General features: G+C 40.8%; 4 protein-coding genes and 3 pseudogenes across 5 annotated transcripts in view; 4 read left to right on the forward strand and 3 right to left on the reverse strand.

Moving 5' to 3' along the window:
• LOC18786528 lies at positions 48,643-62,517 on the reverse strand (annotated as a pseudogene).
• On the forward strand, positions 73,951-76,563 carry LOC18786660 (rust resistance kinase Lr10). The gene is made up of 3 exons (XM_020557952.1): positions 73,951-74,714; positions 75,154-75,192; positions 75,341-76,563. Exons 1-3 carry the CDS (start codon positions 74,054-74,056, stop codon positions 76,468-76,470), a joined length of 1,830 nt encoding a protein of 609 aa, XP_020413541.1. The 5' UTR covers positions 73,951-74,053; the 3' UTR covers positions 76,471-76,563.
• On the forward strand, positions 82,012-82,470 carry LOC109947357 (cold shock domain-containing protein 4-like). Its single transcript, XM_020557302.1, has one exon. It carries the CDS (start codon positions 82,012-82,014, stop codon positions 82,468-82,470), a length of 459 nt encoding a protein of 152 aa, XP_020412891.1.
• Positions 89,604-100,996, reverse strand: LOC18786211 (beta-glucosidase BoGH3B). Of its 2 annotated transcripts, none has more exons than XM_020558668.1 (10): positions 100,777-100,996; positions 100,483-100,687; positions 100,037-100,127; positions 99,588-99,733; positions 99,067-99,310; positions 98,638-98,742; positions 98,364-98,546; positions 98,010-98,211; positions 97,513-97,659; positions 89,604-90,657 (listed from the first exon to the last, which is right to left on the reverse strand). In XM_020558668.1, exons 1-10 carry the CDS (start codon positions 100,916-100,918, stop codon positions 90,635-90,637), a joined length of 1,488 nt encoding a protein of 495 aa, XP_020414257.1. In that variant the 5' UTR covers positions 100,919-100,996; the 3' UTR covers positions 89,604-90,634. The 2 variants fall into 2 exon arrangements, with proteins under 2 accessions (XP_020414257.1, XP_007220446.2); XM_007220384.2 differs by lacking the exon at positions 89,604-90,657 and adding an exon at positions 91,782-92,636.
• Positions 118,910-121,671, forward strand: LOC109947729 (annotated as a pseudogene).
• LOC109947358 lies at positions 123,998-127,102 on the forward strand (annotated as a pseudogene).
• Positions 133,658-137,546, reverse strand: part of LOC109947359 — a 5,730-nt gene continuing 1,841 nt past the window's right edge. Inside the window, exon 3 of the mRNA XM_020557303.1 lies at positions 133,658-133,987. Coding sequence (XP_020412892.1) covers positions 133,658-133,987 — 330 coding nt within the window. The remainder of the gene's footprint in view (positions 133,988-137,546) is intronic.

A 137,546-nucleotide genomic window follows, 5' to 3' on the forward strand; every position in this document is an offset into this window, starting at 1 on the left:
TCACAAACCCATTAGAAAACATAAATCATAAAATCCAAAGTATAATCCACACCTTAACCAACATGGGTTGCAAAACTTCTCAACACAATACAAAACACGTATGTCATTTTAATACCTTTAAACAAACAACACCACAATGACATTGACAACCACTATAGCTGTTAATAAGAAAACAAATGGAACTGAGTGTAATGAGAAGAAGAGGTTCTTACCTCAAATGGTCCTCTGTCCAAAATCACAAACCAAATCCTTCCACCTCCTCAAATAATCTGACATGCAAAAACAAGATATTACCTCAGTAAAGTTAGACTCCTAAATGACATTGTTCTAAACACATTATAAGATAAAGGGAACCACAAACCCAAATAAGGCAATCACTCATTGGTTTTTAATGTTTTCAATGCAAATAGAAACACTGAACGACAACTTTTCAGTTTCCACTAGAATGCAATGAAGAATTGAAATAAAACGAGATCTAACTGTAGAAAAAGAGGATTTAATTGAAATAAAATAACATGAAAAATTCTTTAAAAGTGAAAACACAAGCTAACAGAGGATGATCCTAGTGAAAAACTAGAAGTCTTGAAGATATTTCTTTATCATATTTTCAAGCCCAAGACACAGAGTCTGCTTAAGCACATAGCCTGACATTCCTAATTTTCTAGGCACTTCAATTTGGTCTTCAAACATTGATAAGCAAAAAGATAATTCAACAAAAGGGGTATGAAGTAGTTTTCAGTAAATCATATATGACCAAATAAATACTTTGTTAAACAATTTGGGCAGGAACACTTCAACTTGGGAAATTCACTAAAAAACCAGTTTGAGTTGAAATAGTGTGAAACTTTCCAGATCAGAACTAGACACATAAAACTTCATCACATCAAAATTTCATGGCATTCGAAGTTAAGGAAGCATGTCAAAAATAAAATCCAAAACAGACTAGGCTGCAGAGTTTTCTGCTTCCTGCAACAAAACAACTACTTTAAAAATTTGCCAAAATTCCAATTTAACTCCAATTTGTATGAAACCAAGTTTGACATGCTCATTGAAATGTCTAATTATAAAAAATCCAGATCAAAATATAAATCCGAACTAGGTCTTCTGGTCCAGAACATAACACAAGATCACAGATTTCTGCATAACCTCAGATTTCATCAACCAACCCAAATCTTTAAAAATACACCACTTATCAGCTTTAAACATCAAAACACTAAATCATACAAATGTTTCTATTTACTTTTGAAAGAGTATTAATATGAATTGACCAACTACAATTAAAAATACATAAAGGCAAAGCTTAAATTGAATAACCAACTATGAAATTTTTACAACAAAAACCACAATGGCAGCTTCAACAATTACGCACTCCTGCACTAAACAACAAAACTCTAGAAGAAATACAAAGTGTTTATAAAAAAATGGACAATTTGATATATCATTGAAGAAACGTACAAGACTACAGTGCAATATTGAGTTACAAAGCACAACCAATTAAATATAGGGAAAACAGAGGAAAAAGCTACTACAAAATCAGAGAGAGAGCGAGAGAGAGGTTGTCAAAATGTGATTCCATTCCACATCGATGTACCCAACCAATTCAGTGGAAAATTAAGGCCTTTCAGTTAAAATTAAAAAAAAAAAAAAAAAAAAGAGTTTTCAGTATAAAAAACCATTGTCAAGATATACAAGCATTTCAGTTTCTTAAATGAATAAGGCCTTCATTTGATGCTAAAACCAGGTACATAGTTAGCACTAAAATCATGGGTTGTCAAAAACTTGCATGTATGTAGGATTTTCACCCTTTTACATTTTTCCAACCAAAAGAAATTTAGAAATACTTGAAATATAATAACTAAAAAAAAGAATAAAAGTGACATAAAATTATAAACATGTTTAGCAGCTTCCATGTGTTTCAGGAAAGGATGTGACCCCCTGTATGATCAAACTCTTTCTTTTTTATGTTCAAAGCATTGGCCTTTCAGTGTTTCTGTTTTGATTACATACAGGAATTGTTATATTCTTCCTATGTAATACTTAGAATAAATTTCCAATCAAACATGAACTAATATCAAATTAACCATAAAAAAGTATTAGTTTTAATGTTTTCAATGCAAATAGAAACATTTAAGGACAACTTTTTCAGTTTCCACTAGAATACAATGAGGGAAATGAAATAAAAAGATATCTAAATGTACAAAAAGAGGATTGAATTGAAATAAAATGACATGAAAAATTCTTTAAAAGTGAAAACACGAGCTAAGAGAGGATGATCCTAGTGAAAAACTAGAAGTCGAGAAGATATTTCTTTATAATATTTTCAGGCCCAAGACTCAGAGTTCGCTTAAGCACATACTAGGCACTTAGTCTTCTACCATTGCTAAGCAAAAAGACACTTCAACAAAATGTGGATGGTTTTCCTATAGTTGCAATAGCTCTGTGATACCCTTGAACCCATTGAGACCCTACAAAAATGCCACAGGAAATAGATAGAGGATTGAAAGTATAGTGATCCAACCATACAAATTCAACCCATCTACTTCCTTGAAGTTCTGTAAACTGCATTTTGAGTAAATGTTCCTCAAGACAATAGACCAGACCCGTAAAGTGTACAAGTTGCCTAGGAATGACAAAAAGACAACTGAGAAATCAGGCTCTGAAGATTTGATTACATGGGTGAAAGAAATAACCACCTTAGAGAATGAGACACATGGTGAGATGTCGCCTATTATTATTGCTTAAGCTAACAGCCATCTTAAGTATCATCCTGCACATTTACAGAGCACAAAAACAGAGAGAGAAGGCTCAAAGCCTCAAACAGAGCAACATTCTAATATATCATTCCCTAAAACAAAACAAAAAAGATAGGAAAAAAATTAAAGCATTCAACTTTTATGACACTGACTCTCATCACAAAGGTACTTGAGATAGATGAATTATTCATCACAGAAAGTGTTTCAAATAGGCTACTGCAAAACATAACAAAATTTGTTAGACACGATATTTTGGGAGAGCTTGAGACCAAATTAGTCTGCAAACTCAAAATAGTCTATGACTTCTCCCTTTAAGTTTCTCTAATCATCAAAAAACAACAACATTATTTTTCCTAGTTAAATTCTCCCAAACAATAAAAGCATAAGCTCCTTTGACCAAAAAAAAACACACAATAATAATAACTAAAATAAATCATCATCTTACAGACAAAAGCAAAGAAACCTTGAAACGAATACACACCCACATAACCCACTTCCAACTTCCAATTCTTATACTTCAATTATGTGCAAATCCAATTAGGTTTGACTACAAACTCGTCTAATAAATTAAAGAGTAGTAACTGATTCTAAATAATTCAAAAGTCTACTATACTTAGGAGAATCACTCATGTACCAGTTTTGTACTTGTCAGTCCTTCATTGTTTAACCTTCTTTCATTCAACATTATCATTAAGGACCAATCCACATGGTATGAAGTAGTTTTCAGTAAATCATAGATGACCAAATAAATATTTCCATGTTGCAAAACTCAAAAAGCACATCATACAGAGCAAATGGTCTTCATACCTAATATAAAGGTTGTAACACCCCGACTCGAAATTTAATTCATATTTTAATTTACTTAAAGTGAAATTACGAATTTACCCTTGGGGTAGGGGTAAATTGGTCATTTTCTTATCCGGAAGGAGTTCGGGACCACGACTGGTATTTTTGGGTAGGTCGTACTGAGACGAATTTGTGGACATGTGGTAGGCTTGAATCGGAGTTGTAACGAAGATTTGGCGGTCAAAATAAGTTTAGTGGCAAAATCGTAAATATTTCAAAAATTTTGGTAACATCTGATTTTTTCACTTTCTACCCCACTCTCTCTCTCTCTCTCTCTCTCTTCTGATTCTCCCCCTGCGCGCGCGAACACCCCCCCCCCCCCCCCCCCGCGCTACTGTTCACCGAACCAGAAACCACCACCCCGCCACCATTTCCGGCCTCCCTGATCGACGACACCAGTCCCGATCGATGCCTCTCGAAGTCCCGAACCCAAACCACCCAGTTTCCCCGTTGGAAAACTCGAGAATTGCCGACGCATTGACTGGTTCAAACCCGAGTTTTCCAGATGTCGCACCGTCGCCTTCGCCGCTCAATTCTGTTTGGGCCTAAATTTGACACACCAAAGAGATCCAGAAACAGGCCCGTGGTGAAATACTTATCCAGTCCCAAAAAACCCAAAGCGTAGAAAGCTGTCATATTGGGCCTTTGAAGATCAGCCCACAAAATATTGTTTAAACTCAAGCCCAAGAGACTAAAGACACATTCACGTGGCTACCTCACCTCTCTGGAAAGTCAGCAATTCCAACTAGAGTTTTTATGTGAGAAGGGACGTTTCTGAAAACACTGCCGAGAAAGAAAAATCAAAGGGGCGTCTATGATCAGAGACTTTTTGTTCCAAAGCAACACACCATCTTCTAAAAAGATTTCGCAAATCACGTTTTCAAGAGCAAGAGACAGGGAGTTGTTCAGAAAATACAAAAGAAAAATCAAAACCGCCATAGGATCAGCTCACACAGACGGTGGCATTAAAATAGAAAAACCGTCAGCCAGGAAACCAGGGAAGGGATCGCTATAGGAAGTGACCATTGGGAGTCTATCTGCCATAATTGATAAAAATCTTTCCTGCTTTACGTTTTGAGAAATCTTTTGCCGCCCATTATTAAAATTTAAAACCACCTTCAAAAGGAGGGTCTCTTATAAAAACAGAAGCAGGCAAGAAAGAAAGGACACTCAACTCATCAACCAAAAAAACAACAGCAAGAAAAACAGCCAAGAGCTCACTTAAATTCCAAGAGAAACCAACCTTAAATCAGAATTCCAAGGTTCAGACTTAGAAAATAAATTTCCTAGAACGAGATCCCTCGTTACAAATTTGGTTCAGCAAAAGCCAAGACAAACATAGTTTGAGTTTTCACAACTATGAAAACCTCAACAAATTTTACAGCATGGTTCCAGCTTGCTAAATCCTCGAGAATAGCCACTTCTGTCCCTTCAGACTGAAGAAGTCACAGTTCTGCCCACTCAAGAGCCTCCCAAGGCTTGAAGTAGATTGAAGCTCTGCCAAAATCGAACTTTGGTATCGATTTACAGCTGAAGCCAAGCAGCTAAAGTTGTTGACAGTACAGTCCAGCATAGACATACCCAGTCCAGCCCGGATCAGAAGTTTCTACCCAGGCAGAAATGGGATTCCAGCCATCCTTTTGCCTTTCTAGAGTTGATTTCTCCCTTCTTAATTTTGTAAAAGGCAGTTCTGCCTGAAACAGTACTTTATTATTATCTATTCTGGCCAGAACAACCATTTTTGATACTGAGATAAATTGTGAAAGTCCTCACCAGTCTGAGGCAAGAAAAGAACTTACTTGGGAGATATTCCTCACCCAAATTCACAATCGTTTGTTTTAGAAGTCAGTAACTTGAGGCGCAAGTTATCCATTCTAAAAATAAGTCTGCTAGAATTTACATTGCTAGCAGTGGCACGCTCGCACACCAAAGAAAGCTGACTTGTCGACCAACAAGTGGTCTCCAAGCCAGTGGGGAACTTCGCCCTTCCACATCAGGAGTTAAACACGAAAACGGGTGAACAATTTGGCACGCCCAGTGGGACTTCTCAGTATACATACTCTGACAGAGTCATTCACAGATTTACAAAAGCCGGAAGATCTAGTCAGAACCCACACCAGACATGGAGAAAAACAAGATGGTTCTCAGAGAAGGCCTCGAATCGGAAGAAAGCGACGCTAGGCAGTCTGCCCACGGCAGTACAGGAAGCAGACGTTCCAGGACTGGCTCCAAAAGGATGAGTCAAATAAAGGAGTCAGTACTCTGACAAGAGATCACAGTACAAAGGAGCCAGGACACTCTCGATAACATGACAGCCATGATGCAATGGCAGGTAAACAGACAGTTCCGGAAGGACCGAGAATCCGCCATGGCCAGAAATCCTAACCTAGATCCTGTAATCCAGCAGTTGGATCTTCCTTATGGCCCTCCGCCAGGACTAATATGGCCATACCAGGAAAATCCTCTAGTTGCACAGATGGCTGGAGTGCCAGGCCACACAGAAATTCAGGCTGATCCGAGGGAGAGAGCCCTTCCTAATCAAGAACATCAGGCCCCAGCCCAGCCAGATAACCTGACACTGGCTCAGAACCAGCTAGGACCTCAGCCCAATCCACATCATGCAGCCCCGCATGATCAACCTTTGGCGCTTCTGCCTGAACCACCGGCAGTATTGCCATATAGACCCAGAAGGATGGACCCTAATCCATTCCCTCCACCTGCAAGAGGGAGGAGAGGCCGAGGGGGAAACAACCTTTTTGCTAATCATGACAGGAATAGACAGGGGGCAAACTGGAGGAATCATCCAGAAGTCGAAGAGCAGGAAGAACACAGGGAGGAAGTTCCACCCAGACCACTCAGGGCAGAACCCAGGTTTGATTACGTTCAGCCAGAACAGGGACAAAATTTTCCCCCAGTCAATGCTTTAAATGACGTAGGGGCATTGCGAAGAATGGTCAGAGAGATCATGGAACCCGAGGCTAGAATAGGGGAAAGGCCTACTTACAGAAAGCCATACCCAGCCTACATCGATCAAATACCGTTGTCTCCAGGTTTCAAAGTGCCAAACTTCACTTTGTTCAACGGGGAAGACCCCCATGCTTCCTCAGTCGAACATATAGGCAGGTTCTCCGTCCAATGCATAGCTATAGAAAACAACCCTCTGCTGAAATTAAGGCTTTTTGGCAACTCTCTCTCTGGGCAAGCTTTTACCTGGTACACCAGCCTGCCAGCTAACTCTGTTCAAACCTGGGAACAGATGGAAAATGTCTTCCATGACTACTATTACAGGATTCAGCCAGAAGTCACCATCAGTGATCTAGCTGCCCTCAAGCAGAATGAAGATGAACCGGCGCAAGATTTTATAACCAGGTTCAGAAGGCTCAAGATGAAGTGCCGAATCCCAATGGAAGAAAGACACTTCATCCAGATGGCCCAAGCCGCCCTTAAAATCTCCCTCAGGAAAAGGTTCGACGGGATATTGTTCAGAGATCTGGCAGAACTGGCTGATAAGGCATCCAAATATGAAGAGCTACTCAGGGAAGAGCAGCAAAGGAGGAACTCCTCCAAAGGTACATACTACAAAACCCCTTCTTCTTCAGTCCACCTGATCGAGGTGGAGTCGCAAGAAGATACAGAGGAATCAGAGGAGAAAGAGGTTTCAGTGGCAGAAATGGCAAAACTGAAACATCCCATCAGTTGCAAAGCCCTCACAAAGCCACCCAAAGACCAAAAGCCACCACCATTCACAGGAGGATTCGTTCCAAACAAACCAACACAAAACAAGGTTTACTCTTTTGACTTAACCAAGGTCGATGCCTTGTTCGACGAAATGCTACTGCAGAAGGCAATAGAGACGCCTCACAGAATACCGAAGCCGGAAGAACTCAAAGGCAGACAGTACTGCAGGTGGCACAACTCTTGGAACCATTCTACCAATAGTTGTGTCGTTTTCAGGGACGTAGTACAAGAAGGAATAACGGCAGGAAGGTTGAAGCTGGCAGAAAAACCACCATCCGTCACGACGGATCCTTTTCCTCAACCGCAAGTCAATATGGTCAACTTAAATTGGCCAGAACAGAGGAAAACCGACCCTATCACAGATGCTGGTTGCAGCAGAGGCAGAAGAATCATAAGGGAGACCAGTCAGATACCAAGAGCGACCATCTCGGCTGGGGTAGTGCTCTGCAGTAGGTGCAAGTGTGAAACAGAGCTAGAGGTGGTCCTAGACAAGCAAAATCAGCCCACACCTAGTGTCTTTGACAGAATTGGAACTATATCCCAAGACAAGACAAGGCAGAAGAGCTGTCTTAGGCCTACACACTACGGCGAGAGGAGGATGGAGCAACCCAGGAAGGAAATATCAGTCAAGACGCCCGGAAACGAAAGACCCTTGGCAACGATCATAGAAGGGAGGTGGTATTCCGTAGGAAGAAGCGGTAGACCGACTCTGGAGCTGACCAGAACCCAGAAAAGAAGAATCCAGAGGCAATACTGCACATATCTTAAAAGCCAAGACAATACGCAGGTACGTTCACAACCCAGTTCTGCCAGGAAAGGAAAGAATCCTGAAACACTTCCCCAGACAGAACAGAAAGCTTGCCAGTCAAGGGAATTGCTGAAAACAGAGCAGCCAGCCAGGTCTCCTATCCATATAGCCTCGTCGTCCGGCAGCCATCCTGACACCACGCGGACATTAGAGAAATCCGGGTCTACCCCGTTACAAAAAGAAGACGAACGCTGAGGAATATGAAGAAGAGCAATTAGACTATGAACCTTCTGCAGATGATCAGAAAGAGCCCCTCGAAGTAGCAGAACAGGATGACTGGACGGAAGAATATGGGGAAGAATTAATGGAATTTGGTGAGGAATTGGACCCAGAAACAGAAGCTTTTGGCGCAGAATTAGAAGACCTCCTACAGGGTGATCTGGGAATTAACATGGTATTCATCCTACCAGGTGAATTCAGGGCTACCGAAGGACAAAAAAGCACTCTGGAAGGGGACGTTTTCTCCCAGGAGAGCTTTGAGTGTAGGTTGGCAGAAGCAGAGGAGCCGCCAGAACCGCAAGCAAACGACCCTAGGACAGGCAGAACAGCCAATAAACCAGCTACAGAGCAGGCTTGTTTCGCCAAGCCAACCAGAGAAATGGCAAATCACCTCAGACCGTTGTTTATAACGGCAAATCTTGGAGGTATTCCTATCTCCAAGATCATGGTAGATGGAGGTGCAGCCATTAATCTATTACCCCACAGAATGCTGACCAAGTTGGGCAGGACAGAGAGGGATCTAATTCCAACATGATTAACCGTCACCAACTTCGCTGGGGGCATCACCAAAATACACGGCATCTTAGATGTAGATGTCGTAGTCGGAAGCAAAGAGTTGAAAATAGCGTTCTTTGTTATAGACACTACCTCCACCACCTACAATGCACTACTCGGCAGGGATTGGATTCACCAGAGCCTTTGTATCCCTTCCACCCTCCACCAGCAGTTAGCAATATGGAATGAAGAAGGCTGCATGGAGATTATAGAGGCCGATCCACGGCCATTCCTACCCTCTGCCATGTGCTTTGAAGCAAGGTATTATCATGATGACCTCGGTCCCTACACTTTCCTTGGAGTCAATCAGAACGGCCGCCCCCATGGTGTCACGGCCCAAAGACTCATTGAAGAAGGTCTAGCCAGTTCTCTAGAGGACTGGAATAGACTTTCTTGTGCCGAACTTCCAGAATTCTGATGTTTAGTCCCAATCAACTGGACAAGGATCGAGCTGCAACAATCCGATCCATCACAAAAAGATTGTTGATATACTGGGGAGAAAGGAGACTTTTCATACAGAATCCAGCCATTAATATGGCAGAATTCACCCATGAAAGCATAAAAGAACAAGAGGAAGAAGTTTTACAGGAGGAAGTGTTGGAATTTGCACCGGCAGCACTAGATGACTCCCTGCCAGAAGTAGAGGACCCTCTACAGGAGATAAACTTAGGGACAGAAGAAGATCCAAGGCCTACTTTCATCAGTACACTGTTAAAGGAACCACTCAAGGCTGAACTCACGGCACTTTTGCAGGAGTTCAGAGATTGTTTTGCCTGGCATTACCACGAGATGCCAGGATTGGACAGGCAGTTAGTGGAGCACAAGCTGCCAATTAAAGATGGCTACCTTCCAGTCAAACAGGCCAGAAGAAGAATGTCTATGGACAGAGAACTAAAGGTCAAAGAAGAGATAGAAAGGTTGCTCAAGGCAGGATTCATCAGGCCAGCCGTCTATGCCGATTGGTTAGCAAATATTGTACCTGTTCTCAAAAGAAAAACAGGGGCAGTTAGAATCTGCGTAGATTACAGGAATCTGAATGAGGCATCTCCTAAAGACGAATATCCTATGCCAATGGCAGACATGTTAGTGGATGGAGCCGCTCATAACCAGATGCTATCTTTCATGGACGACAATGCAGGTTATAACCAGATTATGACGGCAGAACAGGACATCCACAAGACAGCCTTTATGTGTCCAGGACATATAGGTGCTTTCGAGTATACTGTAATGCCTTTCGGTTTGAGAAATGCGGGAGCTACCTACCAAAGGGCAATGAATTCTATTTTTCATGATATGATAGGACATTCTTTGGAAGTATACATAGATGACGTGGTGATTAAATCCCCTGAGGAAGGAAATCACGTAGCAAGTCTGAGAAAGGCATTCCTGAGAATGAGGCAGCACAAGCTAAAAATGAACCCCAAAAAATGTGTTTTTGGAGTCCAGGCAGGGAATTTCTTAGGATTCTTGGTCCACCAGAGAGGTATAGAGGTTGACAGAAATAAAGCAAAATCCATCATAGAAGCTCTACCACCTCGGAACAAGAAGGAACTTCAGAGTCTCTTAGGAAAAATCAATTTCCTAAGGAGATTCATATCCAGTTCTGCAGGAAAAATCCAACCCTTTTCCTCCCTGTTGAGACTGAAGCAGGAACAGACATTCAAATGGGAAGAACAGCACCAACAGGCTTTCCAGGAAATAAAGCATTACCTCTCAAATCCACCAGTTCTGTCCCCACCAAAAAGGGGTAGACCCCTCAAACTTTACGTATCTGCATCAGAAGTATCCATTGGAAGTCTGCTAGTTCAAGATAACAAAGAAGGAAAAGAACAGGCGGTCTACTATCTAAGCAGAACGTTGACAGAAGTGGAAAGAAGGTATTCCGCAATAGAAAGGCTTTGCCTAGCCTTATATTTCACTGCTGTGAAGCTCAGGCACTACATGCTGCCACATACTATCTACATCATTGCCAAAACCGACTTAATCAAATACATGCTAACAAGACCAATGCTGAGGGGCAGAATTGGGAAATGGACTTTGGCTTTGACAGAATTCACCCTCAGGTATGTCCCCCAGAAAGCTGTCAAAGGGCAAGCTGTGGCAGACTTTTTGGCAGATCACCCGGGAGAGGAAATTGAAAACATGGATTCTTTGGACATAGCAAATGCAGATCTGTTAACTAGAGCTCATGTTTGCCTTAACAATCCAATTTACTCGATTCATCTCACACCTTGGAAATTATATTTTGATGGATCGAAGACAGACAAGGCTTCAGGAGCAGGGATTGTTCTGGAAGAACCATTAGGGGTCAGGCATTGCTATTCTTTCCAGCTAGATTTCCAATGCACCAACAACAGGGCCGAATATGAGGCTTTGATTATAGGGCTCGAAGCTTGTCCTAAAACAGATTGCTGGAGAATATAAGTGTCTGAATCCCTCTCTGGCTGTATATCTAGTGGCAGCTAGAAATCTGCTAACAGAATTTAGAGAAGCTACTTGGGAGCACATCCCAAGGGAGAAAAACTTTGCAGCCAATGAACTGGCTCAGGTGGCATCAGGCATACAAATGCCCGAAGACTGCGTCCAAAGGATCATCAAGATAGGAAGGAAAAGTCTACCATCTGTTTTGACGAGAGGAATGGAGATAGAAGTCAATTCTGCCTCGATCACTGGAGATGATTGGAGGGAGCCTATCATGACTTACTTACGATATCCCACTCTGCCCTCTGAGAAAAGAGTCAGAATCATGGCTACAAACTACCTCATGTGGAATGAAGATTTGGTCCGAAAAAGTAAGGATGAGGTACTATTAAGGTGCCTCGGGAAGACAGAATACATGAAAGTCATGGGAGAAACCCATGAGGGGGTCTGTGGAGCTCACCAAGGGGGAAGAAAGATGTGCTGGTTAATCAGAAGATATGGCTACTTCTGGCCAACCATGATGAAGGATTGCATCGACTATTCCAAAGGATGTGAAGCCTGTCAAAGGCATGGCCCAATCCAGCAGGCTCCTTCGGTTCCCATGAATCCAGTAGTAAAACCATGGCCTTTCAGGGGATGGGCAATGGATCTCATTGGCAAAATCTATCCAGCCAGCAACCAGCAGCACTGTTTCATCATCGTTGCCACAGATTATTTCACCAAGTGGGTAGAAGCCAAGCCAGTAAAAACCACAACATCTCAAGAGATCATCACCTTCATAGAAGAACAGATCATACAAAGGTTTGGCATTCCAGAATCAATCACAACCGATAGGGGTTCTTCTTTCATATCTAGGGACATGCTAGATATGGCAGAAACATTCAAGTTCAAACTGCTTCAATCTACTCCTTACTATGCTCAAGCTAATGGACAGGCAGAATCAAGTAACAAGGTGATTATCAATATCATTAGAAAGATGCTAGAGAAAAATCCAAAGCAATGGCACGAGAAGTTGTCAGAAACTTTGTGGGCATATAGAACTTCGAAGAGAGAAGCGACTGGCATGACCCCCTATGCTCTAACCTACGGCCACGATGCAATTCTTCCCATGGAGATAGCAGTCCAGTCTCTTAGAATTGCTCACCAGCATGGTCTCACTGGGGAGGATTACTCTCAAGCCATGTTACTGGAATTGGAAGGATTGGATGCAAGCAGAATTGACACCCTCAACAAACTCTTAGCAGGAAAACAGGCTGTATCGAGAGCCTACAACAAAAGAGTCAAAAACAAGAGTTTTGAAGAGGGAGAGATAGTCTGGAAGGCAATTCTGCCCCTTGGAGCACACATAGCTGGGTATGGGAAATGGTCACCTACATGGGATTCACAGGCTGTACAAACGGATCCTGGGATAGAAGAGGAACAAGATTGACCTTTTTGTTTCTTGAAAGGGAATCTTGTTTAGATTTGTTTTTACTTTAAAGTTGTTCTGTTTTTACTGTACTTTCAAAACCGTGTCCGGTTATTGCATCAAGAATAAAAAGCAGTAAAAATGCTTTGAAAGCTTATATAAAAATAGCCACCTTTGCGGCAAATTATTCGAACAAAAGAAAGAAGAAGCTAAAATCCTAGCTTTCTAAAAGTCTCCTGTAGGTTCGCTTTCTTGACAGACAGTTCTTTCTGGAGCAACACCCCCTGGTGAATTGAAGCCTCTGCAATTTCCAAAGCTGGCCTGGAAGCTGCAACCATACTTTGCACAAGGAAGGTGGCCTTAGTTTTGGAACTCAGTCCAGCCCCAAGTTTGTTCTGCACCTCCCTACACTCTGCCAGCTGTTTTTGGAGTTCTTCAATCTGCTTCTCCAACTTATCCGCGGTAGCCTTAGCCTCCTTATATCCAGCCACCATCTGATCCAGTTCTGTTTTCTGCCTGGCAAAGTCAGCCAGATTAGCTTCATGTGTGGCCTTGCAGAACTCAGAAGTTTTGAACGTAGGCCTAAGATCTTCATAGCGATCATGCAGATTAAGCACATCTCTGGCCAGGCTTAGGCCCATCTCAAGAATAGGCCTCGGAGCCATGTTCTGTCTATGCAGCAGGTCCAGGTCCTTCATCAGCTGATCAAGAGCCCCTGTATCTTCATCAAATTCCAGCTCAGTGGACTGCCAGATTTTCAACCTCTCCATGGCTTCCTCCACCGCCCTAGATTTTGCCTTGCCTGGAGGAGAACTGAGTTTCTCCAGTCTGTCCAATTGGGCATCCAGATCCATGGCTTCAAACTCTTCAAGTTCTGGATCAGCAAAAGAAGCCGTGGCAGATGATCCTGGAAAGGAATGAATAGGCATCTGCAGAAGAGAACATAAGCTAAGACCAGGCAGAAAGTGGAAGATAAAGGAGGCTCAAAAGTTATGAAAACTTACAGCGACAATGGGAGGCTTCAGAGGGCTGGACACCGCAGCCAGGGCACCAGTAGCTTTAGGCACTTCCACCTGGAAAGACTGCAAATGTATAAAAGACAGAACAGACAGAACAGCAGGAAAACATGAACAGTTGAAGGGGAAAATTACCACAACCACAGGAGCAGCTGCAGTCGTTCCCACCTCAGCCTCCGGGACCACAACGGTTAATTCTGCCTGATCCACGGGGTCTGATGCAGATGGCTCCACCTGATCCTCGGCCTCTGGAGCGGCAGTAGAGTGTTCTGCCTCAGCATCCTCAAAAAGAGCCAGTTCTGAGCTGGTCAGCTCAGCACTCGGACCCTTTTGTTGCTTCTGCGCCAAGGCAATGCTCTTCGCTATCACCTCAGCAGGAATTTCATCCTACAAGAAGGGGGTCAGAACAGAAGGAATGAAGCAAAAGAGGAACTAATGCGAGTCACAGACTAAAACTCACCTCGTCTTCCACCGCTGCCACCTTCTCTTGGGGCACCTCCTCCAGCTCTCGCAGCTCTTTTTCCTGCTCCACCTCCTCAAAGGCTTCTCGCAGCTCATCGTCCGTCCCAGAAGTAGTGGCTGGGATTGCTGCGGCTTCTTCTGCGGCAAAGTATTCCACTTCACCCCTCTTCTTAAGCTTTTTTAACTTAGTAGTAGGAGGAGAAGGACTCCCAGCTGGACAGAACAAAAGGAAAAGATTAGAAAAGAGAAAACAGAATAAATCTAGAGAGAACAGTTGGAATGCTCCAAACTTACCAGGAATGCCAGGCCGCGCGGTATTATCCAGAAGGGGAGCAGGCCCTTTTCTTTTTCTTCTACCAGAAGGAACAGCCTCGGCAGGGGTTTGTTCTGCCTCAACATCATCCTCTTCATCAGCAGAAGGGAGCTCCAAATCCCCGGCGGCAATGACAGAAGAGACTGCACCAAGCAGTTAGAGGTTAGAAGCCAATCCAACAGGAAAAGACAGAAGAAAATTAAAAAGGAAAGGTTTACCAATCACTTCTCCAGCCTGGACAGACTGTCCACCCACGTTCTTTGTCAGGGAAGGATCTAATAACAGGCAGAACATAGGTTAAAAACAAATTATCAAGACAGAACAAGTCCCAGACAGAATCAAGTATCTACCTTCTATGATTTGTGCATTAATGTCCTTGATGGTCTGGATCAGATGCGCTTTGGCCTCCCCCTCCGCAAAAAGATGCCAGTTCTCCCAACCGTCAAAAAGCGTCTTGAGGGCAGTAACAGAAGCTGGTAGATTTTGGAATCTGGTTTGCCACCAGGCGTCAAAATCAGCAGAACTGCAGGAATTTGGCTCCCATGAGGGATAGAGGGCATCCGTGCTATTATTTATCTTGTTCACTGCACACCGGGCATCCTTGTGCACCTCCAGATCATCTACATCCCTCCAAGAAGAGGCCCGATTGCAACTCCGATATGATTTCAACGGTATGAGCTGAGGGCAGCCAAGCTGCCTTGCACAGAAGTTGGGATGATAGACTTCTGCCCCCAGATGGTAGTTTGGAGGTTTGCCCCCGCCATGGGGCAGATCTCTGGGCAAAGTAATGCCCAGAAATTTCTTCCTGAAATCTGTTCTGGCAGCCTCGTCTTCTGGTTCTTTCTCGAAAAGCCGAGATCCAGTCTGGAACCAAGGATAGGTCCTTCTGATCACCACTTGCCACTGAGCAGCCGACCTCTTGGTACAATGCCTGAAGAGCATCAAATACTCCTCAAGAGAGCGCTTGGGCACTTCTGCCTATATCAGGGGAAGGACCAGAACTTGGTCTTCAGGCAGAACTATGTCTGGAAACCTTAACTCGGGGAAATATACCTGCAGCCAGATCTGGATCATCCAGAATGCGCCAGGAGCAGACAGGTTCAATGGATTCTCAAGAGTGGCAGTATACAGATTCTTGAAAAGGTGGGCCAGAACTGTTGGTCCAAGCCCCACATCAGTATGATTGTGAAGTGCTTCTGCCAGATGTCTGTATTCAAGCAGAACTGCCGAAGACCGATTGGGGAAGACAAATCGGTTCAGCCAATACAGAAGGAACAACATATGTTGCTGATCCTTGTCCTTCTCAGCGCTGAATCTCTTCAGATAGTTGGAGAAGGAGCAGTTCTGGTTGATCGTGGCTGGAGAGATAGTGAAGGGAGTGGCCACTTTCTCTTGGTTCTTTCGCCTGTGATAATCCCCAACAGCATCAACAGGTCTGCCATGGGGCCTAAACCCAAAAATCTGAGCCATGTCCAGCAGAGTTGGAGCCATGGGACCTACACGGAAATCAAATGTGTTGCTGGCAGAATTCCAAAAACACAAGGCAGCAGCAAGCAGGTTCTCATCTCTGTTGATCGACTGCTTGGACAGAAGAATGGCGTCATAGAGCCCAGCTCTCCTCCAGTGACCCCCATATCTCGGGAGAAGTCTGTCAATCCAGTCTGCCCATTTGACTGGACTGTTCCTCACCTCGCTGGACGGGAAGGATCGACTCAAATTCTTGCTAACCCAAGAATGAGAAGCCAGGGCGGAAGTACTCTCGAAGCACAAAGGAGCCTCGGCGTCCTTTTTCAGCAGTTCTGCCGCCTCAGCCGGAACAGGGCCAAACCAGTGAGGCCCCAGCACCAGGGTATTCTCGAACAAATGAAGAACATTTTCATCCAGATTCTTCTGAGCAAAAGGATGGAGCTTGCTCCTAACCTCTATTGCGTGGGCATCAATCCCGCTCCCAGTGATGTAATCAGGAGGGATTGAAGCTGAAGAAGACTGAGCATGGGACCTGGGGGAAGACATTTCGGATTCAAGGAAGGAAGCAGAGAGAAAAGGGGGAAGTTCGAAGGAAACGATGAAAACCCGAAGAGAAGTTCCAAGTTTGAAAGGCTAAGAGGCAGTGGGTCTGAAATTTCTTTTTAAAAGGGAAGGCTCGAAACGTGAGAGGAAGAAGAAGATACGGCAGCTGGTGATTATTGGCTAGTAACTAGCCAAATAAATAGCCGTTTTTCTTCTCCCACGAACTCTAGATCATTATGGGCGGACGAGACAGACGCACGAAGCGGAAAAGACTGGCGCGCAAATTCATGGCAAAAACATTAAGTCTGAAAAACCGTTCCAAAAACAAGTTCAGACTTAATGGGGGCATTGTTTGGGCCTAAATTTGACACACCAAAGAGATCCAGAAACAGGCCCGTGGTGAAATACTTATCCAGTCCCAAAAAACCCAAAGCGTAGAAAGCTGTCATATTGGGCCTTTGAAGATCAGCCCACAAAATATTGTTTAAACTCAAGCCCAAGAGACTAAAGACACATTCACGTGGCTACCTCACCTCTCTGGAAAGTCAGCAATTCCAACTAGAGTTTTTATGTGAGAAGGGACGTTTCTGAAAACATTGCCGAGAAAGAAAAATCAAAGGGGCGTCTATGATCAGAGACTTTTTGTTCCAAAGCAACACACCATCTTCTAAAAAGATTTCGCAAATCACGTTTTCAAGAGCAAGAGACAGGGAGTTGTTCAGAAAATACAAAAGAAAAATCAAAACCGCCATAGGATCAGCTCACACAGACGGTGGCATTAAAATAGAAAAACCGTCAGCCAGGAAACCAGGGAAGGGATCGCTATAGGAAGTGACCACTGGGAGTCTATCTGCCATAATTGATAAAAATCTTTCCTGCTTTATGTTTTGAGAAATCTTTTGCCGCCCATTATTAAAATTTAAAACCACCTTCAAAAGGAGGGTCTCTTATAAAAACAGAAGCAGGCAAGAAAGAAAGGACACTCAACTCATCAACCAAAAAAACAACAGCAAGAAAAACAGCCAAGAGCTCACTTAAATTCCAAGAGAAACCAACCTTAAATCAGAATTCCAAGGTTCAGACTTAGAAAATAAATTTCCTAGAACGAGATCCCTCGTTACAAATTTGGTTCAGCAAAAGCCAAGACAAACATAGTTTGAGTTTTCACAACTATGAAAACCTCAACAAATTTTACAGCATGGTTCCAGCTTGCTAAATCCTCGAGAATAGCCACTTCTGTCCCTTCAGACTGAAGAAGTCACAGTTCTGCCCACTCAAGAGCCTCCCAAGGCTTGAAGTAGATTGAAGCTCTGCCAAAATCGAACTTTGGTATCGATTTACAGCTGAAGCCAAGCAGCTAAAGTTGTTGACAGTACAGTCCAGCATAGACATACCCAGTCCAGCCCGGATCAGAAGTTTCTACCCAGGCAGAAATGGGATTCCAGCCATCCTTTTGCCTTTCTAGAGTTGATTTCTCCCTTCTTAATTTTGTAAAAGGCAGTTCTGCCTGAAACAGTACTTTATTATTATCTATTCTGGCCAGAACAACCATTTTTGATACTGAGATAAATTGTGAAAGTCCTCACCAGTCTGAGGCAAGAAAAGAACTTACTTGGGAGATATTCCTCACCCAAATTCACAATCGTTTGTTTTAGAAGTCAGTAACTTGAGGCGCAAGTTATCCATTCTAAAAATAAGTCTGCTAGAATTTACATTGCTAGCAGTGGCACGCTCGCACACCAAAGAAAGCTGACTTGTCGACCAACAAGTGGTCTCCAAGCCAGTGGGGAACTTCGCCCTTCCACATCAGGAGTTAAACACGAAAACGGGTGAACAATTTGGCACGCCCAGTGGGACTTCTCAGTATACATACTCTGACAGAGTCATTCACAGATTTACAAAAGCCGGAAGATCTAGTCAGAACCCACACCAGACATGGAGAAAAACAAGATGGTTCTCAGAGAAGGCCTCGAATCGGAAGAAAGCGACGCTAGGCAGTCTGCCCACGGCAGTACAGGAAGCAGACGTTCCAGGACTGGCTCCAAAAGGATGAGTCAAATAAAGGAGTCAGTACTCTGACAAGAGATCACAGTACAAAGGAGCCAGGACACTCTCGATAACATGACAGCCATGATGCAATGGCAGGTAAACAGACAGTTCCGGAAGGACCGAGAATCCGCCATGGCCAGAAATCCAAACCTAGATCCTGTAATCCAGCAGTTGGATCTTCCTTATGGCCCTCCGCCAGGACTAATATGGCCATACCAGGAAAATCCTCTAGTTGCACAGATGGCTGGAGTGCCAGGCCACACAGAAATTCAGGCTGATCCGAGGGAGAGAGCCCTTCCTAATCAAGAACATCAGGCCCCAGCCCAGCCAGATAACCTGACACTGGCTCAGAACCAGCTAGGACCTCAGCCCAATCCACATCATGCAGCCCCGCATGATCAACCTTTGGCGCTTCTGCCTGAACCACCGGCAGTATTGCCATATAGACCCAGAAGGATGGACCCTAATCCATTCCCTCCACCTGCAAGAGGGAGGAGAGGCCGAGGGGGAAACAACCTTTTTGCTAATCATGACAGGAATAGACAGGGGGCAAACTGGAGGAATCATCCAGAAGTCGAAGAGCAGGAAGAACACAGGGAGGAAGTTCCACCCAGACCGCTCAGGGCAGAACCCAGGTTTGATTACGTTCAGCCAGAACAGGGACAAAATTTTCCCCCAGTCAATGCTTTAAATGACGTAGGGGCATTGCGAAGAATGGTCAGAGAGATCATGGAACCCGAGGCTAGAAGAGGGGAAAGGCCTACTTACAGAAAGCCATACCCAGCCTACATCGATCAAATACCGTTGTCTCCAGGTTTCAAAGTGCCAAACTTCACTTTGTTCAACGGGGAAGACCCCCATGCTTCCTCAGTCGAACATATAGGCAGGTTCTCCGTCCAATGCATAGCTATAGAAAACAACCCTCTGCTGAAATTAAGGCTTTTTGGCAACTCTCTCTCTGGGCAAGCTTTTACCTGGTACACCAGCCTGCCAGCTAACTCTGTTCAAACCTGGGAACAGATGGAAAATGTCTTCCATGACTACTATTACAGGATTCAGCCAGAAGTCACCATCAGTGATCTAGCTGCCCTCAAGCAGAATGAAGATGAACCGGCGCAAGATTTTATAACCAGGTTCAGAAGGCTCAAGATGAAGTGCCGAATCCCAATGGAAGAAAGACACTTCATCCAGATGGCCCAAGCCGCCCTTAAAATCTCCCTCAGGAAAAGGTTCGACGGGATATTGTTCAGAGATCTGGCAGAACTGGCTGATAAGGCATCCAAATATGAAGAGCTACTCAGGGAAGAGCAGCAAAGGAGGAACTCCTCCAAAGGTACATACTACAAAACCCCTTCTTCTTCAGTCCACCTGATCGAGGTGGAGTCGCAAGAAGATACAGAGGAATCAGAGGAGAAAGAGGTTTCAGTGGCAGAAATGGCAAAACTGAAACATCCAATCAGTTGCAAAGCCCTCACAAAGCCACCCAAAGACCAAAAGCCACCACCATTCACAGGAGGATTCGTTCCAAACAAACCAACACAAAACAAGGTTTACTCTTTTGACTTAACCAAGGTCGATGCCTTGTTCGACGAAATGCTACTGCAGAAGGCAATAGAGACTCCTCACAGAATACCGAAGCCGGAAGAACTCAAAGGCAGACAGTACTGCAGGTGGCACAACTCTTGGAACCATTCTACCAATAGTTGTGTCGTTTTCAGGGACGTAGTACAAGAAGGAATAACGGCAGGAAGGTTGAAGCTGGCAGAAAAACCACCATCCGTCACGACGGATCCTTTTCCTCAACCGCAAGTCAATATGGTCAACTTAAATTGGCCAGAACAGAGGAAAACCGACCCTATCACAGATGCTGGTTGCAGCAGAGGCAGAAGAATCATAAGGGAGACCAGTCAGATACCAAGAGCGACCATCTCGGCTGGGGTAGTGCTCTGCAGTAGGTGCAAGTGTGAAACAGAGCTAGAGGTGGTCCTAGACAAGCAAAATCAGCCCACACCTAGTGTCTTTGACAGAATTGGAACTATATCCCAAGACAAGACAAGGCAGAAGAGCTGTCTTAGGCCTACACACTACGGCGAGAGGAGGATGGAGCAACCCAGGAAGGAAATATCAGTCAAGACGCCCGGAAACGAAAGACCCTTGGCAACGATCATAGAAGGGAGGTGGTATTCCGTAGGAAGAAGCGGTAGACCGACTCTGGAGCTGACCAGAACCCAGAAAAGAAGAATCCATAGGCAATACTGCACATATCTTAAAAGCCAAGACAATACGCAGGTACGTTCACAACCCAGTTCTGCCAGGAAAGGAAAGAATCCTGAAACACTTCCCCAGACAGAACAGAAAGCTTGCCAGTCAAGGGAATTGCTGAAAACAGAGCAGCCAGCCAGGTCTCCTATCCATATAGCCTCGTCGTCCGGCAGCCATCCTGACACCACGCGGACATTAGAGAAATCCGGGTCTACCCCGTTACAAAAAGAAGACGAACGCTGAGGAATATGAAGAAGAGCAATTAGACTATGAACCTTCTGCAGATGATCAGAAAGAGCCCCTCGAAGTAGCAGAACAGGATGACTGGACGGAAGAATATGGGGAAGAATTAATGGAATTTGGTGAGGAATTGGACCCAGAAACAGAAGCTTTTGGCGCAGAATTAGAAGACCTCCTACAGGGTGATCTGGGAATTAACATGGTATTCATCCTACCAGGTGAATTCAGGGCTACCGAAGGACAAAAAAGCACTCTGGAAGGGGACGTTTTCTCCCAGGAGAGCTTTGAGTGTAGGTTGGCAGAAGCAGAGGAGCCGCCAGAACCGCAAGCAAACGACCCTAGGACAGGCAGAACAGCCAATAAACCAGCTACAGAGCAGGCTTGTTTCGCCAAGCCAACCAGAGAAATGGCAAATCACCTCAGACCGTTGTTTATAACGGCAAATCTTGGAGGTATTCCTATCTCCAAGATCATGGTAGATGGAGGTGCAGCCATTAATCTATTACCCCACAGAATGCTGACCAAGTTGGGCAGGACAGAGAGGGATCTAATTCCAACATGATTAACCGTCACCAACTTCGCTGGGGGCATCACCAAAATACACGGCATCTTAGATGTAGATGTCGTAGTCGGAAGCAAAGAGTTGAAAATAGCGTTCTTTGTTATAGACACTACCTCCACCACCTACAATGCACTACTCGGCAGGGATTGGATTCACCAGAGCCTTTGTATCCCTTCCACCCTCCACCAGCAGTTAGCAATATGGAATGAAAAAGGCTGCATGGAGATTATAGAGGCCGATCCACGGCCATTCCTACCCTCTGCCATGTGCTTTGAAGCAAGGTATTATCATGATGACCTCGGTCCCTACACTTTCCTTGGAGTCAATCAGAACGGCCGCCCCCATGGTGTCACGGCCCAAAGACTCATTGAAGAAGGTCTAGCCAGTTCTCTAGAGGACTGGAATAGACTTTCTTGTGCCGAACTTCCAGAATTCTGATGTTTAGTCCCAATCAACTGGACAAGGATCGAGCTGCAACAATCCGATCCATCACAAAAAGATTGTTGATATACTGGGGAGAAAGGAGACTTTTCATACAGAATCCAGCCATTAATATGGCAGAATTCACCCATGAAAGCATAAAAGAACAAGAGGAAGAAGTTTTACAGGAGGAAGTGTTGGAATTTGCACCGGCAGCACTAGATGACTCCCTGCCAGAAGTAGAGGACCCTCTACAGGAGATAAACTTAGGGACAGAAGAAGATCCAAGGCCTACTTTCATCAGTACACTGTTAAAGGAACCACTCAAGGCTGAACTCACGGCACTTTTGCAGGAGTTCAGAGATTGTTTTGCCTGGCATTACCACGAGATGCCAGGATTGGACAGGCAGTTAGTGGAGCACAAGCTGCCAATTAAAGATGGCTACCTTCCAGTCAAACAGGCCAGAAGAAGAATGTCTATGGACAGAGAACTAAAGGTCAAAGAAGAGATAGAAAGGTTGCTCAAGGCAGGATTCATCAGGCCAGCCGTCTATGCCGATTGGTTAGCAAATATTGTACCTGTTCTCAAAAGAAAAACAGGGGCAGTTAGAATCTGCGTAGATTACAGGAATCTGAATGAGGCATCTCCTAAAGACGAATATCCTATGCCAATGGCAGACATGTTAGTGGATGGAGCCGCTCATAACCAGATGCTATCTTTCATGGACGACAATGCAGGTTATAACCAGATTATGACGGCAGAACAGGACATCCACAAGACAGCCTTTATGTGTCCAGGACATATAGGTGCTTTCGAGTATACTGTAATGCCTTTCGGTTTGAGAAATGCGGGAGCTACCTACCAAAGGGCAATGAATTCTATTTTTCATGATATGATAGGACATTCTTTGGAAGTATACATAGATGACGTGGTGATTAAATCCCCTGAGGAAGGAAATCACGTAGCAAGTCTGAGAAAGGCATTCCTGAGAATGAGGCAGCACAAGCTAAAAATGAACCCCAAAAAATGTGTTTTTGGAGTCCAGGCAGGGAATTTCTTAGGATTCTTGGTCCACCAGAGAGGTATAGAGGTTGACAGAAATAAAGCAAAATCCATCATAGAAGCTCTACCACCTCGGAACAAGAAGGAACTTCAGAGTCTCTTAGGAAAAATCAATTTCCTAAGGAGATTCATATCCAGTTCTGCAGGAAAAATCCAACCCTTTTCCTCCCTGTTGAGACTGAAGCAGGAACAGACATTCAAATGGGAAGAACAGCACCAACAGGCTTTCCAGGAAATAAAGCATTACCTCTCAAATCCACCAGTTCTGTCCCCACCAAAAAGGGGTAGACCCCTCAAACTTTACGTATCTGCATCAGAAGTATCCATTGGAAGTCTGCTAGTTCAAGATAACAAAGAAGGAAAAGAACAGGCGGTCTACTATCTAAGCAGAACGTTGACAGAAGTGGAAAGAAGGTATTCCGCAATAGAAAGGCTTTGCCTAGCCTTATATTTCACTGCTGTGAAGCTCAGGCACTACATGCTGCCACATACTATCTACATCATTGCCAAAACCGACTTAATCAAATACATGCTAACAAGACCAATGCTGAGGGGCAGAATTGGGAAATGGACTTTGGCTTTGACAGAATTCACCCTCAGGTATGTCCCCCAGAAAGCTGTCAAAGGGCAAGCTGTGGCAGACTTTTTGGCAGATCACCCGGGAGAGGAAATTGAAAACATGGATTCTTTGGACATAGCAAATGCAGATCTGTTAACTAGAGCTCATGTTTGCCTTAACAATCCAATTTACTCGATTCATCTCACACCTTGGAAATTATATTTTGATGGATCGAAGACAGACAAGGCTTCAGGAGCAGGGATTGTTCTGGAAGAACCATTAGGGGTCAGGCATTGCTATTCTTTCCAGCTAGATTTCCAATGCACCAACAACAGGGCCGAATATGAGGCTTTGATTATAGGGCTCGAAATGTTGGTAGAATTAGGAGTCCAGTCCGTGGAAATCTTGGGAGATTCCATGCTTGTCCTAAAACAGATTGCTGGAGAATATAAGTGTCTGAATCCCTCTCTGGCTGTATATCTAGTGGCAGCTAGAAATCTGCTAACAGAATTTAGAGAAGCTACTTGGGAGCACATCCCAAGGGAGAAAAACTTTGCAGCCAATGAACTGGCTCAGGTGGCATCAGGCATACAAATGCCCGAAGACTGCGTCCAAAGGATCATCAAGATAGGAAGGAAAAGTCTACCATCTGTTTTGACGAGAGGAATGGAGATAGAAGTCAATTCTGCCTCGATCACTGGAGATGATTGGAGGGAGCCTATCATGACTTACTTACGATATCCCACTCTGCCCTCTGAGAAAAGAGTCAGAATCATGGCTACAAACTACCTCATGTGGAATGAAGATTTGGTCCGAAAAAGTAAGGATGAGGTACTATTAAGGTGCCTCGGGAAGACAGAATACATGAAAGTCATGGGAGAAACCCATGAGGGGGTCTGTGGAGCTCACCAAGGGGGAAGAAAGATGTGCTGGTTAATCAGAAGATATGGCTACTTCTGGCCAACCATGATGAAGGATTGCATCGACTATTCCAAAGGATGTGAAGCCTGTCAAAGGCATGGCCCAATCCAGCAGGCTCCTTCGGTTCCCATGAATCCAGTAGTAAAACCATGGCCTTTCAGGGGATGGGCAATGGATCTCATTGGCAAAATCTATCCAGCCAGCAACCAGCAGCACTGTTTCATCATCGTTGCCACAGATTATTTCACCAAGTGGGTAGAAGCCAAGCCAGTAAAAACCACAACATCTCAAGAGATCATCACCTTCATAGAAGAACAGATCATACAAAGGTTTGGCATTCCAGAATCAATCACAACCGATAGGGGTTCTTCTTTCATATCTAGGGACATGCTAGATATGGCAGAAACATTCAAGTTCAAACTGCTTCAATCTACTCCTTACTATGCTCAAGCTAATGGACAGGCAGAATCAAGTAACAAGGTGATTATCAATATCATTAGAAAGATGCTAGAGAAAAATCCAAAGCAATGGCACGAGAAGTTGTCAGAAACTTTGTGGGCATATAGAACTTCGAAGAGAGAAGCGACTGGCATGACCCCCTATGCTCTAACCTACGGCCACGATGCAATTCTTCCCATGGAGATAGCAGTCCAGTCTCTTAGAATTGCTCACCAGCATGGTCTCACTGGGGAGGATTACTCTCAAGCCATGTTACTGGAATTGGAAGGATTGGATGCAAGCAGAATTGACACCCTCAACAAACTCTTAGCAGGAAAGCAGGCTGTATCGAGAGCCTACAACAAAAGAGTCAAAAACAAGAGTTTTGAAGAGGGAGAGATAGTCTGGAAGGCAATTCTGCCCCTTGGAGCACACATAGCTGGGTATGGGAAATGGTCACCTACATGGGATTCACAGGCTGTACAAACGGATCCTGGGATAGAAGAGGAACAAGATTGACCTTTTTGTTTCTTGAAAGGGAATCTTGTTTAGATTTGTTTTTACTTTAAAGTTGTTCTGTTTTTACTGTACTTTCAAAACCGTGTCCGGTTATTGCATCAAGAATAAAAAGCAGTAAAAATGCTTTGAAAGCTTATATAAAAATAGCCACCTTTGCGGCAAATTATTCGAACAAAAGAAAGAAGAAGCTAAAATCCTAGCTTTCTAAAAGTCTCCTGTAGGTTCGCTTTCTTGACAGACAGTTCTTTCTGGAGCAACACCCCCTGGTGAATTGAAGCCTCTGCAATTTCCAAAGCTGGCCTGGAAGCTGCAACCATACTTTGCACAAGGAAGGTGGCCTTAGTTTTGGAACTCAGTCCAGCCCCAAGTTTGTTCTGCACCTCCCTACACTCTGCCAGCTGTTTTTGGAGTTCTTCAATCTGCTTCTCCAACTTATCCGCGGTAGCCTTAGCCTCCTTATATCCAGCCACCATCTGATCCAGTTCTGTTTTCTGCCTGGCAAAGTCAGCCAAATTAGCTTCATGTGTGGCCTTGCAGAACTCAGAAGTTTTGAACGTAGGCCTAAGATCTTCATAGCGATCATGCAGATTAAGCACATCTCTGGCCAGGCTTAGGCCCATCTCAAGAATAGGCCTCGGAGCCATGTTCTGTCTATGCAGCAGGTCCAGGTCCTTCATCAGCTGATCAAGAGCCCCTGTATCTTCATCAAATTCCAGCTCAGTGGACTGCCAGATTTTCAACCTCTCCATGGCTTCCTCCACCGCCCTAGATTTTGCCTTGCCTGGAGGAGAACTGAGTTTCTCCAGTCTGTCCAATTGGGCATCCAGATCCATGGCTTCAAACTCTTCAAGTTCTGGATCAGCAAAAGAAGCCGTGGCAGATGATCCTGGAAAGGAATGAATAGGCATCTGCAGAAGAGAACATAAGCTAAGACCAGGCAGAAAGTGGAAGATAAAGGAGGCTCAAAAGTTATGAAAACTTACAGCGACAATGGGAGGCTTCAGAGGGCTGGACACCGCAGCCAGGGCACCAGTAGCTTTAGGCACTTCCACCTGGAAAGACTGCAAATGTATAAAAGACAGAACAGACAGAACAGCAGGAAAACATGAACAGTTGAAGGGGAAAATTACCACAACCACAGGAGCAGCTGCAGTCGTTCCCACCTCAGCCTCCGGGACCACAACGGTTAATTCTGCCTGATCCACGGGGTCTGATGCAGATGGCTCCACCTGATCCTCGGCCTCTGGAGCGGCAGTAGAGTGTTCTGCCTCAGCATCCTCAAAAAGAGCCAGTTCTGAGCTGGTCAGCTCAGCACTCGGACCCTTTTGTTGCTTCTGCGCCAAGGCAATGCTCTTCGCTATCACCTCAGCAGGAATTTCATCCTACAAGAAGGGGGTCAGAACAGAAGGAATGAAGCAAAAGAGGAACTAATGCGAGTCACAGACTAAAACTCACCTCGTCTTCCACCGCTGCCACCTTCTCTTGGGGCACCTCCTCCAGCTCTCGCAGCTCTTTTTCCTGCTCCACCTCCTCAAAGGCTTCTCGCAGCTCATCGTCCGTCCCAGAAGTAGTGGCTGGGATTGCTGCGGCTTCTTCTGCGGCAAAGTATTCCACTTCACCCCTCTTCTTAAGCTTTTTTAACTTAGTAGTAGGAGGAGAAGGACTCCCAGCTGGACAGAACAAAAGGAAAAGATTAGAAAAGAGAAAACAGAATAAATCTAGAGAGAACAGTTGGAATGCTCCAAACTTACCAGGAATGCCAGGCCGCGCGGTATTATCCAGAAGGGGAGCAGGCCCTTTTCTTTTTCTTCTACCAGAAGGAACAGCCTCGGCAGGGGTTTGTTCTGCCTCAACATCATCCTCTTCATCAGCAGAAGGGAGCTCCAAATCCCCGGTGGCAATGACAGAAGAGACTGCACCAAGCAGTTAGAGGTTAGCAGCCAATCCAACAGGAAAAGACAGAAGAAAATTAAAAAGGAAAGGTTTACCAATCACTTCTCCAGCCTGGACAGACTGTCCACCCACGTTCTTTGTCAGGGAAGGATCTAATAACAGGCAGAACATAGGTTAAAAACAAATTATCAAGACAGAACAAGTCCCAGACAGAATCAAGTATCTACCTTCTATGATTTGTTCATTAATGTCCTTGATGGTCTGGATCAGATGCGCTTTGGCCTCCCCCTCCGCAAAAAGATGCCAGTTCTCCCAACCGTCAAAAAGCGTCTTGAGGGCAGTAACAGAAGCTGGTAGATTTTGGAATCTGGTTTGCCACCAGGCGTCAAAATCAGCAGAACTGCAGGAATTTGGCTCCCATGAGGGATAGAGGGCATCCGTGCTATTATTTATCTTGTTCACTGCACACCGGGCATCCTTGTGCACCTCCAGATCATCTACATCCCTCCAAGAAGAGGCCCGATTGCAACTCCGATATGATTTCAACGGTATGAGCTGAGGGCAGCCAAGCTGCCTTGCACAGAAGTTGGGATGATAGACTTCTGCCCCCAGATGGTAGTTTGGAGGTTTGCCCCCGCCATGGGGCAGATCTCTGGGCAAAGTAATGCCCAGAAATTTCTTCCTGAAATCTGTTCTGGCAGCCTCGTCTTCTGGTTCTTTCTCGAAAAGCCGAGATCCAGTCTGGAACCAAGGATAGGTCCTTCTGATCACCACTTGCCACTGAGCAGCCGACCTCTTGGTACAATGCCTGAAGAGCATCAAATACTCCTCAAGAGAGCGCTTGGGCACTTCTGCCTATATCAGGGGAAGGGCCAGAACTTGGTCTTCAGGCAGAACTATGTCTGGAAACCTTAACTCGGGGAAATATACCTGCAGCCAGATCTGGATCATCCAGAATGCGCCAGGAGCAGACAGGTTCAATGGATTCTCAAGAGTGGCAGTATACAGATTCTTGAAAAGGTGGGCCAGAACTGTTGGTCCAAGCCCCACATCAGTATGATTGTGAAGTGCTTCTGCCAGATGTCTGTATTCAAGCAGAACTGCCGAAGACCGATTGGGGAAGACAAATCGGTTCAGCCAATACAGAAGGAACAACATATGTTGCTGATCCTTGTCCTTCTCAGCGCTGAATCTCTTCAGATAGTTGGAGAAGGAGCAGTTCTGGTTGATCGTGGCTGGAGAGATAGTGAAGGGAGTGGCCACTTTCTCTTGGTTCTTTCGCCTGTGATAATCCCCAACAGCATCAACAGGTCTGCCATGGGGCGTAAACCCAAAAATCTGAGCCATGTCCAGCAGAGTTGGAGCCATGGGACCCACACGGAAATCAAATGTGTTGCTGGCAGAATTCCAAAAACACAAGGCAGCAGCAAGCAGGTTCTCATCTCTGTTGATCGACTGCTTGGACAGAAGAATGGCGTCATAGAGCCCAGCTCTCCTCCAGTGACCCCCATATCTCGGGAGAAGTCTGTCAATCCAGTCTGCCCATTTGACTGGACTGTTCCTCACCTCGCTGGACGGGAAGGATTGACTCAAATTCTTGCTAACCCAAGAATGAGAAGCCAGGGCGGAAGTACTCTCGAAGCACAAAGGAGCCTCGGCGTCCTTTTTCAGCAGTTCTGCCGCCTCAGCCGGAACAGGGCCAAACCAGTGAGGCCCCAGCACCAGGGTATTCTCGAACAAATGAAGAACATTTTCATCCAGATTCTTCTGAGCAAAAGGATGGAGCTTGCTCCTAACCTCTATTGCGTGGGCATCAATCCCGCTCCCAGTGATGTAATCAGGAGGGATTGAAGCTGAAGAAGACTGAGCATGGGACCTGGGGGAAGACATTTCGGATTCAAGGAAGGAAGCAGAGAGAAAAGGGGGAAGTTCGAAGGAAACGATGAAAACCCGAAGAGAAGTTCCAAGTTTGAAAGGCTAAGAGGCAGTGGGTCTGAAATTTCTTTTTAAAAGGGAAGGCTCGAAACGTGAGAGGAAGAAGAAGATACGGCAGCTGGTGATTATTGGCTAGTAACTAGCCAAATAAATAGCCGTTTTTCTTCTCCCACGAACTCTAGATCATTATGGGCGGACGAGACAGACGCACGAAGCGGAAAAGACTGGCGCGCAAATTCATGGCAAAAACATTAAGTCTGAAAAACCGTTCCAAAAACAAGTTCAGACTTAATGGGGGCATTGTTTGGGCCTAAATTTGACACACCAAAGAGATCCAGAAACAGGCCCGTGGTGAAATACTTATCCAGTCCCAAAAAACCCAAAGCGTAGAAAGCTGTCATATTGGGCCTTTGAAGATCAGCCCACAAAATATTGTTTAAACTCAAGCCCAAGAGACTAAAGACACATTCACGTGGCTACCTCACCTCTCTGGAAAGTCAGCAATTCCAACTAGAGTTTTTATGTGAGAAGGGACGTTTCTGAAAACATTGCCGAGAAAGAAAAATCAAAGGGGCGTCTATGATCAGAGACTTTTTGTTCCAAAGCAACACACCATCTTCTAAAAAGATTTCGCAAATCACGTTTTCAAGAGCAAGAGACAGGGAGTTGTTCAGAAAATACAAAAGAAAAATCAAAACCGCCATAGGATCAGCTCACACAGACGGTGGCATTAAAATAGAAAAACCGTCAGCCAGGAAACCAGGGAAGGGATCGCTATAGGAAGTGACCACTGGGAGTCTATCTGCCATAATTGATAAAAATGTTTCCTGCTTTACGTTTTGAGAAATCTTTTGCCGCCCATTATTAAAATTTAAAACCACCTTCAAAAGGAGGGTCTCTTATAAAAACAGAAGCAGGCAAGAAAGAAAGGACACTCAACTCATCAACCAAAAAAACAACAGCAAGAAAAACAGCCAAGAGCTCACTTAAATTCCAAGAGAAACCAACCTTAAATCAGAATTCCAAGGTTCAGACTTAGAAAACAAATTTCCTAGAACGAGATCCCTCGTTACAAATTTGGTTCAGCAAAAGCCAAGACAAACATAGTTTGAGTTTTCACAACTATGAAAACCTCAACAAATTTTACAGCATGGTTCCAGCTTGCTAAATCCTCGAGAATAGCCACTTCTGTCCCTTCAGACTGAAGAAGTCACAGTTCTGCCCGCTCAAGAGCCTCCCAAGGCTTGAAGTAGATTGAAGCTCTGCCAAAATCGAACTTTGGTATCGATTTACAGCTGAAGCCAAGCAGCTAAAGTTGTTGACAGTACAGTCCAGCATAGACATACCCAGTCCAGCCCGGATCAGAAGTTTCTACCCAGGCAGAAATGGGATTCCAGCCATCCTTTTGCCTTTCTAGAGTTGATTTCTCCCTTCTTAATTTTGTAAAAGGCAGTTCTGCCTGAAACCGTACTTTATTATTATCTATTCTGGCTAGAACAACCATTTTTGATACTGAGATAAATTGTGAAAGTCCTCACCAGTCTGAGGCAAGAAAAGAACTTACTTGGGAGATATTCCTCACCCAAATTCACAATCGTTTGTTTTAGAAGTCAGTAACTTGAGGCGCAAGTTATCCATTCTAAAAATAAGTCTGCTAGAATTTACATTGCTAGCAGTGGCACGCTCGCACACCAAAGAAAGCTGACTTGTCGACCAACAAGTGGTCTCCAAGCCAGTGGGGAACTTCGCCCTTCCACATCAGGAGTTAAACACGAAAACGGGTGAACAGATTCCGGTGAAACAGGTGAGCGTTCTTCCTCTTTTTACATGCTTTAACTGTTTCTGGGGTAGGTTGGGCTCGATTTTGCATTTGAGAAAATGAATTCGAAACATAGGTTTTGGCCGGATTTCAAAGTGAAATTCCGGCCAGTTGACGTCCGAATTGGACCTCCATGTAGTTGAATGATGTGATCCTGACCTCGAGTAGAAGCTAGGGTAGGAAGGGTGAGCTCGGGTGTGGAGTTTTTCTGTCGCTGAAATTTACTCTACACACCCACGCGCTTCCGGCGCATGTGGCGGCTCGTGGGCAAGGGTGGTGAAGCTGCATTTTGTCCCGATGAGATTCTTAGGTTGTCATGAGTGCGTAGGATTTCGCGGATCTCAATTCGGACGTCATTTGACTATCGAACGGATTTTCGCATATTGTGCATTATCCGGGTTCGATAGGTTTTGACCGTTGGATCGTTTCCCAATTAAAATATGTTGTTCTAGGTATTCCTAGGATCATGTAGGACTCATGGATCGTGAATCGGAGCCCCGAATGTTTCGATTCAATAATTCAAAGTTTATGGGTTCGCGATAACCGTCCAATCATGAGCGATTCCTAAACCTATAACCGGACCTTAGGATATCTCGTTCTACGTACACGCACCGGGAACTTGGGGATTTAACTATTTAAATTGTGTTTTCCGTTTCGAAGTAATTTTATATTAATTAAGGGTTCGTATCTCGAAATAGGTGCTCCGACTGCACGTACTCAACAGGCAGGACCCTCTCGTGGTCAGGCAGCGTGGAAATACTTGTGAGTAGACTTTGTTTTCAATCATACGTATGGTTTTATGGATGAAAGATTCATGCATAATGTTTTAAATGGTATATTGAATATATTATATTCAAATGTTGAATTTGATGTTTGTATCGCTTTGGCAATATACTGTGGGTTTGACATATTTGAGTATAGAGAGTATGTTTGTATGGATTTTGGGGAAGTTCTATATATATTGTCTGTAGGTGGAATACTTGGGTTGTTGAGGTGAGTTTGTGGAAGAACTTGAGTATGAGGGGTTGTTTTGAGAAGTTGTATGATTACACTATGTAAGTACCTTCCCCAGTTACTAGGCTTTCCACACGTGGCGTTGGATGTTCCGGCTTGTGAGACACTTTCCATACGCGGTGTTGGACGTTCCGGCGTATGGGAAGATTCTGTATATTGCTTGGGATCATCACACATGGCGTTGGATGTTCCAGTGTGTGATGATCCAGTCTGCGTGCGTAGGACTTAGTATTGGACCGCTCATCCCTAGATGCAGGATAGCACCTGGAAATCCTGCGGGCTAGTCAAACGATCCCCCAGTTGGATTGTTTCCCCGGTACCTAGGTAGTGTGATGAGTATATTGTATAGATATATATATATATATATAGTTGTGAGCGTGAAGCAATTAGAGTCTATACAGTGGGTTGGTAGGAGCAGTAAAATTGTGGGAATCAGGTTTATGGATGGAGTGATTTGTGGTTTTAAAAAGTTTTCAATGAAATATGTTTTTGAGCATTTAATTATGAATTGTGAACCTGCATGTCTTTAGTATTATTTTTACATGGTGGGGTTACTATGTTGTTTTAACTGCAAATCTTGTTTTTGTCCACTCACATGTTTTCTGTTTTGCGCCCCACAGCCAGTACTCACTCCGGGAAGGTTGCAAGCAGTGTTCGAAGGCCAAATCGTTTACATCAGTAGATTAGGCTTCGAGTAATTTCCTTCTACTCAACTGTTCTTGTAAAGAAATTCAGTAGATGCTCTGTTATTGCCCATGTTAGATTTTACTTGTGAGGCCGGAGGCCATTTAGTAAGTTTTGTTGTATGTTGAAAGCATGCTGCTGGTTGGGATTATTTTTATGTATGTTGCAGGTTGAAATTTTTGTGGGGTTTGCTCAATTTACAGGGGAGACTCTGCCAAAATTTTGGTAGAGTCTCGATTTTTAGTCTGTGGGCCCGGCATCGGGGTGATGTCCGTAAGAAAGACGGGGTCCGCTCCGGGGCAGGTCCTATCAGCTTGGTATCAGAGCATTAGGTTCATTTCCCTTCGACTTTTGCCCTTTTGTTGCATTGTTGATCTAATGATTTTATGGTTTCTTTGTGTAGAACCATGTCAACTCGCAAAGCAAGAACATGAGGTTGCGGTCAGAGATGGGGGCCAAATCCGCCACTTCCATCTCCGTCACCACCTCCTTCACCACCAGTGCCTTCGCCTCCACCATCTCCACCTGCAGGAGATAATGCTGTGGATTTGAGGCATGTACTTAGCCAGTTTACCCGCCCATGGCTATAGCCTTACGGGGAAGGCGTGGTACAGAAAGTTCTGAAATTAAAAGGGTTAAGGAACTTGGAGCAAGAGAGTTCATGGGTAGCACAGACCCAGCAGAAGCTGAATCTTGGATTACAGATGTGGAGCGAATTTTTGAGGTTCTGGAGTGCCCAGTTGGGGATAGAGTTCGCTTGGCTACTTTTCTACTGAAGGGAAATGCATATCATTGGTGGAAAGCTGTAAAAAGGGGTTATGAGAACCCGGCTACCATAAACTAGGAGGAATTTCAGCGGGTCTTCTCAGAGCAGTTTTACCCACCTTCCTACAGACATGCAAAGAAGTCAGAGTTCCTATATCTGAAACAGGGGTCTATGTCAGTGGTGGAGTATAAACACAAGTTTAATGAGCTGTCTAGATTTGCTCCAGAGCTGGTGGCCACTGAGGAGGACAGATGTAGACGGTTTGAGGAAGGATTATGGTGGGAGATTCAGGCAGTGGTTACTGCCAACACTTATCCAAATATGAGGGCTTTGGCTCAGGCAGCTGAAACGGTGTCGAGGAAACTCAGTGGTAGTGCTGGCAGGCGCTGCAGAGATACACCAGGAATTGGTGGGCCCAATCAAGGTCCATCAAAGAGAGGAGGATCTAGCTCTAATTCTGCTAGTGGAGGATGGTCAGGAGGACAGGGATCTAGTTCTAGTAGTGGGAGATCCGGTTCTCGTCCAGCATGAACTCAGTATTCAAGGCCGCAGTCTACAGCTAGCATGGCCAGGGCTCCTTCCTGGCAGACTGGGTTGACATGTTTTAATTGTGGACAGGTTGGGCACATGGTGAAAGATTGTCCTAGCTATACTCAGGGAGGTGGACAGAGTCAGAGTAGTAGCCTGACATGCTACTTTTGTAGGCAAGTGGGGCACACCAAGAGAAGCTGCCCAATTATACTCCAGAGTGATACAGCAGTCCAGGGGACTAGGGCCCAGTAGGGGCAGGGTATTATGGGTTAGAATCAGAGTCAAGGTGGTGCTTCTTCTTCTGCAGCAGGATCATCCAGTAGCAGGGCACCATCATCTTTTAGAGGCAGGAGTGGTAGGTAATCAAGGGGTCAGCCTGGGCGTTCCACTACTCAGGCCCGAGTGTTCTCTATGACTCAGCAGGAAACACATGCCACCCCGGACTTGATTACTGGTATGATTTCGATCTTTGGTTATCTTGCACGTATTCTAATTGATCCGGGGGCCACACACTCCTTCGTAGCACACAACTTCGTACCGTATGTCACTGTTAGACCCACACCTATGACAGGAAGTTTTAGTATTTCCCTACCTACGGGAGAAGTCTTGTACGCAGACTGGGTGTTCAGAAATTATTTTGTCCAAGTGGACGATGCATGGTTGGAGGCCAACTTGATTCCTTTAGATTTGGTGGATTTGGATATTATATTAGGGATGGATTGGCTAGAGAAGCATCATGCATCAGTGGACCATTTCCGGAAGGAAGTAACACTTCGGAATCTAGGGCAACCTAAAGTTACCTTCCGTAGGGAGCGTAGAGTTCTCCCTACTTGTCTTATTTCCGCTATCACAGCCAAGAGGTTACTCAAGAAGGGTTGTGAAGGATATTTGGCTCATATTATCGATACTCAAGAGATCACCCTGAATCTGGAAGATATCCCTGTTGTTTGTGATTTCCCTGATGTCTTTCCAGATGATCTCCCTAGTTTACCCCCTGAAAGGGAAATCAAATTCACTATCGAACTTCTTCCATGCACTAACCCTATCTATCAAACTCCCTATAGGATGGCACCAGCTGAGCTCCGGGAGTTGAAGACTTAGTTGCAGGAGTTAGTGCATCTTGGGTTCATCTGACCCAGTGTTTCTCCGTGGGGTGCACCGGTGTTGTTCGTGAGAAAGAAAGATGGGACAATTAGGTTATGTATTGATTACCGACAGTTGAATAAGGTGACAGTACGTAACCGGTATCCTTTGCCTCGGATTGATGATTTTTTTGATCAGTTGGAGGGTGCTAAGTATTTCTCTAAGATTGATCTGAGATCAAGATACCATCAGTTGAGGATCAGGGAAGAGGATATTCCTAAGACCGCATTCAGAACGCGGTATGGACATTATAAATTTCTAGTGATGCCTTTTGGACTGACAAATACTCCAGCAGCGTTTATGGATCTCATGAACAGAGTGTTCCGAACATACTTGGATCACTTTGTGATTGTGTTCATAGATGATATCTTGGTTTACTCCAAGACTTTGGAAGGGCATAAGAAGCATCTAAGGTTGGTATTGAGGACTTTTAGGAGGAAGCAGCTTTATGCCATATTTAGTAAGTGTCAGTTCTGGCTGGACAGAGTGGGATTCCTTGTACATGTAATTTCAGCTAAAGGGATTTATGTGGATCCACATAAAGTTGAAACTATTGTGAATTGGGTACAACCCACAAGTGTGACAGAAATACGGAGTTTTCTGGGGTTGGCAGGCTACTACTGTCGATTTGTGGAAGGGTTCTCTTCGATTGCAGCACCTCTCATGCGGTTGACAAGGAAAGATGTTACATTTGAGTGGACGGAAGAGTGTGAACAAAGTTTTCAGGAATTGAAGAAGCGGTTAACCACCGCACCTGTTTGACTCTTCCGGATAATTCGGGGCATTTTGTGATCTGCAGTGATGCATCTTTGCAAGGCTTGGGATGTGTTATGATGCAACATGATCGGGTGATTGTTTATGCCTCGAGACAACTCAAGAATCATGAGTAGAATTATCCTATCCATGATTTGGAACTTGCTGCAGTAGTGTTCGCTCTCAAGATTTGGCGGCATTAATTGTATGGTGAGACGTGTCAGATTTTCACTGATCACAAGAGCCTCAAGTACTTTTTCACTCAAAAGGAGCTTAATATGAGACAACGGCGTTGGCTAGAATTGATTACGGACTATGACTGCAAGATTGAGTATCATCCAGGCCGAGCGAATGTGGTTGCTGATGCACTGAGTAGGAAGACTACTGGAAGTCTCAGAACAGCCTATCTTCCGTTGTTGGTGGAACTACGGAAGGATGGAGTAGAGTTGGGAATGACTCAACGAGGTGGAATCTTTGCTAGCTTACATGTGAGACCTATTCTGGTGGAGCGGGTAATTGTAGCCCAGTTGGGAGATCCAACCCTTTGTAGAATAAGGGGAGAAGTGGAAAATGGTACACGGAAGGATTATGCAATAAGGGGAGATGGAGCGTTGGTAACAGGAACTTGTCTCTGTGTACCTAAGAACGATGATTTGAAAAGAGAAATCATGGAGGAAGCTCACTGTTCCACTTACACTATGCATCCGGGAAGTACCAAGATGTATCGGACCCTACGAGAATATTACTCATGGCCGCATATGAAGGGAGACATTGCCAAGTATGTGAGCAGATGCTTGATTTGTCAGCAAGTAAAGGCAGAGCGACAGAAACCTTCGGGACTTATGCAACCACTTCCGATTCCTGAATGGAAGTGGGAACGTATTACCATGGATTTTGTTTTCAAGCTTCCCCGTACTTCTAAGGGACATGATGGAATTTGGGTGATAGTTGATAGACTCACCAAGTCAGCTCATTTCCTACCTATCAAGGAGACTTATTCTTTGACGAAGTTGGCAAAACTCTTTGTGGACGAGATTGTGAGATTACATGGAGCACCTGTGTCCATTGTATCGGACAGGGATGCTCGTTTAACTTCTCGATTCTTGAGGTGTTTGCAGGAAGCTATGGGTACTAGGTTGCAGTTCAGCACAGCTTTTCACCCACAGACTGATGGGCAATCAGAAAGGACCATCCAGACTCTGAAGGATATGTTGAGGTCATGTGTGTTGCAGATGAAAGATGCATGGGATGCTCACCTTGCCTTGGTGGAATTTGCATATAATAACAATTATCATGCGAGTATTCAGATGGCTCCTTATGAGGCATTGTATGGGAGGCAGTGTAGGACTCCTATTTGTTGGAATGAGGTGGGTGATAAGAAATTGGAAAGAGTGGATAGTATTCGAGCAACAACTGAGAAGGTGAAGATGATTAAAGAAAAGCTGAAAACCGCACAAGACCGACAGAAGAGTTATGTGGATAACCGGTCCAAGGATCTTGAGTTTGTAGTTGGGGATTGGGTGTTCCTGAAGTTATCTCCTTGGAAGGGTGTGATGAGATTCGAGAAACATGGGAAGTTAAGACCTCGTTACATTGGACCCTATGAGGTCACTGAGCGCATCGGACCTGTTGACTTGCATTACGTGCAGAACTATCTCGGGTCCATGATGTGTTTCATGTATCCATGCTTGGAAATACATGCCAGATCCTTCTCATGTTCTACAGTATCAACCTGTGGAGTTAGAAGAAGATTTGTCATATGAAGAGAAGCCTATGCAGATCCTGAAAAGGAAAGAGCAAATGTTGCGCTCCAGATCTATTCCGGTAGTGAAGGTTTTGTGGAGAAGCCAAACTGTGCAATAAGCTACATAGAAGCCCGAGGCGCAGATGCGGGCCAAGTACACTTATCTCTTCCATTGACAGGAATGTGAATTTCGAGGAAAATTTTTTTATAAAGGGGATAGATTGTAACACCCCGACTCCAAATTTAATTCCTATTTTAATTTATTTAAAGTGAAATTACGAATTTACCGTTGGGGTAGGGGTAAATTAGTTATTTTCTTATTCGGAAGGAGTTTGGGACCACGACTGGTATTTTTGGGTAGGTCGTACTGAGACGAATTCGTAGACATGTGGTTGGCTTGAATCGGAGTTGTAACGAAGATTTGGTGGTCAAAATAAGTTCAGTGGCAAAACCGTAAATATTTCAAAAATTTTGGTAAAATCTGATTTTTTTTTTTCAGTTTCTACCCCACACACACTCTCTCTCTCCCCTGATTCTCCCCCTGCTCGCGAACCAGAAACCACCACCCCGCCACCATTTCCAGCCACCCCGATCGACGGCACCGGTCCCGATCGACTCCTCTCGAAGTCCCGAACCCGAACCACCCAATTTCCCCATCGAAAAACTCGAGAATCGCCGACGGCATCGACTGGTTCAAACCTGAGTTTTCCCGACGTCGCGTCGTCGCCTCCGCCGCCCGATTCCGATGAAACAGGTGAGGGTTCTTCCTCTTTTTACATGCTTTAGTTGTTTCTGGGGTAGGTTGGGCTCGATTTTGCATTTGAGAAAATGAATTCGAAACCTAGGTTTTGGCCGGATTTCACAGTGAAATTCCAGTCAGTTGCCTTCCGAATTGGACCTCCCCGTAGTTGAATGGTGTGATCTTGACCTCGAGTAGAAGCTAGGGTAGGAAGGGTGAGCACGGGTGTGGAGTTTTTCCGTCGTCGGAATTTACCCTATACACCCACGTCTACCGGCGCGTGTGGCGGTGCGTGGGTGAGGGTGGTGAAGCTTCATTTTGTCCCGATGAGATCCTCAGGTTGTCACGAGTGCGTAGGATTTCGTGGATCTCAATTCGGACGTCGTTTGACAATCGAACGGATTTTCGCATATTGTTCGTTATACGGGTTCGATAGGTTCTGACTGTTGGATTGTTTCCCAATTAAAATATGTTGTTCTAGGTATTCCTAGGATCATGTAGGACTTCACGGATCTTGAATCGGAGCCCCGGAAGTTCCGATTCAATAATTCAAAGTTTGTGGGTTAGCGATAACCATCCAATCGTAAGCGATTCCTAAACCTATAACCAGACCGTAGGATATCTCGTTCTACGTACACGCACCGGGAACTTGGGGATTTAACTATTTAAATTGTGTTTTCCGTTTCGAAGTAATTTTATATTAATTAAGGGTTCGTATCTCGAAATAGGTGCTCCGACTGCACGTACTCAACAGGCAGGACCCTCTCGTGGTCAGGCAGCGTGGAAATACTTGTGAGTAGACTTTGTTTTCAATCATACGTATGGTTTTATGGATGAAAGATTCATGCATAATGTTTTAAATGGTATATTGAATATATTATATTCAAATGTTGAATTTGATGTTTGTATAGCGCTTTGGCAATATATTGTGGGTTTGACATATTTGAGTATAGAGAGTATGTTTGTATGGATTTTGGGGAAGTTCTATATATATATTGTCTGTAGGTGGAATACTTGGGTTGTTGAGGTGAGTTTGTGGAAGAACTTGAGTATGAGGGGTTGTTGAGAGAAGTTGTATGATTACACTATGTAAGTACCTTCCCCAGTTACTAGGCTTCCCACACGTGGCGTTGGATGTTCCGGCGTGTGGGAAGAATAGGTTACTATTAGTCTCACACGTGGCTTTGGATGTCCCGGCATGTGAGACACTTTTCATACGCGGTGTTGGATGTTCCGGCGTATGGGAAGATTCTGTATATTGCTTGGGATCATCACACATGGCGTTGGATGTTCCGGTGTGTGATGATCCAGTCTGCGTGCGTAGGACTTAGTATTGGAGCTACACATGGCGTTGGAAGTTCCGATGTGTGAGCTATGGAGTTTCGTCCCCCGGTTGGACTGCTCATCCCTAGACGCAAGATAGCACCTGGAAATCCTGCGGGCTAGTCAAACGATCCCCTAGTTGGATTGTTTCCCCGGTACCTAGGTAGTGTGATGAGTATATTGTATAGATATATATATATACACAATTAGAGTCTATACAGTGGGTTGTTGGTAGGAGCAGTAAAATTGTGGGAATGAGGTTTATGGATGGAGTGGTTTTAAAGAGTTTTCAATGAAATATGTTTTTGAGCATTTAATTATGAATTGTGAACCTACATTAGCATTATTTTTACACGGTGGGGTTACTATGTTGTTTTAACTGCAAATCTTGTTTTTGTCCACTCACATTTTTCTGTTTTGCGCCCCCCAGCCAGTAGTCACTCCAGGAAGGTTGCAAGCAGTGTTCGAAGGCCGAATCGTTTACATCAGTAGATTAGGCTTCGAGTAATTTCCTTCTACTCAACTGTTCTTGTAAACTAAATTCAGTAGATGCTCTGTTATTGCCATGTTAGATTTTACTTGTGAGGCCGGAGGCCATTTAATACTTTTTGTTGTATGCTGAAAGCATGCTGCTGGTTGAGATTATTTTTATGTATGTTGCAGGTTGAAATTTTTGTGAGGTTTGCTCAATTTACAGGGGAGAGTCTGCCAAAATTTTGGTAGAGTCTCGATTTTTAGTACGTGGGCCCGGCATCAGGGTGATGTCCGTAACAAAGACGGGGTCCGCTCCGGTTTTCGAGGAAATCTGGGGCGGGTCCTGTCAAATGCACCATATGAAAGAAGTTGTGAGAGGAGGACTTTGTCAATTCAATGGTTGAGGGGTTGCAACGACCTTGTTATTAAGACCAAAAATAAAAATAAAAACTCAGGCCATCAGAAATCTTGGGGGAAGAAAATGGGTATGTTCATATGAGTGCTTGGCCAACGTCGGTGACTGATTGCTTTGTCGGCGTCGGAGCAGGTTAGGGTGTGCGAGATGAAGGGAGTGGGTATGTGAACTGAATGAGGGAAATAACAAGCGTGTTGGAATGGGTTTAATTTAATTCTTAGCTCATACTAATCTGCGACCAAAACTAGTGGTGGCCAAATAACTCAAAAATTTTAAGTGCGAATTTTTGCTTTGCGACGACGCTGGCAAACATAGCGACAAAAAAATTTTGTCACCTAGAATTTTTTCAATTTCGTTCGCACTCTATTCAATGAATGGCGACCAAAATTATTTTTCATCGCCACTTGCAACCATAGCCACGAAATCATTTCGTCGCCCTTCTGAAGAATTTGGTTGCAATTCATTTTGTTCATGTCTTGGGTGATGCCTTAATATCACAAAACCTTTGGCGGCCAACTGCAAAAGGTTTGTCGCTAATTTCCTTTTTGAGCGACCAAAATTGGGTTGGTCGCTGAAAATTTCGTCGCTGAAGAGGTTTTTTCTTGTAGTGCGTCAAGGCGGGTTAAACAAGCGACTTTTAAAAGGACAACCACGTCATTATGTAATCAAAACCGACATGGTAAGCAATTACAACATCAAGCACCTGGATCTCTAGACATAGTGAAATAAATAACCACGTCATTTATTTTAAAGAAACAGTCGTTGAATATATAATCCAACATGATTTTACCACCATTACCTAAGCAATGGGGTTTTATTATCTTTTAAGTTCAACTCATCCAAGATTAAAGAATCTCTTAATTACAATCTCTTTCTCACCTCACAGGGTCAAACAAACCCCTTTTACAAGTTTGAATGAAACAACTCTGAACAAAAAATCTTCCTGTTCGAGAAGGATATACAATTGAAGCTCACACAATGATAACTCTCCTTTCTGAGTAGGTGATACATAAGTCATTTGGACACTAGAATTCTTGTATGAATTTGAAAATGATATTAAGAGTATGATGAACGCTTGTAAGCTTGGATGAATATATTGAGTTGTCTTTTTTTTACAAGCATAGAAATATAGTTGTTGGAAAAATAATGTCGTTGGAAAAGCTGTTAGGAATATAGTTGCTGTCCTTTTCGTTTCATTTATTTTTCTATTACTCCATTTACTTAAACTTACAATGTAAATAAGGAAGTACCCACATTTGGATTCAAATAAAAATACTAGAAAATCAAATTCCCACCAAATCAAAATATAAAAAATTAGTTTTAGTTCAAAATACGATTTAGACTAAAAATGATGGCTCATTAAGTCTCTAAGGTCAATCTAGGTAAAAAGTTTTAGTTGTTCAATCCACAAAGAGTTTTACAAGAATAACCTAACTCTTACGTATTGAAGAAATATTTGCTTGAGTATCGGCTTCTTGCTTCAATATTCCAAATGTCTTCCAGTGTGTACACTATTTTTGATCCATTTAGGAATATCTGCTCCTTACAACCTATCGCAGTTGAAATACATTAGATAAATAAGTAATAATTTATCATCATCAAAATATGTTAAAATATTTATTATGCATTTTAACATTAAGTTTCATATTAAGTTATCATTCAACACATCCAGATTAACTATTAAGCTCAACTTAACTATTCAAAATCACATCAATATGAAATTCCAGAGAAGGTGAGAAAGAATTAAGAGAGGGAGGTTAACTTAGGGTTAAACATAAATATTATAATTATATTTATTTATTTATTTATTTAAATATAAACATATATATTTTCGGGTCGTATTCAGGGATGGGGACGCTAATACCATCCCCTCCCCATACCCGCTAGGGATTTTTCAAGTTCGGGGATCCCCATACCCGATACTCGTTTGGCCTCGAAATCTCCCCTTGTTAAGGTTGAGGACCCGACCCCCTCTTACGGGAATTTTTGCCATCCTTAGATATAGTTAATGGATAGTTTTGTTTTGGGCTTAGTCATATGTTTTTGAATTTTTGTTAGCTTGAGGTCAATGTGCCTTCACAAGGGCTTTAAGGCTTGTTTAATTTGTATTTTAATTTATATTTCTACCCTTTTATAACTAAAAACACATCAAAATTCCTCAAAAATAAAATTCGAACATGAGATCTTAGATAAGATCATATCCATCAACCAGCAATGTCGATGTGGGAACAAATATTTCAGGGACCAATGAGTGGGTGACATGTGGAAAAGGGAAATTCCCTATGTCAAATAATCATCCTAATTAATTAGGGAGATAATATTTGATTTAAGATCTACATATCTCCCTAAATTAAGGAAGATATTTCCACCAAATCTCCTTGATTAATTCCAATATCCTATTTTTGGGTAAGAATATTCCTGATTAAATAAGGATTATTCTTCAAACCTTAGAAGGCATGAGCTCTGCAAATACATGAGTACACAACACACATGAGGTAATTGTAAACTCAATTTCGAAAACCCTAGAGAACTCTCTCTCTCTCTCTCTCTCTCTCTCTCTCTCTCTCTCTCTCCCCTTCACACGGCTCCGACCAAAACACGCACAGCTTCGGCCACCCGGCTCTCCCAATAAGAGAAGACCTTCCTAAGATCCAATTAACTAACTTAAGCATCAGAGGGCCTTTAGTCAACACACCCCCCTCCCCGGGTGTGGTCCATTAACCTATATTTGTTTTACATGAAGTGAGAAGGAAGAAGAAGAAAGGAGTTCGAAGGGTGAAGAAGAAAGGAGTTCAAAGGGTGAAGAAGAAAGGAGTTTGAAAGGTGAAGAATCAATCCGGAATATTCCCATGTGTGGATACTTGCACAAATATTTTGGTGCTTTCATTGAGAGCATCGAGTTATACTCAACACGTTGCTCTCGAATCAAAGAAATCTGTTACACTCAATCAAAGCTTTCCAAACAACCATGGTTAGGAACAAGCGCACGAGAAGCAAGGTCGTTGCGACAACACAATCCGTGACAGACCCTAGCCATCGCAATGACGCGGTGTCGATCCAACCAAAAAGCTCCATCGCCGAAACCACGACTTTTCCTCCTGGCCCCATGGCCGTGGGTACGACTCTACAAGCTTGGCTTTTGAGCTTTTGAGCTCTATATATTAAAAAATTAGCTTATCTTGTGACATGTATTATCAATATATATATATATTTATTTATTTATTTATTTCTCTTATCTAGATGTCCGCATGTTATTATCGTGCGGATGCCATTGTAAACAAGGAGAAAAATCATAGAAGGGTAGTAGAACATACACGGTATCCGCACAATAATAACATCCGGACGTCCACATAAGTGAATATATATATCAGTCCCCTTCTATTGAGGGATCCTATTATTCAACAGAAAAATACAATTTCAAGTCCAAAGATGAAACTGCACAATACTATGAAGATCGTGCCACAAAATCATGTAAGAACAAACAAAATTGATCTCGACATAGGAGAAATAAGATCGAACTGAAGCACAAAAATTGCACGCCAAAACTGACCTTGATTCTGCATGCAAAAGCAAAATTACGAAGAAAACATAAAAATCAATATAAAAACACAAAACATAATCAAAATAAAATATAAAAACGAAGAAAATCAAACGAAAACATGCTAGAAGATCAGAGCTCCAATCGTAGCTAAACGAACCAAAGCTCCAAATCTTATAAGCAAACGAAAACGAAAGCAAACCAGAGCTCCAGTTTCAAATCACGCGTACTTTAAACATACAGGGGTAAAAAAGTCATTTACTTTGTAAGTTTTAAAGTTGGGCCAGGCTTTTTAAGAAGAATGGTAGCATTGTCTTTTCGGTTATTATTTTAAGCTGGGCCAACGAATCTAGGCCTCCACTTTGGCCTAATCCAAAACAACAATTCATTCCTAGTATTAAAACCCAAACAAAAACATCAATTTTGCTTTTATATAAGGGTAAAGTGTCGTTTTGCCCCTTGAACTATGGCCTAATCCAATCTTTATGTTTTGGTTGTAGCCCCACCCTCTGTAACAACCCGACCCTAAATTATTAGTTAAACATTAAATTATTCAAGGAAAAGACAATTTTACCCCGGTAATATTGAAATGATTTAAGAGTGACTTTTGTTCGGGAGAGATTAAATGATTAAAATAAGAGAAAATAAATTTAAATGAGGAATAAATTGAAATAAACAACAAATAAAATGATTTGAATTAATTAAGGTTTTTGAGAAATTAAAATATTATTTAATATTAAAAGGGGCAAAAAGGTCATTTTTAGCTCAGGAAGGAATTTAGAAATTTTGATTGGACAGCCAAGAAACAGGTGTTGTTGGACAGTTTTTTCGTAAACTTTCGCCTGTTGGTTCTCCCTCCTCCGGCCACCGTTTCATGCGAGTGAGGTATGCTTTCTCACCTATTTTTCATGATCTAGCTGATGGTAGTTCAAGCCTAGGTAGTTCGATTTTCGAATTGGATTTCAGCCGGTTTCGGGACCTCAATTCCGGCCACTTCCGATCACTTTTTGGGGTAGGTACAAGAACTAAAGTGGTTCCAAATAGGGTGTTTTACCTAGAGTAGGAAGCTGGGTTTCCAGTTTTGAAGATTTCCGATTGCCGGAATTTGATCAAGCCACCCACGCGCTACTGGAGCATGTGGCGGTGCGTGGGTAGCATAGTGAAGTCACTTTCAAAGCCTAAAATGATCTCTTGGTCCTCAGGAGTGCGTAGGAATTCGCGGATATTAATTTGGACAACGTTTGAACCCCGAACGGATCTCGCATATTGTGCGATTTCCGGGTTCAATACGTTTGAACCGTTGGATTGTAGTCAATTTTATATATGTTGATCTAGACAATTCTAGGATCGGGTAGGATTCGACAGATAGTAAATTGGAGCCCCGGATACTCCGAAAATGCCAACCCTAAGGTTAGGTTTACCGTAACTGTCTGATCGTGCGATCGTGATCAATCCTACCGTCCAGTCGAGACCAAACTCTTGGGACATGTGTCCTAGGCATGTTAAGACCTCTTGGAACTCTTGGATCAGAATTTTGAGGTCGTGGACCCCACGGGGTCCCGGGTTGACTTTTTGGGACTTATCGCTTTTTGAGTCCCGAGGCACTTCTAGACCGTTCTAATCATTGGAAAGGCTTACATAGGCTTGAGAATGACTTCAAATACAATGCACGTACCTCTAGGAGTCCAGGGCCAGGACTTTAGATTAAATAATGAGGATGAGCTCCATGTGATATGTTTGAGCCTTTAGAAAGCTCATGTACGTGCGAGTGTTCACTTGGTTTAGTTGTAGTTTTAATTTCAAGATTTTATGTGATTTCGAGATGAGTATTTAATTGTCTGCTTATTTATCACCTGTTTATATATGTTCATATGGTTAATTGTGTTGTAAGAGTATAAACATAATATTGGAATGATGTGCTAAGCAGAGATCGAGATGGTTAACAAACTAGCTAAGTATTTAGTATATATATATATTCAGTAGTTGAAAAGGATGAATCTTAGCTTTTGGCTTTTATCAGATTGTGGTATATATATAAATAAATAAATATTATATATATATGTATATATTTTGAGTTTAGTTGAGAACCAATTTATTGAAAGTTTATATAAATGACGAGTTATGGTTTTCAAACTCACCGCGGGGGTACCCCCCCACCCCCCATTGCCTTGAGACAGTTTGTTATTTTGATAATGCCCCACGAGTTTTGGGGGACGCCTGACCGTGTGGTGCGAGGAATGCGGCTCGGATTGAAGTGTATCTCCGAGACCTGTGAGGATTGCGACTCAGATTAAAGTGTTATCTCTGAGACCTGCGAGGAATGCGGCTCGGATTGAAGTGTTATCTCCGAGACCTGCGAGGTTTGCGGCTCAGATTGAAGTGTTATCTCTGAGACCTGCGAGGAATGCAGCTAGGTTAACTTTATGTTTTCGAGACCTGCAATGATGGAATTGACAGTATTAAAAGAATTGATGAATTAGAAATGTGGGTACGCCTAGGTGGAGAGAATTTAAGCTTTAAAACATTTTTAATGTAAAATTGAGGAACTTTATACAGTTACTATTATTTTCTTAATCGATATACTTATGTCACAAGAGAAAGATGGATATATATATATTATTTATATATATGTTTTACGTAAGTTTCGATGCAAGAGTATAAGGGTTTTCAAAACTTATAAATCTTTAACTTATTTTATTTCATTTTATTTTATTTTAGTATGTTTATTTATCTTTATCTTTTATTGTTTTATATAGTACTAAATATCTTAAGTTTTTCTAGCATATTTTGTCCCACGAGTCTTAGAGTTATCCGAACCGTGGGTGCGAGGATTGCGGACCAGGTTGACCAGATGTCTCCTGAGTTTAGCGAGGATTACAGGTCAGAACGTGTCACCATTGGTGTCACGAGGTATTGATGGTTATGGCTTTCCAAGCATGGTTACTTGATATAAATGTTTTTATTTCTTCGTTTGATTGTATATTGCCATGTGAGAAATGCCAGGAAACTTGAAACAGAAAGCTGAGATGAAATTTGAGAACTAGAGTGGTTTTGCAATTAAAGAACTACGTGTGGCTTGATCCCTCAATAAGGGTACGTAGGCAGTCTATAGTTACAAGGTGCAGCCACGAGTTAGAATGTTTGAGATTACCAATGCATTTTTGTTGTTCTGAAAGTTGAGATGAATTTATTTGATTTATTGCGACCTGAGATCAAAATATTATGTTGCTTAATTTGTTTGGATATAATTGAATGCATGTTGAACGATTGAGTTATATAAATGTTTGATGACATGTGGAAATTTTGGGAAATGAGTAAATTACAAGGGAAACTCTGCCGAATTTTCGGCAGAAGATAATCTTATTTAAAAAGTGGATTTTTAGTTAGAAGGGCAGTTTGGTCTTTGTGCCCGGCAGTTTGGTTTTTGGTGACACAGAGCTTGAACAGAGGAAGCAATGGAGGTCTTTTGGTTGTGGGGTTTTCGCAGGCGGAGGAGTATGGGTTTGGGTGCGAAAATGGAAACAATAAATGGAATTTGTTTTATTGAAGAATTTTTTTGATTGAAGAATTTGTTTTATTGTTTATTTTAAACAATAAATGGAAATACAAATGGAAGGACTATAATTCCCTCAACAAACAAATCACATGGCCACCTAATCAATATTTAGATAGAAATATAGATGAAATCTCAAGAAATCTAACGGCAAATTTTATATTGACTATTTTAAACGAGTAAAAAAACTAAATCAAGAGACGAAATAATTCAAGGGAGTAAATTTGAATTGCCTAATAATTTAGGGGGCAAAACGGCTAAAAATTCTTTATATAATACATATAAATTTCATTAGCAGCATGCAAAACGAAGATTTTATGTGAGCATTATTCTTGACTCGATGCATTGCCCATGGATTTCTTCTAGCAACCAAATATCTATCTGACCATATCGTATCATATTTTATGAAAACGCGGCTTTGACCGTTGACCGAAGTACCAGAGACAAATTGTAAAGAAAAATAACCCCATGCGGATCAGAGTGAGACAAAAACGTAATGAGACAACCTCAAGACTCCAAGGATACTGTGTCTAATTAATTAGTACACACTAGGTACGTAGTGTTTGTACATTTCTCCTCCGATGCCATTATTTCCCCGCAAAGCCCACGAAATTACCTTTTATCTTCAATTCAGAGCATGCAATTGGCCTTCTCGTCATGAATATCTGGTCTGCTCTGCTTACACAAGTTCAATAAACTTAGACTTGGGAACAACCTAGTGACAAATTATTTAGTGTTAACCTCTCTCCTTATTGCATGCCAGCCCAAAGCCAAGAGGATATAAAGGGTCATATGAATTGTCTCCAGCATTCACAGGCAGCTGTTCAACCCTTTTAAACCATGTCACTGGGAGCTGGCCCTCGAAATCGTGATCTCCAAAGATAACATCTGCAATTCCATCTCCTTCAGTACCAGGTAACCAGGCAGCAACAAGAGCATCTATCTTTTCCAATAGCCAGGGCTCTAAAACTAAGGGTCTTCCAGAAATCAGAATTACCAATGAGGGGATTTTGTCAGCAACTGAGCTTATGATATCAGCTCCATTCAAGGGGATCACAAGCTTTGAATTGTCGCCCTTGCCTTCTGCATATGGAGCTTCACCAACAGCTACAATCGCGAAAGTGATATCTTGCCGTGCTAAGGTCTCTGTCGAGGGATACTTCTCATAAATGATTTCTGTATCATCTCCAACTGCCTTCTTAATAGCTTCCAAGATGGTTGTCCCTAAAAATGTAAATGATCTAATTAGTGAGTTGCACATGTGCAATTAAGGCATTGAAAAGATACTAGCATGCAAATTTACCATCTATCAATTTCTTGTTTTCAACAAAATTGAGCCATGAAGAAAAAAAAAATTTCTATAACCTGTTTATAATGGTTTTCAAAAGTAAAGTTTGCAAAATTCTGCTTCAAAACTTGAAAAATGAAATTGTTTGAAAAAACATGATGCATGCAAATGAAATTCTAATCTTATTAAGATATATATACACACACACACACACAAATATGTCACATTGATTATGATAATCAACAATTAGGCTTTCAGTCATAAAAATAGTAGAAAAATAGCAACATAATTCCATACCAATTGTTATCCTTCCACTGCTACCATATTTTGTAGCTGTCCACCCTCCACACTGATTTCCAAGATCATCGGCATGAGTTCCAGCAATGAGTATTCTTTTAGCCTTTCTTTCTAAGGGAAGAAAAGGTTCCATTGGATCCTTTCCATTTTTCAAAAGAACCAATGACCTCCGAACTGCTTCACGTGCTAAATCTCTGTGCATCTGCACGAGAATCATGGAAATAGAAACTGTTTCATAAGTACAAGATGCTCAAAACAGAATATATGATCAATGGGCCATTTTCAAATGATAACATGCAAAACATGTGGCGGTTTCAATGACGGGAAAATGAGACGTGCTGCTCTGAAAATTACCTTGCAACCAACTATTGTTAGTGTTTTTCATATATGTGTATTCAGATTTTGCAGAAGGAAAATAAGTGGAAGAAGAAGCAGGAAGAATTTAGCAGAGAATCTGTCTGCTATACGTGTAGCAGCAGAGTATTCATTTCAATCTATTTTCTCTTTTTAACCTCACACACATAGTGTGAGGAATATTTCTGTTATGCACAGTAGCTGGATCTCTTACATCACAAGATGATCTCAGCCGTTCACTTAGGTAACCAATGGAGAACTTACACTTGTCAAAAAACAAGGATAAAAAGAAATACTGATTAAACTAACTCTTAAGTCAGCTTAAGGCTTATAATTCAACACTCCCCTTTAAGTCTTGAGCTGATTTAACTCCAAGCATGCTCCTGAGATAATTGAATGGATCCTTAGCCAAAGGTTTGGTGAAAATGTCAGCTAGTTGTTCCTTAGTAGGACAGTACACCAAGTCAATGATGCCTTCTTGAAGTGCATCTTTGATGAAGTGATATCTTCGATCAATATGCTTTGTCTTCTGATGGAACACAGGGTTTTTTGTAATGGCAATTGCAGATGTATTGTCACACTGCAATGGGGTTGCTTCTGTCTGAAGTTCTCCAAAATCTTCTAACACGAATCTAAGCCAAATGGCCTGAGCAGTAGCCTCGGATGCACTTATATATTCTGCCTCTGCTGTGGACAGCGCCACACAATTCTGCTTGACTGAAGCCCAAGAGAAGACACCACTGCCAAAGGAGAATGCATATCCAGAAGTGCTTTTGCTGTCATCAATTGATCCTCCCCAATCACTGTCACAGAAGCCAATCAGCATTGCATTCCTTCCTTTTACATACTCTAGACCATAGTCTAGAGTCCCTTTCACATACCTTAGCACTCGTTTAGCAGTTCCATAGTGCTTATTTGTGGGGCAATGCATGAAACGAGCAAGCAGACTAGAAGCATACATAATGTCGGGTCTGGTGGCAGTTAGGTACAAGAGGCTACCTACGATGCTTCTATATTGCTCTTCACTTGCTGCTCCACTTCCGTCATCCTTAACTAGCTTTTCAGTTGCTACAAGAGGTGTAGTTACAGACTTACACTCATTTAGGCCAAATTTGTTCAATAGAGAACCTGCGTACTTCTTTTGGTGAATGAATATGCTTGAATTCGTTTGAACCAACCCCATGCCAAGGAAGTGATGTAGAAGGCCCAAATCTGTCATCTCATATTTCATCATCATCTCTTCCTTGAATTCATCTAACAATTCTTTGCAACTCCCTGTATACACAATGTCATCAACATAAATTGAGACAATGAGAATATTTCTATCTCCTCTTGACTTGGTATACAAAGTAGCTTCACTTAGGCTTTTCTTAAAACCACATTGCATGAAGTAGGTGTCTATCTCTCCATACCAAGCTCTAGGTGCTTGTTTTAAACCATAAAGAGCCTTGTGCAGCCTATAAACTTTATCTTCCTTGCCTTTGATTACATAACCCTCCGGTTGGTCTATATAGACCTCTTCTTGCAATACACCATTTAGAAACGCTGATTTTACATCAAGCTGGTACAGCTTCCACTCTTTCTGAGCAGCTAAGGCAATGAGGGTTCTAATGGTGTCCAATCTAGCCACAGGAGCATAGGTTTCATTGTAATCCAGTCCAGGTTTCTGAGCATATCCTTTTGCAACTAACCTTGCCTTGTTCTTTTGAACTGAACCATCCAAGTTTAGCTTGGTTTTGTAAACCCATTTGACTCCAATAACTGGTTTCTCAGTTGGTCTGTCAACCAATTCCCAAGTACCATTTTTCTCAATCATTTGGAGTTCATCTTCCATAGCTCTTAGCCATGCCTTGTCTTGAGCTGCCTCTGCATATCTTTCTGGTTCAATGATGCAGAGATTGCACTGTGCAAGCACATCATCTAACTTTCTCCACTTCAATGGTGAGTGATCATAAGCTTGAGTGTTCCTTTCTTCACTACTTATGTCACTTGAGATATGTTGTGATGATGCTTGAAAGAATGATGGACTCCTTTCATATCGGGTTTGAGTCTGAGGTGTTAGTGCAACATTTTCAGCTCCATCTCCTATATCAAAGTCATGCTCACTTAGGCTTTCATCAGGAAATGGTGTCACAACTTTATTTGAGTGCTCGGACCAGTTCCAAGACTTCTCTTCATCAAAGATAATGTCTCTTGATAAGGTGAGCTTCTTGGAGGTTGGATCATAGATCCTATAGCCTTTCTCACAGGTTGCATATCCTACAAACACTCCTTTCACACTCTTAGGCTCGAGTTTATGTCTTAGTTCATTAGGCACATGAACATAACATAAAGAGCCAAAGACTTTCAGATGAGCAATGCCCTGCTTTCTTCCACTATAAGCCTCAAAAGGTGTGACATTGTTCAACGCCTTGGTAGGGCATCTATTCAAGATATATACAGCTGTGTGTACAGCCTCTGCCCAAAGAAAATAAGGTATTTCCTTCTCATGTAGCATAGACTTGGCCATTTCAACCACTGTCCTGTTTTTCCTTTCTACCACTCCATTTTGCTGAGGAGTATAAACCATTGTGAGCTATCTTTGAATCCCATGATCTTCACAAAACTTTATGAACTCAGAAGATAGAAATTCTCCACCTCTGTCACTTCTCAAGCATTTCACTTTGTGTCCAGATTGCAACTCAGTCATAGATTTAAATTTCTTGAAACAATTGAAAGCTTCAGATTTGTTTCTTAAGAAATACACCCAACTCATCCTTGTACAGTCGTCAATGATCAACATGAAGTATTTATTTCCTGCCACAGATTCAGTTTTCATAGGCCCACAAAGATCAGTGTGAACTAACTCAAGTGGAGAGATTGCTCTTTGAGCTTGATTCTTTGGAAAAACATCCCTGTGTTGTTTTCCAAACTGGCAGCCTTCACACACAACATTTTGCTCTTCCAATTGAGGTAATCCATGTACCATATCTTTGTCTCTCAACTACTTCAGTCCTCTAAAGTGTAGGTGTCCTAGCCTTTTGTGCCAAATCCATGTGCTATGTGTAATACTAGCCTTCATGAGCAGTTGATTCTCAGCTAGGAATGACAGGGGATAGCATCTGTTTTTCATCATTTGGACTTTGATAATGAGGCTGTTCATTGAGGAGCTTTCAAACACCTTGCACATTCCATCTCCAAACACCAAACAATATCCATGCTCATCCATTTGTCCAACACTTAACAGATTCTCTTTTAAACCCGGAAGATACATTACTTCTCTAATGTATTTTCTTCCTTTTGTTGTGTCAATAACTAGTGAACCCATGCCAGCCACATTCACAAGAGCACCAGTTGGCATCTGCACTTTTCCAGCCACATTTGTCCTTATATCAACAAGCAAATCCACATTTCCTGTCATATGATTGCTACAGCCACTGTCAATATACCAATCCCCATTCGGTTTTGACTCAGTGGTAGTACAGTTTGCATAAAACAGGTTTCCAGTCACCTCCTTTTGACTTGCACAGTTTGCCTTTTGCACAGCCTTCTCTGCAATGCACTCTCTAGCCAAGTGACCAAACCTGTCACAGTTGTAACACTTTGGCTTGCCTTTATACCTGCATTCTCCAAAGTGATACTTGGAACACACCTTGCATTGGGGTTTTACAGCTTCTTGACCTGTAGATGAGCTGTGAGGCTGTGCAGAATTATTCCATTGAGGCTTGCCTTTCGATTCCCAAGGTTTGCCTTTTGGATTCTAATTTTTCTGAGCCTTGGATGGACCAGAATTAGTTGCATTTTTATTCTGACCTCTTGAACTCACTGTGAATAAGGCAAAAGCTTTCTCAGTTGCATCTGCATTGTGCAACTCAAATCGCTGCTCTTGACTTTTCAGAATAGCAATTACCTCTTGCAACTCCACAGTCTCTAGACTCTTAGTGTTTTCAATCACTAAACAAATGGGGTCATAAACCTTGCTAAGACTAATCAAAACCTTTTGCACAAGCCTCTCATTCGAGAGCACTTCACCATATGTTTTCATTTGATTAATCAGATCATTCAGTCTAGTAAGATAAGTAGACAATGACTCACTATCATGCATCCTAGTATATTCAAATTCTCGTCTAAGATTTTGAAGTTTTACCGATCTAACATGATCTCCACCATGAAATTCTCCATGCAATAGCTCCCAAGCAGCTTTGGCAGAGTCTGCATTTGCTATTAGTGGAAAAATCTGATCTGAGACTGCATTTTGGATAATACCCAGAGCCTTTGCATCCTTCATGAGGATTGCAGCTGCTTTCTCATCATCTTCTTCCTCTGAAGTCTCCTCAGTTGCCTTCTTCTTCTTCTTCGAATCTGAAACTGGAATTCCCTTCTCTACCAGATTCCAAAGCCCATATGATTTGAATATGGTCACCATCTTAATCTTCCAAAACTCATAATTTTCACCAGAGAAAATTGGAGTTCTCACATCTGAGCTTCCAGATCCAGCCATGGTTGATCTCTGATTCTTCCAAAAACGAGTTGCTTTCAGATTGAGAAGAAAACTCAAATTTCCCAATGATATCTTCTTATTTCACAGATTGAACGCCCAGCTCTTTAGACAATCCAACCTGGCTCTGAGGCCATGTTAGTGTTTTTCATATATGTGTATTCAGATTTTGCAGAAGGAAAATAAGTGGAAGAAGAAGCAGGAAGAATTTAGCAGAGAATCTGTCTGCTATACGTGTAGCAGCAGAGTATTCATTTCAATCTATTTTCTCTTTTTAACCTCACACACATAGTGTGAGGAATATTTCTGTTATGCACAGTAGCTGGATCTCTTACATCACAAGATGATCTCAGCCGTTCACTTAGGTAACCAATGGAGAACTTACACTTGTCAAAAAACAAGGATAAAAAGAAATACTGATTAAACTAACTCTTAAGTCAGCTTAAGGCTTATAATTCAACAACTATGTCCTGCAAAGATGTATCAGTGAAGGGATGTTCAAAAAGACCAGCAACAAACTTCACTCTTAGTATTCTCTCAACAGCATCATCTATCCTGGACATTGGTATCTCCCCAGATTCCACAAGATATATTAATTCCTCAATGAATTGTTCATATCTGAAAGGAACCATGACCTGCATACCTTCTGAATTAGACAAATGTAGGAAGTAAAGATCAAGGAAAGCAAATAATTGTTAGGCTTATAAACTTGGAGTTCATATGTACCATGTCTATTCCTGCATTAATGGCTAACGAAATGCATAAACGATAGTTTGAACCTTCAGGTTCACAAAGTTGGTCAATTCCATCCCAGTCAGAAATCACAAATCCCTGCAGCAGAGTACAAAATGATGCTTATCTAGACATACAACATTTAATGTTAAAGAAACTCTGCACTTTGAATAAACCAATAAAATATATGGAAGGTTACTTGAAGTTCATTCAAATGTTTGCAAAGTTGCATCTTACTGATGACTAGGGAGCATTCTGGATATCAAAATTCTAACATATTCCATCACAATATGCAATATTATCTTTGTGCTGAAATGACTGATTATAATTAGTTGAGAACAGACTAATAGGAATTGGTAGGGGTAGGTCTTCGGTCCCTCTTTTCCAGTAGGAAATAGTGCAGATTATGTGGGTTCCTTACCCTAAAACCTAGCTTATCTTTCAAGATTTCTGTGAGGAGAAAACTGTGTCCATGTAGTCTCTGTCCATTCCAGCTGTTATAGGACACCATAATAGTGGAAACTCCTTGAGAAATACAGTCTAGATAAGGGCGCATATGAATTCTCTCTAAGTCGTCATAAGAGGATATATTATTGCCCTCATTGACACCTTTCTCTGTACCCCCTTCTCCAACAAAATGCTTGGCAGATGCAATAATGTTGTTTCTGAAATATACAAAAGTAAGAAAAAGTTCAAATATCTGAGATTACTTCCAATGGGACTTAAGTATTTGAATGCAAGAACATGGTAAGCATAAGTTGTGAACCTCCAAGAACTCGATTTTTCCTCAATTAGTATACAATTTTGAAAATAATTATTTGATTTTATTTGAAACAAAGATGATTAAAGACATGTTATCAAATTCAGATAAGATGCAATATGTTTCATGAAAGAAGTATGCATGGAAAATTATTGACTAATAACTCTCCTTTCACTTTCTACCTTCCTGCTGTTAGAATTCTCAGTTTATATCTGTATTTTCAGATTAGGAAGAGGTGCTCATTCTAGAGCATTCTAGAGAGAGTGAAGAGAAAAATAGGAATGCACTGTTCTATTGAATTCAGCAAATTCTGCAGCTCACATAGTGTGACTGACAGAGAGAGAAGTGTGATTCTCTCTAACAGAATTACAGCTGTCACCCTATTAGGTGATTACACATGTCATACCAAATCTAAGCTAGAGAATCCACCTAGACTATGATCTAATGGTTCTCATTACATCATTTAAATAGACTTAGCAGGAAAACAGAAAACAGAAGATGACTTCAGCTCTAAGAAATCTGCGGAAGGATTATATTTCAACACTCCCTTCTAATCCTTTAGCTGATTTCACTCCAAGCAAGCTTCTCAGCCTTACAAACCGATCCTTAGGCAGAGCCTTAGTCAAAATGTCTGCTATCTGATCTTCTGTCTTGCAGTACACCAGTTCAATTTCTTTTGCTTGAATGGCTTCCCTTATAAAATGAAATTTCCTGCTGATGTGTCTTGTCTTTTGGTGATGAATTGGATTCCTTACCATTGCAATTGCAGAGGTGTTGTCACATAGAATTGGAGTCCCTTCTACCTGTTCTTCACCAAAATCTTCAAGCACAAATCTGAGCCACTTAGCTTGTGAAGTTGCTTCTGCAGCACTCACATACTCAGCTTCGGCTGTAGATAGAGCAACTGTGTTTTGCTTGATGGAAGCCCAAGAGAACATGCCTGAGCCTAGTGTGAAGGCATATCCTGAGGTGCTCCTCATATCATCCTCACTCCCAGCCCAGTCACTGTCACAGTACCCAATTAGAGTAGTTGTTTTCCCCTTTTCAAATTCAATTCCAAAATCCAATGTGCCTTGTATGTATCTCAGCACCCTTTTAGCAGTTCCCATGTGTTTCTTTGAGGGATTGTGCATAAACCTAGCAAGCAAGCTAGATGCAAACATGACATCTGGTCTTGTGGCAGTCAGATAAAGCAGACTTCCTACAATCTGTCTGAATTCACTTTCATCTGCTGCTTCACTCCCATCTTCTCTACACAATTTCTCATTCAACACTAATGGAATTGCCACTGACTTACAGTCTCTCATTCCAAACTTCTCAAGAATTTTCATGGCATATTTCTTTTGATGAATGAAAATATGCTTATTAGTTTGTTCCACTCCCATGCCAAGAAAATGGTGCAACAGACCCAAGTCTGTCATCTTATAGTGTTGCATCATATCTTGTTTAAATTCTTCAAGCATTTTAGGGCAGCTTCCAGTATATATAATGTCATCTACATAAAGTGAGACAATGATAATACCTGAGGTGTCACTTGTTTTGATATAGAGAGTAGCTTCACTTAAGCTCTTCTTAAAACCTGCAGTGTTGAAATAGGCATCTATTTCATCATACCAGGCCCTTGGGGCTTGTTTCAGTCCATATAGAGCCTTGTTCAACCTGTACACCTTGGTTTCCTTGCTCTCTTGAACATATCCTTGAGGTTGTTCAACATAAACTTCCTCCTTTAGAATGCCATTGAGAAAGGCAGACTTCACATCCAGTTGAAATAGGTTCCATTCCTTTTGTGCTGCAAGGGCTATCAAAGTTCTGATGGTGTCAAGTCTTGCCACAGGGGCAAATGTCTCATTATAGTCGATTCCAGGCTTTTGTGAATAGCCTTTAGCCACAAGCCTAGCTTTATTCTTCTGCACAGTACCATCTAGGTTCAGTTTGACCTTGTAGACCCACTTAACACCAATTACTGGTTTGTTAGATGGCCTGTCAACTAATTTCCAAGTATTGTTCTTCTCAATCATCTCCAATTCAGCCTCCATTGCACTTCTCCATGATTCATCCAAATCTGCTTCTTCAAAGCTGTCAGGTTCTACAATGCACATGTTGCATTGTGCCATTATGTCATTAATGCTCCTCCACTTGTGAGGTGTGTGATCAAACCTTTGAGTCTCATCAAGCATTTCTTCCCCTTGAGGTGCAATTTCTTCTTCCATCTGCATTTGAGTATCCAAAAACTGAGATTGTTCATCTAATAGCCTCTGTTCAGTTTCTGCAGTACCTTGATTTCCATCTGGCATAGGCATTCTCACATCTGCCTTGCTAGGATTCTCCCACTTCCATGAGGCTTCTTCATCAAAATAGACATCCCTAGACAAGATAATCTTTCTAGTCTTAGGATCATAGAGTCTATAGCCTTTTTCACACAATCCATAGCCCACAAAAATGCATTTGTGACTGTTTTCTTCCAACTTGTGTCTCAAAACAGAAGGAATAAGTACATGACATAGGCATCCAAACACTTTCAAGTGTGCAATACCTGGCTTTCTTCCTGTGTAGGCCTCAAATGGTGTCATTTTCTTAAGAGACTTAGAAGGACACCTGTTGAGAAGGTAGACTGCTGTATGAACAGCTTCTGCCCAAAACTCATATGGAAGACTCTTCTCATGTAGCATAGACTTTGCCATCTCAATTACAGTCCTGTTCTTTCTCTCAACAACTCCATTTTGCTGAGGGGAATATGCTACAGTCAGCTGCCTTTGTATTCCAGCCTCACTGCAGTATGCAAGAAATTCATTTGACATGAATTCCCCACCTCTGTCACTTCTAAGTGATTTCACCTTGTGTCCAATCTGCAGTTCTGTCATTGCTTTGAACTTCTTGAAACATTCAAAAGCATTAGATTTATTTCTGAGAAAATAAACCCAAGCCATTCTTGTATAGTCATCAATGAATAACAGGAAATATCTGTTTTCTGACATTGATGCAATATGCATTGGACCACAGATGTCAGTGTGAACTAATTCAAGTGGAAACTGGGCTCTCCAAGTAGATTCTGCAGGAAATGAGTCTTTATGCTGCTTTCCCAGCTTGCAGCCTTCACAAACTGCAAAATCCTTCTCCAGACTAGGCAGTCCATGAACCATGTCTTGATTTGCCAACATCCTGATGCTTTGATCATTAAGATGGCCCAGCCTTTTATGCCAAGTCTGCAAACTGTGAGTCACACTTGCTCTCAGCACCAACTGAGTAGCAGGTACCATTGTGAGAGAGAAACACCTATTGCTAGTCATTGGAACCTTAGCTATAGGATTTTGCAGTGAGCAATCATCAAAAATTGTCACCATTCCCTTTCCAAATACTAAACAATACCCATGTTCCATCATCTGACCAACACTGAGCAAGTTCTCTTCTAAACCAGGCACCAACATCACTTCTTGAATGTGTTTTCTGCCTGTCCTGGTTTCTATCACAAGTGTGCCTTTTCCTGCAACTTGAACTGTCTCTCAAGTCCCCATTTTCACCTTAGAAGTTACATCCCTTCGAATATCTATCAGTAGCCTTTCATCTCCAATCATGTGGTTGCTACAACCACTGTCCACATACCAAGAATTGTTCACTTTCACACCTGTCACGGCATTGCATGCATAAAACAATGTTCCAGTTACTTCAACCTGATTGGCATAATTCACCTTCTGCACAGGTTGATTTCCATGGCAATCTCTAACCATGTGACCAAACTCTCCACATCCTCTGCATTTTGGTTTTCCTTCAAACCAACACTTGCCATAATGCAGTTTTTCACAGTGCTTGCAGGGTGTTTTAGTTCTTTCATTTGATGCATTTGGTTTGGAATTAGAATTGGACTTGTTATTCCAATTCTTCCCACTTTCCTTCCAGTTCTTCTGAGACTTGTTACCTCCAGAAGAACTTCCATTCTTAGAGCTTTTACTCTCTATGTTCAGGCTAGTAAAAGCCTTTTCTGTGGAGTTTTCAGTGTGCCTATCCAATCTGAGCTCAAAGTTCTTGAGAGACGCAACCACTTCTTGAATTTCAAGAGTGTCAAGATCCTTTGAATGCTCAATCACAGAACATATAGAGTCATAAGATCTAGGCAAGCTAATAAGCAATTTCTGCACAACTCTTTCTCTAGGTAACTTTTCACCATAACTTTTCATTTGATTAATCAGATCAAACAGTTTAGCAACATAACCAGAGAATGACTCACCATCCTTCATACGAGTGTATTCAAACTCTCTACGTAAGCCTTGTAGTTTCACACTTCGTACCTGTTTATCCCCTCTAAACTCCTGCTTCAGAATATCCCATGCACCTTTTGAGGTTTCTTCATTCACTATTCTGGGAAAAATTTGGTCTAAGACTGCACCTTGGATCAGTCCAAGTGCACGAGCATCTTTCATCAAAATCTCAACCGATGTAGACTTCTCTTCTTCAGCAGCTTTAGATCCTTCTTCCTTTCCTTTTTCCTTCATTGGATCTGAAGCATCAAAGCCATTTTCAACCAAATCCCACAATCCATGAGATTTCAGAATGGTCTTCATTCGAATGCTCCAAAACTCATAGTTTTCTCCATTGAACACTGGTGTACTAAACTCAGAAGAGCTTGATCCTGCCATGTTAGACATGAGACGCAGCTAGAAAGGCTTCGTGAAATTTTGAGTGAGCTCAACGTCAGCTCAGCCAAGCACCAGCTCGAATCTCACAGATTCACGCCCAATAAACAATCAAACCTGGCTCTGAGGCCATGTTAGAATTCTCAGTTTATATCTGTATTTTCAGATTAGGAAGAGGTGCTCATTCTAGAGCATTTTGCTAGAGAGAGTGAAGAGAAAAATAGGAATGCACTGTTCTATTGAATTCAGCAAATTCTGCAGCTCACATAGTGTGACTGACAGAGAGAGAAGTGTGATTCTCTCTAACAGAATTACAGCTGTTACCCTATTAGGTGATTACACATGTCATACCAAATCTAAGCTAGAGAATCCACCTAGACTATGATCTAATGGTTCTCATTACATCATTTAAATAGACTTAGTAGGAAAACAGAAAACAGAAGATGACTTCAGCCCTAAGAAATCTGCGGAAGGATTATATTTCAACACCTGCTACAAAAGGGTAGCCCTTTGGGTATCCCTGGGGTGGCTGCCCCTGCAAGCCTGAAACAATAGAAGTCATCTTGCTTACAATTTCTGTGTCTTCACTGTAACTCTCGTAGCATCTTCCCTATCTGGGATCTTTGCACACCTGTCAAACTCAGAATCCATTCAAGTGAATTTCTTCACAAACCCATTCAATTCATGCCTCAATTTATTATCTTACATTTATACCTACAGTTTTATATGCTACAAATTTACCAAAATTCATGGCTTAAAAGAGTGTAAAAAGAACAAGAAAGACCCAAAAGGTTGTATAATTTATTTATTTATTTATTTATTTTTCCACATAAGAAACAAATTTTGGAGTTTGAAGTTTTAGTAGATACGCCATAAATTTTGCCATCTGATAAACTGCAGTCTGAACTTGAATCAAATAACGAGTACCGAATCCATAATGACTTACAGCCACACAAGGAGCGAAAGTATAGTGAATGCCACAAGCCCTGGCTTCAAGGGCAGTTACCACACCAATCCTTCGAGCAAAATCTGCATCTCTATCACACACAAACGCACACAAAGTTCAAAACTTTGTGGAAATGGAAGACTACCAAGACACTTTCTTCTTCTTTCGTTCTTATGTTTTTCTTCTTTACTGTGATTCTGTAAATCATCGCAAATAAAATATTAAACAACAAATAGCCAAAAGAGATTGATAACCTGGTAGCACATTTAGGAGAACATACTTTTCTTTCACAAAAGGGTAAAACCATGATCCATTGTTTAGTTTGCAAGTCATAACCATACATGTCATGTCTGAGTCGTTACAAATCAGGATTCCAAGTTTCAAACAACTGTGTTTCATCAGATTTGAACTTAGAAACTCCTCCAACACAAAGTTGAGATTACCTTATATCATTAGACCAAATGGTCAGTGCTACAAATTTAATCTAATTATAGTTTTTCCACTATTCTCTTAGTGATCAAACAAGAACATCAAAAATTTAAAACCAATCAAGAAACGTATCATTAATGAATAAGCAGTCTTGAAAAATGAAACACACTAACCTAGTGGCGCCAAGACCAACATTGTGAGGGAATATGGTGGCACCAAACACATTACCATTCCCGTGAACCGCATCAGTCCCATATATGAGGGGGATCCCAAGCCTAGACTCCAGCGCTGACCTCTGAAACCCATCTACCATATCCGCCCAGTCTGACGGAGAAGCCTTCTCAACCGGCAAGCTGCCCAAGGCACTGAATATGCTCCCTGCCATAATAATATATATACTCCATGAAGTCTACCATCAATTACATTTACATGGGACCAAAAAAAAGTCTATACCAGATAGAGAGAGAGAGAGTACCGATGGAGAGGTCTTTAATGGCAGCTGAGGTGGCGACCTGGCGCTCGATTTGGGTCATCTGGCCGACCTTCTCTTTCAAAGTCATACGAGAAAGGAGTTGTTTGACGTGAGCTTCAATGACTTCATCCTCTACTTTGGCCATCTTGAGCCAACTAACCAACCTCTTTCTTCTCAGCTGCTTTAATGGGTTCTTCTACTCTAGAAGTTGCAGTTTAAAGTTAGGTTGCAGTGTTCAATGATGTTCTATATATGATAATCAAGATGCTTTAAAACCTCGAGCCAAGGAAACAATATATTTTTTTTAAAATTTTCAAGTTTTTTTTTTTGGTAATAAAAATGGTGGCAAAGCGTGCGACCACTCTGAGCCGGAACCTGTTTACGGATAAAGCTCTCTCCAGAGGGTGTTTTTCATAAGCTTGAGTTTCGAATGTTGGACCTCACAGAGTATCCGGCTAATATTCGCCCAAGTTTTTAATACTAGTGGAGAAGTGAAAAGAAGAATTATTATTTTTTAAATATCCTCCGTACACTTTGTATGTTAAATTAGTTTAAACAATTTGAAAATTATTCTTCTTTTTCATTTGAGCGGGCAGAAGGTTGTGTTTGGGCCTAATTTGGCACACCCAGTCCAATATCAAAAGCCTATGTCAATTTTGACAACCACCAGCACTTAACCTATTTTTGGAAACCCACAAAACATAAGCACCACTTGGGCTTGATTAAAAGAAGTTGGGAAAGCAGCCCAAAAATGAAAAACCTAGCCTAGGACCTATCAACCTTCGAGAATAAACTTGGGCTTCGGAAAACAAAAAGAAATCAGCCCATTGTCCCAAAAAACTCAACCTAGGCTTGGGATGATTAAATGAGAAGAAAAAGCCCAAAATAAAGGCAAACCCACGTAACTACCTAAACTTTGAAAAGTCAGCAATCTCAACTGAGTTGATGGGAATTAATGAAAACAGGTCTTAAACAGGCAAAAGTCTCCAGCCTTTCTCAGACAAAAGAAGACCAAAATCCTTTTTCTATATTCAGAAAAATTTCTGCTTCAGAGCAGGCACCATTTCCAAGGGATAAGCAGATTTACGTTTTTCAAAGAGATAAGTAGGATGCAAGGAGTTGTTCATCTGGAAGATCAAAACTAACCATCACGGCAGTTTTGAACTCTTGCAAAAAGCAGTTAAAAATTAAAGAAAGGATTAGGTTTTCTTTCAAAGAAAAACAGGGAAGTGACTGCTTTAGAACTGATTATTGATGGTTTACTTGCCAGAATAGATAACTTCCCTTTTCTTTGACACTTAAAAAAATAAAAGATCTTGTATTTTAGAAAAACTGCCGCCCATTTTAAAAGATTAAAAATCTCACTCCATCATTTTCTATAAATATGAGAAAAGGTGAATAGATCAAAGGACAACCAAAAAAATAAAAACTTAGAAATGATCAATTGATCTCAAAACCTTCAAAACACTGAAGCAACCAAAAGCTCATTGAGCCACAAGAAAGAAATCAGCTACAATTCAGAATCTCCAACTTCAGTTTAAACTTAGAGAAATAAGTCATTCAAAACAAAGCTTCTCTCGTTTCAAATTTAGTTCAACACAAACCAAATCAAGCAGAGTTAGGGTTTTACAAATATGAAAACCTCAACAGATTTATGGAGAGCCCTGATCAAGCAAAACAGGTACCACAGTGCAGCTCTGCCAAACTCGAACGTTGGTATCAATTTACAGCTGAAACTTGACAGTTGAAGGTGTTGATAGTCTAGTCCAGCACAGGCATACCCAGTCCACCCCGGATCAGAAGCATCTATCTAGACAGAAATGGAAGCCTAGCCATTTTTTTGTCTTTCTTAGAGTTGGTTTTCCTTTTTTGAGCTTTGTAAAGAGCAGTTCTGCCTAAAACAGTTCACTTTCTTATCATTTATTTTGGCCAGAACTACCAATCTTGTATTGTGAAAATTGTGAAGTCCTCACCAGTCTGAGGTAAGAAAAGAACTTACTTGGGAGATATTCCTCACCCAAATTCACAATCGCTTGTTTAAGAAATCAATAATTTGGGGCGCAAGTTATCTTTTAAAGAAGTTTGCTAGGATTTTTCATTGCTAGTAGTGGCACGCTTGCACATTAAATAAAGTTGACTTGTTGACCAGTCAATGATTTTCAGGGCAATAGGGAACTTTACCCTACCATCACAGGAACAAACATAAACCGGGTGAACAGGTTGTGCTTGTGGACATCCTAGTTCTTTTTCTTTTTTTAAGTATTCTAGTCTTGTTCTGTTTCAAGAAATCATTGAACAAGTGTTGCATTTTCCTTTTGTGACTTGCCTTTTGTGAGGTAGTGCGCATCAAGTGTTGTGACTTACCTCTCTCTCTCTCTCTCTCTCTCTCTCTCTCTCTCTCTAATTATTCATGCTTGTAAGTGTTAGAATATTAGGAAAATTTGGTAACAATCAAATAAAATGGAAAATAATAAGGATATAGATGGCAACGGACCGGGTAGGGACTAGGTATGACAATTCCATCCCCTTCTTTGCTTTCCATCCCCGCCTCATCCCCGAACCCATCCCCGGTTAATAGGTTCTGGGGAATTCCCGCCCCCGTCCCCGTCGGGGGGACTATCCCTCATACCTATCCCGAATCCCCAATTTTTTTATTTTTTTTTTTTGCATAAAAATATTTATCATACATTTTAACATTAAGTTTCATATTAAATTATCATTCAACACATTCAGATTAACTATTAAGTTCAACTCAACTATCCAAAATCACATCAATATGAAATTCCAGAGAAGGTAAGGAAGAATTAAGAGATGGAGGTTAACTTAGGGTTAAGCATAAATATTTTATTTATTTATTTAAATATAAACATACACATTTTCAGGTCGGGTTCGGGGATGAGTATGCCAATACCATCCCCTCCCCATACTCGCCAAGGATTTTTCAAGTTTGGGGATCCCCATACCAGATTCCTTTTTGGCCTCGAAATCTCCCCCCGTTAAGGTTGGGGGCTCGACGAAGACCCGCCCCACGTGAATTTTTGCCATCCCTAGATACAGTTAATGGATAGTTTTGTTTTGGGCTTAGTCACATGTTTTTGAATTTTTGTTAGCTTGAGGCCAATGGGCCTTCACAAAGGGCTTTAAGGCTTGTTTAATTTGTATTTTAATTTATATTTTTACCCTTTTATAACTAAAAACACCGCAAAATTCCTCAAGAATAAAATTCAAACATGAGATCTGAGATCTGATTAGATCCACCAACCAGCAATGTCGACCATGTGGGAACAAATATTTCGAGGACCAATAAGTGGGTGACATGTGGAAAAGGGAAATTCCTTATGTCAAATAATCATCTTAATTATATCCTATTTAATTAGGGAGATAATATTTGATTTAAGATCTGAATATCTCCCTAAATTAAGGAACAGATTTCCACCAAAATCTCCTCAATTAATTCCAATCTCCTATTTTTGGGTAAGAATAATCCTGATTAAATAAGGATTATTCTTCAAACCATAGAAGGCATGAGCTCTATAAATACATGAGTACACAACACACATGAGGTAATTGTAAACTCAATTTCGAAAACCCTAGAGAACTCTCACTCTCTCTCTCTCTCTCTCTCTCTCTCTCTCTCTCTCTCTCTCTCTCTCTCTCTCTCTCTCTCTCTTCTTCACACGGCTCGGGCCAAAACACACATAGCTCCGGCCAATCGTCTCTCACAATAAGAGAAGACCTCCATCCTTTCCATCACTTTGTTGTATCCTCCTAAGATCCAATAAACTAACTTAAGCACTAGAGGGTCTTTAGTCAACACCCCCCGGGTGTGGTCCATTAACTTAGATTTGTTTTACATAAAGCTATAAGAAAGAAGAAGAAAGGAGTTCGAAAGGTGAAGAATCAATCCGGAATATTCCCCAGTGTGGATATTTGCACAAATATTTTGGTGCTTTCATTGAGAGCATCGAGTTATACTCAACACGTTGCTCTCGAATCAAAGAAATATGTACACTCTCTCAAAGCCTTCCAAACAACCATGGTTAGAAGCAAGCGCACGAGAAGCAAGGTCGTCGCGACAACACAATCCGTGACAAACCCTAGCCATCACGATGACACGGTGTTGATCCAACCAAAAAGCTCTGCCACCAAAACCGCGACTTTTCCTCCGAGCCCCATGGCCATGGGTATGACTCTACACACTTGGCTTTTGAGCTCTATATACTAAAAAATTAGCTTATCTTGCGACATGTATTATCAATCTATTTATTTATTTATTTATTTCTCTTATCCGGATGTCCACATATTATTATCGTGCGGACGCCATTGTAAACAAGGAGCAAGTCATAGAAGGTAGTAGAACATACATGGTATTCGCACAATAATAACATCCAAACATCCACATAAGAGAATATATATATATCAATCCCCTTCTATTGAGGGATCCTATTATTCAACAGAAAAATACAATTTCAAGTTCAAAGATGAAATTGCACAATACTATGAAGATCGTGCCACAAAATCATGTAAGAACGAACAAAATTGAGCTCGAAATAGGAGAAATAAGATTGAAACAAAGCATAAAAATCGCATGCCAAAACTGACCTTGATTCTGCATGCAAAAGCAAAGTTACGAAGAAAATATAAAAATCAATGTAAAAACACAAAACATAATTAGAATAAAATTAAAAAAAACGAAGAAAATTGAACGAAAACATGCCAGAAGATCAGAGCTCCAATCGCAGCTAAACGAACCAGAGCTCAAAATCTTCAAAGCGAACAAAAACGAAAGCGAACCAGAGCTCCAGTTTCAAATCGTGCGTGCTTTAAACATACAGGGGTAAAAAAGTCATTTATTTTGTAAGTTTTAAAGTTTGGTTAGGCTTTTTAAGAAGAAGGGTAGCATTGTCTTTTCAGTTATTATTTTAAGCTGGACCAACGAATCTGGGCCTCCTCTTTGGCCTAATCCAAAATAACAATTCATTCCTAGGTATTAAACCCAAACAAAAATACTCTATGTCTCAAATACTAATTAGTAAAGATACTTATGTTTAATATCTAATTTTGCTTTTATATAACGGTAAAGTGCCGTTTTGCCTCTTGAACTATGACACATTTTGAACTTACCCCCCTGAATTATTTTGTTTGCCAATTCAGCACTTGAACTCATTAAAAATAGCCAATGTTGCACTCATCGTTAGTTTTTTGAGAATTTCATCCACATTGCCGTTGTTGAGGCCCAAAAATCCAAGGGGCTAGGCCCAGATTTATTCTCGGCCCAACACGGATAATTGAACACAAGGGGAGCCTGATCGAGACTAAAGAGAATTTGTAGGACACATAAACTCAAGGCAAGGGCCACGTGTCAAGTCAAGCAAGCACGCGCAAAAGAGCCAAGAGCATATCAATTTTATAAAACCACGCTCACTTACCTATTCGGTGTTACTTGGCCTGATCATAGCTTATCGCAACACAATAAAACTCAGGCACAGGTATAAATGGCCTGCAAAGAACCATTATCCTAATATCAAGCTATGCCACAAGCTTAAGTGGGTCCAAGCCACGAAATTAATCGGGGCTTGCTAAGAAGGTTGTGGTATGGAAGGTGACAAGCGATCACAAGGCCCATTGAGGGATCGAGGAACGAAAGTTTTAAGCCACTTGGGGGCATTAAAACTCAAGCCCGTTCCTAGAGCCCAAATACATGGGTTAGCATGAGAGAAAAGGGAAAATGGTTCAAAGCCTTAGGAAGACATCTAGTAGCCTGCCATAATACTTAAACCAGCCCACATCAATAGAATGCCCAAAATTAATAGAGTCATTTCCAGCAGTTTGACAAAACCTATCACAAGCTGGAAATAATAGGCCAATAACCCAATACCATGCGCAAAAGCCCAGCCCAACAACTTGTAAAAAAATATGGCACCGAGTTCCACCCCTGTTAGAATTCCAAGGATGGTCAACAAAGAAGCCATGGCAGGAACCATAGTCTGAAATATCGATAATATCGAGGATATTTTGGTTTTTTCGAATCATGGATATTTCAGAACATATCCATGTACATATCGTATAAATATCGACAATATCGACGATACTGTCGGAAAATATCGATGTCGATAATTTCGCTCACATTTCAGCAATAGTTTGTCAAAATATCGGTGTAATATCGCTAAAATATCGAAAATATCGATGTAAGGAAAAAAAAATGGGAAAAATGGGAGGAAAAAGCACAATGAACCCCTCCCATTTTACTCCTCCAACACCTTAACCACCATATCACTTATGTTTTTGTGATAATATGCTCAAATATTTATATTTATATGGGTGACATGTTAACAATTACATGCAAAACTATTTTGGGGATTTATCATTTGATGATTACTCTTCACAATACACTTACTCTACACATAGAGATGATGAAGTTAGTGAAAAATTTGAACCTCATAGGAACTCTATGTGGTACTAAGTCACTCATGTATCTTACCATGCAATGTATAAAGTGTAAAATATTGTAGTAAATCATTATATATAAATGATTATGGTGTGTTTAATCTTTTTTCATTAATTACTATATATTTTTTACACTCACAGTGTTTGCCCGCTTGCTGTATAATCAACTTAAATCAGTTAAATCCATCATGCAATGCATTTCCTTCTAATTTTTTGTGATAAACTAATAGATAATTGACTAAATAAACATTCTCCAAAGTTTCAATAAAAATTTCCAAGATTTTCTTACAATTTCCGTGGTTTTTATTCAATTTTTATCGATATCGATAATATCCCGATATTTCCATCGAAATTTCCATGTTTTTGGACTACCGATATTTCCGATATCATCGATATTTTAGACCTTGGCAGGAACTGAAGGAAATCCACGAAGAATCTGAAATTTTGATACGATGAAGCTAAGTGACTCACGAACGTCCTCCAACTAGAATTACTCCAAAATTCGTCCATTTGATTATTTTTTGCTCCAGAGAGAGTCGAAAGTCCTATATTGAAATATAATTTAAAGTGCCAAAATTCTTCTAAAATATTAATCAAAGTATACTAAGAATGAGGTTAAATATATAATATGAAATATACCATCAATAGGATCGCATTCAAACACCTCTGGAGCATCATAATCATGCTCATCCTCCATAATCATGTTATGGAGGATGATGCAAGTCATCATAAGGCTCTGAAGCACCTCCTTTTCAAGCATACAAGAAGTACCCCTAATAATTGCCAACGAGCTTGCAAGATACCAAAACACCTTTACACGTGTTTCTTATAACCTTCTTGAAAGTTAGCAAAGCTTTTTTCCTTCTGCAATTGGGGATTTGGAATTGTTTTGACGAATGTTGTCCACCTCTGATAAATTTCGTCTGCTAGGTAGTACACACCCAAGTATACAGTATTGTTGATTCGATACGTGATCTGGGGGAAATGACCTCTCAAGACATTGTTGAGTATTGGGGATTGACCAAGCATATTGAGGTCATTTTGAGATCCGCCAACTCCTAAAAAGGCATGCCAAACCCAAGTGTCGAATGATGCAACGGCCTCCAGAATTATACTTTTTTGGCCATTCCTATTCCCATAATCCCCTTGCCAAGCAGTTGGGCAATTTTTCCACTGCCAGTTCATGCAGTTGATGCTTCCAATCATGCCTAGGAAACCTCGAGCCTTGACTTTTAGTAGAAGTCTTCAGAGGTCCCTAGGCGTAGGTTTGCGGAGGTACTCCCTAGTGTTGAGATTTTCTATTATATCACAGAATCTGACCAAGCACTCTAGGATTATTGATTTCCCCATCCTAGCAATCTCATCCACCTAGTCTGCAAATGCCCCATACGCAAGCATCCACAAAGTAGCTGTAAGTTTTTGCTCTTGAAGAAAACCCAAAACCCCAACAACATCGTACTTCTGAACGAAGTATGTGTCGTAATTGCAAACATCATACATGATTTTTTGGAACAAATAGGGCTGCATTCTATATCTCTCTCGAAAACAAGAAACATGATCTATCGAATTTGGGATAAAGTAATCTTCCAAGAGATTCTTACTCTGAGAATGCCTATGTCTATCCACGTTCGGGGCACGACGACCGTGGTGTTGCCTTGATTGATTGAGCATACACACCACTAAAACAACTTCTTCCTCCTCTTCATCCAACTCATGATATTCTTCAGCATATCTGCGCCTAATTTGTTCATCTTCTCATTGTTACCTCTCCAACACCCTTCTCCGGTTAGACATTGAGAATAGAATGTGTTTTGTAAAATTTGAGAAATGAAAGGATAGAGAAGATATGGTGTGAGAGGTCTAAGTTGAGGGTGTAGTTTTATAGAGGGATTTAGAAGATAGAGATGACACGTGGTGCAATTTTAGAGAAATAAATTTTTTTTATAAAAATAAAATTTAGTATTATATTTAAATGTCTCTTATGATTGAAAAAAATTCTTGAGCGACAGGCATTGTCCCCACTTCAATTTTCTGAGCATGGAATTGGCCTTTGCACCAATGATCACATGGAAAAAAGTAATTAGCAATATACAAAATGAAAACGATGATCAGCAAATGCTCGAGGCCAATAAGTAGTGACAATAAAGCACCACACAAAATGCAAAAGGCAGCAATATAAATGCAAAGGACTTGCTTCAATGAATTGAAGAAGTGTCTTAAAATCTCTTGGCAGATCCTTATGTGCCTTTCTCGTAATAGCAATTGCAGTTTCTCTTGTTCTTGGTCTAAAGTTTTGCCTTTTCCTTGTTTCTCAATTAACCAATTGTTCGGGGCTGTTGAAAATCACTGCCGGGCTATGCGAAGAGATTACGGCCAGGCTTGCGAGGAGATTGCGGTCGGGATATTAAAGGTTGGCGGCCCGGGACTTTGAACTCAATACGGCCAGATCTAGATTGGCAGAGTTTCGGCCAGGGTATAGTTGGAATGCGACCGGGGCTAGGAGCTGAAAAATACGGTCGGGCGAGGAGATTGCGATCGGGACAGCTAGAGGAGATCTTGGAAAATTTCGGTCGGATTTTCGAATGGGAGGTGCGGCCGAAAATCTTGGAGCGTTCGTGGCCGGGCTGCGTATTGCAGCTGGGCTTCTTTTTGAATGGGACAAAAGTCACGGCTAAGTGTTGTGATTGAGGAAGCGAATGAGGTTGTTTAAGACTAAAATATTGCGGCCAGATTTGCTGGGCCGTGCCCGAATGTGGCTGAAGGCTCGAAATTGAATGAATAATGAGTTAGTGAAACTTGACAATCAATATTTAAAGGTCTTGGCGGCTGGGTCCTTTTGTTAGTCTCCAAGTGGAGCTTTGGATTGTTGCAAGTTGTAAGATCCCACATCAAACCTATGGAGAGGAGGTAATGTGCCTTATATGTACACACCCGCATCCATCTAGCACGAGGCCTTTTGGGAGCTCACTGGCTTCGGAGTCGTATGAACTCCGAAGTTAAGCGAGTTGGAGGCCAGAGCAATCCCAGGATGGGTGACCCACTGGGAAGTTGCCCGTGAGCTCCCAGAAACAAAACCGTGAGGGCCAGAGAGGGGGGGCCCAAAGCGGACAATATCGTGCTACGGCGGAGCCGATCCCGGGATGTGACACAAGTGTTGCGCCTGGAGGCTCCAAAGCTTAACCCCTCCATATCCTATTTTCTGATATTATATTACAAATATATATATATATTTGAAATTTAATATATATCAGATGGGTGGCAATGTAAGAGAAATCGGAGGCCTAAGTTTAAGCCACCAATTCACGCCCAAGATTTTCTGAGGATTATATGCACACGACGGAGGCCTCACAAAGAAATAAATGAAGGGATTTTTTATAGTAACTCCGAGTGTGCCAAAGCAAGGAAGAATCAAGCATGTCAGAATATCTCAATCAATGCAATCCTATGGATTTAAGGGGGCCTTGGAAGGAAATAAGTTTTAAAAGAGTTGACCTTTGGCTATTCAATGGCCAGCCCATGGGCCGATGAGTGCCCTATATAAACCTTGCTCGACAAAGGCAGAAAACACAACATCAGACAAATAAACTTATCTTTCGTCTCGCACTTTTCTTTTCCTAGACTTAGGATTTTATTTTTCAAGCACCTAGTGTAGTGAGTTCTTCATATTTCTAGTGTAAGTTTTTTTTTTTCTTGTCATTTAAATTCTTGTTCAATTTATATTTCTTGTCGTTTAAATTCAAGTTTATTTCGATTCCTTTACATTTCATTGTTATCGCACTTCAATTAAGTTTAATTTCAAGTTCGTTTATTTTATGGTTCTTATTGTTCTTATCGCTTTTATTTCATTCTTGCTTTATTTATCGCACTTCAATTCTTGTCTTTACGTTTATACGCATATTTAGTTTAATTGCATTATTTTTACATAAAGCCCTAAAAATCACAAAAACATCCGTATGAAACCTAACCATTCTCGAGCCCGAGAAAGTGAAAGAATCTAGGCGAGGTTCCTTGCTTGGCCGATCAATCGTTTGGTTAGAAGTTAGAAGCGCAACACATCCATCTATTCACATTCCATTCAAGCCCAAATTCGGAGCTTGGTGGTGGCACACCCTGCATCCAAAAGAAGAAGGACTAAAAGTTCCTTCCGTCGGTCGCCCTGGCTGAAAAGAGGAAAACATAATTTGGCACGCCCAGTGAGACCACTAGGTTTTGTATGGTCGTAAACACTAGGAGGAATCCTAGAAGAGATCAAGAATTTGAAGAATCTAGACTTCGGTCAGAATCAGAGACAAGCATGGCTAGTTCACTCCTCACAAATACTCAGCCACAAAATGTTCCGATCGCTCAACATGAGCAAAATGGCCCTGGCCGAGCAACGGCCCTCGCCCATGACCAAGTGTTAGTTGAAGATATTACGGAAGTCGCTGGAGGACCAGTCTTGAGGCCGAATCTGGCCACTTCCTTGGAACTCCAACAACTCATGTGTGAAGTGGAGACAATGGCACAGAAGATGGCCACTCAAAATGATCAGTTAATCTTCTACAATAACAGATACAAAATCATTTACGAAGAACTTGGAGGAGGCTATGAAAAAAAGGGCATGTAGAGTAGAGGCTTGACATTTTATTGTTTTAAATTCACAGGTTGCTCACTCTAATTTTTTATTGAACTTGGAGTTGGAAAAAAAAAAAAAAAACATTGATTTGATATAGGTGTCCACTTCCAGAGAACTATGAACATAGAAAAACAGAGAAAAAAGATAGAAGAAAACAGAGCCCCAAAAAAAAAAAAAAAAAAAGTTTAGCTAAGTTGAACCAGTAAGCCAATTTCGGCCCGGCCAGTAAGCCCAGTAAGCCCAGCCCAGTTAGGCTCATTTTTTTAAGGGTTTAGGCTGGTAGCAGGCCACCAAATATTCAGAGCTTTTCCTACATGATTTGAGGCACCACTTCCCTCTTGTCACCTGCTTTTTGACAAAGAAGGCATGTGCCATCATTTCCCGGCAAAGCCCACGAAATTGCCACAGGGTAGAAGCCAGCAAACAATAATAAAGTGGCTCTCAAACAATAATTTTGACCAATATTCAACAAAGAATCTTCAACATGTCATTGTCCCCCACTTTCAATTCAGAGCAATGATCACTTGGAAGAAATTCATTGGCAATATGCAAAAGAGGGTCCAAGGGATTTGGCATATATCTATCAAGCTCCTGTCAAACGCGGCTTTGAGATCCAAGTCGTCGTGACAATAGAATTGCAGCAGCTGCTTGACCAAAGCTAGCTAGCGGATTGAAGAAGTGTGTCTGAAAATTTATCTCTCCATGGCAAGCACTTGCAGATTATGTGTTCTCGTTATAGCAAGTGTATTATTGCTTGGTCTTGGTGGCTTGTTTGCCTATTTGCTTTTTGGTACATTAGTCAGTGGTACAGGGAGCCATGGTAAGTGCATCCCGTCTGCCTGCGGTAACATCCACTACATAACCACCCCTTTTCGACTAGCCAAAGATCCAAACTGCAAGAACTGGGATGGGAATTACCACCTCTTTTGTCACAACAACCTCACAGTATTGGAAGTAGATTCAGGAAACTACTCTGTGCAGGCAATCAACTACGACAACTTCACAATCCGAGTTGTAGATCCTGGCATTCGCAACAATGATTTCTCCTCCATCCCCCGTTATTCGCTTTCCATTTACAACTTAACTTCTCATCTTCGATTATCCTCAAGTACAACACCTATAACTTTCTTTAAGTGTGCAAAAGCAGTGAACTCGTCTGTGATGAGAACGTATAATTATGTCAAGCAAGGGAATATAACGGCATCAGATATGGAGGATGCGTGCAGAATAGAGTGGACGACTTTGATGAGTAAGTCATTCTTATACGAAAAGGACAAAAACTTTTCTTATCATGACATACAAAGCGCACTGGGGTATGGCTTTGAGCTTCAATTCCGCTTTCGCAGGACCAGCTACAAATTAGGTTTGTGAAATCTATCACATGTATGACTTTCTGAATTTCTTACTCAAACTTTCTAAATTTCTCCAAATGTCACATGTGTAAATCTATCATCTATAACTTTTAATTACAATTTATTCCTCATTTTCAATAATTTGTTTTGTTTAGTTTTACTTGAAATAAGGCGATATAGGGCTGAAAATGAGAAAGACATATGGAGAAAATTGGTCAAATTTTCTTCGAAAATAAAATTTCTAAAAATTTTAAATAGTTTTATTACTTGTATTTTGTCTGGCTAATTTAAATTCCCCTCTCTCTTCTTCACCTTCCTCATATGCTGTAGTCTGCTAATTAGTCTTAGTCAACCATTAAGCAGGGCAGAGTATATATATATCTGTGCTTCGAAATTTCAAACTTATGTCAAGCCTTTGATTTTAGTAACTTTTTCGTGTATCTCTTGCAGCTATTTACTGGTTGCTGACGTTAGTCGGTATATTCTTCGGTAAGAGTTTGCATATTCCTTTAGTGCAGAATTGTATTTCCTATCAGTCAGTAGAAAAAAAAAAATGGAAGCAAAGAGGAAGGTTTTTAATATATTATATCCAATAAAGCATGTCATTTGTGATTCTTTTTGTGATGTTGCTTTGCAGGTTCATATTTCCAAATAAGATGTATATTTGGGGTTCCATTTCTGGCTGCTTTTCTAATCTACAAACGCCGAAAAATGCATTTGTCAATGTATAGCAACATAGAAGATTTCCTACAAAGTGATAACAACCTCAATCCGATAAGGTACTCTTACTCAGATATTAAAAAGATGACCAGTAGATTCAATGAGAAGTTGGGTGAAGGAGGTTATGGCACTGTATTTAAAGGAAAGTTACGCAGTGGCCGATTTGTAGCAGTTAAAATGTTGGAGAAGCCTAAAGCTAATGGACAAGATTTCATAAGTGAGGTAGCTACTATTGGGAGGATTCACCATTTTAATATGGTTCAACTTGTTGGTTATTGTGTTGAGGGATCAAAGCGTGCCTTAATTTATAACTTCATGCCAAATGGATCTCTTGATAAATACATTTATTGCAAAGAAGGAAGCAACCCCTTAAGTTGCATGAAAATGTATGAGATTTCTCTTGGAGTGGCTCAAGGGATTGAATATCTACATCGAGGTTGTGACGTGCAAATTCTACATTTTGACATCAAGCCTCACAATATTCTTCTGGATGAGAATTTCATCCCAAAGATTTCTGACTTTGGGCTTGCAAAGCTATATCCGGTAGGTAATACCATCGTCTCTTTGACGGCAGCAAGGGGAACAATGGGATACATGGCTCCTGAGTTGTTTTACAAAAATATTGGAGCTGTCTCATACAAAGCTGATGTCTATAGTTTTGGAATGTTGTTGATGGAAATGGCAAGTAGAAGGAAGAATTTGAACGCATCCACAGAGCATTCAAGCCAAATTTATTTTCCTCGTTGGGTCTCAGACCAATTTTGCATGGGCAAGGAGTTTGAGTTGGATGATGCTACAGAAGAGGAAAAGAAAATAATAAAAAAGATGATTATAACTTCTTTATGGTGTATACAATTGAAGCCAAGCGATCGTCCTTCGATGAACAAAGTTATAGAGATGCTTGAGGGAGAGGTTGAATGCTTGCAGCTTCCTCCCAAGCTTCTTTTATATCCACAACAAGAGATGCCCAGAGACAATCTTCATGGTAATTCGAATCCAATGTGTTCTAACACAGAGCTAACATGTAGTACTTTGTCAGCTAGGTGATGAGTAGGACTGAATTAGAGTTTTAACTTTAATTTCAGTTTTATTATTATTTAAGCTAATAAGGGAAATATATGAGTTCAAGTTGCATATATACATTAAAAATACGTTTTTATTTTGAACAAATACTTGTGTGGTTTTGCTCCGCTGCCACCACAAGCATCACCATCGTTGTCACAATCACTACCACCACCATTGAGTCATATCTCATATATTTTTTTTTGTTTTTTTTTTTTTGTTTTTTGAAAATGCTAAGGAGACCACCTTTAGCAAAAAAATTACATGTAACGGGGGATAGCAATATTTTGCTATTCCCAATAAATAACACAATGACCCATGGAAAGGTTATCATATGTGTCATTGCGTTATTGGTTGGGGATAGCAAAAAGTGTTATCCCATTACGTGAGAGTTTCCCCTCCATCTTTAGAGCATCCACAATCATGCTCCCTATTTTTTAGTTAAATTTTAGCTAAAAGCATATAAAAGTTATTTTAGGAGCTCTCTACAAAATTTAAATTCCAATTATGCTCTCTAGTTTAGGGAGTCATAAATGCTATAATTCTTTTTTAATCGATCTCTATTAAAAAAAAAATTAACATTAATTAAAGGTTTGAAATACTCATTAAATAAAGCACCATTAAATTATAAGGAGCCACTAGGAGTGCTTTCTCTCTCCTCAGATTTAGGAGCTCCTAGAGGTCTCTCTATTTTAGGGGAGGTGGATATGGAGCATGGTTGGAGTTGTATTTTTCCAAATCCCCCCTAAAATTTGTCTAATGAGGTTGTTTAGGGAGTTCATTGTGGATGATCTTAGAGACCAACTTGTGTACCATCTCTCTAATAGAGATGGGATCTATGGTATTAGTGGGCTCCACCTCCATTAAAGCAAAAAAACTTATATGTAATGGGGATAGCATGTGTATTAAAAAGATGGTACACAAGTTGATGATGTCATCTTAGCATGATCACATGGAAGAAAGTCATTAGCAATATGCAAAAGAAAAAGATGATCAGGAAATGCTCGAGGCCAATAAGTAGTGACAATAAAGCGCCACACAAAATGCAAAGGGCAGCAATATAAATGCAAAGTAGTTGCTTCAGTGAATTGAAGGATTGTCTTAAAATCTCTTGGCAGATCCTTATGTGCCTTTCTGGTAATAGCAATTGGAGTTTCTCTTGTTCCCCTGCTATTCATTGTCACATAACTTTCTTCAAGTGTGCAAAGGTAGTGAACTGTGAGAGTCGTATTTAAAAATTTTAAAAAAAAATGTTTATTAAAGAGGAATAAATATTATTATATATATTAATAAGTAATTATCTTGGATATATATATATATATTGTTTTACGTTTATACTACTATTCCAGTAACCCACCAGTACATGTCTTCATGATATCCATTCTCATCTTGTAATGACTTGGAGTGGAAGAAAAATTACTTGGGCACCAAGATTAAAACGTGCTGACTATTTAAAAGTTTAGTGATAAAATATTTATTCTAGTATAAATAGGGAGCTTATATTTACAATTTGTTTACTACTACATCTAGAGATAACATGCACACAACATGATAGTTGTTTGAGAGGACTAAAGAGAGATGCAAGGAAAATATGATATTGCATGAGACAGAGAACTTTGCTTGTGTTTTACTAAATTGGATTTATGCTTTGAAATCGAGGTAGGGGTTTCTTGGGGGGGCTTTTACGGGGATTGATTTAATTAAATTTCATAAGCACTATATTATGCATAATATTATAATTTGATGGATGTTCTTGATATTGGGTGTTTACGTGTTGTTAATTATTTAATTAATGTTGGCATAACTTGACAGGACCCGATCCAAATTCCGCTTTAGAATCCGAGCCGAACCTTGTACGTGTCCGACAACTACAGGGTAATCATTTAAATATGTACATTAGTGATATTTAAATGATTACATTGTTTTTGTGAGATATGTGAAAAGAAGAACTATATCATGTTGGAAATTATTTGGAGTTCTTGGGTTGAGAAAATAATGGTGGAAAAGAGGGTAATGAGAATGATCTTTTGTGTAGTAGAATCTAACTCTTGGTAGGTACCAGATCTCAAGGATCCCACAGTGCACATGATTTTTATTGGGTGATGCGGGACTGGCGACAGGGAGTTAGACAAAATGACTAACAAAAGGGGAATTATGGAATGGTTGAAATGAGTGTTAGTTCATATAAATGGGACATTCAGGACCAAGTGGTATAAGCATGGTATAGGGTGTGCAAGTCTGCTTGTCTAGTTATATGAATTAACGGGAGTAGATGAAGAGCATTAATGCATTAATATTATTAATGTGATATATTTGGCTGTGTAATTGCATGTCACTTAATTTAGTTATATCAATCTACTGTGGTAAGGTCTCATGTCCCCACTGAGCGACACCGACACTCTTTCTCTTCTGTTCTCTCTGCACCGGCCACGGCAAGGCACGCCACCGGTCCCAATCGATTCACCTCGACGTCCCGATCAAGTCTAGCCGGTTTCCCCGTCGGAAATCACGAACTCCGGCCACGAGCTCGACTGTTTTGAACTGGAGCTTTCCCGTCGTCGCGCCACCGCCTCTGCCGCCCAAACTCGGTGACTGAGGTATGGTTTCTCATCCATTTTCCGAGTTCTAGCTGACTGTGGTATAGGTTTGGACCGATTCGTTGTCTAGAAAATCGATTAGAAAACCTAGGTTTTGGCCGGATTTCAGAGTGAAATTTCGGCCAGTTGCCGCCCGAATTAGACCTTCCCGTAGTTGAATAAAGTGATCCTGACCTTAAGTAGAAGCTAAGTTAGGAAGGGTGAGCTCGGGTGTGGAGTTTTTCCGTCACCGGAATTTACTCTACACACCCACGCGTTGCCGGCGCATATGGCGGCTCATGGGCGAGGCTGGTGAAGCTGAAATTTAACCCGATTAGATCCTTAAGTTGTCACGAGCGCATAGGAATTCCCGGATCTCAATTCGGATGTTGTTTGACTATCAAACGGATTTTCGCAATTTGTGCGTTATCCGGGTTCGATAGGTTCCGACCGTTAGATCTTTTCCAAATTAAAATATGTTGTTCTAGGTATTCCTAGGACCGTATGGGACTTCACGGATTATGAATCGGAGCCCAGGATGTTCCAATTCAATAATGCAAAGTTTGTGGGTTAGCGATAACCGTACAATCGTGAACGATTCATAAACCTGTAATCGGACCTTAGGATATCTTCTTCAACGTGCACGTATTGGGAATTTGGGGATTTACGCATTTAATTTGTGATTTCCGCTTCGACGTAATTTTATATTAATTAACGGTTCGTATCTCGAAATAGGTGTTTCGACTGCACGTACTCAGCAGGCAGGACCCTCACGTGGTCAGGAGCGTGGGAATATTTGTGAGTGGACTTTGTTTTCAATCATATGCATGGTTTTATTGATGAAAGATTTTTGCATAATGTTTTAATGGCTTATTGACTATATTATATTCATGAGTTGAATATGATGTTTGTATAGCGCTTGGCAATATATTGTGAGTTTGGCATTGTGGGTATTGAGAGTGCATTTTATAAGGAATTTGGGGAAGTATCTGTATATATGTATATTCTCTATAGGCGGGATATTTGGGTTGTTGAAGTGTGTTGTGGAAGAACTTGATTATGAGGGGTTGTTGAGAGAAGTTGTATGATTACACTATTAGACTTTCCACACGCGGCGTTGGATGTTCCGGCTTGTGGAAAGAATAGGTTATCAGTCTCACTCGAAGCGTTGGATGTTCCGGCATGTGAGACACTTTCCATATGCGGCGTTGGATGTTCCGGCGTATGGAAAGACTCTGTATAGTGTTTAGGGGCATCACCATGGCGTTGGATGTTCCGGTGTGTGATGATCCAGTCTGCGCGCGTAGGACATAGTTTGGGAGCTACACATGGCGTTGGATGTTTCGGTGTGGGAGCTTTGGAGTTTCGTCCCCCGGTTGGACCGCTCATCCCTAGACGCAGGATATCACCTAGAAATCCTGCGGACTAGTCAAACGATCCCCCAGTTGGATTGTTTCCTCGGTACCCAGGTAGTGTGATGAGTATATCGTATAGTTATGTATAGTTATATATATATATGTATATGTATAGTTGAGTGAGTGAAAATTTGAGTTTTTCAGTGGGTTGACAGGAGTTGTAAGATTGAGAGAATGGGGTTGATGAAGGAGATGATTTGTATTTTGAAGAGTTTTTAATGAATCATGTTTTGAGTAATTAAATATTGAATTGTGAACCTGCATGACTTGAGGATTATTTTTACATGGTGGGGTTACTATATTGTTTTTAACTACAAATTTGGTTTTTTTCCACTCACATGTTTTCTATTTTGCGCCCCCCCAGCCAGTAGTCGCTCCAAGAAGCGTGCAAATGGTGTACGAGGCTCGAACTGTGAATCTTCCTAGTTAGGGTTTGAGTAATTTCTTCTACTCAACTGTTCTTGTAATCTAAATTCAGTAGATGCTCTGTTATTGCCCATGGTAGATTTTACTTGTGAGGCCAGAGGCCATTTTAGTATGACTTGTTGAATTATGAAAGCATGCTGCTGGTTGGGATTTTATTTTATGTATGTTACAGGTTGAAAATTTTTGTTGGGTTTGCTTAAATTACAGGGGAGACTCTGCCAAAATTTTGGTAGAAAGTCTCGGTTTCTTAATAAGTGGGCCCGACATCGGGAAGATGTCGGAACAAAGATGGGGTCCGCTTCGATTTCTGGGAAATTCTGGGGCGGGTCCTGTCAGCTTGGTATCAGAGCATTAGGTTCATTTTCCTTCGACTATTGCACTTTTGTTGCATTGTTGATCTAATGATTTTATGATTTCTTTGTGTAGAATCATGTCAGCTCGCAGAGCTAGAACAAGAGGTCGCGGTCAGAGATGGGGCCGAATCCTCCACCTCCATCTCCATCACCCCCTCCTTCACCACCAGTACCTTCGCCTCTACCATCTCCACCTGCTGGAGATAATGCTTTGGATATGAGGCATGTGCTCAACCAGTTTACTCCACAATGGCTACAGCTTCACGGGGAAGGCGCGGTACATAAAGTTCGGAAATTAAGAGAGTTAAGGAACTTGGAGCAAAAGAATTTGTGGGTAGTACAGACCCAGCAGAAGCAAAATCATGGATTACTGATATGGAAAGAATTTTTGAGGTTCTGGAATGCCCAGCTGAGGATAGAGTCCGTTTGGCTACCTTTCTACTCAAGGGCAATGCTTATCATTGGTGGAAAGCAGTAAAGAGGGGTTATGAAAATCAGGCTGCTATAAACTGGGAAGAATTTCAGCGAGTCTTTTCAGAGCAGTTTTACCCACCTTCTTATAGACATGCAAAGAAGTCAGAGTTTCTCTACCTGAAACAGGGGTCTATGTCAGTAATGGAGTATGAACACAAGTTTAATGAGTTGTCAAGATTTGCTCCAGAGCTGGTTGCCACAGAGGAGGACAGGTGTAGACGATTTGAGGAAGGTTTATGGTGAGAAATTCAGGCAGTGGTTACTGCTAATACTTATCCAAATATGAGGGCATTGGCTCAGGCAGCTGAAATGATGTCAAGGAAACTCGGTGGGAGTGTTGGTAGGCGCCGTAGGGATACACCAGGAATTGGTGGGCCCAGTCAGGGTCCATCAAAGAGGGGAGGATCTAGTTCCAGTTCTGCTAGTGGTGGATGGTCAGGAGGACGAGGATCTAGTTCTAGTAGTGGGAGATCCGGTTCTCATCCGGCTTGGACTCAGTATTCAGGGCCACAGTCTACAGCTAGCACCGCCAGGGCTTCTTCCAAGCACACTGGGTTGACATGTTTTAATTGTGGACAGGTTGGGCACATTGTGAAAGATTGTCCCAGTTATACCCAGGAAGGTGGACCGAACCAGAGTAGTAGCCTGACATGCTACTTTTGTGGGCAAGTGGGGCATACTAAGAGAAGTTGCCCAATTATACTCCAGAATGATGCAGCAGTTCAGGGAACTGGGGCCTAGCATGGGCAAGGTATTATGGGTCAGAATCAGAATCAAGGTGGTGTTTCTTCCTCTGCAGTAGGGTCATCCAGTAGTAGGGCACCGTCATCTTCTAGAGGCAAAAGTGGTAGGCAATCAAGGGGTCAGCCTGGGCGTTCCACTACTCAGGCCCGAGTGTTCTCTATGACTCAGCAGGAAGCATATGCTACATCGGACGTGATTACTGGTATAATTCCAATTTTTGGTTATCTTGCACGTGTTCTAATTGACCCGGGGGCCACACACTCCTTCGTAGCACACAATTTCATACCGTATATCAGTATTAGACCCACACCTATGACATGAAGTTTTAGTATTTCTCTACCTACGGGAAAAGTCTTGTATGCAGATCGGGTATTCATAAATTGTTTTGTCTAAGTAGATGATGCATGGTTGGAAGCGAATTTAATTCCTTTAGATTTGGTGGATTTCGATATTATATTGGGGATGGATTGGCTAGAGAAGCATCATGCATCAGTGGATTGTTTCCGGAAGGAAGTAACGCTTCGAAGTCCAGGGCAACCTAAAGTTACCTTCCGTGGGGAGCGTAGAGTTCTCCCTACTTGTCTTATCTCTGCTATCACAGCCAAGAAGTTACTCAAGAAGGGATGTGAAGGGTATTTGGCGCATATTATCGATACTCGAGAGATCACCCTAAATCTGGAAGATATTCCTGTTGTTTGTGATTTCCCTGATATCTTTCCAGATGCTCTCCCTGGTTTACCTCCTGAAAAGGAAATCGAGTTCACTATTGAACTTCTTCCGGGCACCAACCCTATTTATCAAACCCCCTATAGGATGGCGCCGGCTGAACTCCGAGAGTTGAAGACTCAATTATAGGAGTTAGTGGATCTTGGGTTCATCAGACCCAGTGTTTCACCGTGGGGTGCACCTGTGTTGTTCGTGAGGAAGAAAGATGGGACCATGAGGTTATGTATTGATTACCGGCAGTTGAATAAGGTGACGATACGTAGCTGGTATCCTTTGCCTCGGATTGATGATTTGTTTGATCAGTTGAAGGGTGCTAAGAATTTTTCTAAAATCGATATGAGATCAGGATACCATCAGTTGAGGATAAGGGAAGAAGATATTCCTAAGACCACATTCAGAACGCGGTATGGACATTATGAATTTCTGGTGATGCCTTTTGGACTCACGAATGCTCTAGCAGCGTTTATGGATCTCATGAACAGAGTGTTCCGACCATACCTGGATCACTTTGTGATTGTGTTCATAGACGATATCTTGGTGTACTCCAAGACTTTGGAAGGGCATAAGAAGCATCTGAGGTTGGTATTGAGAACTTTGAGAAGGAAGCAGCTTTATGCTAAATTTAGTAAGTATCAGTTCTGGCTGGACAGAGTGGTATTCTTAGGACATGTAATCTCAGCTGAAGGGATTTATGTGGATCCATAGAAAGTTGAAGCTATTGTGAATTGGGTACAACCCACCAGTGTGACAGAAATACGGAGTTTTCTGGGTTTGGCAGGTGACTATCGTCGATTTGTGGAAGGGTTCTCTTCGATAGCAGCACCTCTCACACGGTTGACAAGGAAAGAGGTTGCGTTTGAGTGGACAGAAGAATGTGAACAAAGTTTTCAGGAATTAAAGAAGCGATTAACCACCGCACCCGTTTTGGCTCTTTCGGATAATGCAGGAAACTTTGTGATCTACAGTGATGCATCTTTGCAAGGCTTGGGATGTGTTCTGATGCGACATGATCGGGTGATTGCTTATGCCTCAAGGCAACTCAAGAAGCATGAGCAGAATTATCCGGTTCATGATCTGGAACTTGCCGCAGTAGTGTTCGCTCTCAAGATTTTGCGGCATTATTTGTATGGTGAGACGTGTCAGATTTTCACTGATCACAAAAGCCTCAAGTATTTTTTCACTCAAAGGGAGCTTAATATGAGACAACGGCGTTGGTTGGAATTGATAAAGGATTATGACTGCACGATTGAGTATCATCCAGGCCGAGCTAATGTGGTTGCAGATGCATTGAGTAGAAAGACTACTGGAAGTTTGGCTCATCTCAGAACGGCATATCTTCCGTTGTTAGTGGAACTACGGAAGGAAGGTGTAGAGCTGGAAATGACTCAACAGGGTGGAATACTTGTTAGTTTACATGTGAGACCCATTCTGGTGGAGCGGATAATTGTAGCCCAGTTGAGAGATCCGACACTTTGTAGAATAAGGGGAGAAGTAGAAAATGGTACACGGAAAGATTATGCAATAAGGGGAGATGGGGCGTTGGTAACAGGAACTCGCCTCTGTGTACCTAGGAATGATTATCTGAAAAGAGAAATCATGGAGGAAGCTCACTGTTCCACTTACACTATGCATCCAGGAAGTACCAAGATGTATCGAACCCTATGGGAATATTACTCATGGCCGCATATGAAGGGAGACATTGCTAAGTATGTAAGTAAATGCTTGATTTGTCAACAAGTGAAAGCAGAGCGACAGAAAACTTCAGGGCTTATGCAACCACTTCCAATTCCTGAATGGAAGTGGGAACGCATTATCATGGATTTTGTTTTCAAGCTTCCACGTACTCCCAAGGGACATGATGGAATTTGGGTAATAGTTGACAGACTCACCAAGTCAGCCCATTTCCTACCCATCAAGGAAACTTATTCTCTGACGAAGTTGGCAAAACTTTTTGTGGACAAGATTGTGAGATTACATGGAGCACCTGTGTCCATTGTATCGGACAGGGATGCCCGATTCACTTCTCGATTCGGGAAGTGTTTACAGGAAGCTATGGGTACTAGGTTGCAGTTTAGCACAGCTTTTCACCCACAGACTGTTGGACAATCAGAAAGAACTATCCAGACTTTGGAGGATATGTTGAGGTCGTGTGTGCTGCAGATGAAAGATTCATGGGATACTCACCTTGCCTTGGTGGAATTTGAGTACAATAACAGTTATCATGCGAGTATAAAGATGGCTCCTTATGAGGCGTTATATGGGAGACAATGTAGGATTCCTATTTGTTGGAATGAAGTGGGAGATAAGAAATTGGAAAAAGTGGATAGTATCCAAGCAACAACCGAGAAGGTGAAGATGATTAAAGAGAAGCTGAAGATCGCACAGGACCGACAGAAGAGTTATGCAGATAATAGGTCCAAAGATCTTGAATTTGCAGTTGGGGATTGGGTGTTTCTAAAGTTATCTCCTTGGAAGGGTGTGATGAGATTCGGGAAACGTGGGAAGTTAAGCCCTCGTTATATTGGACCCTATGAGATTACTGAACGCATCAGACCTGTTGCTTATAGACTTGCATTAACTGCAGAACTATCTCGAGTCCATGATGTATTTCATGTATCTATGCTTCGGAAATATATGTCAGACCCTTCTCATATTTTAGAATATCAACCTGTGGAGTTAGAAGAAGATTTATCATATGAGGAGCAACCTATGCAAATCCTGGATAGGAAAGAACAAATGTTGCGCTCCAGATCTATTCCAGTAGTGAAGGTTCTGTGGAGAAGCCAAACCGTGGAAGAAGCTACATGGGAGCCTGAGGCGCAAATGAGGGTCAAGTACCCTTATCTCTTCCATTAACAGGTACGTAAATTTCGGGGACGAAATTTTTATAAGGGGGGTAGATTATAACACCCCGACTCCAAAAAATTAATGTCTATTTTATTAATTTAAAATAAATTTCGAATTTACCCTTCGAGTAGGGGTAAATTGGTCACTTTCTTATCCGGAAGGATTTTGGGACCACGAATGATATTTTTGGGTAGGTGGTACTAAGACGAATTCGTAGACACGCGGTAGGCTTAAATCGGAGTTGTAACGAAAAAATTACGATCAAAACATTATCAGTGGCAAACTTGTAAATATTTCAAAAAGTTTGGTAAAAATCAGATTTTTCACTTCAGCTCTCTCTCTCCTCGTGCGCGCTCGACTCTCTCTCTCCTCAGTCTCTCTCTCTCTCCGACACCGACACTCTCTCTCTTCGGTTCTCTCTACACCAGCCACGGCCAGGCACGCCACCGGTCCCGATCGATTCGCCTCGACGTCCCGATCAAGTCTAGCTGGTTTTTCCCGTCGAAAATCACGAACTTCGGCCACGAACTCGACTGGTTTAAACCGGAGCTTTCCCGTCGTCGGGCCGCCGCCTCCGCCGCCCAAACTCGGTGAGTGAGGTATGGTTTCTCATCCATTTTTCGAGTTCTAGCTGACTGTGGTATAGGTTTGGACCGATTCGTTGTCTAGAAAATCGATTAGAAAACCTACGTTTTGGCCGGATTTCAAAGTGAAATTCCGGCCAGTTGCCGCCTGAATTGGACCTTCTCGTAGTTAAATAAAGTGATGCTGACCTTGAGTAGAAGCTAGGTTAGGAAGGGTGAGCTCGGGTGTGGAGTTTTTCCGTCACCGGAATTTACTCTACGCACCCAGGCGCTGCCGGCGCGTGGGCGAGGCTGGTGAAGCTGCAATTTAACTCGATGAGATCCTTAGGTTGTCACGAGCGCATAGGAATTCGCAGATCTCAATTTGGATGTCGTTTGACTATCGAACGGATTTTCGTAATTTGTGCGTTATCCGGGTTCGATAGGTTCCGACCGTTAGATCTTTTCCGAATTAAAATATGTTGTTCTAGGTATTCCTAGGACCATATGGGACTTCACGGATTATGAATTGGAACCCCGGATGTTCCGATTCAATAATGCAAAGTTTGCGGGTTAGCGATAACCGTACAATCGTGAACGATTCATAAACCTGTAATCGGACCTTAGGATATCTTCTTCAACGTGCACGTATTGGGAATTTGGGGATTTACGCATTTAATTTGTGATTTCCGCTTCGACGTAATTTTATATTAATTAACGGTTCGTATCTCGAAATAGGTGTTTCGACTGCACGTACTCAGTAGGCAGGACCCTCCCGTGGTCAGGCAGCGTGGGAATATTTGTGAGTGGACTTTGTTTTCAATCATATGCATGGTTTTATTGATGAAAGATTTTTGCATAATGTTTTAATGGCTTATTGAATATATTATATTCATGAGTTGAATATGATGTTTGTATAGTGCTTGGCAATATATTGTGAGTTTGGCATTGTGGGTATTGAGAGTGCATTTTATAAGAAATTTGGGGAAGTATCTATATATATGTATATTCTCTATAGGCGGGATATTTGGGTTGTTGAAGTGTGCTGTGGAAGAACTTGATTATGAGGGGTTGTTGAGAGAAGTTGTATGATTACACTATGTAAGTACCTTCTCCAGTTATTAGACTTTTCACACGCAGCGTTGGATGTTCCGGCGTGTGAGACACTTTCCATATGCGGTGTTGGATGTTTCGGCGTATGGAAAGACTCTGTATAGTGTTTAGGGTCATCACCATGGCGTTGGATGTTCCGATGTGTGATGATCTAGTCTGCGCACGTAGGACATAGTTTCGGAGCTACACATGGTGTTGGATGTTCCGGTGAGGGAGCTTTGGAGTTTCGTCTCCTGGTTGGACCGCTCATCCCTAGATGCAGGATAGCACCTAGAAATCCTGCGGTAGTGTGATGAGTATATCGTATAGCTATGTATAGTTATATTTATATATATATGTATATTTATATGTATATGTATAGTTGAGTGAGTGAAGAATTTGAGTTTTTCAGTGGGTTGACAGAAGTTGTAAGATTGAGAGAATGGGGTTGATGAAGGAGATGATTTGTATTTTGAAGAGTTTTTAATGAATCATGTTTTGAGTAATTAAATATTGAATTGTGAACCTGCATGACTTGAGCATTATTTTTACATGGTGGGGTTACTATATTGTTTTTAACTGCAAATCTGATTTTTGTCCACTCACATGTTTTCTGTTTTGTGCCCCCCAGCTAGTAGTCGCTCCAGGAAGCGTGCAAGTGGTGTACGAGGCTCGAACTGTGAATCTTCCTAGTTAGGATTTGAGTAATTTCTTCTACTCAACTGTTCTTGTAATCTAAATTCAGTAGATGCTCTGTTATCGCCCATGGTAGATTTTACTTGTGAGGTCGGAGGCCATTTTAGTATGACTTGTTGAATTATGAAAGCATGCTGCTGGTTGGGATTTTATTTTATGTATGTTACAGGTTGAAATTTTTTGTTGGGTTTGCTTAAATTACAGGGGAGACTCTGCTAAAATTTTAGTAGAAAGTCTCGGTTTCTTAATAAGTGGGCCCAGTATCGGGAAGATGTCGGAACAAAGACGGGGTCCGCTTCGGTTTCCGGAAAATTCCGGGGCGGGTCCTGTCATTTCAGCTCCAACTCACCCTTAGGGATGATTTCCTCTAAAACTCACACTAAACACATCAAAATGACCAATTTCACAGAAGAAACTAGCAAAAACCATAGGAATACAATATAGAAAATAAGCATAAATATAGAGTGATCAAATACCTCAAACCTATCTTTTTCTAGTTCTTGAGCAAAACAGAAATAAAACAAGTTAGAAAACAAAACTAGAAGTTAATCTAGGCCACTTTCGTAGGGAATCACAATGGCACTAAACATGTGCCACAAGCCTTTAAACCTCTAAGTATCCCCAGTAGGAGGAGTTGTGTCTCCTTAGGATTTACAATTTACGATACTCATAAACACTTACTCTCTGCAAAACAAAAACTTTAAAATACTACTTTAATCTAACTAACAAAAACCAATGTAAGCAGAAGCCTAACTCAAGACTAAAATTATGTCGTTCAATTAAATGCACCAAGTGTTAAGTGTAGAGCCAAACCTCAAAATACTTTGGCTTAAAGGCAACCATACCTCAATGTCAAGGATAGAATTCGTCTTAACTCTAGGCCTCAAAGGGAATCACTCTTATTTTCATATAGAAACTAGGCTTACTTTCTCATCACGCATATGCATATGAGAATAGAGTTTATGTATAGAGAATCAAGAATTATCGCTTATGAATTTTAAGAAATAAAAGCTCAATTTCTGAAAATAGACCTCATGAAAAGAATTAAATACTAAGAATGTAGGTAGATTCCTTCACTTCCAAGCAAGATGTACCAAAAGATCCCTAAGTGAAAATTTTATCATAACTTCCAAACGAAAAATCCAATATGGATTCAACACAAAAAACTGAAGAAGAAAACATGGGCCAAATCTTCATCTTCATTACTAGAAAAGACAGTTTTAAGCAAACATAAACCTCACGTTATTTTAGACAGAAAAACAGAGAACTAAAAAGGAAAATGCTAAAATGAACAAAAACACACAAAAAAGTCAATTCCACACCCCCAAACCTAAACTAAACATTGTCCTTCAATTGCAAGGCAAAGATAGAATGCAAACATTGGTACCGAATCCACGACTCTCGAGGGGTCTTCAAAGTAAAGTTTTAAGCGATTACCATTGACTTTAAACTTATACCCAATCCTCTTGTTCTCAATTTTGACCATACCATAAGGAAACACTAGCTTCATTGTGAATGGACCCGTCCATTTGGACCTTAGTTTACTTGGAAAAAGCTTCAAACATGAGTTACAAAGCAAAACTTTCATAACCAGTGTAAAGTTGAATCGCTTTATGATGATAAAGCTTGGTCCTTTCCTTATAGATCTTCCCATTTTCATAGGCTTCATTCCGTAGCTGATCTAGTTCACTCACTTGCATCTTCCTCATGTCTCCAGCCTTCATCTCAAAATTCAGTCGCTTAATTGCCCAGTAGGCCCTATACTCCAATTCAACCGGTAAGTGGCAAGCCTTGCCAAAAACAAGTCGATATGGGCTCATACCAATAGGAGTCTTATATGTTGTGCGATAGGCCTAAAGAGCGTCATTCGATTGCAATGCCCAATCCTTTTCTTGTAGTTTCTACGGTCCTCTCCAAGATTGTTTTAATTTGCCGGTAGCTTAACTCGACTTGTCCCAATGTTTGAGGGTGGTAAGGAGTTGCTACCTTATGGGTGATATTGTACTTTTTCAACAAATGCATCAAAAGACTCATTGCAAAAGTGACTCTCCCCATCACAATTTTGCTATCACTAGTCTTGGTCACAATCGTTTCAATCCACTTAGGCACGTAATCAATAGCGACAAGGATATAATTGTACCCATAAGATGATGGAGACGGACCCATGAAGTCTATACCCCAAACGTTGAATAATACCACTACCAGATTGCTTGTGAGCGGCATCTCACTCCTCTTGCTTATGTTCCCATATATTTGGTACCTGTCGCAGTGAGCAACAAAATTACACGTATCTTTGAATAAGGTAAGCCAAAGGAATCTAGATTGAAGAACTTTAAAAGCAGTCTTTTTACCACCAAAATGTCCCCCACAATTTAATTCATGACTAAATTTTAATATACTTTGCTGCTCAGATTTTGGGACACAACGCCTTATTATTTGATCAGGACAATGCTTAAATAAATAAGGTTCCTCGCAAAAATAATGCTTAACCTTAGCTAAATAATTACCAATATCTGCAAACCATGGCTCTTCTCCATGCGCATGCAGAGAAGAGTTGTTCATGAGGAAAAGCGTCGAGGATGGGTAGGATATCACCATAGCCAGCCACCTCCTTGGTGGTGCCACCCATTCCTTGGCCGGGCACAAGCTCCAACCACGATAAGTGATCAGCTACTACATTCTCGCTCCCTTTTTCGTCCTTAATTTCCAAATTAACCTAGGCTTGACATCCTTTTTGGTTAGCAAATATTTCAATGTCGCATGATCAAAATAGGTAATAATATTATTAGAGCCACTTAAATAAGAGTGCAGTTTCTCCAATGCAAAAACAACAAGTAGTAATTCTTTTTCAATGGTAAAATAATAAATTTGAGCATCATTAACGGTGCAACTCACATAATGAATAACACAAGGCACTTTATTTACCCTTTGTCCTAGAACAACACCTATGGCATAATCAGAAGTTTGACACATTATTTCAAAGGGTAACGACCACTTAGGAGGCATAATAATAGGTGCCATAGTTAATTTCTCTTTCAAAGTATTGAAGGCATTAAGGCAATTTTTATCCAAAATTAGAAACAGCATCTTTGGCCAATAAATCGCACAAGGGGCAAGTAATTTTGAAAAAAAAATATTTAATAAATCTTTGATAAAATCTTGCACGACCCAAGAAGCTTCGCACTCCCTTTACAGAAGTAGGGACAACAATTTTTCAATTAAATTAATTTTTTCCTTGTCAACTTCAAAACCTAGAAATAATATGTGCCAAAACAATACCTTGCCTTACGATGAAGTGGCTCTTCTCCTAGCTCAATGTCAAGTTAATCTCTACATGTCTCTTAAGCATCAAGGTTAAATGTTCAAGGCAATTACAGAAAGAACTTCCAAAAACAGAAAAATAATCCATAAATACCTTGATAAACCTATGTACAAGCTTAGTAGTTGAAGTTAATTCTGCAATAGTTGGGGACCTGATCATTTTTTCTATAAAAATATTGTTTACTTAGATCATTACACTATTCCATGGTGTTACTAATCCACGTATTATAATATAAGTGGGTGACAGGATTTATATATCATGGATCCAATATCAAAGGCGGATCTACATTTGGCCTGGAGTGGGCTCCAACCTAGTTCTGAATAGGCTCAGTTGTACAAGCCCAACCTAGGTAAATCAAATAATAGCACACCCCTCTATGTAGAAATAAGCCCACTTATGAACCATCTCTACACCCTACAACAGACGTAGATTTTTTCTTTCTTATTCTAGTCACCCATAACTCCATATTTGGCATCAAGGGGGATTCATTCATGAATATCTGGTCTGCTCTGCTTACACAAGTTCAATAAACTTAGACTTGGGAACAACCTAGTGACAAATTATTTAGTGTTAACATCTCTCCTTATTGCATGCCAGCCCAAAGCCAAGAGGATATAAAGGGTCATATGAATTGTCTCCAGCATTCACAGGCAGCTGTTCAACCCTTTTAAACCATGTCACTGGGAGCTGGCCCTCGAAATCGTGATCTCCAAAGATAACATCTGCAATTCCATCTCCTTCAGTACCAGGTAACCAGGCAGCAACAAGAGCATCTATCTTTTCCAATAGCCAGGGCTCTAAAACTAAGGGTCTTCCAGAAATCAGAATTACCAACGAGGGGATTTTGTCAGCAACTGAGCTTATGATATCAGCTCCATTCAAGGGGATCACAAGCTTTGAATTGTCACCCTTGCCTTCTGCATATGGAGCTTCTGTTAGTGTTTAATAAGCTACTGATAAAAATGGAGGAATACTGAGAATATTGAAGAAAAGAGTGAAGAGAATAATGATGCTCTGTAAAAACGTTTTCGTATATTTGTTGTTGTGTATTTTCGAGCTGTATCACTCACAGCTCATATTACAGTTAGAAGAGAGAGAGAGAGCTAGACAAATCCTAGCTTCAATCTCAACCATCCAACTACACTATGGGTAAGATTATGACACCTGTCCAGTCAAGTCCTATGAGACTTAACAAACCGTTTTGACTATTATAGACAGCTTAGCCTATGAGCTAAGTATAACACTAAACCAACAATTACATACTAAATCAGTTTACCATTTTGCACATTAACACTCCCCTTCAAATTGTGAACTGATTTCACCCCAAGCAATTCTCTGAGATAAGAGAATTGTTCCCTTGCCAAAGCCTTAGTGAAGATGTCAGCTACTTGCTCCTTTGTAGGACAATAAATCAAGTTGATTACACCCTGTTGTAGAGCTTCTTTGATGTAGTGATACCTCCGGTTTATGTGTTTGGTTTTCTGATGAAAGATCGGATTCTTGGTGATAGCAATGGCTGAGGTGTTATCACAGTTTAGGGGTGTTGCCACAGTCTGCATTTCACCAAAATCTTCTAACACAAACCGTAACCAAGTAGCTTGTGCAGTTGCCTCTGATGCACTCACATATTCTGCTTCAGCTGTGGATAGAGCAACACATTGTTGCTTCACAGATGCCCAAGAGAATACTCCACTACCGAATGTAAAAGCATATCCCGATGTACTCTTCATATCATCTTCTGATCCAGACCAGTCACTGTCACAGAAGCCTACCAAAACCGATCCTTCTCCTTTCTTATATTCCAAACCAAAGTCAAGTGTACCCTGAACATACCTTAGTACCCTCTTGGCAGTTCCATAATGTTTATTTGTGGGGGAATGCATAAATCTAGCCAACAGACAAGCAGCATACATTATATCCGGTCTAGTTGCAGTGAGGTAGAGTAGACTTCCCACTAGTTTTCTGTATTCAGCTTCATTTGAAGCTCCACTTTCATCATCTCTCTTCAATTTGTCAGCTGGTACAAGAGGAATACCAACCGGTTTACAGTCCCGCAGACCAAACCTTTTCAAAAGTGTGGAAGCATATTTCTTCTGGTGTATGAAAATGTAGTCTTCACTTTGGATAATTCCCATTCCTAGAAAGTGATGTAGCAAACCCAAATCTGTCATCTCATACCTCTGCATCATATCAGTCTTGAAATCTTGCATTAGTTCTTGAGAATTCCCTGTATAGACTATATCATCCACATAGATAGATACTATGACCAGATCCGAGGTTCCCCTGCCTTTAACATATAATGTTGCCTCACTTGTGCTCCTTTTAAAGCCACATTGCACGAGATAAGAGTCTATTTCTCCATACCAGGCTCTAGGAGCCTGTTTCAAGCCATACAAGGCTTTGTGCAATTTATACACTTTATCCTCTTCACATTGCACAATAAAACCATCGGGCTGCTCTACATACACCTCCTCTTGAAGCACTCCATTCAGAAAAGCTGATTTCACATCTAATTGATACATTTTCCAACTATTCTTTGCAGCCAAGGCAATGAGAGTTCGTATAGTATCCAACCTTGCCACTGGTGCAAAGGTTTCATTATAATCTATTCCGGGCTTTTGTGCATAGCCCTTTGCAACTAGTCTAGCTTTATGCTTTTGAATCGAACCATCCAAGTTCAACTTAGTCTTGTACACCCATTTTACTCCAATTATAGGTTTGTTGAAAGGTCTATTTACCAATTCCCAAGTCTGATTCTTCTCAATCATGTTCATCTCATTTTCCATTGCCTTCTTCCAAGCTTCATCCTGTGCAGCTTCATCAAAGTTCTCAGGCTCCACTATGCATGAATGGCAACTTGCATAGATCTCACTCAGATTTCTGTACCTCAAAGGTGTGTCATCAACCGAGGGATCATCTGCAGGTTCTTCTTCTGTTTCAGGTGCTTGGAAAACAGGTTCTTCTTCTGATTCAGTTGTTCTCATATCTGAGAGTTCATCCGCAGGAAGTGGAATGCAGATTTCTTTCACTTTGTGTTGCTCCCAATCCCATTTGCCATGCTCATCAAAAACCACATCCCTTGAAAGCAAAACCTTCTGAGTTGCAGGATTCAATATTCTGTATCCCTTCTCACATGTACCATAACCAATAAAAACTCCTATGGCACTTGTTGCTTCTAGCTTATGCCTTAACTTTCCAGGAATAAGTGAGTAACACACTGAGCCAAACACCTTGAGATGTTTAACTCCAGGCTTTCTCCCACTAAACTTCTCAAAAGGTGTAGTATTCTCCAAAGCTCGGGTTGGACTTCTATTAAGTAAATACACAGAGGTATTCACTGCCTCACACCAAAGCGTGTAGGGAAGCTCCTTGTCATGAATCATGCACTTTGCCATTTCTACAATGGTTCTATTTTTCCTCTCCGCAACGCCATTTTGCTGTGGAGAATAAGCTACTGTGAGTTGCCTTTCTATTCCCAGATTTTCACAAAACTGAAGAAAATCAGCTGAGATGTATTCTCCTCCCCGATCAGTCCTCAACCTCTTCACATGGTATCCGGATTGAAGCTCCACCATAACTTTGAATTTCTTGAACACATGGAATGTCTCGGACTTATTTCTCAGAAAATAAACCCAGCACATCCTTGAAAAATCATCTATGAATGTGATAAAATATTTATTTCCACCTAGGCTTGCTGTTTGCATTGGACCACACAAGTCTGAATGAATCAATTCTAATGGCTCCTTGGCTCTCCACTTTGATTCCTTAGGAAATGGCTCCCTGTGACCCTTCCCAAGTACACAACCGTGGCACAACACTTCACCATTTTGGATTTCAGGCAGCCCCAATACCATTGCTTGGCTCTGCAGCAGCTGGAGGCTTCGAAAGTTTAAGTGCCCAAACCTCTTGTGCCATACCTTGGAGCATTCTTGCACATTTGTTTTCAAGGCAATCTCCTTGATTGTGTTGAAAGTTAAGGGAAAACACCTGTTCCCCTTTTGCTTTACACTTACCACCATGTTACTTAGGGAACTATCATCGAAGATGTCAACCTTGTGATTTCCAAATACAAGAAAATAGCCATGCTCTGTCATCTGTCCTACACTTAGCAAATTTTCAGCTAGACTAGGTACAAGCATAACCTCCTTTATATACCTCTTACCCTTCATTGTTTCAATGATCAGTGTCCCTTTTCCTGCCACTTCAACTAAAACTCCATTGCCTACTTGAACCTTTGCTTTCACTCCTCTGACAATGTCTACAAGCAAGTCTTCCCTGGATGTCATATGATTGCTACATCCACTATCTATGTACCATTCATCACTCATCTTCTTTACTTCTCCAGAATGATTAGCAAAGAATAAGTTTCCGGTTTCTTCAACCTGATTAGCAAAGTTCACCTGCTGCACAGCCTTGTTTGTATGACAATATTTTGCAATATGCCCAATTTTGTTACACTTGTGACACTTGACCTTGTTCTTAAACCAACACTCTCCATAGTGCAATTTATCACAGAATTTGCATTTATTTCCAGTGTTGTCTGTCTCATTTTTCACAGAGGAATTAGACTTATTACCTCCATCACCCTTGTTGCCCCATTGCTGCCCCTGTGGTTTGGCATTCTTCTGAGACTTACTGGTGTGACCATTAGACCGTGTTGCCTTTGATCCAACGTTGAAGCTAGCAAAAGCCTTCTCTGCACTATTGTCACCATGCCTATCAAGCCTCTGTTCATATCCTTTTAAAATGGCAACAACATCCTGAGCATCAATAGTGTCTAAATCTTTTGTATTCTCTATCACAGCTGCAATACTATCATAGGACTTAGGCAGACTAATAAGTAGTTTCTGAACAATTCGTTGATTGCTCAGATCCTCACCATAGCTCCTCATTTGGTTGATCAGATCAAACAACTTAGCAATATATCCAGACAAAGATTCATTATCACTCATCCGAGTATATTCAAAATCACGCCTAAGACCCTGAAGTTTCACAGATCTTACCTGCTTATCACCCACAAATTCTTGTTTCAGAATATCCCACGCAGCCTTTGCAGATTCCTGAGTTGCAATTCGTGGAAAAATTTGATCTGATACAGCCCCTTGGATGATACCCAGAGCTCTAGCGTCCTTCACCAAGTTCTCACGCATCAGCTTCCTCTCTGCCTCCGTGAGCTCCTCCGCCTCCTTCGTCGGAGTTTTGTACCCATTCTCCACAAGATCCCACAGCTCGTGCGAACGGAAGATGGTTTTCATTTTGATTTGCCAGAAATCAAAATTTTCACCATTAAAAATGGGTGCCCTGAGTTCTCCTCCTCCAGATCCAGACATGTTAGTCTAGAGTACTGATTTGAGCTCAAGAATCACACAACAAGCTTTTGCTCAGAGATTCAAACCCAACCTCACAGTCACAACGCCCAGAAATTCAGACCCAACTAGGCTCTGAGGCCATGTTAGTGTTTAATAAGCTACTGATAAAAATGGAGGAATACTGAGAATATTGAAGAAAAGAGTGAAGAGAATAATGATGCTCTGTAAAAACGTTTTCGTATATTTGTTGTTGTGTATTTTCGAGCTGTATCACTCACAGCTCATATTACAGTTAGAAGAGAGAGAGAGAGCTAGACAAATCCTAGCTTCAATCTCAACCATCCAACTACACTATGGGTAAGATTATGACACCTGTCCAGTCAAGTCCTATGAGACTTAACAAACCGTTTTGACTATTATAGACAGCTTAGCCTATGAGCTAAGTATAACACTAAACCAACAATTACATACTAAATCAGTTTACCATTTTGCACATTAACAGCTTCACCAACAGCTACAATCGCGAAAGTGATATCTTGCCGTGCTAAGGTCTCTGTCGAGGGATACTTCTCATAAATGATTTCTGTATCATCTCCAAATGCCTTCTTAATAGCTTCCAAGATGGTTGTCCCTAAAAATGTAAATGATCTAATTAGTGAGTTGCACATGTGCAATTAAGGCATTGAAAAGATACTAGCATGCAAATTTACCATCTATCAATTTCAAATTGAGCCATGAAGAAAAAAAAAAAACTTCTATAACCTGTTTATAATGGTTTTCAAAAATAAAGTTTGCAAAATTCTGGTTCAAAACTTGAAAAATGAAATTGTTTGAGAAAACATGATGCATGCAAATGAATTCTAATCTTATTAAGATATATATACACACACACACACACAAATATGTCACATTGATTATGATAATCAACAATTAGGCTTTCAGTTATAAAAATAGTGGAAAAATAGCAACACTGTTCCATACCAATTGTTATCCTTCCACTGCTACCATATTTTGTAGCTGTCCACCCTCCACACTGATTTCCAAGATCATCGGCATGAGTTCCAGCAACGAGTATTCTTTTAGCGTTTTTTTCTAAGGGAAGAAAAGGTTCCATTGGATCCTTTCCATTTTTAAAAAGAACCAATGACCTCCGAACTGCTTCACGTGCTAAATCTCTGTGCATCTGCACGAGAATCATGGAAATAGAAACTGTTTCATAAGTACAAGATGCTCAAAACAGAATATATGATCAATGGGCCATTTTCAAATGATAACATGCAAAACATGTAGCGGTTTCAATGACATGAAAATGAGACATGCTGTTCTGAAAATTACCTTGCAACCAACTATGTCCTGCAAAGATGTATCAGTGAAGGGATGTTCAAAAAGACCAGCAACAAACTTCACTCTTAGTATTCTCTCAACAGCATCATCTATCCTGGACATTGGTATCTCCCCAGATTCCACAAGATATATTAATTCCTCAATGAATTGTTCATATCTGAAAGGAACCATGACCTGCATACCTTCTGAATTAGACAAATGTAGGAAGTAAAGATCAAGGAAAGCAAATAATTGTTAGGCTTATAAACTTGGAGTTCATATGTACCATGTCTATTCCTGCATTAATGGCTAACGAAATGCATAAACGATAGTTTGAACCTTCAGGTTCACAAAGTTGGTCAATTCCATCCCAGTCAGAAATCACAAATCCCTGCAGCAGAGTACAAAATGATGCTTATCTAGACATACAACATTTAATGTTAAAGAAACTCTGCACTTTGAATAAACCAATAAAATATATGGAAGGTTACTTGAAGTTCATTCAAATGTTTGCACAGTTACATCTTACTGATGACTAGGAAGCATTCAGGATATCAAAATTCTAACATATAGTCCATCACAATATGCAATATTATCTTTATGCCGAAATGACTGATTATAATTAGTTGAGAAGAGACTAATAGGAATCGGTAGGGGTAGGTCTTCGGTCCCTCTTTTCCAGTAGGAAATAGTGCAGACTATGTGGGTTCCTTACCCTAAAACCTAGCTTATCTTTCAAGATTTCTGTGAGGAGAAAACTGTGTCCATGTAGTCTCTGTCCATTCCAGCTGTTATAGGACACCATAATAGTGGAAACTCCTTGAGAAATACAGTCTAGATAAGGGCGCATATGAATCCTCTCTAAGTCGTCATAAGAGGATATATTATTGCCCTCATTGACACCTTTCTTTGTTCCCCCTTCTCCAACAAAATGCTTGGCAGATGCAATAATGTTGTTTCTGAAATATACAAAAGTAAGAAAAAGTTCAAATATCTGAGATTACTTCCAATGGGACTTAAGTATTTGAATGCAAGAACATGGTAAGCATAAGTTGTGAACCTCCAAGAACTCGATTTTTCCTCAATTAGTATACAATTTTGAAAATAATTATTTGATTTTATTTGAAACAAAGATGATTAAAGACATGTTATCAAATTCAGATAAGATGCAATATGTTTCATGAAAGAAGTATGCATGGAAAATTATTGACTAATAACTCTCCTTTCACTTTCTACCTTCCTGCTACAAAAGGGTAGCCCTTTGGGTATCCCTGGGGTGGCTGCCCCTGCAAGCCTGAAACAATAGAAGTCATCTTGCTTACAATTTCTGTGTCTTCACTGTAACTCTCGTAGCATCTTCCCCATCTGGGATCTTTGCACACCTGTCAAACTCAGAATCCATTCAAGTGAATTTCTTCACAAACCCATTCAATTCATGCCTCAATTTATTATCTTACATTTATACCTACAGTTTTATATGCTACAAATTTACCAAAATTCATGGCTTAAAAGAGTGTAAAAAGAACAAGAAAGACCCAAAAGGTTGTATAATTTTTTTTTTTTTCCACAAAAGAAACAAATTTTGGAGTTTGAAGTTTTAGTAGATACGCCATAACTTTTGCAATCCGATAAACTGCAGTCTAAACTTAAAACAGATAACGAGTACTGAATCCATAATGACTTACAGCCACACAGGGAGCAAAAGTATAGTGAATGCCACAGGCCCTGGCTTCAAGAGCAGTTGCCACACCAATCCTTCGAGCCAAATCTGCATCTCTATCACACACAAACGCACACACAGTTCAAAAGTTAGTGGAAATGGAAGACTACCAAGACTTTTCTTTTTGTTTCGTTCTTATGTTTTTCTCCTTTATTGTCATTCTGAGTCGTCATAAATCAGGATTCCAAGTTTCAAACAACTGTGTTTCATCAGATTTGAACTTAGAAACTCTTCCAGCACAAAGTTGTGATTACCTTATATCATTAGACCAAATGGTCAGTGCTGCAAATTTAATCTAATTATAGTTTTTCCACTATTCTCTTAGTGATCAAACAAAAACATCAAAATTTAAACCAATCAAGAAACGAATCATTAATGAATAAGCAGTCTTGAAAAATGAAACACACTAACCCAGTGGCGCCAAGACCAACATTGTGAGGGAATATGGCGGCACCAAACACATTACCATTCCCATGAACCGCATCAGTCCCATATATGAGGGGGATGCCAAGCCTAGACTCCAGCGCTGACCTCTGAAACCCATCTACCATATCCGACCAGTCCGACGGAGAAGCATTCTCAACCGGCAAGCTGCCCGGAGCACTGAATATGCTCCCTACCATAATAATATATATACTCCATGAAGTCTACCATCAATGACATGGGACAAAAAAAAAATCTATACCAGATAGAGAGAGAGAGTACCGATGGAGAGGTCTTTAATGGCAGCTGGGGTGGCGACCTGGCTCTCGATTTGGGTCATCTGGCCGACCTTCTCTTTCAAAGTCATACGAGAAAGGAGTTGTTTGACGTGAGCTTCAATGACTTCCTCCTCTACTTTGGCCATCTTGAGCTAACTAACCAACCTCTTTCATCTCAGCTGCTTTAATGGGTTCTTCTACTAGAAGTTGCAGTTTAAAGTTAGGTTGTAGTGTTCAATGATGTTCTATATATGATAATCAAGATGCTTTAAAAGCTCGAGCCAAGGAAACAATTTTTATTTTTTAATTTTTTTAATTTTCAAGTTTTTAATACTAGTGGAAAAGTGAAAAGGAAGAATTATTTTTTTAAAATATCCTCCGTACACTTTGTATGTTAAATATTTGAAAATTATTCTTCTTTTCCGTTTGAGCGGGCAGAAGGTTGTGCTTTGTGGTCGTCCTTTTTTCAAGTATTCTAGTCATGTTCTGTTTCAAGAAAACACTGAACAAGTGTTGCCTTTTACTTTTGTGACTTCCTTTTGTGAGGTAGTGCGCATCAAGTGTTGTGACTTGCCTTGTTGAATTGTAAGTCTCTAGCTGATTAGAATTAGTGAAATAAGCTATGAGTTTAATTGTGTATTCACTTGAGCTTTATTATTGCCAAGTGTGAGGCCAAGAATGTAAGGCAAACAATGCCATGTGTGATGATCCTAATAAATATCTAGATGTGTGGCTGAGATCTTTTTTGATGTAAGAAAAATGATCCAGCTATGACTGCTAACAGATATATTCCTTGCACGATGTGTGTGAGAAAGTTTTGTTTTATGAAGTAAGAAAGCAATATTCTCTGTTGCTCTCTGGAGAGATGAGAGAACATTCATTCTCTTTGTGATCTTTGTATTTTTTCTTTCTACTTTAATCCCCTTCTTCATTTTCATATCCATTGAAACTCCATAAACCAGAATCAAAGGAACACTAACATGCCTCACTCTCACTCTCTCTCTCTCTCTCTCTCTCTCTCTCTCTCTCTCTCTCTCTCTCTCTCTGTATATATGTATAATTATTCATGGTTGTAAGTGTTAGAATATTAGGAAAATTTGGTAACAATCAAATAAAATGGAGAATAATAAGGATATAGTCAATGGACTAGTTCTGTTTTGAGCTTAGTCATATGTTTTTGAATTTTTGTTAGCTTGAGGTCAATGGGCCTTCACAAGGGCTTTAAGGCTTGTTTAATTTGTATTTTAATTTACGTTTCTACCATGTTATAACTAAAAACATGCCAAAATCACTCAAAAATAAAATTCAAACGTGAGATTTGATATCTGATCAGATGCACCAACCTACAATGTCGACCCTGTGGGAACAAATATTTCAGCGACCAATGAGTGAGTGACACGTGGAAAAGGAAAATTCCCTAGGTCAAATAATCATTCTAATTAAATTCTATTTAATTAGGGAGATAATATTTGATTTAAAATGGGAATATTTCCCTAAATCAAGGAAGAGATTTCCACCAAATCTCCTTGATTAATTCCAATCTCCTATTTTTTGGGTAAAAATAATCATGATTAAATAAGGATTATTCTTCAAACCCTCGAAGGCACGAGCTCTATAAATACATGGCTACACAACATACACATGAGGTAAGTCTAAACTTAATTCTGAAAACCCTAGAGAACTCTCTCTCTCTCTCTCTCTCTCCTTCACATGGTTCCGGCCACCCGTCTCTCTCCGTGATAGATGACCTCCAACCATTTTGTTACTTTGTCGTATCTTCCTAAGATCCAATTAACTAACTTAGGCATCGGAGGGCTTTTGGTCAACACCCCCTGGGTGTGGTCCATTGACCTAGATTTGTTTTACAGTAAGCGAGCAGGAAGAAGAAGAAGGGAGTTCGAAGGGTGAAGAATCAATCAGCGAATATTCCCCCGTGTGGATATTTGCATAAACATTTTGGTGCTTTCATTGAAAGCATCAAGTTATACTCAATGCATCGCTCTTGAATCAAATGAATCTATTTCCTCATATTCAACACTGAACCAAAGCCTTCCAAACAACCATGGTTGGAAGCAAGCGCACGAGAAGCAAGGCTGTTGTGACTCCGAGACGTACCCTAACCATCGCAAAGACGCAGTGTCGAGCCATCCACCACGCTCCGCCTTCGAAACCACGAATTTTCCTCTTAGCCTCGTGGCCATGGGTACGACTCCACATGCCAGCACCATGGCTATCACCACTGTTCCAAACATCACTTCTGCTCCTTCACTAGCCCTGTGGCCGAGAGCACCTTTTCGGCACACACCATCGCACCTCCTCGTGGCCTCACGTCCAGCACTAACTTGCAGCAGCAAAACCTTGCGGCCGGATCCAACAACCATCCCTTTGGCCCCATGGTCAAACTAGGGAATTACCCTCAGGGGTCCACAGTTGGATCCAAAGCGCATATTCAAGGTGGTGTCACCACCGTCCATGGCTATTTTGCCTCCACCATAAGTCACGACCCAATCTTGGAGCAAGTACTACCATTCCCTCATTTGCCGGTGCACTTGACATTTGCTCCCTATGCCTCCAACAAAACCCTAGCCCATGTGCAATTGGGCTCCATACAATTCTCTCTTCTTGATCCTCGCAATCAACCATACCTCAATCTCAAAGTCGACGAGTTAACTTAAAGAATAGACAGCCAAAATAACTTGGTTGGACAACTTCTCAAACAAATTGATTTGGTCTGAGACCTTGGCCTTAGATTCCAAAGCGAAGAGAGAATTATGGATAAATGCACCAGCAAGCAGTTCAAGAGGTCTCAATTAGGTCGAGCAAGAACCAGCAGGTGATGAGGAAAATAAGAACGCGTTTTTCAGCACTAAGGCATGTTGCAAGCATTAACAAGCCCTAACCAAAGTAGATCAAGCCTCCATTCAAGATTAGGTGTAACACCCCGACTCCAAATTAAATGTTTATCTTAATCGATTTAAATAAAGTTACGAATTTACCCTTGGGATAGGGGTAAATTGGTCACTTTCTTCTTCCGAAGGATTTTGGAACCGTGGATGGTATTTCTGGGTAGGTGGTACTGAGACGAATTCGTAGACACGCGGTAGGCTTGAATCGGAGTTGTAACGAAAAAGTTACGGGCAAAACATTGTTAGTGGCAAACTTGTAAATATTTCAAAAAATTTTGGTAAAAATCAGATTTTTTCCTCAGTTCTCTCTCTCTCCTCGCGCGCGACACTCTCTCTCTCCTCAGTCTCTCTCTCTCTCCCTGACGTCCTCTCTCTCTCTCTCTCTCTCTCTCTCCTCGGTTCTCTCAGCTCCGGCCACGGCAGGACCCGAGACCGGACACAAAACAACTGGCCAGACCTCGCCGACGTTCCCCAGTCCACCTCTAGCCGCCAGCCGCCGCCTTCGCCGCCCAAACCCGGTGATTGAGGTATGGTTTCTCATCCATTTTTCGAGTTCTAGCTGATGATTGTATAGGTTTTGATCGATTTTGAGTCTAGAAAACCGATTAGAAAACCTAGGTTTTGGCCGAATTTCAAAATGAAATTCCGGCCAGTTGCTGGCCGAATTGGAACTTCCCGTAGTTGAATGAAGTGATCCTGACATCGAGTAGAAGCTAGGGTAGGAAGGGTGAGCTCGGGTGTGGAGTTTTTCCGTCGCCGGAATTACTCTACACACCCACGCGCTGCCGGCGCGTGTGGCGGCGCGTGGGCGAGGTTGGTGAGGATGTAAATTAACCCGATGAGATCCTTAGGTTGTCACGAGCGCATAGGAATTCGCGGATCTCAATTCGGATGTCGTTTGACTATCGAACGGATTTTCGCATATTGTGCGTTATCCGGGTTCGATAGGTTCCGACCGTTAGATCTTTCCCGAATTAAAATATGTTGTTCTAGGAATTCCTAGGACCGTATGGGACTTCACGAATTCTGAATCGGAGCCCGGATGTTCCGATTCAATAATGCAAAGTTTGCGGGTTAGCGATAACCGTAAAAACCGTGAACGCTTCCTAAACCTGTAACCGGACCTTAGGATACCTTCTTCAATGTGCACGTATGGGGAATTTGGGGAGTTAAGCATTTAATTTGTAATTTTCGCTTAGACGTGATTTTATATTAATTAACGGTTCGTATCTCGAAATAGGTGTTTCGACTGCACGTACGCAGCAAGCAGGACCCGCACGTGGTCAGGCAGCGAGGGAATACTTGTGAGTGGACTTGGTTTTAATCATATGCATGGTTTTAATTGATGAAAGATTTTGCATAATGTTTTAATGGCTTATGGAATTTATATATTTTATTCATGAATTGATTTTGACGGTCGTATAGCACTTGGCAATATATTGTGAGTTTGGCATTTTGAGTTTTTGAGAGTGCAATTATATGGATAATGGGGAGGTATATTTATATATTCTCTATAGACGAGATATTGGGGTAGTTGGAGGTTGTTGTGGAAGAATGTGGTTTTGGAGAGAAGTTGTGTGATTACACTACGTAAGTACCTTCCCCAGTTACTAGTCTCACTCGCGGCGTTGGATGTTCCGGCGTGTGAGACACTTTCCATATGCGGCGTTGGATGTTCCGGCGTATGGAAAGACTTTGTATAGTGTTAGGGTCATCACCATGGCGTTGGATGTTCCGGTGTGTGATGATCCAGTCTGCGCGCGTAGGACATAGTTTGGGAGCTACACATGGCGTTGGATGTTCCGGTGTGGGAGCTTTGGAGTTTCGTCCCCCGGTTGGACCGCTCATCCCTAGACGCAGGATAGCACCTGGAAATCCTACGGACTAGTCAACGATCCCCCAGTTGGATTGTTTTCCCCGGTACCTAGGTGGTGTGATGTGTATATCGTATAGATATTTATAGTTATATTTATATTTATATATATGTATATTTATATGTATATATATAGTTGAGTGTGTAAGGAATTCGAGTTTGTGTAGTAGTTTGACAGGAGTGGTAAGGTTGAGAGAATGAGATTCTTTTTGAAAGAGATAACTGATGTTTTTAGAAAAGTTTTAATGAAACATGTTTTGAGTAATTAATTATTGAATTGTGAACCTGTATGACTTGCGCATTATTTTTACATGGTGGGGTTACTATATTGTTTTTAACTGCGAATCTGGTTTTTGTCCACTCACATGTTTTCTGTTTTGCGCCCCCCAGCTAGTAGTCGCTCCAGGAAACGTGCAAGTGGTGTACGAAGCTCAATCGGTGCATCTTTCTAGTTAGGAACTGTGTAATTTCCTCTACTCAACTGTTCTTGTAATCTAAATTCGGTAGATGCTCTGTATTGCCATGCTAGATTTTACTTGTGAGGCCGGAGGCCACTCTAGTATGACTTGTAGATGTATGAAAGCATGCTGCTGGTTGGGATTATTATTTTGTGTGTATGTTGCAGGTTGAGTAAATTTTGTTGGGATTGCTTAAATTACAGGGGAGACTCTGCCAAATTTTTGGTAGAAAGTCTCGATTTCTTAGTAGGTGGGCCCGACATCGGGATGATGTCGGATCAAAGACGGGGTCCGCTTCGGTCTTCGGGAAATTCCGTGGTGGGTCCTGTCATTAGGTCCAATGTTTATGAGAGGCTGGGAGCACAAAAAAGCATTCATGAGAAGCTAGGGCCTTAAGGAGGTCATCCCATCGACCCTCGTCAAATACGCGAAGAAGGATGCTCACTGGCTCGCTTTGAAAATGCTAGCTCACAATGACAAGCCGAAGAGAACCCCTCATAAGCTCAGTCTATAATACGCCACACAAGCAAGACAATAGAGGAGGTCAGCCACCTAGAGGCAATCAAGGAGTAGACCAGTACGCTCACTTCGTGGGAGACACATACGTGAACTGTAAGCCTTGTGAACAGAACATGTCGGGAAGCTCTGGAATAACTGACTTCGAGACTTGAAAATTGGAGGAGATTTGGAGGATGCTCCACGCAAGGAGATTGACCAAGTGAACTTCTTTTCATTCACTAGTGAGATTGAGCATGCGGCCCTGAGAGCCATCTTTCATGCCATTCAAATGGGATTTAGATCCCAAGAGCCATCTGAAGCATTTCAAAAGTGTCATGATTCTCTACAAATCCGAGGATGTGCTAATGTGCAAGGTATTTGCAATGACCTTGAGAGGAGCAGCTCAAGCCTGGTTCCATACCTTTTCGTCCGGGTCAATCAACAACTTTAAAGATCTAGCAGTCATCTTCAAAAAGAAGTACACCTCCTACCAGATGATCAAGATGCAACTTGACCACCTATTCAACCTACAAAAGAAGTTCAAGGTGGAAAAAACTAACATTATGCGATTCGATGATTGGATTGCATCCTCTGCTTTCAAGAAGGGCTTGCTAACTAAGCATGACCTATACCATAAGCTAACCATAGCTCTCAGCTAGACTCTGGCAGAAGTCTTTGCGACCACGGATTGCTATACATTCTGGGATGACGTTCGGATTGCGGCCAAAAACTCCGCCAAGCAAGTCGACTAGCCAGCAGGTCAGAAATGAGATAGAGCCAGCAGCAGGAACCAGAAGGAAAGCTCAAGTCGTAACCCCAAGGGAGAGCCCCAACATATGAGAGCTACACTAAGTTCTTCATCCCTATGCATCAAATCTTAGCCAAAGTGAAAGACAAGGCTTGGTTGAATAGACCACCACCCTTGAAATCCAACTAAGAGAGATACCAGTAGGTACTATGCCTTCTATGGGACACACGGGCATTATACAAATAATTTCTTTGTTGGAAAAAGCACATCGATGTGCTGGTTAGAGAGAAGGCCATTGTATGAAGTTCGTGGCAAAGAAGGTTATCTAGTAGATTGAGGACCGCGATGCAGCCAATGAGCCTCCCCAGAAGGTCATAAGGATTAACACAATCCTGGTCGACTCCGAGTAGTCTAAGCTGACCAGTAAGGAAAAGAAAAGGAAGATTAAGCAAGCAACTGTGATGTCCCAAGCCTTATCATGATTGTCTTCCAGAAGAAAGACTTGATTGGGCTTGATCTGTTGCACAAGATGCCCTCGTCATCAGCATCTAGATTGTGCAGGTTGTGATCGACCGACTTCATATGGATGAGGGCAGCGTTGCCAATATCTTGCAGTTGCGGTTGTACAGGCAGATGGGCATGGAGACCAGGATCAACAACCCAACCAGGTCGCTAACTAGCTTCAATAGAGAGACCTCGGTTACTATGGGCATGATAGACCTTGATGTTTACTCTTTCTGTTGACCAGCTTATAAACATTTATGATCATTGAAGAAGTCCCCCTACAATGGCATTCTGGTAGACCACGGATTGGCAAGATCAAAGCCGTCACATCCGCCACACATTAGAAAATCTGCTAACCAATTCAACGGGGTGGTGTCGGTCTGATCAACAGTGATTAGGCAATGGAGAGAAGGTGTTCAGCCCAAAGGTTGAAGAAAAGAAAGCAAGCCCAATTTATACCAGTAAGCCAAACAGAACAAGGAGTAGAGGAAATAGATCCAATTCTTGACAGTCGAGCAAGGACCAAGATGCGAGAATTCGTTTGGAGGTCTTTCTTGAAGAAGGATGGAGCCCCAAAAAGGACATAGAGCGAGTACCCCTCGATCCTGATAAGCCAAAGAGAAAAATGAAGATCGGCTTGCGCTTAAGCGTACAATAAAAGCTGGAGCTGACCATCTTCCTCTAGAACAACAAAAATGTGTTCTAACATGCTTGGAATCAATCTGCGGATCATCTATAATCGCTTACATGTCAACACAGCCAGCAAACTAGTAGGGCAGAATAGACACAACTTCGCTCCCGAGCCGTCTTTCCAGTGACATTGGTGACCATTTCAGTCGATCCATGTATGGATTGCAATCCTCTCCTCATGATATTGCTGATAGTATAGGTTTTTCGGATCGATTTTAGTTTTTGAGAGTTGATTTACGTACCCATTTTAGGTCGGTGGTTTAACCATGACTTCACCTAGTTCCAGCCACTTTGTGGCAATGGTCTAAGACCAAAAGTTGTTCCTCGAGCAAGGACCAAGATGCGAGAATTCGTTTGGAGGTCTTTCTTGAAGAAGGATGGAGCCCCAAAAAGGACGTAGAGCGAGTACCCCTCGATCCTGATAAGCCAAAGAGAAAAATGAAGATCGGCTTGCGCTTAAGCGTACAATAAAAGCTGGAGCTGACCATCTTCCTCTAGAATAACAAAAATGTGTTCTAACATGCTTGGAATCAATCTGCGGATCATCTATAATCGCTTACATGTCAACACAGCCAGCAAACTAGTAAGGCAGAATAGACACAACTTCGCTCCCGAGCAGTCTTTCCAGTGACATTGGTGACCATTTCAGTCGATCCATGTATGGATTGCAATCCTCTCCTCATGATATTGCTGATAGTATAGGTTTTTCGAATCGATTTTAGTTTTTGAGAGTTGATTTACGTACCCATTTTAGGTCGGTGGTTTAACCATGACTTCACCTAGTTCCAGCCACTTTTTGGCAATGGTCTAAGACCAAAAGTTGTTCCTCTAGTAGTGATTGACCTAATGGTATGAAGATTAGCCGGTGATTTGGAGATTGGTCGTCGCTAGAAAATCTCTCAAGCCACCCACCTCTGCCGGAGGTGTGTGGGCCACCTTGTAGTGGCCCATTATGTTCTAAAATGTTCCCCACGTTGTCTCGAGCATGAAAGTATGCTCGGATTTGAATTTGGTTACCGTTTGACTATCAAACGGATATTGCGCCTATTATGCGATATCTGGATTCGATAGGTTTGAACTGTTCGATCGGTTCCATTTTCAAATATGTTCTTCCCTATACCTTTAGGATCTAGTAGGAACTTGCAGATCGAGAATCGGAGTCTTGGATACTCCGAGTCAATGATTCTAGGGTTAGACGAACCGATGCTTTTTGATTGTGCGATTGGCTTAGATTCAATCACTCGATTGAGACCGAACCCTCGAGACAATGATTTTGTATATTGAATATTATGTTTTGGGTTATACTATTTTCGAACGAGTTTATGAGTTTGACTTTTTCTTTAATATGGTTTCTGTGGATTTCATAAGGGAGAGTGTATTTTATTATATATATTTGTTTATGAAATTGAATTTTAGATTTTGGCTAATGCACGCCATTATATGTACCTCTCCTTGGATATTGATATTTAGATACAATGGATACTTGGATATGTCGAAACTCGAGCACCCTTCGAGGGGTGTGCCGTAGGCCCTTGACAGGCAGTTTGCACGTGTAAGACTTGTTTCAGCCGCACGTGCAATGTGTTGCCGGCATGTATGCTGTAGAGCAATAGTCCCCCCGGTTGGACTGCTCAACTCTAGTCATAGGATAATGTGATGCTATCCCGTGGTCTAGTCAATAAGGATTAAAAAGAATAAGTTGACATTGTTTTCCAAGAATTTGAGAAGTATAAATTTTATGGTTTTCCTTATCATATGTTATGACATGAACTTACTGAATTGACTTATTTTCAAGTATCGGATGGTATATATGCACGTATATAAAAGGATTTTGTTGCACAGTGTTTTGACAATATTTTCTAAAGCGGAGGAGGTTATTTATGTTGAATATAAATTATGTTTAACGCTTTGTTTTCATCCACTCACTTTTTTTGTTTTGCGCCCCCTAGGTTCTAGATATCTGAAGTCGAGACCACCACGTCGAGGCATCATCGTTGTCCGCTCCGTAAGCTCACACCATAGGAACTTTCCTTTATCTTTCTCTACTTTCCTTTTTTCCGGGTTATAAACTTAATCTTTAGTTACTCTGCTTGCTTGTTTTGAGTTTGGGTAGAGGGCGTAAAGTCCATTTGAAAAGTCTTAACGGTCGTGTGTGCTTTAACTTGTGCATGCTGAAAGTTTGGACTATTTCTGTACTTGTTTGCAGGTACGGTATTTTGGGGAATGTTCCAATTATGGGGTAGACTTTGTCGAAATTTCGACAGAAGTCGAAGTCTTTATTAGTTTAAATTAGGGAAAAAGAATGTTTTAGAAAAGTGAGTCCGATATCGATTAGATGTAGGATGGAAAGCAAGGTTCGTCACGGATTCTGAGGGGAAATCCTGGGTAGGTCCTATTAGAGAGCATGCCAGTCAACTCAGCATTCTTCTTCTCCAACTCTTCGAGCTGAGCAGAAGAGGGGGCAACTCAGCCTTAACATAAAAAATCACTCCCTTTTGAAATAAAGCGACTGCCACTTCCTTTTGCTTCTCCAAGAAAAGGCTTGGCGTAAACAGACGGGCTTGATAAGAAGTTCTTCTTAAGTAGATCACACACACACACACATCCCTAGCAAAGTTAGGCTTGTCAACCTTTGGATCAACAGTCCATGCATCTAAAGGACCCTTCCCCTGAGCAGATGACTACCAAGTCTTTTTCGTTAGTGACATTATCACATCGAAGAAAGTCAATGATTTAGACCAGCTCCAAGCTTGACCTCTCTCAACTCGGTAGATGCAGATGACTCAAACTTCTGTGACAAAAGTCAGCAGTCCTCTGCTTCTCGGCAGGTGAAGTAGATCAAGAGAATATGTCTTGGCAGGGCAGATCACAGCTTTAAAGTTGAAGACTTGAGCAAAATGTCGTGGACTTTATGCACTCCACCAACCTTCTTATTGTACATGCCTACAAGATGCTTGACCTTGGCAGACGACAAAGCAGTTCTCTGCTTCTTGGCAGGTAAACTAGATCAAGAGCATACGTCTTTGCAGGGCAGATCACAGGTTTTGAGCTTTTTAGTTGAAGACTTGAGCAAAATGTCGCGAGCGTTATGCATGCCACCAACCTTCTTGTTATCCATGCCTACAAGTTGCTTGACCTTGGTAGGCGAAAAATAAGCAGCTCTCACTTGAGTCTTCTTAGCAGACAACACCTCTTTTGAAGAAGACTTGATCACAGTGAAAGGAAGTCTCGGCTTCTTTCTTAATAAAGACGCATCTCTTGCTCCTGAGGTTGTAGCTTTGTCTTTGGAAGACTTAGGAGCAACTTTCCTCTTTCTAAGGGGGTTCGGTCAAGGACTACTCCCATTTGTCAGTTAGATCATCCGAATCAGGACCATACTGCTTCTACCTTGCAACTTCCCTGGTAGGGGTAGGCGACCAAACTTCTTTCGATGCTCGCTCAACAACCAGCACCATTTGCAAAACCTTGCAGGGATATTCAAGGCTCGATGGACCTTAGCCATGTCCAGTCCGAGATCCAGCTTCTTGCTGATATCCTTCTCTACAAGTAAAGACAGAAGTCAGTGAGTCACACATGAAAGAATTCAAATAAAATTGAAGCAAATTAATATAGTATGACATACCATTGCAGTAGGTGATGGGAACGAGTAGAATGTCGCCTACGTCACCTTCCCACCTTCCGCTCACCTCCTTAGCTGAGATTGTCAAACAGCTTAGGATTGCACACATAAAGTTGGGCATACTTCTTGCAATGTCTCACATTGAAGAAGTAAAAGAACTCTCGTATAGTCAAGCCCAGCTTAAAGAAGCAGTTTAGGTTATTAAAGCAGATGATTACCTGTTATATGTTTAAAGTACATTGGCTTGGGGTACACTCCATGACACAAAATGCCTTCCTAAAAAACTTCGACAGGGGAAACGTGAAGCCTAAGGAAAACTAGAAGGGGTAGAAGGTGATGATCATGGCATCCGGATCATTCGGGTCCAGCGAGGCACGTCAACAATTCAAGGATTCGACAACCAGACATGCATGTCACCTGGTATAACTGAGGAATAGGTGGGTGCCACTTCTAGAAGTGAGCCTCAGTTATGACATAATGCAAGTTCGCCACGAATCTTTTCTTATACACCTTGGAACCACCCCACACGTACAAGGGCACTTGTGATCTAGGTGATCGGCTTCCCTTGTGAAATGACATGGTTGTTGAACATCTACAAAAAGGAGAAAATAACAAGTTAGATAGCAAGTCAAAATCCTAACTTGCGGTGCAAGACAAAAATAACAAAAAGGAGAAGGCCACGCAGTCCAAGCAGGCAATGCAGCCTCTTGGCCAGAGCCGAGCGACAACCTATCTAGCAGGTCACAACTTATCTAGCTCCAGTAAAAAAAAGGGCTAGCCATCATCCGGTGACAACCACCAGCACTCACAATTATATTTGCAGCATAGCCCAGTTGCTAAACTGCAGCAAAAGTCGCAGTCCAATAGCCAGGCTCATGCCGTACACGGCAAAAGAAAAAAAAAGAAAAAAAAATAAAGCGGTCGTAATCACTGCCATCAGAAGCGGCCACAGTTGCGCTGCCATAGTCTAATCGTTCTAGCCACCACGCTCCCTGCTATCATAAAACAACAATGACAATTAACTGGTCCTCGCCGGCAAGAGCAAAAAAAAAAAAAAAAAAAAAAAGTCACTGCAGCAGCCACCAGCGACCACTGCCACAGTCACAGCTGGTCACCCTAGCTGCCCCATACAATCATGACGACAACTGACCGGGCCTGCGCCAGCTGGTCCTCGGCACGAAGTTAAATGAAAATTTAAAAAAAAACAAAAAAACAAAAAGACAAGCGTGACCTACCTCAGTGTGCACGACAACTCCTCTCCTCAACAAGTAGTACACTCAAGCAAGATCTCTCTCACAAGTTAGAAATTAGAGGAATACAAGTTTTCAATTTGAAGAGAAGCCTTGTATTTATAAAGGTTGGGCATCTTAGGTCAAAATGAAATCACAAGCCTATTCCAATTGGGAGCCCAACTCCAAGAAGAAACCAAAAACCTCTTCTAGTCAGGAGCCCAGTTCATAAAAGGAAGCCCAGACACAGTTGGAAAGCTCGATAAATATTTCTCACATCCTCCATGTCATGCATGTGCCATGCAGAAGTTGGAGGGCATTTGTGGGAACAAATATTTCGGTGACCAACGAACGAGTGACACGTGGAAAAGGGAAAGTCCTTATGTCAAATAATCAATCTAATTAAATCCTATTTAATTAGGAAGATATTATTTGATTTAAGAAGGGAATATCTCCCTAAATCAAGGAAGATTTCCACCAAAACTCCTTGATTAATTCCAATCTCCTATTTTTTTGGTAAGAATAATTCTAATTAAATAAGGATTCTTCTTCAAACCCTAGAAGGCATGAGTTCTATAAATACATGGCTACACAACACACACAAGGTAATTCTAAAATCAATTCTGAAAATCCTAGAGAACTCTCATTCTCTCTCTCCCTGCACGCCACTCTTTCTCTCTCTCTCTCTCTCCTTCACACGGCTCTAACCAAAACTGATAGGACTCGGCCCAAATTCCACTTTGGAATCCGAGCCGAACCCTGTGCGTGTCTGACACCTGGCAAATGCCGGGCACAAATGACCAACTTGCCCTTCTAACTAGAAACCAATTTTTACTATCAATTAGACTTATGCCGAAAATTCGACAGAGTCTCCCCTGTAACTTGCTCGTTTCCCAAAAGTTTCCACTTGTATCCAAGCAATCAAGCATCATATCATTTTGGCATCAGCCTCAACAAATCAAATAAATCATTCTTCTAATAAAATTCGATTCTAAATCTTAGAACATTCCCAGAACAATGTTAGGTTTCAAAATAACTTAACTGGACTGCTTTCAATCACTTGACCTCGCGGCTGCATCTAGAATTCTAGGTTTCCTACGTACCCTTAATAAGGGATCAAACCACACGTAGTTCTTTCCCTTTAATAATGTAATTGAATATCTTATTCATTCATCATATTGCCATGTGTTTTACAAATCAAACTGAATTCTCATGTGCGTGATGTACTCACATATTCACAACTCTAAAACAATACTTTGCAACTTCCCAATACTCTTAACAGTCATATACTGATTATAAATAAGCCATACATTGAACTCCCTCTACATATTTTGATCGTAACTTCCTCAATACAACTCGGATTTGAGCCCACTGTGTGTTTACGGACTTATCTCGAAGTGCTCTACATAACAGTTTGATCGAAATTTCCAAATTCTTTTTCGATAAAAAAGGTCAACTTTTAAACCCATTAAAATATTCAGGGGCAAGATAGTCTTTTATCATAATAAATTAATAATTAAATATTAATTTTAGTTCTGGTTGTCACAAAAACACACTCGACTCCGACCACCTGGTTTTCTCCATGAGAGAAGAACTCCATCCTTTTCGTTACTTTGTCGTATCTTCCTAAGATCCAATTAACTAAATTAGGCATCGGAGGGCCTTTCGCCAACACCCCCATGGGTGTGGTCCATTGACCTAGATTTTTTTTATAGGGGGCGTAAAGGAAGAAGAAGAAGGGAGTTCGAAGGGTGAAGAATCAATCCGTGAATATTCCCCGGTGCAGTATTGCACAAATAGCCCCAACCCCACCTTCGATCCTTCTAGTCTCAACCACCTCCACAACCACCGCCACCTAGGTCGGCTCCGCCCAATCCTAAGCCCCGATCGCCACCCCAGCCTTTTGCACCTTCCTCAACCACATTTGAGAAAATCTTCGTAGCCTCTACCAGTGCCACCCATGGTCTGAGCTCTTTGACCACTCCACCTTCGCCAAGCATGAGTCGCTCTTGGACACCACTAGTCGGATCCACAAGAACTAGTCCAAGCATGAGGTTTGATATATTCTCTCTCTCTCCCTCTCTTTTCATTTTTTTTGAAACAAATTCTCTTTGTTTTCTTTGGTAACACAGAGGATCCAAAGATTAGTATTGGATTTATTCTTATTTAATTAATTAATCAGCCATAGACTAGATTATATATGACTTTGGTGAGCCTAATTTTCTGTGCATGATATGCCAAAAGACAGAGTTGAGGGTTATAAACTTGTATGTGTAATTTGGGATGAGGTTTTGATGGTTAAGATATGGAAGATGTCCTAAGTCTGCAGGGAACTCAAATTTGGGATAGGTTATATATACTTGTAGGACAATGAGTCTACTGGAAAATACGTGTACTTGTGGCAATGTGCTTGTGGTATTCATGTATTGAATGATTACAGAACAGTCCAGCAACTGGAATATAGGTCCTTACAAGCATCAAAAGTTGGAAAATGAGTGGAATTGGAGACTCATATATAATGTTAGGATATGTTCACATGTTAGGATTTCACTTTTTGTACACATTGCATTGCAATTTCATTTAATTACATTTGGCTAAATTGTTTTATTATTGGATATTGGTATGATTTTTGAAGTCAATGAAAATTATACAATTGTGTAATCAATGGATATGCATTTTTTACTTTGTTTCGTTGCTTATTTTCATGATGAATTTGATTTTCGGTTTTTGTTTTTGTTTTTTTTGTTCTTGTTATTTTGGTTGCAACTTGATTAGAAATTGCAGCGCAGTTTCTGAATGTTTAAGTTAAAATTATTAAGCCCAATGATGATTGGATATTAAAAAGAAGTCTGTCTGATTTTGAACCTATATGTTTGTTTGACTTAGTTTTAATACTTTGATCATAGCGCTTGCCTTTTTGTTGCTTTACAATTTTGTTTAATTTATTCACAAACATTTCTTTGCGGTTTCTGTTTAATGCTTTTTTGTTTTGTTTATTTTGTTACTGTTATTGTTATGTTTTTATTAGATTGTACATTGATCATTGTTATTAAAATACACAATGCATTACAGTTTATATTTCTATAGAATTGGTTTTTTTTGTTGTTGTTGCAATTTCTTTCATATTTGGAATCATGAAAAAAGAACTGCTCAGTTTTGCACACACAACATTGCAGTTTTGCACACAATGCGTTGCAGTTTTCATTTAATTACAATTGGCTAAATTTTTTTTATCTTTGTATATTGGTATGATTTTTGAAGTTAATGAAAATAGTACAATTGTGTCATCAATGGATATGCCTTTTTGACTTTATTTAGTTGCTTGTTTTCATGATGGCTTTTTTTTTTACATTGTAGATTGATCATTATTAAAATACACAATGCATTGCAGTTTTTTTATTTTTTATTTTTTATTTTTTATTTTTTTATTTTATAGAATTGGTTTTTGTTGCATTTTATGTTTTTGTTTGCTATTTTTGTTTACATCATTGATATGTACATTGTTTTGCGTTGCATAAATATAGAGCATGAGGGATTTGATACAAATCTTGTGTGAATCAGTGTTGAATTTTTTTTTTTCATTTAAAAAAGCTGTTTAATGTTAATATAATATTGCATAACTGAACAAATATCACAAAAACAAGGTTGGTGTAGTGGTTTGTGAATGAAGATTTTCTCCTTTGAGGGTTGTGTAATTTTGAGGTTTTTGACTTCAAATGAAATAATGAAATAATTTAAATAAGCTTCAGTGCCATTCCTTCTAATTTATAGGATTTAGTAATTTTAGGTACATTTATTAGTCTTTGACCTCAAGTAAATTAGGTGAAATTTATTTTTTGTCTATCACAATAATAAACTCTATAATTAATGACTATAAACCAAAGCTCGCAAAAATATTTTGTAGTTCTCTTCAGGGTGCAAACATATACAATTTACATATAAGAAGAACAATAAGAACAATAAATAAGAATAAAATATTGGTACAATAAAGTAAATTCAGGACCTCTACTTTGATTTATGATACAACTTGGCTTTTGAGCTTGTTAATATGGTGATGTATAAATACAAGTTAGTCATGGTTGATATATACCAATAATATTGTGATATGTATTATCAATCTAACTGTTACATACACACATATATATATATAGTTGTTTCTTTTATCGGGATGTCCGCACGATAATAATATCCGAACTTCTGCATAAGAGAATTTCTATATATATACATCTCCTTCTATTAAGGGATTCCCTAAATAATTTTATTTGAGGGACACCCTTTAGGGTCCCTTACGAATTGTTTTTTAACAATTAATCCAAACATCTATTTTTTAAGTCTACATTCATAGATCATTTTTGTAAAAAATTAGACACATTGAAAACGGTTTTGACATCCAATTGTATCATACAAAATCAATACATGAGGCTTCAAGAAAGTACTAAAATTTCAATAACCCAATTACGTGGTCAAATGATATCGGATTCAAGTGATTTTTAGTAGAGATGATCTTTGAATGATTATCTAAAAAATAGAGATTTGGATTGGGAAAATACAATGTGGAGTGAGCCCTACAAGGGTGCCCCTCAAATAAGATCCCTCAAATAATTTTACAAGGGATCCCTCAAATAATTTTATTGAGGGACACCCTTTAGAGTCCCTTACGAAATTTTTTTCAATCCAAACATCTATTCTTCAAATCTTCATTCATCGATCATCCTTTCAAAAATTCATGTAAATTGAAAATCATTAAAGCATCTAATTGAGACCAACAAAATCAATGAACACGGTACTTCAAGAAAGTACTTAAATTTCAATAATTTAAATGATTAGTCAAATGATATCGGATTCAAGTGATTTTTTGTATAGATGATCTTTGAATGAATATCTACAAAATAGAAGGTTTGGATTAGTGAAATACAATGTGGAGTGGGCCCTACAAGAGTATCCCTCAACGAAAGCTCTCTGTATATATATATGTGTATTTATTTAATGATATAAGTTACTTAATCATCACATATTATTTTTTTCTTTGACGCCGGCAATTGTCCCCACATTTCAATTCTTACATCCATTTATATAATACATATAAATGTCATTAGCAGCATGCAAAACGAAGATTTTATATGAGCATTATTTTTGACTTGATGCATTGCCCATGGATTTCTTCTAGCAACCAAATATCCATCTGATCATATCGTATCATATTTTATGAGACTATGATGCGGCATTAGACCAGAAAAGGTCACCATTAGACCAGAAAAGGCTATCATTTCTCCTCCTGTGCCATCATTTCCCCGCAAAGCCCACGAAATTGCCAAAAAATAGAAAGCTAGCAAACAATAATAAAGTGGCTCCCACACACTTAACTAAACAATAATTTGGGCTAATATTCAACAATAATTACCTGTTATTTATTTATTTATAAAGAATCTTCAACAGGCCATTGTCCCCCACTTTCAATTCAGAGCATGCAATTGGCCTTCGCATCGATGATCACTTGGAAGAAAGTCGTTGCCAATATGCAAATGCAGGTCCATCGATTTGACATATATCTACCGAGCTCCTGTCAAACGCGGCTTTGACCTCTAAGTCGTGCAATAGAAATGCAGCAGCTGCTTCCCCAAAGCTAGCTAGCGGATTGAAGAAGTGTGTCTAAAAATTCTCTCTCCATGGCAAGCACTTGCAGAATATGTGTTCTCGTTATAGTAAGTGTATTATTGCTTGGTCTTGGTGCCTTGTTTGCCTATCTTTTTTGTGGTACATTATACCAAATAAATAGTACATTATTTACGGAGAGCCATCCTAAGTGCATCTCATCTGCCTGCGGTAACATCCACAACATAACCAGCCCTTTTCGACTAGCCAACGATCCAAATCAAAGCAACTGCAACTGGAATTACCACCTCTTTTGTCACAACAACCTCACAGTATTGAGAGTACATCGGGGAAACTACTCTGTGCAGGCAATCAACTACGACAACTTCACAATCCGAGTTGTAGATCCTGGCATTCGCAACAATAATTTCTCCTCCATCCCCCGTTATTCGCTTTCCATTTACAACATCACTTATTACAATGATTTTGAATTAGCATCAAGTACAACACCTATAACTTTCTTCAAATGTGCAAAAACAGTGAACTCATCTGTGATGAGAACGCATAATTATGTCAAGCAAGGGAATATAACGGCATCAGATATGGAGGACGGGTGCAGAATAGAGTGGACGACTTTGATGAGTAAGTCGTTCTTGTACGAAAAGAACAGAAACTTTTCTTATCATGACATACACAGCGCACTGGGGTATGGCTTTGAGCTTCAATTCCGCTTTCGCAGAATAGAGTGGACCCGCTACAAATTTGGTTTGTGAATTACTTGCTATATTCCAAGTCTACAATTTCTTACTCAAACTTTCTGAATTTCTCCAAATGTCACTTGTTTAAATCTATCATCTATGACTTTTTGTTACACTTTATTTCTCATTTTCAATCATTTGTTTTGTTTAGTTTTACTTGAAATAAGGCGATACAGGGCTGAAAACCAGAAAGACATATGGAAAAAATACGTCAAATATTCTTGAAAATAAAAATTCTACCAATTTTAAATAGTTTTATTACTTGTATTTTGTCCGGCTACTTTAATTGCTTTCTCTCTTCTTCACCTTCCTCATATGATGTAGTATGCTAATTAGTCTTAGTCAACCATTAAGCAGGGCAGAGTATATATATTTGTGCTTCGAAATTTCAAACTTATGTCAAGTCTTTGATTTTGGTCACTTTTTCTTGTATCTCTTGCAGATATTTACGATTGGCTGATACTCGGTAAGAGTTTGCATATTCCTTTAGTACAGAATTGCCTATCAGTCAGTAGAGAAAACAAATGGAAGCAAAGAGGAAGGTTATGACGCACATATATTATATCCAATAAAACATGTCATTTGTGATTCTTTTTGTGATGTTGCTTTGCAGGAGCATATCTCCCAATAAGATCTATATTTGGGGTTCCATTTCTGGCTGCTCTTCTAATCTACAAACGCCGAAGAATGCATTTGTCAATGTATAGCAGCATAGAAGAATTCCTACAAAGTGATAACAACCTCATTCCGATAAGGTACTCTTACTCAGATATTAAAAAGATGACCAGCAGATTCAATGAGAAGTTGGGTGAAGGAGGTTATGGCTCTGTATTTAAAGGAAAGTTACGCAGTGGTCGATTTGTAGCAGTTAAAATGTTGGAGAAGCCTAAAGCTAACGGACAAGATTTCATAAGTGAGGTAGCTACTATCGGGAGGATTCACCATTTTAATATGGTTCAACTTGTTGGTTATTGTGTTGAGGGATCAAAGCGTGCCCTAATTTATAACTTCATGCCTAATGGGTCTCTTGATAAATACATTTATTACAAAGAAGGAAGCAACCCCTTAGGTTGGAAGAAAATGTATGAAATTTCTCTTGGAGTGGCTCAAGGGATCGAATATCTACATCGAGGTTGTGACATGCAAATTCTACATTTTGACATCAAGCCTCACAATATTCTTCTTGATGAGAATTTCATCCCAAAAATTTCTGATTTTGGGCTTGCAAAGCTATATCCTGTAGGTAATACCATCGTCTCTTTGACGGCAGCAAGAGGAACAATGGGATACATGGCTCCTGAGTTGTTTTACAAAAATATTGGAGGTGTCTCATACAAAGCTGATGTCTATAGTTTTGGAATGTTGTTGATGGAAATGGCAAGTAGAAGGAAGAATTTGAACGCATCCATAGAGCATTCAAGCCAAATTTATTTTCCTCTTTGGGTCTCAGACCAATTTTGCATGGGCAAAGAGCTTGAGATGGATGATGCTACAGAAGACGAAAAGAAAATAATAAAAAAGATGATTATAACTGCTTTATGGTGTATACAATTGAAGCCAAGCCATCGTCCTTCGATGAACAAAGTTATAGAGATGCTTGAGGGAGAGGTTGAATGCCTGCAACTCCCTCCCAAGCTTCTTTTATGTCCATGATGTAGAACAAATGGATGAATGGATTGAAGAAGAATTGGAGCGAAGAATGGCAAAAGGACGCAGCAGGAATTTACAGATTTGATGTCCGATTGGGTCGCATAAAATTTTCTTGAAAAGGAGCGACGCCACGTGTCCAACTCACCACTTTTTTGTGACATAAGGTAGATTTTGGGCTTTCAAAAATGCATTTAAAGATTGTAATTAATTTATAGACTTCCTGTTTATTTTGTTTTAAGCTTTCAATAACTCCCTAGGGCTGTCCAATTGGTGAGAATGATGTATTTAGATGGCTGTCATGTATGGTTGAACTCAACTCATGTTTTATCAAATAATACAGACAATGAGAATTTTCTCTCTAACTTTCTAGTGGATTCCAGGTTTATGTTCTTTTTCTAAGTTACGCTTGTAACCTATTTGCTTGTGCTGCGTCAGTCCACAACAAGAGATGCCCAGAGACCATCTTCATGGTAATTCGAATCCGATGTGTTCTAACACAGAGTTAACTCGAAACTTTCTGAATTTCTCCAAATGTCACTTGTTTAGATATATGAATTTTTGTTCGGCTTTATTTCTCATTTTCAATCAAGGGATACGTGAAATATTATTTAAAAATAAAAATTCTAACAATTTTAAATAGTTTTATTACTTGTATTTTGTCTGGCTACTTTAATTCCCTTCTCTCTTCTTCACCTTCCTCATATGATGTAGTCTGCTAATTAGTCTTAGTCAACCATTAACCAGGGCAGAGTATATATATTTGTGCATAGAAATTTCAAACTTATGTCAAGCCTTTGATTTTGGTCAGTTTTTCTTGTATCTATTTCTCTTTGCAGATATTGAAGATTTCCTAATACTCAGTAAGAATTTGCATATAGTTTTAGTGCAGAATTGACTTTCCTATCAGTCAATAGAAAAAATAGAGGTTAATTTCAGTTTGGTACAAACTGAACTCTCACCCTTAAGGCATGTTTGTCCCTACACTCTCAATTGTAACAATGAAGTATTTTATGTTCGAACCCCTACGTCTCCCAACCACCTACTGAGCCTTATCCAACCCGCTGCGAATGAGTTTGTGTGTATAGCTACGACGTGTAATATTTATAAGGTCTTTAAAATGTCTGCAAGCTAATATTATCTAGGATAAATTTCCATATAAAAAAAAATTCCCTAAGGATAAATTTAGTATAATGTTAATTATTATTTTATTATGGATTTGTATTTTTAATTTTTTTTGGTTATATATTAAGGAGTTGTATTATTATTCACTATTGAAATTTAATATTGTTCATTATATGTGATACTAAGTTTGAACTTTAATAGGAATTCTTTTTATGTGGTACTAAGTTACTCATACATTTTATCTTTGTTTTTTTGGTCAAGCTCATATATCTTATCATATGTATCAAGTGTAATATATTATAGTACATTATTATAACTAAAAAATTATGGTGTGTTAAATTTTCTTTCACTAATTACTACATATTTTCTAAAGTCACAGTATTTGTCAAGTCGCTTCATAATCAACTTAAATCACTCAAATCCACCATGCCATGCATTTCTTTCCATTTTTTTTTGGTGATAAAATAATAGACAATTAACTAAGTCAACATCCTCTAAAGTTTCAAGGCCAAAAGTTACTTTTGGTCCCTGTAGTTTGACATTTCAACCACCTTTGAACTTGTAGTTTGAATTCCGTCAATTTTTCCATTGTAGTTTCGTATTTGTAGCAATTCAAGGACATGTTAGTATTCTTGTCAATTTCTTTAACGATGCAAGGGGCAATTTCGTCAACCCAAAACCCTTGAGCATAAAAGCTTGTTTGAAATTCTCCCCGTTTCATATTAGGGCTCAAAATTCAACCACTAATCCCAATTTTTGAATAACCCTAAACCCAAATGACCAATTTCAAGCCCTAATATGAAATTAGGGTAGTTCCAGACGAGCTTTTATGCTTAAGGATTATGGGTTGATGAAATTGCCCCTTGCGTCGTCCAAGAAATTGATAGGAATACTAACTTGTCCTTAAATTGCTACAAATACGAAACTATTGGGTCAAAATTGACGGAATTGAAACTACAAGGTCAAAAGTGGTTGAAGTGCCAAACTATAGGGACCAAAAGTGACTTTTAGCCACGTTTCAACAAAAACTTCCAAGTTTTCTCCCAATTTCCATGATTTTTATTCAATTTTTATTGATATCGATATTTCCATTGATATATCCGTGCTTTTGGATCACCGATATTTCCGAAACTCTCGATATTTTAGACCTTGCTTCTAGCGATATCTATGGTAGCACTGCCACTCTCTCCTCCTTGTCCCACCCCAGCCCGACTGCTTCCTCCCACACCTCCACCAGCCCAATGAGCACAACCTAGTAGCCTCACTCCAAACCCCGACCTGTTAGACCCCGACAATCCAACACTCTCGTTGGTTTAGGTATTGCATGAATTTTTTTTCTTCACTTTTTTGAGAGTGCAGAGACAAATACAGGGTACCAAACTGAAATTAATCCAAAAAAAAACAAAAAACAAAAAATGGAAGCAACCTGAAGAAGGTTATGACGCACATATATTATATCCAATAAAGCATGTCACTTGTGATCCTTTTGTGATGTTCCTTTGTAGGAGCATTTTTCCCAATAAGATCTATATTTGGGGTTCATGTCTGGCTGCTCTTCTGATCTACAAATGGCGAAGAATGCATTTGTCAATGTATAGCACCATAGAAGTTAAAGGAAAGTTATGTAATGGTCGATTTGTAGCAATTAAAATGTTGGGGAAGTCTAAAGCAAATGGGTAAGATTTCATAAGTGAGGTAGCTACTGTTGGGAGGATTCACCATGTTAATATGGTTCAACTTGTTGGTTATTGTATTGAGGGATCAAAGCGTGCCCTTATTTATAACTTCATGCCTAAGGGGGCTCTTGATAAATACATTTATTCCAAAGAAGGAAGCATATCTCCAAGTTGCAAGCAAATGTATGACATTTCTGTTGGAGTGGCTCTAGGGATCGAATATCTACATCGAGGTTGTGACATGCAAATACTACATTTCGACATCAAACCTCACAATATTCTTCTTTATGACTGGCGGACTCAGGAATTTTTTAGAAGAGGGGCAACATTTAAAAGGCAAAAAGTATGTGAGGGAAATCCAAGTGCAAGGAGTCCATGAACCCATCTACAATAATCAACAGGGAAGAGAGAAACTTTGAATAAATAAACATGAAATTTGCATAAAATAAAATAAAATTATAAGTTGAGAAACTAAGAAAGAACATATGCCAAATAAGGGGGATTAAAGCTCATAGATATTTATGAAGTAGAGATACATCATTAAGGGAATTTTGGGAGATAACAAGTTTATGTGAAACAAAAATCAAATTGAATATTACAAAATCTCTTTTAGACATATACTCGAACACATGGTGGGCACCAGCAGAGGGGCAAATTCCAACCACCCCAAAGGATTTTCCGACGAAGGGAGGTGCTGCTCCCTCATGTGTAGGTCTGCCTTTTCATCTGAAAGATTTCTGACTTTGGGCTTGCAAAATTATACCCAGTAGGTAATACCATCATTTCTTTGATGGCAGCAAGGGGGACAATGGGATAAATGGCACCTGAGTTATTCTTAAAAATATTGGAGCTGTCTCACACAAAACCGATGTCTATAGTTTTGGAATGTTATTTATGGAAATTGTGAGTAGAATGAAGAATTTGAATGCATCAATAGAGCATTCAAGCCAAATTTTTTTTCCTCTTTGGGTCTCAGTCTGCATGGGCAAAGAGTTTGAGATGAATGATGCTACAGAAGAGGAAAAACGAAGAATAAAGAAGATGATTATAGCTGCTTTATGGTGTATACAATTGAAGCCAAGCGATCATCCTTCAATGAACAAAGTTACAGAGATGCTTGAGGGAGAGGTTGAATGCCTCCAAGCCCCTCCCAAGCTATTTTTATGTCCATAAGAAATGCCAGAGACAATCTTCCTTGTAATTCAAATCAAACGTGTTCGAACAGAGAGCTAACATTCACAACATAACCAGCCCTTTTCAACTAGCCAAAGATCCAAATCAAAGCAACTGCATGAACAAGGATTACTACCTTTGGGATTACGACGTCTTTTATCACAACAACCTCATAGTATTGGAAGTACATTCAGGAAACTACTGTTTGTGCAAATAATCTCGCGGGAGAATATTTTCTTTGTGATTCTTCAACCTTCGTTCTTCCTTCTCTCTCTTCCTCAATTCTCGTAGAAAAGACCAGAGTAAATAGACCATACCTGGGGGTGTTGGCCAAAGGCCTTCCGATGCCTATGTTAGTTCGAGTGTTTGTAGGAAAACAATAGCTAACAAAAGTGTACGGAGATGTATGTATGGTGTGAACTGGGTGGCAAGCGCCGTGTGAAGAAAATATGGAGAGTGGAGAGTAGAGAGGTTGACTGCAAGGGTATTGCCGTTGGCTAGAGAGAGAGAGAGAGAGGGAGAAAGCTCCAAGTATTTTTCTAGGGTTTGAGTAGGTTTAGGTGTACCTTGAATGATGAATGAAGCCATCTATTTATAGGAGCCTCGATTTTGTAGAGAATAAAACTCTGATTAGGAAGGAGTTTATTCTTCACCCAAGTTCGTAGAGATTGAGTCCATTAGGGATTTGATTGGAATCCAAATCTCTTAATTTGATGATGATTATATCTCATTATTAGGATAATATCTGAATTAATGATATTATCTTATTAAATACAAATAATATCCTGTAATTCAGATATTATCCTTATTAAATAATTTGCGAAATAAATTCGTTCAATTAATTAATTTAAGGGATATTCTTCTTTTCCACGTGGCGTGCTATGATTGGAGACGAAAATATTTGCTCTCACAAATGCCCCCCAGCTATCACGTGGCGCTTGTGTGGCATGTAGGAGATGAACTTATTTTTCGGGCTCTTCAACTGCGTCCGGGCTTTGTTCTGTGAGTTGGACTCTTTTTGCAGATTGGATTCCCAATTGGAGTGGGCTTCTAACTGTTCTTGGAGTTGGGTTCCCAGTAGGAATGGGCTTGTGATTTCTTCATGACCTTGGACCCCTAACCTGTATAAATGCAAGGCCTTTCTTCACTCTTCTTCACATCACAAACTTAACTTCTCTACTTTCTAGCTTGAGAGAGATCTTGGAGAATTTGTACTGCTTGTCGAAGAGAGGAGTTGTCGTGCATCCCAAGGTATGTCGAGCAGGTTAATATTGTTTATTCTTCGTCTTTTCTTCTTCGCGGAGAGGACCAGTTGGATTGGACCAGGCAGGTTGTCATTCTAACTAGTAGCCAAAGACAATTGGAGCCACGGTGGCCACTAGTGGCTGCTAAGTGAGTGCCAGGAGGAAGTTGGTGGTCTGCCCCCTGTCCAGGATGTTGAGAGATGGAAGCAGAATGGTCTAAACTATGATGATCTAACTATTAGATAGGAGGAGTGCTCTGACGGATCCCCCTAAAAAAGGAAGTCAAATGTCACGTCTTCAAGAAATGAAGTTGCAACTTCGCCGATGAAGGATGTGTCTCCGTTGAGGAAAAAGCCAAGGATCCCTTCTGTTGAGAAAATCAAGTAGGAGTTGTTCCCCCATCATCAGCTAAGGTTAAACATTTTGTTGGTGCAGATAACAAGAAGATTAACGGTATGCCCAATATTAGGGATGTTCCGCTCAAGCCTCTTACTGACAAGTTTGGAGACCGTGATCTGCTCCGTGAAGTGGTCCGCTCGAGAACTATTTTACTTGCTAAGAGGCAAGGAGATGCAGATATTCCTCTCTGAGGTTCGAGTCGTTTGTACCAGTAAAAGGATGGAGATTGAACTAGAAGGTCTGCTCATCCGCCCAACCATCACGATCCAGCTGTTGAGTCACAAGCATTAAAGTAAGGAGTTGATTCAGCGTCGTTGATTCCTTTAGAGGTGAGGATGGCGGTGGCTAGGGGTTCTTCTGCAACGTCAGCGGCTAATCCCAAGGTGAACAAATCCAGGCATGCAGGGGATGCAGGCGTGTCTGATCTGCTGAAGACGAACTTCCTGTTAAGCCCGTCTGCTTTCTTTAGGATGGTTAATCATATCTATGAGGCTGGCGATCTTAGTACCTTCTCAAGTCTTTCCTTGGAAAAACAAAGGGAAGCAACATTTCATCTGCTTCAAAAATAAGTAGTTTTTGCTGCTGAAACTATTCGAAACTCGTCTGCTGTTGCCCCTTCTTTTGCTGCTGAATTGGTTAGTCGAAAAGATGCTTACTTCCATCTTAAGCGCAACAATGCAGACATCTTTCTTAGCTATGACAAGCTCCTGCCTAGATTTCACGCCTACCACAAGTCAGCTGAAAAATTCAAGTTCGAAGCTACCATGGATGCATACAAGCTGAGCTACTTGGATTGCACAAATGGAAATGATCCCTTCTATGCCATTGGAGATGGAGACATCAAGATGCTCTATCCTGACTTGCTCCCTGTGCAAAGTGAGCAGGTTAATGCTGTGAATATGGAAAGAGATGAAAAGCAGGAGGCCAAAGAGACGATAGCTGAAGAGGATGCAGCTGATGAGGTGGTGGCAGATGTCACAGATCAGGCAGTTGGAGCTACTGAGAGCGTGGCTAATCAGGCTGATGCCAAAGAGGTTGTAGATCAGGAATCTCTTATCAACGCCTCAGAGTAGACGAATGCTTCTTTATTTCTTTTCATCTTTTATAATCTGCTTTTTGTTTGTTTAGAATAATTGGTCTTGGTTGGTCACTTTGCTATGGAAATTTCAATTTTTTTTTTTCAACTTCAATTTGTGTATTGTCTTGTGAACTGCTTGAGTAACCGACTAGTGTCTTAGTTGTGCATTTCCCATAGGATATTACAAAAGCCAGAGTCCCATTTGAGGGACTCCAAGCGTCTTCTATATCTCCTGAAGGACGCTTTTGGTCGTCGCCCTACGTCTCCTAAGGGACGTTGCTTATGGGCAACTGTATGACTATCTTGCCCGCATTAAGAAAAGGATAGGAACCTAGATACCTCCTTAAGAAATTTCTTGCGTGCCCTGCGTCTCTCGAAAGACGTTCCTTGTGGGCTGCGGGCCCCGAAGGATGCTGTGTGACCATCTGCCTCCCTTAGAAAATGAATAGGAACCTGGATACCTCCATTAGGATGCAAGGAGACCTCTCTTAGGAAATTCCTTGCACACTATGCGTCTCCTTGAGGAAGATTCTTTGCAGGCTGCGTCTCCTGTAGGACGCTTTTAGTTGTCGCCCAACGTCTCCTGAAGAACGTTGTTTATGGGCAACTGTATGACTATCATGCTCCCTTTAGAAAATGGATAGGAACCTGGATACCTAGCTTAGGACATTTCTAGCGCACCATGCGTCTCCTGAAGGACGCTCCTTGTAGGCTATGCGCCTCAAAGGACGTTGTGTGACTATCACGCTTTTCTTAAGAATACCTCTCTTTAAGAAGCATGGAGACCTCCCTTAGGAAATTCCTGGCGCTCTAGTAGGACACTTTTGGTCGTCACTCAGCATCTCCCGAAGGACTCTACTTATGGCCAACCACTTTTTTTTTCTTTTCTTCTTGTACATTTTGGAATGAAAAACTTAACTTTTATTGATGTTCATGAGATTACATCGCTTTATTCGAAATGGAAATAACTGAAGAAAAAACCCGGAGCTAAGCATGTGCAGTGCTTACATCGCTTGGAGCTGAGCAGGTAGAAGGAAGCGTCATGGATAATAACTTTGACAGTGCCAGACATTCCATTGTCGCGGAATTTCCTATCCATCCTTGGTGTCAATCGTATAGTTCCTTCTGCCCCCAGGCTAGCTGATCACGTAAGGGCCTTCCCAATTGGGTTTCATCTTTTTGGCTATCTGATCTTGGCTGTTTTGTCGTAGTAAGACTTGAACTACTGTTAATAGGAGGCGACTCGGACAATGACCTTCTCACCCTCACCTTCAAGTAAGTCAAGGTTGAGCCTCATCTGCTCGGAGTTCTGCTCAATATTGCTTACTTCAATGCCAATGGAGGGGACAATGATGTAAGGAGAAATGATTGCTTCAGTTCCATAGGTGAGAGAAAACGGGGTTTCGCCAGTTGATCTTCGCTTGGTGGTGAGATAAGCCTATAATACTCCAGGGAGTTCATCTACCCATTTCCCTTCGGCGCCTTCAAATTTTTTCTTTAGACAATCTAGTATTATTTTGTTGGATGCCTCAGCCTGGCCGTTGCCCTGAGGATATCTCGGGGTTGACAGATGCTGCTTGATGCCATATTTTTTGAAGAATGTGGTGATCTACTTGCCGATGATGGGGTTTTGCCAGCTGGGGTCTTCATCGATCTGCATTGAGTCGATTGGCTCTCTTTCTTCGATACTTGGCTAGTCAAGGTGTTCGATCGGGATGGAGTGTTTGAACTGGGTGTCCAACGCAGATCCTAAGCTTGCCAAAGCATCTGCATGAGTGTTCTCTGCCCGTGGAACTTGTTGGATGGTGAAAGTAGGGAATTCTTTCAAAAGTCCTTGGATTTTGTCGAGGTACTAGACCATATACTAGCCTGAGGCTTGATTCGTAATCAGCTGGGATTCTGAGTAGATGGTCAATCTTTTGATCGACAGTTCTTTTACTAAGCACAGTCCGGCGAATAATGCCTCATAGTCTGCCTCGTTGTTTGAAGCAGGGAAGCCTAGTGTGATGACTTGTTCCAACAAAGTTCTATTTGGAGCGATTATGACAATGCATGCCCCCGCTCCCTTGTGATTTGATGCTCCATCTACATGCAACTGCGCATGTCGTTAGGCATGTTTGAATCGGTGAGGGAGGTATCGTATGCTTTTCCCTTCCTTTTTGTGACCAGCTTCTCTACTTTGGCTGTCGAAGTAAACTCTATAACAAAATTTGCTAAAGTCTGAGCTTTTATAACAATTTTCAGTCGGTAAAGGTGATCGTATTGACTGAGTTCGATAGCCCATGTATGTATGGTGTGAACTGGGCCGCCAGAGCCGTGTGGAAAAAATATGGAGAGTGGAGAGTGGAGAGGTTGGCGGCAAGGGTAGTGCTGTTGGCTAGAGAGAGAGAGAGAGAGAGAGAGAGAGAGAGAGAGAGTGGGAGAGAGAGCTTCAGGTATTTTTCTCAGGTTTTAGGAGTAGGTTTTAGGTGTACCTTGAATGATGAATGAAGCCATCTATTTCTAGGAGCCTCAGAGGCTAGGGTTTTGTAAAGAATAAAACTCTTGTTAGGAAGGAGTTTATTTTTTACCCAAGTACGTAGAGATTGAGTCCATTAGGGATTTGATTGGGATCCAAATCTACTAATTTGATGATGATTATATCTCCTTATTAGGATAATATATGAATTAATGATATTATCTTATTAAATATAGATAATATCATATAATTAAGTTATTATCCCTATTAATTAATTGGCCAAATAAATTGGTTCAGTTTTCCACGTGGTGTGCTATGATTGGAGACGAAAATATTTGCTCTCACAACTATTTTGTGCAGGCAATCAACTACGACAACTTCACAATCCGAGTTGTAGATCCTAGCATTCGCCGTACAACACCTCTGATTTCTCCTCCATCCCCCGTTATTCGCTTTCCATTTACAACGTCACTCATTACAAAGATTTTGAATTAGCATCAAGTACAACACCTTTCTTGAAGTGTGCAAAAGCAGTGAACTCGTATGCGATGAGTACGTATAATTATGTCAAGCAAGGGAATATGGAGGACGTGTGCAGAATAGAGTGGACAACTTTGATCAGTAAGTCTTTCTTATACGGAAAGGACAGAAACGTTTTTTTATCATGACATACATAGCGCACTGTGCTATGGCTTTGAGCGTCAATTCCGCTTTCGCAGGACCAGTTACAAATTAGGTTCGTAAATTACTTGCTATATTCCAAGTCTACAATTTCTTACTCAAAATTTCTCAATTTCTCCAAATGTCACTTGTTTAAGTCTATCATCTAACTTTTTGTTACGCTTTATTTCTCATTTTCAATAATTTGTTTTGTTATGTTTTACTTGAAATGAGAAAGACATATAGAGAAAATACGTCAAATATTATTTGAAAATAAAATTTCTAACAATTTTAAACAGTTTTATTACTTGTATTTTGTTTGGTTAATTTAAATTCCCTTCTCTCTTCTTCACCTTCCTCATATGATGTAGTCTTCTAATTAGTCTTAGTCTACCATTAAGCAGGGCAGAGTATATATATCTGTGATTCGAAATTTCAAACTTATGTCAAGCCTTTGATTTTGGTCACTTTTTCTTTTATCTCTTGCAGGTATTTACGATTGGCTGACATTCGGTAAGAGTTTGCACATTAGTGCAGAATTGTATTTCCTATCAGTCAGTAGAAAAAACAAATGGAAGCAAAGAGGAAGGTTATGACGCACATATATTATATCCAATAAAGCATGTCATTTGTGATTCTTTTTGTGATGTTGCTTTGCAGGAGCATATTTCCCAATAAGATCTATATTTGGGGTTCCATTTCTGGCTGCTCTTCTAATCTTCAAACGGCGAAGAATGCAATGTATAGCAACATAGAAGATTTCCTGCAAAGTGATAACAACCTCATTCCAATAAGGTACTCTTACTCTGATACTAAAAAGATGATCAGTAGATTCAATGAGAAGTTGGGTGAAGGAGGTTATGGCTCTGTATTTAAAGGAAATTTACGCAGTGGTCGATTTGTAGCAGTTAAAATGTTGGAGAAGCCTAAAGCTAATGGACAAGATTTCATAAGTGAGGTAGCTACTATTGGGAGGATTTACGATTTTAATATGGTTCAACTTGTTGGTTATTGTGTTGAGGGATCAAAGCGTGCCCTAATTTATAACTTCATGTCTAATGGGTCTCTTGATAAATACATTTATTGCAAAGAAGGAAGCAACTCCTTAAGTTGCAGGAAAATGTATGAGATTTCTCTTGGAGTGGCTCAAGGGATCGAATATCTACATCGAGGTTTAAGGGATCGAATATCTACATTGAGATTTCTCTTGGAGTGGCTCTTAGATTCTAACTTTTTATTTCCTAAACTTTAGGGTAGTCATATGAAAGAATTTCGTATTCCTTTCACTATTTGTTGGCATGTAGCATGAAGCATTGGTTGTGGTTTTATTTTTAAATTATGTTGGCATGATGAAAATGTTTTTTGGTTGTTATTAAAAAATTTTGTCGTGGGTTTGAGATGTGTACAAAAAAAAAAAGTTTTTTTTTTTTTTTTTTTTTTTTTTGTATGTTAGCTGTAAGTGAGAGGCATATTGATGCCAATAAAAAAAAAGGCACATGGATGCCAAATGAAGAGAGAAAGGCACATGGATGCCGAAGGAAGAGGGAAGGGCACAAGGATGTCGAAGGAAAAAAAGGAACAATGGTTCCTGTGAAGATTAGGGCAAATGTGCACCCAGAAGAAAAAAGGAAAGAAAATGGAGTGTTTTTTGATTCATGAAGGAAAGTGTTTGGTTATTAATTGCGTTCTTTCTTGCAGCCAGAAAAGAAAAAAGATGAGTATATCAGTTGTTGTGCCATTCAAACCCATCTTAATTAAAGTTGCACGCAACCTTAATGTTGAACCACATTTTAATTTTGTAACCAAGGGACCAGCTCATGCAATGCAATTATGTGTCACATTAGTTTGGATGGAGGCGCACATCCGAATTTTTCAATCAGATGGAAAAACACAAAGAAGGAGGCAGAACACTTGGCGGCAGATTTTTGTGTGAATTATTGGATTGAACATAACATCATTAAAGTGCTCGATGTGAACTTTAATGCGTTGATGAATTTTAAGATCAAATGTGGAAAGTTGTAGGAAGATATTGAGACGCTATAAGATCAAGTGATGGATCTAGAGCTAGAAATTGGAATGCTAACACAAGATGAAAATCTAGAAGAAAATGGTACTGGCCAGCCTCAAAGTATCGTGAACATAAGCGACATGGAAGACGAGTAAAGGAGAAAGCATCTATGTTAATAAGCTTTAAAATTAAGGGAGAGATTGTTGGGGTAATTTCGAAGGTCAAAAGTTTAGAAAATAAAAAGTTAGAATCTAAAGGGTTTAGCTATTATGTCTAGTTTATGAGTTGAAGTTAATGTGAGGTTTAGTGGGTATAATGGTTATGATTATGCTTAATGTTGAGTTAATATTATGGCCTATAAATAGGCGTTGTATCCACTCTATGTTAGTGTGTATCAAGAATATCAAGAATATCAAATGTATGTTGTAGTAGAGTATTTGAAGTATCAATCTTATTGAAGTTTGTCTCAAGTAAGTTTGTGTAGGAGCTCTGTGTAGCCTTCGGACTTCACATCTCCAAAAATATGTTATTTATTTAGTCCGTTATATTGTATTTCCCCCTTCACATTTAGAGTGTATCAGCATAAAGCTAAATCCACCAATACCATTTTGTAGCCATAGCACTCTAGATTTCTGGCGCCAAAACAACGCTTCCTGCTCCAAGACAGAGTTATAATCATTAGATAAAGTAGCCTCCAGCTGAAGCAGATAATTATTAGGCCCAAAGCCGAGAGCCTTCAGAATGCCAGCTAGTCTACGTAAGAGCTTAGCCTTCTTTTGCCTTAAAGGACCAAACACATTCAGATTCCAATGCTTGAGTGGTTCAACCAAAGCACAAGATTTTTCCAATGCAAACCCAGAACCAAGATACCACTGTAATATAATGAAATAGAAGGGACTAATTTGACTAATTTGCATTTGAAATAGAAGGGAAGCTATCCAATGGGGATGGTATTGGAGTGGAAGAGCCTCTAAAGTTTCTATTCAGAAGACTAGCTAGAGGTTTGATTTACTTTCTTCCTAATACAGAATAAGTTATAACCATCTATTACAAAAAGGGATTGACAGATTGACAGACCCATTACAAGATTTATGTTAATTATTCATGTGAGATTATATACTTGTTTTTAAGATTGTTCAGAACTCTTTTGGGGCAGAAGTTGTTAAGTTTCAGTTACCCATGTTGACTGTTAATTTTGCACAGCTTGTGGGTTAGTTTTGACGTATAAGTACTTGGTTTTAAACTATACATATCCAGGATTGTAATTTGGTTGAAGTTTGATACCTGAGTTTGGTAAGCATGACTACAAAATCTGTCAAAAACAGGGGCTGCAGTTTCAGTTTTGAAACACTTTTGGACTGCCTTATCTTATAAATTAGAGCATCGTTTCTGTCAAATTTTATATGGTTTCAAAGTTTATTTAATCAGCTTCAGGATGCATGTAATTTGGTAGATTGTTATTGAGTTTAGGCTGTTTAATTCTGAGTTTAAAGTTCAATACACAGTAGCTGAAATTGCATTAGTTTCTATGGTGGTGCAGGAGCAACAACAGTTTTCTAAAAGCTCATGTCAAGACATAAGTTGGTGGTTCAATTGATGAATGTCAAGGTAAACTTAATTTACACACACAACTACCTACATGATCATAATACCAGAAACATTGGAGTTTATGGTTCTGTTGCTGACAGGACATTTGGAAGCAACAACAAAAACATGACCGGATAATTGGACAACCAGCTGATGATAGCCCTGCTGAACAGTTTGAGCATAGGTTAGATGTGGTCTGATATGTTAGAGATTGATTTTATCATTATATTCATGAGTGAATGGGTTGGAGAGATTGTGAACAAGTTAATTGTAGGTTTGACAACACTTTTATGTGTTTCTTTTATACTCTAAAGAGTTTGTATTTGGAATTGATTATGATTGGTATAAGTTTTCTTTTTAAGTTTGGTTGCAATACTATTGTTTTTTTTTTCTTCAGGGTAATAAAAGATATAAGTATTTTGTTACTATGAAACAAGAGTAGGGAGGAAATTAATTAAATTTATATATATAAAAAAAAAAAGAGTTAAACACGGCGTGCAAAACACCCCTTAAATGGGAATAAAAATCCTCTTTTATAGCGTGCATTGAATGCCTTAATAACTCTTTTATGGCGTGCAAGGCACGCCATAAATGGTTGTCCAAACTTTTACAAAAGCTCAATCATGGCGTGCATTATTAACAGTTGCAGCAAATGAATGCATGCCATAAAAGAAAAATACTTTTTATGGCACGACCTTTTATGGCATGCAGCAGCACGCTGTGAATGGTCGGCGCACATCACACGCTGTAAATACCCAGTTTTCTTGTAGTGAAGAAAGGAGTTCGAAGGGTGAAGAAGAAAGGAGTTCGAAGGTTGAAGAAGAAAGGAGTTCGGAAGGTGAAGAATCAATCCGGAATATTCCCCCGTGTGGATATTTGCACAAATATTTTGGTGCTTTCATTGAGAGCATCGAGTTATACTCAACACGTTGCTCTCGAATCAGACATCTGTTACACTCAATCAAAGCCTTCCAAACAACCATAGTTAGAAGCAAGCGCATGAGAAGCAAGGCCGTCGCGACAACACAATCCGTGACAGACCCTAGCCATCGCGATGATGAGGTGTTCATCCAACCAAAAAGCTCCGCCGCCAAAACCACGACTTTTCCTCCCGACCCCATGGCCATGGGTACGACTCTACACGCTTGGCTTTTGAGCTTTTGAGCTCTATATATTAAAAAATTAGCTTATCTTGTGACATGTATTATCAATCTAACTGCTATATATATTTACTTATTTATTTCTCTTATCCGGATGTCCGCATGTTATTATCGTGCGGATGCCATTGTAAACAAGAAAAAAAATCATAGAATGGCAATAGAACATATATGGTATCCGCACAATAATAACATCTGGACGTCCACATAAGAGAATATATATTGAGGGATCCTATTATTCAACAGAAAAATACAATTTCAAGTCCGAAGATGAAACTGCACAATACAATGAAGATTGTGCCACAAAATCACGTAAGAACGAACAAAACTGAGCTCGAAATAAGAGAAATAAGATCGAACCGAAGCACAAAAATCGCACGCCAAAACTGACCTTGATTCTGCATGCAAAAGCAAAATTACGAAGAAAATATAAAAATCAATGTAAAAACACAAAACTTAATCATAATAAAATAGAAAAACGAAGAAAATTGTTGATGCTCAAAATGGCCCAGCCAATATTGAGTCCAACTTGGTGATGAGATGTGTGGGGTCTTCGGCAGTTTAGAAGGCTAAGGTCTTCGGAAAGGGGAGAACCTGCAGAAGACAAAATAGGAGAAGCGATCGTCAAGCTTTGGACACCGGTGTGATGCCGGCCGAAAGCTCTCCGATGCTTAAGTTAGCTACAAGTGGTAACTTTGGCAGAGTAACAGTAAAGGTGAGAAAGTGGTTACCCTTTTTACTTGGGTACTGTTCCCTATTTATAGGGAGGTGAAAGTAGGAGGTTTGCACAAAGTTTCAATGTGGGACTTTGTGCAAGTCGTCGTGGTGGCGACACGTGTTCTGGAGATTAGGTTTGGTAATTGGAAGCTTCGGCAGGTGTCTGGCACCTCGGAAGTGTGTCTTCCTTCGGCAAGGAGAAGGCGTGGCTGCCTTGGTGCTAGTCGCTTTGATGCTGGGTCTGCTCGGTTCATTATGGTGTAAACAGTAGTCCCCCAAATTCGCGGTCGAGAAGTAACTTTTGGGTTGGGAACTTGTGAGTTTTTGTGTAATCGTGACCGAGCATTCCAACTTCATTGGGAGCTGTAGGGCACTCCCTAGTCCCCCAAGTTGGCAAGCTAGGAGTTGCGTCAACACATGGAATGTATGATACAAGTGGTGTGATCCTCTAGAACTATTGGTAGCTGGGTACCTGGGCATTCTGCAGGTAGGCTGGGAGCTGGGTCCGTAGGGTTTTTTTGTTTTTTGTTTTTTTGAAAAGCTGGGAAGCTAGACCTTCGGCAGGCTGAGGCTTCTGAAAAATTTGAGGTCTCTTTGCACCTTCCATGGCCCTTGCCGTTCGGCAAGGTCCTAGCCTTTTTTTTTTTTTGGACGCTGGGAAGCTAGACCTTCGGCAGGCTGAGGCAAGGAACCAAGATGGACTTGGGCTACGGATTGAGCTTCGGCAAGGCGAAAGGACTGACCCTTTTCTGCTGGGCCTTCAAGGCTTCAGCAAGGGCTTATCCTTGGAGCTAGGCTTTCAAGGCTCCGGCAAAGGCTTGTCCTTTGGTAGGAAGAATAAAGGGCTTAATCCCGTGAGTTTCCAAGCTCTTGGTAGGTGGGCCTCGTGAGCTAGGCTTTGGCAAAGGCCTGGGGTTTGTGCTTTGTGGAGCTGGGCTAGGCAAGAGAAAGATGTCGTGATGTAAGCCAT

The sequence above is a fragment of the Prunus persica genome, chromosome G2, assembly GCF_000346465.2.
Source record: "Prunus persica cultivar Lovell chromosome G2, Prunus_persica_NCBIv2, whole genome shotgun sequence".
Classification (NCBI taxonomy): Eukaryota; Viridiplantae; Streptophyta; class Magnoliopsida; order Rosales; family Rosaceae; genus Prunus; species Prunus persica.

What these genes read in the sequence shown, in the direction of transcription:
- LOC18786211 (XM_007220384.2), bottom strand. Translation starts at nt 100,918, where the DNA reads ATGGCCAAAGTAGAGGAGGAAGTCATTGAAGCTCACGTCAAACAACTC. An exon ending in CATTAAAGACCTCTCCATCG is followed by an intron (nt 100,688 to 100,776) that starts GTACTCTCTCTC and finishes TTATTATGGTAG; the next exon opens with GGAGCATATTCAGTGCTCCG. An exon ending in AGGACATAGTTGGTTGCAAG is followed by an intron (nt 98,212 to 98,363) that starts GTAATTTTCAGA and finishes ATTCTCGTGCAG; the next exon opens with ATGCACAGAGATTTAGCACG.
- LOC18786660 (XM_020557952.1), top strand. Translation starts at nt 74,054, where the DNA reads ATGGCAAGCACTTGCAGATTATGTGTTCTCGTTATAGCAAGTGTATTA. An exon ending in CAGGACCAGCTACAAATTAG is followed by an intron (nt 74,715 to 75,153) that starts GTTTGTGAAATC and finishes TATCTCTTGCAG; the next exon opens with CTATTTACTGGTTGCTGACG. An exon ending in GTTAGTCGGTATATTCTTCG is followed by an intron (nt 75,193 to 75,340) that starts GTAAGAGTTTGC and finishes GTTGCTTTGCAG; the next exon opens with GTTCATATTTCCAAATAAGA.
- LOC109947357 (XM_020557302.1), top strand. Translation starts at nt 82,012, where the DNA reads ATGAGGGCATTGGCTCAGGCAGCTGAAATGATGTCAAGGAAACTCGGT.